The sequence below is a fragment of the Aquila chrysaetos genome, chromosome Z (assembly GCF_900496995.4).
Source record: "Aquila chrysaetos chrysaetos chromosome Z, bAquChr1.4, whole genome shotgun sequence".
Classification (NCBI taxonomy): Eukaryota; Metazoa; Chordata; class Aves; order Accipitriformes; family Accipitridae; genus Aquila; species Aquila chrysaetos.
Window position 1 is genome coordinate 47780181 of NC_044030.1, and position 144179 is coordinate 47924359.

Below are 144179 nucleotides of genomic sequence, written 5' to 3' on the forward strand. Positions count from 1 at the left end.
TACATCCACCTAATCCTACTGTGTATATTTGACTGTACTGAGGCATTGTTAACATGTATACAATACACATTGGAACAGATTTAAAATAAGCATACCTAGAAATACATACAGCATATTTCACCTATATTATACACATTATACTTTATATCAGAAAATAGAGGATAAGTTTCTACTATTTCCTTCTGCTATGATTATTTTCCATATTTTTGAAATCTTGTACTTCTATTAGAGAGCATTATTCCTCTCACTTCAAATGTATATAGTCCTTCAGACTTTGATGGTGAGTTTGCATGCAGAGCGACACAATTATTTAGATATGTTAGAATGTCTGGAAAACAACCCTAAGAGATAACATAGTAGAAAAAATATTTTAAAATGCTTACTATATTTGTATTTGCTTTCTTCACATCAATCTTCAGAACTCAAGAAGGAGTTCATGTAAGGCCCATTTTGCCAAGGAATCAGTTGTACTGGAATAAACTGGTGCCAAAAGAATGGATTTTGAACACACACATAATTTAAACTGCAATAAATCGCTAGGCAGTTTGGGAGTGTCTATGTTTTCCTTTCTGGACTCTGTAATTATGAATGCCGTCTGTGAATGTATTCCTAAATCTATTTACTGCTAAAGCCACAAGCTGCTCTTTGCCTTCATTTTATATTTTCACCCTATTTGACCCCATGACTGAGGGTCCTGTTGGCCAGGCTACCAGAAAACTATTATTATACAGAGGTATCTCTCTCTCCAGATGCAAATATCTATCCAGACTGGAAGCTGTCTCTCACCATGAAAAACTGGTTTGTCCAGAGAGAAGTCTGCAGTGTCATGTTGTAGCTGATAAAAAGGGTATATCCTCCCAAAGGATGAGAAAGGCATTTCTTGGTATCTTAAGGTGATGGGAAATATATGCAGGAAGTTTTAGTAGGGGAGAGGAAAAGATGGAAAAATCTTTATAGGCAGAAGAGTACAGTTCAGCAGCACCCAGCACAAGAAGAGTCTTAAAAGTCAAGGCTAGATTCTGAGACAAATAAGCAGCATGAAATCAGGAGTGAAATTTAGAACAGGTATTTGGCAGAAGATACACTGTTCAAAATCAAAACATGGGAAAAGAATTGATACTGTTAAATCTCCAGAAATGCCAAATATCAAGTACTCCAGTAGCTGAGTCCTCCTACAGACATCTTGTGATAGGCCAAACTCTGTCCCTGGAACAGCACTAGGTATTTTAACTATTGTTAAAAATAATGGCTCTAGGATTAATGCTCTCTCAGTGCTTCTTGGGCTATATACAAATGAGTAGAAGTAATAAATGAAGGAAAACTTTGAATAAAAATCCAGATGAATAGCATAGGAAAAGAATGGTAAGCCTAATATCTGCAGCTGGAAAGGCTGGTAAAGGAGAACAAGGGTAGGCTCCTGGTGATGAGGGAAACCTTCCTTTTCTGTAGTGGCTTCCAGTTTTGCAGACTGTTGGACAAGGTGAGAATTCACTCAGGAAATTTTCCAAAGCAGAAATCCATCCCTGTCTTAATCTGTATGGAGCATTACTATCTATCCCTTTAAAGCCAGTAGCAAAGTTTATGGGGACAAGGAATATGGCAGGTGGGGGGTGGGTGTCTGTTGATATAGTTGGGAATAACTGTTCATAAGCATTTGTGCCAAAAATCTTGACTGTTTTTTTCCCAGTTTTATTGGTGGACATGAAAGATTTTACATTTCCCTGCCTCACTTGTATGACAGCTAAAATATTACTGCAAAAATGAATACTGTAAATGCTCACCATAACCAATCTAATTCCCTCGGTTTGGACTGAAGCACCTCCTTTTTTTCAGGCAACAGCCAAATCGTTAGTACAGCGCCAGCTGAGAATCTCTCCTGGGATGTAAGACCAGGACATTTGTGTGTATGAGATGCTACTTCAAAATGGTGCACAGACCTGTGAAGAATTTAGCAGTAATATTTAGCTTGTTAGAAAACACAGACCATATTTATTCCTTTTTCACAGCCTTATTTACGGTACACTGGGACTTTTGAGTGAAGGAATGGCAAACAGTTAATAAAACATTTGATGGGTATTAATTACTTTCCACTTAATTACCTGCCATGTGGATCTTGTTGAGCTATTGATTACTGGCAAACATGCATCCCACTGGGGATAGTGTGATTTAACTTCATCCAATGAGTCAATTAGCCCAAGTAACACTGGGAGAGCTGGTGCTCTGCCTCAGTAGCTCAGGTTTCTTGCCAAGAATGGTAGATAAGCCATTTATTTGTTCATTAAAACACAGTACTACTGTCAACAGGAGGCACTTACCAGGTGTTATTGAGATTGGTAAAATGTCACCTTTTCATCAAAGATTAGCAGCAGTTGTAGCTGCAAAGTGGGTGAAAACACCCTCTGATTTGAGAGCACAGATGAATGGATGAGGTCAAGATGTTAACCCCTGTTTGCTTCTCATTTGTGACAACTTCAGTTACAAATTTTCATTAGCTCTCCCAAGTGCAAAACATCTTTCACTGTCATTAATTCAGAGGCTGTGGGACAACAGACCCTGAACTGTGGCTTGTGACATTCAATTAATATCACCAAGAGTGAAACACATGGCATGACCCCCAACTCACCAATACTAAATACGTCTCTGTTCTTCAGTGAGGATGATCTTCCTAGCTGACAAGAATAGCCTGCTGACCTCCCATGAATTAATCTGAGAATGAAAAGATCTTTTTTATTTTTTCTTTCTTGCCTTGTGATTTAAGTTACGGATACAATAAGCCATTATTCATATTGATAGTTCCCCTAGTATGTAACTGAAGGTATAACTCTCCCCCGCCTTGGCTGGAAACCAATGTTTTATTAAAAAATCAAACCAACAAACCAACAAAAAAACCCCAGCAAGACAAGAGAATATAGGTGGAGAATTAAGGTTGTTCAAGGAATTCTTAAAGTGGACCCTACATGGATTTGGTTAAATTAAAAAAATGGATATTGTAACCAGAAGATGTCTAGAGAAATTACTTTTATTTTCAATATGAAGGTTTGATTAAAATACAATTTAGAGATGATGATACATAATATGCCTGAAAGATGGGATAAATTGACTTAGTGGTGGGCTAAAAAGTCATTCTAAAATGAGACTCTTCTAGGAAAACTGAACAACAAATGAACAAATGACTGACCACAAGTACTTGATTACATTAGGTTAGATATATATAAATGTATAAGCCAAAAAATTAACATGGGGAACACATCCTTCAATTTTTTCTTTTAGAGGAGTCATGAGGCTGTCATATGAGATGATTTATTTGACAGTGACCCACAGAAGAATTTGTATTTTCCAAATCCGTGGAAAATATTGAGGAGAGGATTCAAGTTCTGTCATCTGCCATAAATGAATGATATGATTTACCTATGCTATGTTTTATTTTGCTTAATAGAATGCATTAATTTCCATTTTACAGTTCATTTTATACCCCTAAGAGCAGAAACTAACTTTTAAATAGTACTTCAGATAACACTGAGAAATGCTACAGATTTGTCCTGAGTTCATCTGCACAAACTAAGTTTTTCATGTGTTCTTTAGGAGAGGGTCACTGGGTTTTAAGGGTGTAACAATATTATTATTGCAATTCAAGGAAACAAACAGATTCAACAGATATTTGTCTTGGTATAAGACAAATTGTTTTTAAGGCTGGATGTCCTGGTTTTGGTTGGGATAGAGTTAACTTTCTTTCTAGTAGCTGGTATAGTGTTATTTTTTGGGTTTAGTATGAGAACAGCATTGATAACTCACTGATGTTTTCAGTTGTTGGTAAGTAGTGTTTAGACTAAAGCAAGGATTTTTCAGCTTCTCATGCCCAGCCAGCAAGAAGGCTGGAGGGGCACAAGAAGTTGGGAGGGGACACAGCCAGGACAGCTGACACAAACTGGCCAAAGGGGTATTCCATACCATGTGACATCATGCCCAGTATATAAACTAGGGGGGAGCTGGCGTGGGAGGGATTGCTACTTGGGAACTAACTTGGCATCGGTCAGTGAATGGTGAGCAATTGCATTGTGCATCACTTGTTTTGTGTATTCCAATCCTTTTATTATTACTGCCATTTTATTATTGTTGTTCTTATCATTATTAGTTTCTTCCTTTCTGTTCTGTTAAACTGTTCTTACCTCAACCAATGAGTTTTATGTTTCTCCGTCAGATTCTCTCCCCCATCCCACTGGGTGGGGGGGGAGTGAGTGAGTGGGTGCGTGGTGCTTAGTTGCTGGCTGGGGTTAAACCATGACACTGGATAAAGTACAAAATTGCAAAATAGAAACAGAAATATTTAATTTAAAGGGGTTTTCAAAGGTTTTGGTTCCTTTAAAGTTAAGTACACTTTATGAAGACATTGCACACTATGAAAACAAAGTGATTCTTTAAAATTATATTTCCAACTGAGAAATATCTGTGGAAGAATGGAAACAGCAAAGGAAATTTCTGAATGCTGTTGATATCTCCTTTTAGACGTGAGTTTCCACTTTACAGCCTTGTGAATCAAATTTAAAAAAATATGGATTTTTTTTTTTAAGTATGTTTCCCATGTTTCTAGAACTTTGCAAGGTTGTAATAGGTTTCTATAAAAGTAGCTATGTAAGTTACATTCTGTTCTTCTAAGTTACCTTAGTTGCACACATTTACGTATGACCTCATTTATGTCAGTAGAATAATTTTGGATTGTTACAAGCAGATGAGGAGGATCAGGCTCCAAATTGTTGCTAAAAAGAAACATGCTTTATGATACTACTCAACAGTGTACTGGGTCTGGCTGGGATGGAGTCAACTTTCTTCATAGGAACCCATAGGGTGCTGTGCTTTGCATTGGTGGCTAGAATGGTGTTGATAATGCACCAGTGTTTTGGCTATTGCTGCGCAGTGCTCACACAGCATTAAGGCTGGGTCACGAAACACCCCTCTCTCACCCACAAGGCTAGGATCCTTGGGCATGGGCAAGAGGCTGGGAGGGACTCCAACTGACCAAAGGTATATCCCATGTCATATGACATCATGCTCAGCAATAAAAGCTGGGGGGAATGAAGGAGGAAGAGAAGGAGTTAGGAATTAATGATGTTTGTTTTCCCAAGCAACTCGTATGCATGTTGAGCCCCAGCTTCCCAGGAAGTGGTTGGACATCTGCCTGATGTTGAGAAGTAGAGACTAAATTTCCTCTTTTTGCTCTGATTCCACACGTGGCTTTGGCTTTTGTTATTAAACTGCCTTTATCTCAACTAATAAGCTTGTCCATCATAGTGTCTCCCCCTGTGGTATTGAGGAGAGGGAGTGAGAGAGCGCCTGGGTGGGAGTCTGGCAGCCAACCACGGTCAACCCATCACAAATAGTTACAACTGTAATCGGCTTTTGAAGAGTTTATGCATATGGTGCAAGTGCACAGTGTACACATTTATGTACACACCTCTCATTTTCTGTTTAAAGTTATTGGAGCACATTAGGATGTGCTGTTTAATTCAGTCATAGCCATCACCGCAGTAAAACAAAGAAGGCACAACTCAAAAGAAAGACATGATCAATAAAATATTGGATTAACTGCTATAAATCTCTCTGACATATTAAAGGCATGAGGAGAAGAGAGGAAATCTTAAAATTTCTATTTTTATGTAATTTTTAAATGCACTATCGGTGTCACCATATCTTGCCATAAAGCTCAGGGAAGCTGTGAAATAACATAGGTGAGCAGCAGGGGATGGGGCAGAAATTACTGTAAAACATTCTTGTTTCTCCTAATATCAGGTTTCTGTGGTGGTAAATTAGCATGCTAAAATGAAAGCAGTTGACCTATTTTAGATGGTGGTGGAGTCTGTGTGTATGTTGTGGAGGAATTATTTAGTGGAGTGTTGTGCTTTAATGTGGTTAATGGTAGTACAAAAGGGGAAAGGGACCTTGTTTTTCTGCTTATGCTGTAAACAAGGTTTCAGGGGAAATTCTTTGAAGTACGGAGATCTAAGCTGGCCGGTTTTGAATCCCCCCTGAGGTACTACAGAGGAACAGTAGGTATCTGATAATGTTTGCACTTCGAGTAAATCTTTTTGGGCATCAAACACAGTGTTGACAAACAAGATAAAAAGTGGATTATTTAAAAGCTCTGCTTAAGATAAATAGGATGCTCATATGATTTGTGGTGTCGAAGTTTTTACAGTCTCTTTCCAGACTTACTAAAAAATAATGTAAAGCAGTAAAGGACTAGCTTTTCAAAGTATCTCTGCTTAGCTCGTGTTCTTGCACCAAGATCCATGGCTGAGTTTTTGAAGAGACAGGGACCCAGGCCACAGTGAAATCTGGAGGTGTACTGCTGACATCATCATAGGGATTTCATTCCTAGCACACTCATCTCTTTGTAAAAACTGGGTATGAGCAGCACAGTGGCATTCCCCGACTCTTAAGTATTTCCAAGGATCTGGTCTAAACATCAGATTTTCTTCCAACAGTTCTGACATGTGCCTTTGTTGGACTGGGTCTGTCTGTCTCTTTAAATGCACAGAGAAATATTTGAGTTACAGTGCGGTGGTGCTCAGTCAAAATGGTATACTAAGATGTAAGCACTGCTGACAGAAGCCAGCAGGGAGCACCGTGGTTTAAATGTAGCATCTCAGGACTTCACAAGGGGTTACAAATTCTGCTACAAACAAGGATAACTTGCACTATGTTATGGTAAGTCTATTGTCTTTTTGTGTTTAGGTACAGTTTTATTTTCTCTCTCATTAAGTCTGAAAAAGAAAACAATACAAAAACATTGCCATGAACAATATTGTTGTGAAATATTGTGAAATATTAGGTTTGATTATAGTTATTATTATATGGCTTGTAAAGTATTTTTATGAATACATTTGGATTCACTCTATTTGCAGGATCACATTGGTACCCATACATAACGCAGCCTTCACTGGCAAGTGCTCCAGCCACACTGGAATCTCAGAAGGCAAAGGCAGGGATTGAGAAAATGAAGAACTGCCCACTATCGGAGAAAATCAGGTTCAAGAGCATCTAAGGAACCTGAAGGTGCACAAGTCCATGGGACCTGATGAGATACATCCACGGGTCCTGAGGGAACTGGCAGATGAAGTGGCTAACCCACTCTCCATCATATTTGAGAAGTTGTGGCAGTCTGGGGCAGTTGCCGCTGACTGAAAAGGGAAAAAATAACCCCCATTTCTAAAAAGGGAAAAAAGGAAGACCTGGGGAACTACAGGCCAGTCAGTCTCACCTCTGTGCCTGGCAAGGTCATGGAGCAGATGCTCCTGGAAACTATGCTAAGGCACATGGGTGGGTAATGAGTGGATTGAGAGCAGCCCTGTGGAGAAGGGCTTGGGGGGTTGTCCCGATCCAATGTTGGGGAAGGTTTCAATATGATCCCAAGAGCGAGATTAAGACACAAACGAGGTCAAATGCCGTATAGTCAAAAGAGTTTTTATTATCAAAAGTATCAAAAGTGGAAAATGGTGGCGATAGGATAGAATGGAAGAAAAGGTAGAAATTAAGCAAGCAGTCAGGATAGAGTTGCAAGGATAGTCACCACCATGGATCCAGTGGCGTCCCGTCGGCCCTCAGGCAAGCAGTCGGTGGTGGGAATTGCAAGGATGGTCACCAGCACGGATCCAGCGGCGTCCCGTCGGTCCTTAATCTTCAATTCTTTGGTGAGGAAGAAAAGGCCACCCCACCACTTGTTTCTAGGGGTTCTTTATAGGGCATATTTCGATGATGTCATGCGCTGCAGGTTTCATTTATCACACAATCTTCGCGTGATCGATACCAGAAACCAATATCTTATCAGCTCCAGCCCAGTTTCCTCCCCTGGATGCCTCAATGGCCTGGTAATCGTCCTTATGGACAGAGGAGTGTCCCGCTTAAACCGGCCATCTTGGAGACAAAGGGCTCAAGATGAGCAGTTCACAGTTCCTTGATGACAGCCCAGTCCCTCATACCTAACAATCTTTGAAGGCAAATGGTTCGAGATAACAATTCAGCCTCTTACAGGGGTATTAGTGGATGAAAAACTGAATATGAGCCAGCAACATGTGTTTGCAGCCCAGAACACCAGTTGCACCCTGGGCTACTTCAAAATAAGTGTGGCTAGCAGGTCGAGGGAGGTGATTCTCCTCCTCTACTCTGCTCTCGTGAGACCCCAACTGGAGTACTGCATTCAGCTCTGGGACCCGCAACATAAGAAGGACATGGACCTGTTGGATTGAGTCCAGAGGAGGGCCACGAAGATGATCAGAGGGCTGGAGCACCTCCCCTGTGAAGATAGGCTGAGAGTGTTGAGGTTGTTTAGCCTGGAGAAAAGAAGGCTCCAGGGAGACCTTATAGCAGTACCTAAAGGGGGTCTACAGGGAAGAAGGGGAGGGACTCTTTATCAGGGAGGGTAGTGATAGGATGAGCGGTAATGGTTTTAAACTGAAAGAAGGTAGATTTAGATTAGATGTAAGGAAGAAGTTCTTTACTGTGAGGGTTGTGAGACACTGGAACAGGTTGCCCAGAGAGGTTGCGGATACCCCGTCCCTGAAAGTGTTCAAGGCAAGGTTGGATGGGGCTTTGAGCAACCTGGTTTAGTGGAAGGTGTCCCTGTCCATGGCGGGGGGGCAGGGGGGGGATGGAATTAGATGACCTTTAAGGTCCTTTCCAACCCAAACCATTCTATGATTCTATGAATAAGGTTCTTATTCTGTACTGTTAAAAATTGGTCTCCAAAGTTGGCCTGTGTATTGACAGGACTGTAAAGTTCTCATTACACCTTCCATAAAACTTTCTTGTGATAGATTCTGGTTATTATATCTAAGATGATGTATTTGACCTGTCATTCCAGTAGCAACACTGGAGACCTGAGAAGACGAAAATTATGGAAATTAGAGCTACTGAAAAATTCAAAGGCCTTCTAGAGGATTGGTTTACAATATTGCTCAAAACAGTAAATACTCAGTCATAACTGCTGATAGAGATAATGGCCCACAGTGGCCAACTGTGCACTGTTTCAGCAAAACATTTTATTTTTTTTTAATCGGTGGTGCAACTTATATTCAAAAAAATAAGGCTGTGAAACATAGGAGTGTATTCTCAAATTCCTTTGATTGCAGCGAGACACAAGGCCCCATGTGCAAGAACCAAGTGCTGAGTGTGTTAAGACCAAATCCTCAACGTGTTGAAATCAATATGTAACAGCTTGTTACAGTGTGCTGGAACTGGAAGGGGCCAGAGGGGTGAGGTCTGGGTTTAGGCCTTGCCCTTCCTCACAGGCAGCGATGTTATAGAGGAGCTCAGAAATAGAGGTAGCAGTGGCAAGCTAGGTGGGACGTAGCTGTGGAGGATTGATTGAGACAAGACCACTTCTCAGCTTTCAAGGATTTCCATGAGCTTCCTGGGAAGAAGAAGGATTTCTAAAGAAGACATTTTTCTTCAAACGCATGACCAATCTCTTGTGTAACAGCAGTGACCATCCCTGGCAGAAAAATCTGCATAATGCTACAGGCAAAGCCTCAGTCACACATCTATGGGCTACCTGGAAGTGAAGACAGAAGAGACATCATGAAATGGTTAGAACACTACGGAGCTACAAAAGGCCCACCGTCTTCAGCAACTCCTGTCTCTTCAGACCCTTCTACAAGTATGAAGATAATAAGTGAAAATTAATGCTGTCACTTGGTCCTTTCCAAATGCAATGGACACCTAAATGACAGTGATTTATAATTCCCAATGGGATTTACAGCCCCATGTGAACTATATTCTCTAGTTCTTGGGAAACACAGTCTTGCAGCACATTGGCCTACACACTGGATAAGGTCACCTGTCATTCTTTCAGTTGCTTCTCTGGGAACAGGTCCAACAATAGCTCAATCTAAACCATTATATACAATTTACATTACCAGTCCAGGAGGAGATTTTCTTCCTTTTCCAGATGAGGTAGGGCAGATCACTAAGGCCAGGACTGCACTGGTCAATGATTGTACCTGTGGGGTGTGTTGAAAAAGGAGAAAATCTCCTGTTGGACTGGTAATGTAAATTGTCTGTAATGGTTTGGATTGAGCTATTTTTGCACCTGTTCCCAGAGACGCAACGCAAAGAATGACAGGTGACCTCAGAAGTTCAGACCTGTGAACTGATCTAGGATGCTAAAAGGCTTAATCCATCAAGAGCTATTCCTTCTTAGTCTGGATCGATTTTCAGGGAAGTTTACAGTATTATTTCATGATTCACACATAAGGGCAACCAGTCCCCTTGCAAGAACTGAGAATATCAAAGCCCCAGCTTAAGAGAATTTTCTCCCAGTCTGTCCTGGTTTAAGCCCAGCCAGTAACAAAGCACCATGAAGCTGCTTGTTGACTCCTCCCTGCTCCGCCTTGGTGGGATGATGAGGAGAAAATACAAAGAAAGGCTCATGGGTTGAGACAAAGACAGGGAGGTATCACTCACCACTTATGGTCACAGGCAGAGAAACCAGACTCAACTTGGGGAAAAAACAAAATAAATTTAATTTACTACCAATCAAATCAAAACAAGGATAATGAGAAGTAAAACCGAATCTTAGAACAGCTTCCCCCCACCCTCCCTCCTTCCTGGTTCAACCGCACTCCCGGTTCTCTCTACCTCCTCCCCTGCAGCAGTGCAGGGGGATGGGGAGTGGGGGTTGGGGTCAGTTCATCACACGTTGTCTCTGCTGCTCCTTCCTCCTCAGGGGGAGGACTCCTCACTCTTCCCCTGCTCCAGCGTAGGGTCCCTCCCACGGGAGACAGTTCTCCACAAACTGCTCCTGTGTAGGTCCTTTCCATGGGCTGCAGTCCTTCAGGCACAGACTGCTCCAGCACAGGCTTTCCCACGGAGTCACGGCCGTCTTGGGGGGCATCCCCCCGCTCAGGCATGGGTTCCTCTTTCCCCGGGCTGGAGGTGGGCATCTGCTCCCCCGCTCCCCTCCATGGGCTGGGGGGGGGACAGCCTGCTGTCTCACCACGGGCTGCAGGGGCATCCCCCCTCCGGCGCTCCTCCTCCCCTCCTTCCTCACTGACCTCGGTGTCTGCAGAGGGGTTCCTCTCACATTCCGATCTCCTCCTCCACTGCAGGTTTCCTTTCTTAAATCTGTTCTCCCAGAGGCACTACCATGGTCGCTGATAGGCTTGGCCTTGATCAGAGGTGGGTCTGACTTGGAGCCAGGGAAGCTTCTAACAGCTTCTCACAGGAGCCACCCCTGTAGCCCCCTCCTCCACTACCAAAACCCCACCACACAAACCAAAAACACAGTCTCATATAATTCTTGCAATAAACATACAGGCAGATAAAAGGATGCTGTATGCTTTTATGAATTATTGAATAACTCCTTTCTTGGTTGCAAAATGCACTCCTTCTACATGGTCAAACACTACTAAAGATGCTCACTTTCAAATTGTGTATCACTATGTACAGCCTATCTAACTGTAGCCTATGGCTTTTATGAGACCAGGAAGGCTTTCAGGATGAAGCGGTCATAACCTTCTACTCTATTCTGCCTGGTGTCTCTAAGCACCAGACCACAGAACTTGAATCAGCCTGCAGATTATTCATGGTCCCAGAAGGAAGCACTGGCTTGCAATGTATTTGGGACTGCTTCATTACTTCTTTTCACTCTTATTTCTTCTTTTCTCTCTCTCCCCCCCCCCCCCTTTTTTTTTTTTTTTATTATTTTTCTGCTTGGGCCAGTTTATGACAATTGCTTTGACCTTGATGATGAGAACTGGATGTGTAAATGCCCTTCAGCAAGTACCATGTATTTGATGGCGAGCCAAAGTCATTAGAAAGGCCTTTTAATAGTAACAGAAATATTTGAATACTTACGGAAGTTATCTAAAATATAACCAGAACTTTTTGGAATGGATCATGAGGCATAAAATGTGGTTGTTTTAAAAACCAGAGGACAAAAATCCCCCTCATGCTTTCATGCCTCATTGAGAAGTTAAGGTTTTTATCAAGGAGATTATTGCTGGTTTTCTTGCTTAAAAGCATGCTGGAAATAAAGTGGGGTTTCAATATCCAGTAAAAATTACCCTCAACAAAATTTCTTAAAAGTGTTTTCATATATATAAAACCAGTTTTGCTAGAGAAAACTATGATAAAATCAAGTATTAAAGATTTAAAATTTTGTGTATTTGAAAGTGACCCCAAAGTGTACAAATAAATACAGAAATATTTTTATCACTTTCAGTTAAAATACTGTCTATATTACATAGAAAAACTTCTAAAATCCTAGAGAGCAGCTGTTAGCAGCTAGCTTTGTCTTTACCTTAGGAGTATATAAAGATGAGAATTAGTGTATATGAGATGTGGAGTTTTAGAAAAGATTTTGTTAGCTTGACTTTAAAATCACCGACATATTTCATCAAAGCTTAGCTACTATACAGAGTCTTCCTGCAGAAATGCCAATAGACTTTTAACTCATTATATATAGTGCATTTGTTTATGTTCAGTGCTTTATGACAAAATATTTCATAAAAGTTTCAGTTTATGCTTTTAATTGGTTTTCCTTTTTTCTATCTTTCTGTCTACCAAAAGCAGATTCCATGGCCATTATGAGCTGAGCTGTCTACAGTGCAGAGGGCAAGAAAATTATAACAAAGAAGCTTCACAATGATCTAAGGAAGCTTTCTCTAAGTGACAATGCCTGCTAAATATATCAGACGTACAATTAAAAATGGTATATCAACTGACTATTTTGGAAAGGAGGTACTGCCAGACTGCTTCCATTGGACCCATCCTGGATATGGCTTCTACACAAATTCCCATTCAAGTTACTCCTCAAAATGAAAACCTGAAAGAAAGCAGCCATGTCTCTGCAGGAATTTGCTCAGGGCTGGCAAGATGACAGCAGTCTGGCTCTCCCCACTACCTGAGGCTTTCAGATCCTTTTGGAAAAGGGCCATAGCCTTACTCGTCTCATTGCATTTTGCAGACCTCTGAGAAAACTGCTCTGGGATGGGCACTTTGGCCATTTCATTTGCAATCACTTGTACCACATGTATCACACCTTTTGTAGTTCAGTTATGTACTGTGTTGGAATGGGGGAGGGATGTGAACTTTTTGCAAAGACAACCATTCTATCGTATACATCTGATCCTGGTAGAGTTATGCTGATTTATACAGCTGAAGAACTGTCCCACAGGATATAAATCATACCTGTCCAGACAGATACAGTAACAGAAATGAAAAATACTGTATCTTGAAAGACAGCCTGTGTAAAATGCAACCTTTGAGAAAAACAGCCTGTTGTTTAAAACAAAGACAAGTGCTATTAACAGACAGAAGTTATCTGCTCTAAATAGTGGGTCAACAGGACACAGTATATTTGCAAGAAATATACAATTCCCATTTGTGACCGTAAACACTGTGGGGTCCACATCTCTATGGGTGAAAACCAAAGTCTTTTAGCATACAGATGTGCGATACCTTTTAAAATCCCTGCAGTATCTTCCTACCTGCTGTGCTTAATTTCAGATTCAAGTGCTGTCATTAAAGGAAAAAAAAAACCCACAAACTGTTTTCGCCTTTATCTGTGCCCTACATTGCATTGGCTTTTCCTCAAATATTTTCCTGGTGCTGCAGCTCCCTAAACATTTTTTAGATACTTGGTCTTTAGGCCCCCAGCTCCCACTTTCCTTTTTCAAGTTAACACATGTCTGTCTGACATGTAAAATCACAACTTTTTAATTGTTTTCTTACAAATAAATTTTCTTGCAAGCAAGCCTATCTTGGCATCATTCCATAAGTAAAAAATCTTTACTGTAGAGTTTGTATTTAGAGCTGTAAAAAACTCTGTTTCAATCTGGCACGCCATAAAGTCTCTTCAAGGATAGGTTACACTAAGCCTAATTCTCATTTTGATTTATTTGACTTTGGATATAATGGTATTAAATTAGCAAAGACAAGCAATGAACAAAACCCTGGAGATGAATTAGCCATTGTATCCAGTCCATTAATCTCTTCTTCAATTCTTGCGAATTGTGGCTCACCCAGACCCAAAGATCAAATAAAATGCCTAATTGGGAAAATCCTAAACAAGAGTATCCTGGGGAGTTTGAATTTATTTGTCAACTGTTCAAACAACTATGTTGTTTATATGTCTTTAAAACCCTGATACTTTTCCACCACTATATCTTAATCCAGATACTTTAAACACAGGAGGGTGATTGAGAATTGTTTTCAATTAACTGGAATAGGGAAAGACACTTATTCTAAAAACAGATAGTTGTGTTGTGAACATTCTGCCAAACATGCTGAGAATTTTAGATCTAAACATCAGGTTTGAGGGATGCTCTGAAAACTCTTTGAGGGTAGTAGTAGACACAGCTAATGGGTATTCTCTCCTTTCAATAACATTTGTATTAAGCACTGTGATTCAGCAAGAGGAAGAAATATGGTATAAATGAATTATGTTTTTTGAAAAAGAAATTCAATAACATTTTTAGAGATGTATGAAAGGGAACAAATATAGGAGTCTTTTCTGCTTGTTATTACTCCAGAATTACCTGCTGATTTTCCTGGAGGTCCAGGAACTCAACTAGCAAGACTGATCTCCACCTGTTTTTGCAGTGGAAATGCAGAGGACAGTTAAAAGTCCATACCTGGTTTTGAGTCTGATAACATCCCATATTCCCATTGGTACTAAAAGAATAGGTAACCATTAGTCACCTAACATGAAATAATATATTTTCTGACAGCATTGTGACTCATCAATATCTTACCTCTGATCTTTCTTTTGGGGAAAAAAAGTCTATGGAAAAATCTGTGACCAGGGAACACAGGCTGAGGTTGTTGGGTTTTTTCCCCCTACTTATGTTTTGTGGTCTTAATCACCAGTTTAGATTTGATATGGCATAGAGATCACAAGTGCTACATGAATTGGTGCCTCTTTATTCCTACAGACTATGTCCTTTTCTCAGTTGCAATAACAGTGATCATGAGATTACATTAATTTACTTACAGGGTGTACAAATTAGCTCCAGCATGACTGTATTACATATTTTGATGGTATCCAGAGGGCTGTCATTGGCAATTGTTTCTCTAACCTAAAGGTGTTTTTGTTTAAGTTGCCACAGAGATGCGTGTATGACAACACTCTTGTTCAAGTTTATAAAACTTCCACAGAGGTTACTTTGAAATGATGACATTAATGACAAACTGTACTACAAGACAGAAGAAAATCTGTCAGGTATGACATAAGTATAGTTGGGGACACATTAAAGGACTTCTTGAAGCCTCTTCTTCCATGCCTGTTCTTTAACGATTGCACATCTTTGTCTCCATCAAGTATGAATCGAGCAATGAAATAATAACTCTAATAGGAACACTCCAGAAAGGAAAAGCAACAGTTTGACCACATAAGACTGATAAAATAAATTTTGTCCACAAATTTCTCCTCTTTTTGTTTCACAGGACTAAGAATGAACAGCTTCTAGATGAAGGAGAACCAGAGGGAGAAAAACAGATAGATTAGGGTTATAAAAATCTTGCCCTGAAAAGACCATAATGTATAAATATATTTTCAATCTAATATGAAGGATTTGATGTTTCTGAAGGTTTTCTTCCAAATGTTAAAAAGAAACTAAAATCTTTCTTTTACAAAAATTATTTGTATTCATTTCATGTTGAGTTTATTTTCATCCTCAAAAAAAAAAAAGTGAGCCAAATAAACAAATGCACAAATGATTTTCTCCTCTTCAGTGTATGCCATAAACATTGCTCCCTCTAGTCTGATTTGAAGTGCTAACATACCCAGCTGCATACTGTGAAGGAGAACATATTTTGAATCTAGTGATGACTGGGATTTATTTATACTGATATTCAGGCATTCAGGGGACAGCAAATAGAATTCAGAAATTGCTTGCTAACAGGAAAAGAGTTAAAGTTCTTAATATCAAGTACAGTTCATATTTTTGTACATGTACAAGTGATGCTCTCTTGTTTCCCACATTAGTAATTTTTGTTGGTCTGTGACTTTTGCATTTGCCATTGCTTCCATTTCCTCACCTATGAGAAAAAGTATAGATCTATTTCCTCCCATCTTATCTTCATAATGAACTGGACACAGATACCTTTGATGACTTTTAAATCTTCTACTGAATCACTGACAGAAAGACTTATTTGATGCCACTTTTACTGACTTGCCATTATTTGTCTGTGCTGACAGAGATATCTCCACCACCTCTTTCACTTTAAAGGATTTTTTTTTCCATTTCAAAACATCAAATCCTCAAATTACTCACTGATGTTGCATATCTTACTAGTACAAATTGTTGCTTTTTTTACACTTGTGCTGGTTCTGGCTGGGGCAGAGCTAATTTTCTTCATAGTGGCTAGTATGAGGCTATGTTTTGGATTTGTGCTGGAAACTGTATTGTTAATGCCGAGATGTTTTCATTATTGCTGAGCAGTGCTTACACAGAGTCAAGGTCTTTCCTGTTTCTCACCCCGCCCCACCAGGGAGGAGGCTGGGGGGGGCACAAGAAGTTGGGAGGGGATGCAGATGGGAGAGCTGAGCCCGACTGACCAAAGGGATATTCCAGACCATATGACATCATGTTCAGTATATAAAGCAGGGGAAAGAAGAAGGAAGGGGTGGACTTTCAGAGTGATGGCGTTTGTCTTCCCAAGTTACCATTATGCATGATGGAGCCCTGCTTTCCTGGAGATGGCTGAACACCTGCCTGCCAATGGGAAGTAGTGAATGAATTCCTTGTTTTGTTTTGCTTGTGCACACGGCTTTTGCTTTACCTATTAGACTGTCTTTATCTAAACCCATGAGTTTTCTCAACTTTATCCTTCTGATTCTCTCCCCCATCCCAACGTGGGGGGAGTAAGCGACCGGCTGTGTAGTCCTTAGCTGCCGGCTGGGGTTAAACCATGACAATTTTTTGGTTTTTCATTTTTCAACTCAGTTTCTCTCTTAGCCCTCCTCTCTCTCTCATGACTTCAGAGACTACTGTTAATCTCACACAAGCAATTTTAGTCAAAGATTATTTTCTAAGCTGTGGTGTTGGAAGAAGCAAGGATGGGAAGCTGATCAATCAAAACCACCAGTCTGTACCAACTCCTCTTCCTTGCTAGAGAGTTTTCTTTCTATTCCTTGGATTACTCTTGAGGAACTCTTCTTATATTCAGTGTTTATCTTCTTCTCACTTGTGAATACTTGATCTCATTTGTGTCAAGACACTTCCACTTCATTAGTCTTAGTGAATGGATGTCCTCAATCTAGTGTACAGTGTACAGTTCTTCAAATGCCTTATGCTTGAGTCCCTGGTGCTCTGGAGCCCTCAAGTGAAGGAAAAGCAAACAAGTCTGCTTCTCCCATGAACCACAATCAGTTTTATTAAGTATGTGCTACAAAGTCTGGTTTTGAAATCTCACTTTAACAATAGTGTGGGAAAGATTGTTTGGAACAACTCAGTGCTTCTGCCTGGAAAGTTGCTACCTGCTGGCTGCCTGCCTCTGTAAGTCATCAGCAGTTTCCTTCACAGGGGGTTACTTATGATTCTTCCTGTGTTTTACTCACTTTAGGTAATCAAAAGCTGAATAACCCTGGACCAAAACACTCTATTTCTCTACAGAGTCCATATTTGAACATTACAAACCACCTTGGTAGACAGCATGGAGAAAAGACTTAGACCTCTGCTATCCATGCTGTACCTGTGCTGTGGATAATTAGTTGAATTCAGACACTTCCACTGTAAATCTGTCACCCTTCATGATCAGTAAAATTCTCATTAAAACATTCTTTTCACTGACAAACCTGGCACTGGCAGACTTCATTAAGTAATTAACTCAGATACTGAACACCAATCCATGATGTTGGGCATAATTAACAGATCAGGTTATCTGTTAGAGGCAGTTAATTTTCCCTTACTGTTGGGATACAGTCAGTGGACAGGCTTTCAAAACTTGCACAGCTCCAGACATAGTACGACACAACACCTGTGATTTACACAGAGAAGAGCTATTGTGTTGCTGTGTGATGGGAATGCCTATTATATGGAAGTGCAGTGGAAATCCACGACCTTTCTGCAAAGGGAATATGAAATATTACTGCAATATATGGACAATTTTTTCTTCCATGAAGATGAATCACAACATTAACCTTCTCCTACAGGAAGATTATATCATACAAGAGAGTAACATAATCAAATCAAGGTTTGATTGTAATAAATGCAGCCTTAGCCAGACATGGAAATATCAAGAACAAACCAAAGATCTTTGATTTACTGTGTACTTGGTAAGCCTGAATAGTTCTTGAAATGGTAACTGTCCCCACTGGAATTTGGTAAATGAAAGAGGTTTTGTTTTGACCATTGAATGATAACGATAATACAGCTGTTAGCAGTGCGATAGAAAATTGTTCACCAGTCAAGTTTTGTCTGTAACACAAGACATTGAGCATTACAGGCCTCTTCAGTTCTTTCTCAGAAGTCTAAATGAATTCCTGGACTATATTGCAGAGTGAAGTTAACTAAATAACATCTTGAACTTGAACCTGATTAGAGACTAAATCAGGCCTTTCTGTTTAGGCTTGAATGAGAGGTGTTTCATTATCACTCTGCTAAAGACAGTCCCAGAAAGAAGACCATTATCATAGATCATTATTCTTTCCTTGCAGCCAATGTTGTTGAGGGGAGATTGAACTGCAGCCCTGTGAAAATGCACTTCTCCTTGCAGATGGCAAGGTAAAAAGTTGGTGGTGTGAAGCCTTTGAAACACAGAATCTGTCTACAGCAGACAACTGACAGAAACCTGATCTCAGAATCATTGCTCGATGTGATGTCAAGCCTAGTAATCTGCTATAGATGTTATGAAATAAAAGCTGTAAAAACACAGAAACAACCCCCAGAAAATCCTGAAGAGAAGAATCGTGCAATTTAGAGCTCCACCAGACTCAAAACTACGGAAATGTAGAAGATGACCAGAGAATGTCGAAACAGTATTTCATTCTGTATCTGTAAACTATTGGGTCCTGTGAAAAGGATGACATTCAGAGTAATAATATTTTTCACAGTGACTAGATCTGAATCAGTTGCTGTGCTTAACAGTTTTCAGCTAGTACAGCTAGGAGTAGCTAGCTGACCATAAGATCATAAGAAGAAAAAAAGAATAATAAAAATCAGAAGGATAGAATAGTTTATGCCTGACCTGAAGCTAAATTTGAATCCATTTTTATAACTGTTATATATTTTTGCAATTTTTACAACTGCAAAGTTTGGAATTTAATTAAGGATCAAAAACTACAGTGCAGGAGAAACTACACAATTGTACACAGACAATCTACAGTTTGCCAAGCCACTTCAAAAAGAAGTTCACCAGAGATAGAAAGTCTGCTGATACCCTCATGAAAAACTGAAACAGGTAATCTTTTAAGACTATACGTCACAACTTTAAACTACTATGTCCAGTTGGCTTTCTCCCAGCTCAGGCATGATTTCCCCGTCTTCTATCCCAATCCTAGCAGAGTTTCAACTTTTCAACCAGCAAGGTTTAAAAGGAAGAGGAAGACTAAAATTTCGATCATTTGTGACTATTATTGCTATGCTTCATTTTATCATGGCAGCTCTGTCCTTACATGTTCCTTATATATCTGCAAGAGTTATAGAGAGAAATTCTTTTATTTTCCTACCCCCCCAAAATGTTTATCAATTTTAAAAAAAATTACATTATCAAGTTTTAGACAAAAATCTTTAATGCAATTAATCAAAACTGATTCAACAGTTTTACCATAGAAGTCACCACTTTGAATGTATTAGTTCCATTTCTGTCTTGCATAGTCCTTTATTGCACCTTGGAAGATTCAGTTCTTTGCTTCCATCTGAGTTCCCCGTCCAATTTAGTCTTACCTGCCACAAACATATCATGTATATTCTAACTATATTTTTCTACTGTTACTACCCCTGAAAAGGCAAGAATTAATTGGATCTGTTATAAATGACAGTGCAGATACATAATTTGTCATTCTAGAAGAAGTATCTTAGAGTTCATCCCAGGTGAATACCATAGATCAGTGTCTATATTCATCCTTACACTAAAGAGCAGAAACCTGTCTCATTCTCTGTAATTCTTCTACAACTAATTTCTCCAATTAATTGTAAGCATGCCAAGAAATAGGATTTATCTAGATAAATAAAGTTGTCTGGCAAAATATGCTTTGTGAAGACTTCATTTTCACCAAAACAAATAACGCCCCCCCCCCCCCCCGACCTCCTCCCCCAACCAAAACAAGACTACAATCAAAACCCCCAAAATAACAACAACAAAAATATAAATAAATAAAACAAAAGAAAAAAAGTAAAAAACCGCACCCCTTAGCAAAGAGATAAAGGAAATTTGGTTTTGCTTAGTATTCATTTAGACATGCTCTTGTGGATCCTAAAATAGCATTTTTAGAGAAGACTTAATAAATGGCATATTTTATCACTACTGTTAACACATAAAAGGAGGTGCACAAATGCAACCAAGCTGTATTTCTGCCTTCTCAAATCAGCTGTTTTCAACAGCATGCATCAAGTTCTCTGTCTGTATTTCTCACTAGAGTATGAAAGTAGGTGTTCATTGGTGTTCTTGCACATGACTTTTACTACATATTCACAGTTTCGAAGAAGATCATCCAGTCCAACCCACCTGCCACATGCAGGGACATCTTTCCCTAGATCAGGTTGCTCAAAGCCCCATCCAAACTGACCTTGAAAACTTCCAATGTTGGGTCATCCACAGTTTCTCTAGGCAACCTGTTCCAGTGCGTCACCACCCTCATCATAAATAAATTCTTCCTTATGTCCAATCTAAAGCTACTCTCTTTCAGTTTAAAACTGTTTCCCCTTGTTCTGTCACTACAGACCTTGGTAAAAAGTCTTTCTCCATCTTTCTTATAAGCCCTCATTTTATATCAAAAGGCTGCAATAACGTATCCCCAGAGCCTTCTCTTCAGCAGGCTAAACAACTCCATTCTCTCAGCTTTTCTTCATAGCAGTTATTTATTTATCAAGAAATTCCAGTTTAACAAGAAATTCCCTTTCCTTACTCCAAACATTCTAGCAAGTATTTTTTTCCTGTTAGCAAGAAATTAATTCCAGAATCATAAATGTTACAGAACAGTCAAAGATCTAGAGGGGAAGGAGGGAGTTATCTGCTCCAGTAGTACTAGGTTGTCTCTCTCTTAGGGTTAACTGGTCAAATAAAATGTTTAGTAAGATTATGTAGACCTCTGATTTTGACCCTCTATGTCTGTGTCTGTTGATTAGGAATTAATTTTCTCTGAATCAAACTGAAATGTGTCTCACCGCATACATTTTCTAGCTCCCAAAGAGAGAAGAAAACTTCAGTGATGTTACTAAAATGAACCTCAAAAAGAAGCAGTGATACAGAAAAACTGTGGCATATATCATCAGAGTTACAAGACTTTCTATGGACTCAGTGGCAGTCCCAAACGTACCTTTATCATGTGTGTATCCACAAAAGACTGTAAAGATGTAAAAGTAGAATACGCTTCCTTTGGTACTTTCAAGGGTGCTATATGTTAGAGAGAGACAAGCAAACAGTAGCTAAAGATTTCTGCACTTTGTTCATGGGCGGGGTGTAGCAACAATGCAGATTAAAAAGAAGACAACACTCATCTATCATTTCGAATTTTGGAGACTGACTTGCAATTTTAATGGCTATTTATAGCTAGATGGATATATGAAAAAGGTATTCTGTAGGATTCTAGTCATTATGAAAGAATATAGGCATCTACTTTTTAGTTTTGATTACTTGAACGTCTTCTGGTAATTGAGCTAGATAACTCTCAGTAGATTGTCTCACTATATCTCATGCCCATATAATCCCTTCCTAAAGTAATACAAATAATGATATTTCGATGCACAGTTAATAATACCAGCATCTTTGTTCTACAGTCATCAGAGAACTTCACAAATATTTGTAAGAAGTCCTCACTGTGCACATTAAATAAATGATCTATGGAGAAATAGTTTAATGGAATACTAAAAAGTAATTTTTTGAGAATGGCTGTTTTTTAAAGTACAAATCTACAAAAGTTTAGGATAAATTGGGAGAAATGTTTTCTGAATCTAAGTGATAACTTAGATTTACTAAGATTTACTTAGTTCCCAAGCTCCTAGTCCTGAAATAATCATAGCAGAGAATACTAGATGAAAATGTCCAAAAGTGGAGAGAATCATAAATGAGAAGGAACAGTAATGAAAGAATTCAAAAACTCCCATAAAACTGTAGTCCTCAATATATATATTATATCTACTAAAAAGATTACTTCTGTTCCCAGTGTAATTAGTAGTTAGTCCACATGTAACTAAGTATATCCATAGTCTTATTAGCTGACAAGGGTTACTCACATGTTTAAAGAAAGAAAAAGTAATCTCTTTTATGTCTCGTCTTATAGAGGGGTGCCTTGGTTTTTAATAACTCCTCACCCACAAGAACAGAATTACGCAAAAATCTGTATATGAAGAGAGAAACTCTTCAGCTTGAGATGACTGAAGGGTGACATCAGATGTAGAGCGAAGGTCTGCAGAGTCACAGAGGTGAATAGAAAATTACCAAAAAGTTATCAGGTAATTTATTTAAAAATAATAAAATGAAGCACCTTTTTTATACTGTATGTAATGAAACTGTAGAACGTACAGCCTTGGGATGTTATGGACTCCAAAGATATGAACAAGTCAAAGAGACTTTAGGTAAAATCACAAGGGATAGAACTAGTGATTGCTCTTCAATGCAGTGAGCTGAATTCAAACCCTTGCTATGAAGTATTTAAATTGATTAATAGAAGCTGAAAGAGTGTATATGGAAGAATCATTTTTATTGTCTGCACATTTAATATGTATTTTCTCTAACTTTCTACCATAAGAAAGGGAAGGCCACTGTGCTAGATGAACACTTGGTCTGATGTAGTATGTCAGTGTCACGTTTATGTTTCCTGTAAAACATGGAGACATGTTTACTGTTCACCAATATTTATGTTCTTTACGTCCTGTGTTCTCTGACCTTTGAGTTTTTTATTTCTGTTTCATTATATTCACAAAGTTATTCTACTACAGAAGAAATTGAGTTTCATTGTCCTAGCCTTGCTCCAAAATCTTCCTGTGAAAGACTGGTCTTTTAGAAAAGCTTTAGGAAAGTGAAGAGTCTTACATCATGTGACACAGGGTAAACCATCAAAAAATGAAGCGGTGTGTTTTAAATATTCACTGTTGTTGTAAATTAGAAGTTAAAGTTTTACAGATGACAGAGAACTATCACTTTTCATAATGATGGCAAAATACCCATCAGATAAAAGTATGGTAATTTTTCTCAGGGAATTTTTTTCTGATCATAGCAAAACCCTCTTAATCTTCACCAAGTATCAATGCAATTCAAATTTTTGAACAATTACAAAAAGTTTCTCCTTGAAGTTAAAAAGTTTGCCTCCTCCATACTACAGAACTGCACTTTATTATATAGAGTAATACAGACATTTTTTTTTTCTAAATCCTTTTCTTAGTCAGATTGTCACCCTGCTTGAAATCTACTTATTACAAGGTATTTCCAGCCACAAAAGGCAGTTGTATTGCTATTTTTTCCTCTCCTTCTGGGACAGGTGGCAACTTTTCAGGATTCCCCCAAAATTATGGGAGTCTTCAGAGCAAAGGTGAAATAAGATAAAGTGTAATAACCATCTAAGAGCAATTTGGTTGGAAAAGTAGTTGCTGTTTATGAAGTAAGGAAAAAGGAACCAACAGGTTGGTCCAGTGCCAAGTAGCTCTATATCCTTAGGGAAAAAAGCATTCCAAAGGAGGATTGATCCATTGCCTTTCTGAATCTTTTGTAGATCCAACAATGGGAACGTACTGAAACTAAAAAAAAAAAAAAAAAAATCAGTACCTGTTCTTATGAACTTTTGTTAATGTAGATTTCACAGAATTGTCTGTCCTACAGTTCTGTTTACTGCTTAATTTCTTAAGAAGATCACTCTTTAGAATTCAGCAGTGTGGTGGAAAATACAGATGTTCCTACACAATTCATAGGTAATGGTTGGCTGTTGTTAAAAATCCACTGAATCATATGCTAAACTCTTTTTTGATAATGATGGCGTTCACATGATTTGTGTTTATGTGAACTATATTAACTTTCACAGCTTGCAGCTATGAAAGACACTATTCATTTTAAAAAAGAGTACATAATTGATAACGTCTCATGCTTGCAAAATTCTTTGATAAAGGAGTATTTTAAAAATGGGCTGAGGTTATATTCTCTGGCATTTCAGGAAGACTTCTCTTTTTTGATATTCCAGTCCTTGTATGCTCCCAGTTATCATTGGGATTTTTTTCTTTTTTTTGTTGTGCTAAAAATGTCTGATCTGGAAATTTGAGAGAAGGTTTAGTGTATTTTATTCCTAATTTTTGTTTGAATGAATGGTGATTACATACCATATCATATAGCAGAGGAATGACTGTAACACAAGCCACAGTACTAAAGAATTTATAAGATGTCAGTATTTTTATTTTCTATTTCCTAAGAGTTCATAAACATTTCATAATGGATCATAAGATTTAACATTGTGCTAAACCATAAAATTGCATTGTGCTTGTCTTGAAGCAACACTGTGCACTACTGTTTTGGTATGAAAAGTCTACAGGTCTGGAAATCATCCCGAAACAGTACCTAAATAAACTTTGATTTTGTTCTGGACATAAAGAGGCATAGGCTGTGTTTTGGGTTTGTGTGGTGGGGTTTTGGTAGTGGGAGAGGGGCTGCAGGGGTGGTTCCTGTGAGAAGGTGCTAGAAGTTTTCCTGGCTCCAAGTCGGACCCGCCTCTGGCCCAGGCCAAGCCCATCAGGGACAGTGGCAGCGCCTCTGGGAGAACAGATTTAAGAAGGGGAACTGCAGTGAGTAGGGGATCGGAATGTGAGAGGAACCCCTCTGCAGACACCGAGGTCAGTGCAGAAGGAGGGGAGGAGGAGCGCCGGAGGAGGGGATGCCCCTGCAGCCCGTGGTGAGACGGCAGGCTGTCCCCCCCCCAGCCCGTGGAGGGGAGTGGGGGAGCAGATGCCCACCTCCAGCCCGGGGAGGAGCCCATGGTGGAGCCGGGGGATGCCCCCCAAGATGGCCGTGACTCCGTGGGAAAGCCTGAGCTGGAGCAGTCTGTGCCTGAAGGACTGCAGCCCACGGAAGGGACCCACACTGGAGCAGTTTGTGAAGGACTGCAGCCCGTGGGAAGGACCCACATTGGAGCAGTTTGTGGACAACCGTCTCCCATGGGAGGGACCCCATGCTGGAGCAGGGGAAGAGTGAGGAGTCCTCCCCCTGAGGAGGAAAGAGCGGCAGAGACAATGTGTGGCGAACTGACCCCAATCCCCATTCCCCGTATCCCTGCACTGCTGCAGGGGAGGAGGTAGAGAAAACAGGGAGTGGACCTGAGCTGGGAAGGAGGGAGGAGTGGGGGGAAGCTGTTCTAAGATTCGGTTTTACTTCTCATTATCCTTGATAGTAATTTAAATTTATTTCTTTTTTCCCCAAGTTGAGTCTGTTTTTTGCCTGTGACCATAAGTGGTGAGTGATCCCTCCCTGTCCTTGACTCTACCCATGAGCGTTTCTTTTGTATTTTCTCCTCATCATCCCACCAGGGTGGGAAGGAGTGAGCAAGCGGCTTTGTGGTGCTTTGTTGCCAGCTGGGCTTAAACCACAACAGGCTGGAATAAGGATTAGGTTTGTGAGGCGTATCTGATCTTGCTAGGTCTAGTTCCAAAATCTACTCTCCTTGTGCTATTAAGGAAGTGACCAAAATCTGTCTGAATCTGTCAAGAAATCATGGCTGCTACTGACATTTTCTCTATCACCTGGTACATCTAGAACTGTCTGCTGAAGATGTCTGGACAAACATGTATTTTAAAATAATAGTTTGTGGGCTGAATTTAGATACACAAAAAAATCTAGACATTTTCCTGGAGTTTCTGGCTTTGCCAGTAATTTATATAAATTTATACAAAGACATTAACACAAAATATGACTGCATTAAGTAATCCAGTTTACATTATCTTTTTGACGAACTGTTTAATTTTTCTCCCGTTTCTGCAGGTTGCATACTGTTTGAATTATAGTTAATGAATTATGGAGAGAGGAATGTGCGTGAAATATTGCCTGATCTGAGGCATCCTTTGAAACAGTCAAAAGTAGTCCAAGGTCTTTCACTATCACCAGTAGGTGCTCAAGTAGGAATTTTATCATAAGTGGGACAGACTTATGATTTTGCCATGCGTGGGAAAGAAATGAAAACATGTTAGCCTTATATCAATTATAGTTTACATGTTATTTTAAGAGGAACACCAGAATCAATTTCTGGTGTTTTTTTGTAAAGAAAGCATGAACTCAGTCTATTCAGACCTCAAGAGATTATTTCCAGATCAAAATTCTGATTTTGATCTCACTGTCTTATCTCATTTCCAGGCTGAAGTGGTTAACTCTTAGTGAGTTCTGCACTGGTATGAAATATTTCTTTTACAATCTATATTAATACTCATTTATATTCTACAGGGATGTAGGCAAGCAGAATGAACTTTGGATCTCTGAATAATAACAAACTGGCAACTACAAGTACATGTTATTAAATATAATGGAAGAACTATTCCGACTGCTAGATGTGATAACTGAGATACCAAGGGATAATCACCTTAAGATAGTTGGTCTCTGCTTTAGTAGTCACAGAGCTGAAAATATAAAACCTTATACCTATATTTTTCCTTCTGTTCTTGAATAAAATTTTCCTTTTCAGGTTTACATTCACAATAACTTACTCCTTTACACACCCTTTTCAGACATAAGTAAACTGTTTTAATGTAGAAAGTTTATAGAACACTTAATAGTTTTAGGGCAGATGTAGCAGTAGACAATATTCAGTGAGAGGAGCAATGTAAGTAGGTATTATTTTTCTACTGCTACCAGTAACTTTTTAGTACAAAAGATTAAATGCTAGTCTTTTTTTGAAATGTAATTATACAGCTTTTAATTGAACTCCCAAACTACTTTTAAAATGACTTGTCACTGCAGTATACCCGGAGGACCAGTGCCTCAGTTATCTGTATCTGTGACCTAATGGCAAACAACATGGCTATTTTCCATCCCATGTGCCCTACTTTCCTTTCTTCTGAAACCAAAATGTGTAATCTTACCCCGCTGTGGAGCCAGGGCATGGCAAAGGCACATACCCTGGAAGCCTGGCAGTCTCTTTGGGCTGTCCATTTAGGCACAGCCTCGGTTTGCAAAGGCAGCTGGGATTCTTCTCGTGGCATTCATTTCTTACATAGATTGAAATTTTATCCTGATATTTATAATCTAAGAAGATCTCAAACTAACTGCAGTTTAATGAGTAGAACTTAAGTGTTATCTTGAGATAATCTCATGTTTTAGTGGAGAAAGGGAAGAAAATAAACTTATTGCTACACTGCATGCATCTATCCCTTCCCTCTCTTTTACCCTGTCTTCTCTTTTAATGGTGTTCTTTCTGCTTTTCACATTGCCTAACTGTATACAAATGGAGGAGGGTCATAGAATGACAATCCATAAAGAAAAATCCAAGCTTTAAAGATTTCTCGTTGCCTAGCATTTCCTTATTTTAAATAGTATGGGAAGTCAGGATTAAATATTAAATAATTATATTATTTGCTTATTGATCCTGTGTTCACAGCATGGATGCCCTATGTGAATGACAAGCATGAGGATCACAGTAAGGAAAACACAAGCCTGGTTCGACATCACTCATATGACATGAACAAAGAAAGAAGCAGTTCTGTGCGTAAATCTTGCATGACATCTTGTAGTCCTAATATGTCTAATACATATTATAAGTGCAACAACACAAGCAGACTCTAGTTACTTTGTGTGCTGTTGAAAGGCACCACCCTGAACCTTATTTTTATGATTGTTGCCCACTGTTCTTGATTCAGTGGCTATTTCTAGGAATAAGATTTCATTGCACATGGAAACCTGCATAAGATTAGCAATTAATCTTTTTCAGTTATTTTACTAAATTTTGTATTGTTCTGCCTGATAAAGATTACTGGTTATGTTACTCTGTTTCTCCTGACAAAAACTGAAACATACCCCAACTATCCTGATCTGGTTGTGAAAACAAACACAAGTGTTTTGTAATGCAAAGGAAATTGCCATCCTAAAACTGTTGTGACCACCATGTTACAGTCACTACAGCAATATTTGATACAGACCTGTGTAAGAACTGTTATCTCAGTCTCACCAGGACTGTTTTGCACTTCTGAAAAACATTGCTGTTGCACTTCACCTAGCAGACACTGAATAATCCTGATGCTTCATGATTTTTCCTCACAAACATTTGTCCCATGTATCTCAATTCATCAGTGCGCTTCATAGACTGCAAAAAGACAAACACAATGGCAATGTTGCCATGTATAACCAGATGCCTAAAATTAATGTATTTTTGATCTGATAATAAATAAATAAGTAAATAAGTAAATAAATAGTAATCCTTGTCAGTGTGCACATATTTTAATGAGGAAAATTGCACAGAGCAGGTCACATTGTAATGAGGGAAATTGTAGCATTAACTATTATAAGAGATGTCTGTATTTTCTTTCTCTGCAGCACAAAAGCCCTGTGTCTCACTAACAGCAATTGCTTCAATCTAAATCTTTGATCTTGCTTGGAGGATAAGTACTGTCTAAGTACTTTGCCAACCTCTGTTTCCCATCTAAGCTATTTGAGCTTGTGCGTTATCATTCAGAACTTGGGTTGACTTTTAAATAAGACAAGCCCAGTAATTATAACTATACTTATTTTACATAAAGTAGGCAAACTTTAAAATCACATCATTTGGCTGCCAAGACTAGTGTTTCTCTGGGAAGGCTGTCTGTACATGCTGTAAGACCATGGAGAAATGTGATTATCAGGCACCAGAGAGGCTGGGGGCTGTAGTGCAGCTTAGGCAGAGCCAAGAGCAAGGTGTTCATTGTAAAACCAGCTCCCAGGGCAGAAGGGCACAACCCTTGCCCTCTTGTGAGGTCTGTCCAGCCCCTCCATCTCTGCTGCTCTCACCAGCTGGTATTGAGGTGCTTGGTGAGGTCCATGGCCTGGAGATCCAGCTGCCTTTTCCCCAGGAGAGGCTTGTTTGGGGCCGTGACTGGTGTTTCCATATTGCTAGAAAGAAAATTCTGATTTTTAAAAGAAGATTTAAAATTTGTTTACTTCACAAGCTCTGAAATGGTTTTCAAGAAGAGTTTTGCATCAGAATTTCATACCCAGTGTTTTTGGGATATGATGTGTACCATACAGAAATCTTCCCAGGGCAGACTTACATTACTTCACCATAATAACACTTTACAATCCAATTCACTGTTCCCCTAGCAAGAATCATATTGTTTTAACTGGAAAAGCTGGCCCAAACAGATTCAGAGAAATGTTTTCCAGTGTCTCTAAACAACGGTTAAATGGCTCAACTAATCTAAGTGGCACACCTGTATTGCCGTACAGCTCTTTACAGTACTTTTCAAATGGTATTTTTTAACACACAGTTCCTACTGCATGCCCTTTGCTCACTTCATGCTGTGTGCTCTTTATGATTGCTAAATGAGGTCTTTCCTTAATACAGTTTAATGTAACCCCTCCATTCATCTCCTGCTTCTTCCCTGCCTTGCCCAAACATAACAAAATCCAGTAATTCACTGTTTAACGTATTGTTTATAATCAAGAATTACTTTTTTAATCAAGAATTAACAAGTGTATGATAACCTACATGATCACTTACTGAAAACATTTGGTTTTAGCACATTGTATTAAGCAGAGCTAATACTGTGGTTATAGACCCAGATACACCTCAAAGCTACGGCAAATGAAGAGCTCTCTATCTGATTACTTTGAGCTTACATGCAAGACAAGGTTTCACTGAGAATGGCTCCCTGCTGAAAATTATGTTGGTGTTTTGAACTTCCATTTCATGAGGTGAGTTCTTCAATTTATGTACAGAAATATATGTGTACTTGTGCACTACTGTATCTTCTAACAATTGTTTCCCAGGAAGAATTGATGCACCTTTTACTTTCAAGTTCTCATTCTAAGTTCAGAAAAAGAACAAAACATCCCAGAACATTTAAAAATATATCTGCTTTTAGGGAATGCTATTCCAATCAAAATGCACATCCTTTCAAAGCACATTAATCAATGCAAATGAAATTTTTTTTTTTCTTTGTGGTAGGAAAAAATTAATTTTGTGGCTTTTAGAAATTAGCTTACCCTTGTTAATGTAGCCTCTCTAACCCTCACAGCTTGGTCCTAAAATAAAAAAATCAGGCATCAAAGAGCTATTTTAATTATTTTCCTTTAACACCTTTCAAGATAAACTGGCTTATAACATGAACAACATTACCTCCTTCCCTCCCTCTATAAAAAAAGACAGAAAAAAAATCATGAGTGCTCTAATGCATGGAAATATTTGGATTTAAATGGAAGTATTTTGGAAACTGAAATTCCACAGTAAAACATACTGAACAAAATGTTTTGATGATACTTTCAAATTATGTAAAAAATGTTGTGCTTAATCGAGTAGAGCAGAAAACAGGTCATACTCACTGCAGATTCACAATTCTTTTCTGAGGCTTCCTGAAGAACACATGATTGATCTGGAATCTGCAGGGTACCCCCATGAGCAAGTGAACATCCTGCCCCAAAGTAGTGATGCAGACAAGAGCAGTGACAACCTTTTAATAGAGTCAGCAGCAAAAAATAGTGAGAACCCTGAAGGTCCAAAAAGTGCTTGCTGACCTTTGCAGTATAAGAAGTTTCTGAACCAGTTGCTCTCCAGAGAGAGGTGGAGAGCTGTTTTGCCATGAGGTTGTGGAGATCAGATCAACAATGGATTTCTGTGAATGGTAATTTGCGTGTGCCAGGGTCATTTGGAAAGTGTTTGAGCAAGCAGTTTTCCCAAATCAAAATCAGCATCCTGTCTCTAAGTACATTTGTAGTTTCAGACTTTCATAAGTCATCTTTCTCTGAAGCTATTTCCCTAGGCCTGTGAGAATACGTAGCAATTTATATTAATTTCTTTACCTAACATGCAGAATTTTGGGAAGGTGCTAGAAGAGCAGGTCCTTATCCAAACTAATCTAGATGTCTTGTCTAGGATCAGATATTCCCATTTTCAAGCTTCTATGTATTTCTTACTCACCTGATATTTCTCACTTTAATTAAATATATATAGGGAGGGAATACTGTCCTGACCTACTCCCAAGTATATGAAAGACTAGACTTTTAAATGAACAATAGAAAACCCAAATAAGACATGCAGCAAGCTGATTAGAGAGCAAATTATCTTACTTCCACATAATTCTTTTGTTTGAAGATTTTCCTCTTCTAGTATTGTTAATTAATCAATCTCTTTAGCTATAGCTTCATCAAAAGAAGTAGTGCCAGAGTTGCATGTAGCTGAGGAATTTTCACAAAAAGGAAACATTTACCTGAATGGGTCTTTCAAGCCCTTAATGCACAATCTCAGGGCCACTTAACCTGCCTACCCTACTCAGAAGGTTAAGAAATCAATCTGTTGATTATGGCACACTGTTTTGGTAATGTGGCCTTTCTTTTGTTGTCCTCTCACTTTTACGACTTTTCTCCAGGTTTCCCACCTTTTCCTTTCTGTGCCATACTTCCAAAACATGGTGGGTAAAAAAATGTTTCTTTGCCTTTCTCACCACACTCTGGCCATGTTGCCTGTTCTTGGAATCCTTTTGTTAATTAGTCATATCAAATAAAACTCATTGTTATGAGCTTTTAACACATTCTTGCACTCCTGCTTTCTTTCTTTTTTTTTTTTCTTCTCCCTGTTATATTTGTCCTACCCTTTCCTCCTCATAAGTTTGCTTTCCTTTTGCAGTCTATCTACTCTGTTTTAAACAATTTCTTCTTATCTCCATTCAGCCTCTTAAGCCACTAGATCTCTTCTTCCACTTTTCTTTCCTCTAAATTTGTTTTTTTTTTAACAATTATGTCAGCTATTGATTTCACAACATCCAAGCAGAAACTGCATTTCTAAGAAAGGCCACATGAGGCCCTACAAGAATTCTAGGAGCTGCCACTGTCAGGGAACTTGCTCTGATCATTCAGTTTTATTTTGATTTTACCTGCCAGAACTGTGAATTTGTCATTTAAATGAATTGATTCAAAAGAATAGGTGAGATTCCTGGCTTTGATGACTGCTTTTTTCAAAACTACCATAAGCCAGCCAAAATTCCTACAGAGGCATTCTCATTCTGTAGGCAGATATTACACCAGCTGAGAGCCGGTGTAGATCCCACCTGCTCCCTTTTGCAAGCACACAAGGATAGGTGGCTGAAGGTAAATGTATCAAGGGAGGCTGAACTGTGCCTCTTTCTCTGCGATGTGTGAAATGAAGGATCAGGAAGACAGCAGAGGTGTCCACTGTGTACATAAGCACAGATGAGAACTAAGACCCGTGTTCATGTGTATAATGGGAAATTACTGATATACAGGGTTTGTTAAGTGTGTGTTTAAAAGGGACTGGGCTAATGCATGTGAAGCCTGAGCTTCTAGCCTCTCAGCGAGGTTCAATGGACAAACAAGTGAGTGGTTTCTCCCCCTCACAGGACTGAAGTAGAAGCCCCTCTTTTCTTCTGGGGTATCTATATTATGACAGACCGTTTTTTCCATTCCATTAATTGTTCTAGAAATGAATTGTTTTGTGACCAGAAATACAATCAGAAGCTATGCACTTGGTGGATAGTGTAAAAAATAATCTCAGGGAACTGTAAGCAGAGAGAGAAGTGAAGGCAGTAGGCAACTTAAGCTACCAAGAAAAAGAAGCAAAGGTCAAGGTAAAAATCCCCTTAGGCTATTGTTTCATATGTGTTAATGCGAGCATGATAGTAACATTTATGTGTGTGCAACCGAAATAGACAGTTGAATGAAAGGGATGTCCTAATGTGAACAAAGTGGCAAGGCACAGATTGCAGTATACAGCAAACTGAAGATTTATTTAGTGAGTAGAAGAAAGGTCTCTGTCTAATGCATTCAAGAGCTATGGCTCTTGGCTTCACAGCTCCGGTGCTAGTGAAAAGCAAAAGGGAATAAAAATCTCAACCAAATTACATGTAATTTAACAACATGACAGTGTTTGTAGAACTGCATTTTTCTGTCTTTTTATCTGTTGTAAATGGTTCAAGATGAGCTGCTCCAGAGAATTGTTTTAGTGCTAGCCAGTCATTCTAGCTGATACCAAAGGGCCTTTCAATCAGGGGAAGGGAAAGCTCTTTTTGATCATCTCCAAAGACAAAACATGCAGCTAGATTTTTCTGTGTTACCTTTTCCCTCGATACTTACACCAGTAATCTCTGAACATCTGGCATGTCTGCTTTACTTACAACAATCAACATGCTCAATTACTTAGTTTATTATGTATTTCAGCTTTGCTGTTTACTCTATACTAAAAAACTATTAAAACACAATAGATTAAGCCAAAATAAACCAGATTGAAGGATTACATTTCATATTCAGCCCATCCTGCCACGTTTGAATCTTTATATTGCATGTTTCTGTGCTGTCTAGTATTGGCAACACAACAATTTTACTCAGAGACAAACACTTTTTGTGTTTGTGCTTACACTGTGGTTTTGGAGTGTCTTCATTATTCAGTGCATGATCTAAATAATACAGGTGGGAGGGGTTTTGGAGGCAGAGGGAGGTCTCCTATGCACTGGAGATTTGTAACATCTTCTTGGTATGTTTCATCTTGTTGAATTTATTTTGTTCATTTCTTTCACTTCATCTCCTCTTCCACTATGTCTCCTCAGAAAGAGAAGAGCTTTCCTCTACAGAGACAGAGTAAATCAGACACTACTGGAGCGGTGATGTACTCCTCTTGTATTTTGAATACCTGTATTTCCTTTCCACCTTACCCCTTACAGGCAAAGAATGCAGAGGGGTTTGAAAGAGAAAAGCAGGGTCATATTATGAGATTCAATTACTTTACAAGAGCAAAGGTCAAGGATTCTAAATCAGAGAGAAAATATGAGTGGAATACAATTTGAGGAATAAAAATCAATACTGATGTTTCATGCTCAGAATTTTTGTCACTGCATTGTATTTACATTCAGAAAAAATGCTGAAAGTACAGAGGGAATACAAGTTTTTATTTAAGGGAAAGCTTTTGAATTCTTTGTCAAGTAAGGGAGGGTGGCAGAAAATTGGAAACTTGTTGGCAGGGGTTGTTACCCAGTCTGGCAGGTTATTAAGAGCTGCATTTACCAAGAGGGAAAACCACATTAAGTCAGAATGACACGACCCAAAGTTTCTTCTTAAAGGAAACTAGTTAAAAGATAAATTAATAAATCTAGTACATCATGTTATCTAATAAAGTAATTTAAAAAGCTATCCATCTGCAAAACCAGAAAAGCTCTCATGTTCCTAGGACACCATGATCTAATTATACTAAGCATGCTCTGAGAAACTCATATGAGCACAGCCTCCCACTATGGCTAAACCAAAAGCAACATTAAGTATAGTGAACTGTGGCTGAAGCAGCACTGAGAGGATAAAGGAACATAGGTAAGTAAACCTTAAGTTGGTAGTGCCTAAAGTGTAGGGCTGGATGAAGGGACTGCAAGGATTCATTTGTTCATTCCCCTGCCTAATATTGGATCAATTATACTTGGGACAGTCCTGAAAGGTAGCTGTGTACTATGCTAGAGTTTCTGTTGAAATCCTACCGTTTCCTTAGGCACTCTGTTTCCAGTTAAGTTTGCTCAAACTCAATCAGGTCATTGCTGCCACAAGGTTGGTTTTTTTTATCTAGTCCACTGTATATACAGAGAGATTACTCCCATTCTCTTTTGGTATTTTTACTTGTTTGTTGATGCCTGCTCAGATGACACTGAACATCCTCAGAGCCCTAGGTTGTAAAGGTTAACATTGTACTAGAAATATAGCCCGTATCTCTTCCCCATCCACTGCCCTGAGGACTGGGACCTAGGGGAATGACTCAGTTTGCTTTGCAGGTCAGGCCAGTTAAGCACAAACTGTTACTAAAACTACATCTAGTTCCTTAAAGGGTTGCTCAAAATAGCTTTCAGCGAGCTTTGCCCTCTGCTAGTCCTGTTCTCCTGCATAGCTCTTTATTCTGTGCACAAGTTAACAGACCTTAGCCTCTTCCTGGCCCGTTTTAGAAGCCTCCCCTTCTGTTAGTCCCATCCCAACACACTTCCTACAGTTGCTGTTATTTAGGAGCATATCTCTGTTTTAGCCAGTCTTACACCGTAAAAGGAGACAAGAGTTTTCACAGTGTCATAGTCAGTGGATACAGATCCAATGAATGTCAAGAAGGGCAAAAGAGGTGGAAATGGAAAAGGGCAGACTTGCTGTGGCAGCCAGAGAGGGACTTCTGGAGAGAAACTACTACACAAGCTAAGGGAGAAGCCCATTATTTTCAACTTCTCAGTGGTTTCACTTTTTTGAACTTGGAGGCAGTATTGTGTAACACACTTTTATTAAAACAGTTTTCTTTCCTCTTTCAATTTTCTCACTACTCTTATTTTCCTTCTATTTCTCTTTCAGTTTGCTCTCCTTTCACTTTTTTTTTTTTTTTCCATTTCTCTTCAGGCATAACTTTACTTCTCTATTCTCCCACTGACCTTTACATGTTATTCATGGTATTTCCCTGTCCTCTTTCCTGTTCCTCTTACTTGGATGTTATCTCCCTAGTTATTTTGCTAGGTCCCCTTGGACAATCCTTCCTCCAGCCTTTTCTGTTGAACTTGGGGATAGATGCTGTGGTCCTTCAGTGCTACCTTTACCTTTGCAGAAATTTAAAATAAGCAGTTTATAGGAGGCAGTGAAGAACAATGTGTTTTAAATGGAGCACTCAGTCAATTTATTTTTTGGCTTCAGCTCATTAGGAATGCTTGTACAATTAGAGATGGAGAAAAAGTTGGTTAATGTTAATTATTCCTTTCCTACTACTAATCCCACAACTACTTTGTGTCTCATACTAAGGGAAAGGAAGGGAGACCAAGAGGGAAGGGAGACAAAAACGTTGGTGAAATCCATTAACTTCATTTATTTTGAGCAGGCTAAGTGGGGCAATAACCACTCTGAAAAGGGTTTTTCTGATTTTACCTGGACTTCTTCCCATCACAGGAACACTTTACAAATTCTGATACCTCTACTGCCATGCAAGCACATACAATGAGAAACAGAGACACACATCCTTATTTGTAGAACTATATAGAAAATAGAACTTGTGGTCTAGATTCCTCTTCTCTTATTCCACAAATCCTCTTCCCCCTTATTTTCTTCTATAGTTCTTGAATGAGAAAATGTTATGACTCTTAAAGCCTAGCAGTATAATGTGTTTAGGTTACCATAATTATTATTTAGGTCTGGACTTACTACCCACCTGTGCCACACTGGTGACATGACTTAGTGATGGAAGGTTAACAAATACTTATTTTCACTTGTTTGCCCTTGGGACTTTTTGCCAGTTTTTATTGATTCTGGCAGTTCTGAGTTTCCATTTCAATATCCCAGTGTTAGAGCCAATAATTATATCAGCCCAAGAGAGATCTGATGTAAATTGGTACAAGTAAATTGGAAGGCTCCAAGTAAGGGAGTTTGAAACACCCTGCTATTATATACCAAGCACATGTTGTTGTTTTAATTCTTTCTAATGTCACACCCAGCCACCATTTTAGTTACTGAAAGAAATCTGAAAGCAAATATTGACCTTTGACAGGTTTGGCTGTAGAGGTATTTTTATGGAAATCTGGTCTGGAAAGGCATTGATTTTTCTGTATGTGGCAACACAATTTAATGTAACAACTTGAAAAGACACAGCTTAATGCAAAGTGATGGCTTGGAACCCAAGTAGTATGCAGATAAGATGTGATGTGAAGAGGGGAAGAGCTAAATAAAGGGAAAGAGGGAATAATAAGAAGAAAAAAGTCAAAGAATTGCTGAGCAGAAGTAAAATCAAGGTTTGTCTGGAAGCCTATTATTATGCTGCAAATAATAACAGAAATTATACAATTAATTATATAATAAGTTATATTATTGTATTATTATATTATATAAAAATATAATTGTTTTGTGCTTATTACTGCTTTCAAAATAACCACCAGCATATTAAATACATATATTTGTTCAGATGTATATGAGATGAATTTCCAGGTTTATGGAAGTTTAGGAGATTTCAGCAGGGTCAGGATTTTCTAACTGGTTTTGATATATGAGGGATCAGCAACATACAAAGGTGAAGATTTTGTTCATTTCTTTAGAAGCTTCTTGGGTACTCTGGGAATGGCCATTCTCATAAAGAAAACCAGGCAGGTTAAACTCATGTCGAGGATTTTAATGATATTTGTGTCAGTATCTGCAACAGCTAATCAGCTTCAATGAGGTTAATGATATATTTACACTTTCTAGTGCAATGCTAGTCAGACATAGCCACAGAATAGACCAAAGTTTACCTGAAGGATGCTTTGCTATTAGGATGGATTAACAAGCTGAAGTGTATTATTCTGATAAATTCTGCACTGGCTCTAGTGTCACAGTTGTTCAGTGTAGACATACCTTAACAACATTAATGACAGTGAATGTAAGTGCTGGAATAAATCTTCTGGAGCAGACAAATCTCTTCACGCTGAATGGAAGACCACAGTGCAGTGTAGTGCAGCATCACATGACCTATATCCAGTAGTAGAAGCAACCAGACTGCAGGAGCCCTGAGCTATATCACCCAGAAAGTTAACTACCACTTGCAGCATAGTACCTCAATTGAAGCTAAATTGGAGATTGTTATATTATGCTGTGTTTTAGAGGACAGATATGTCAGTCTAAAATTTGACATCTCCATTTAGCCATGGCAGGTCAGAAACAGAGTGTACAAATCAAACCAAACTCATTCTCAGTATCTCAATCAGTGAATGTAATTTCCAAAACCACAATAACAATCTTGCCAAACACTGGAGAATCAAGGAATACTGCAGCTGTGCTTAACTTAAATTACACTGGGGTCCATATGGTATTAAATCAGACTTATGTTACTGTACCAGCAATGAAAAGCATAATAATGGCAGCAGCACCACAAATTTATGAAAAGTTGAAATGTCAGTCATGTCTTTAGACATCTAGAAGATGTCTAATACAATGGTAGAAACTTTTTATTGTTGTTGTTTTTCCAGCATTACCAGTTTTCAGGCACAAATTTAAAGTGAGTCCTGTATGGGATATAATCAGCTGAAATGTATATTTCAGTTCTTTCTGCAGGAAACCATTGAAGTTGGTCAGTTCCTATGGTTGATCTGTGATTTTTAGTTTGCAGAATAATTCTGCTTTTAGTAGTGTGCCACCAAACAAGGATCAATACATGTTTTGACAGTTTTTTATGTCAGTGCTTAGCATGTTTGAAACTGTATGTGGATTTATTAGATGGTCTGTTAGAAAATTACATTTGTGGTAACCTTTTCACAAAGGCACTAAAAATGCTGGATTGTTTTTCTGCAGATTTAATAATTAGTTTAGTGGCTCCAGTAATGCCCTTTTGTAACTTTAAAAGCACCCATTTGTTGAAACTATTAAAAACATTATGATGAATAATGATGCAATGAATATATGATACAATGAATAATGAAAACATTGAAAGCATTTTAAATGTAAAAAAAATAAATTTATATCTTTGTTGCATCAAAGGGAGATTAAATACCATACTGGGCTACAGCAGTGACTGCTTTTGATTGAGAGTTGTATGAAGTTTGGCTGGAGTCTATTTCTGAAGTCTATCATTAGTGAGCTAAAATATGGGGAGTGGGGAAGAGAGGGAAAGAGAACTCAAAGCAAGGCTATGTTTTGATTAGATCTTGAACTTTCATAATAATTTCCTCTTTGAGAAGAGGTGTGAACTGAATAAACACTGTATTTATTAAATATAGAGAGGTCACTCTGACAAACTTCCAAATTAATGACAGTTTGTTCCCTTTCTTGAGCGTGGTGAGAGTTGCTGTTATTTCAATGATATGATAAAGATTTCTAGGCACATCTTCTTTTGTTGTTATTTTCTCCTGGTTTCAGATAGCTGGCAGATTATACTGAATTTTAAACAAAAGTACTTCTAAAATATTTCTGTCTCTGGGAACTCTGTCTCTGTCTCTGAATTCCTTCTACTTCTGCTTCCAAGGCTTAAATAAAATATACTGCTAAACAAAATCTTTGGTTTTCCTTACTGTTTCTAGCATTTCTTCTGTATCTTTCTCTTACATTTTCCTTTAGCCAAAGCTGGTTTCCAACTACAATTTCCAAATAAAGAAATATATCTTGTCAGTTTAGATACAAAAATTTTGATTAAAAAGACAAAAGAACCAACAAGCAACTTAATTTTCTTATTTTTGGCTTAATAAAATCTTCTGGGATCACAACTACCTTGCTAAGAGAAAGGCACAAGATAAAAGTGTGTGCAGCCCCACACTGGAAATGGGAAAGGAAAATTTTAGGGTAGGAAATACGGAAAGTCTACTTGGAAGTTACAGTTGAGTGAATGGATAGGAAAGGATGTGTCCTAACAGTTTTAGTTCAGAAAGCAAACAAGATTTACATAAACCGTGGATGTGAAGGCTGGCTGACAACCTCTAACAAAAAAAAGGAAATGGAATCTTGATGGTATGGATGTCATTTCCACTGGGAATGGAAAAGAGCTTATGGCAACACATATAATGGGACGTGAGGGAACTCACGTAAATGAGCATGGTATAGCTCTGTGTGTAGATAAAATGATTAGACAATTTCTCAGTATTCCCTGTAAACTCCTAGAAAAGGATGAAACATTTTAATACAATTTCCTAAAATCTTTCCTTTACCATTATTTTGATAATTTCAGAACTCTACTAGATCTTTCTGTTTAGCTACATCTCAGAAAATATGAAAAAGATCTCTGCCTGTCTACTAAAGCATGGGTGTTTTTCTAAGAAAATGCTGAGTGACTGCCAACTTGATCAGCTTGCACTGCCTCTTCAGGTCTAACACTACACCTACAATGAAATTTGATCAAGGGTTTCATTTTATGATCACTCTCAGTTTATTGTAGTTTCCCTGCTTAGCAGTGACATTGGTGAGCTGTTCTGTAAGAGCATTACAAGGTGATGCAAGGGAAGTTGTAGTGTAAAATATGGTGTAATAAGGGAGTTTAAAAATATCCTATAGCTCAGAAAATTTATCCTGTCTGTAATTACCAGTAAAATCCTATTATCAGTCAATCAACAAAGAACAACATTATTTACTGAGTACAAACTGGACTTCTTTGCTAAAGAGCTCATCAACCTAATGTGTATATTACGTGTTTTTGTCTGGAATTAAAATAGGATTAAAAAGAAATCCTAGTTTCTTTTTTTCTGTGCTCTCCCAGTGGAGCTGTGTGGTAACTAGAAATTGTCAGATGTTTTTGGAAGAGGTAGTTCTCCTCCATTCCAATTTCCAAATGCTGAACTTGTTAGAAAGTACATGAGCTACCAAAGCTACACAGATTCAATGCAAAGCTATAGGTCCCTGAATCATAATTAATGTCTGGCTATAGCTATTTTATTTGTGTGGAGTTGTAAGCAAGAGGTAAACTAGCAGACATTGCTCCGTGTCTTTGCCTAAACTCTACAAATAATTTTTAATTTCCCTGATCATCAAAGTTCCTGGATTTTTAATGCCATTGAAACCCAAAACAAAAGAGCCATGGGAATCTATTACAGAGTTTTCAGTTCTTGGAATTATCCATGGTCTTGGGTCCCATAATGTATCCTGTAGTCTTACTCAACAAGAACAAAAATGAACACAGAGCTTTGACAACAAAGAACAAACAGTACAGTCGTAGTAAAAGGCTTCAGAACTCTAAATGAATTCTGTCATGACTTGGAAAAACTGGCCAGTTTGCTCTGCTTTTCATTCTCTACATTGTAAAATGATGTGCTGGCTTTGTCTGGGTTACAGTTAATTTTCTTCACAGTAGCTTGTATGGGGCTATGTTTTGGATTTGTGCTGAAAACAGTGTTGATAATACAAGGATGTTTTCATTACTGCTGAGCAGTGCTTACACAGAGTCGAGACCTTTTTTGCTTCTCACCCCGCCCCACCAGAGAGGAGGCTGGGGGTGGGTGCACAAGAAGTTGGGAGGGGACACAGCTGCGACAGCTGAGCCCAACTGACCAAAGGGATATTCCAGACCATATGACATCATGCTCAGTATATAAAGCGGGGGAAAGAAGAAGGAAGGGGTGGACTTTCAGAGTGATGGCATTTGTCTTCCCAAGTTACCATTATGCATGATGGAGCCCTGCTTTCCTGGAGATGGCTGAACACCTGCCTGCCAATGGGAAGTGGTGAATTAATTCCTTGTTTTGCTTTGCTTGAGTGCATGGCTTTTGCTTTACCTTTTAAACTGCCTTTATCTAAACCCACAAGTTTTCTCAGTTTTATCCTTCTGATTCTCTCCCCCATCCTGATGTGGGGGTAGTGAGTGAGCAGCTGTGTGGTGCTTAATTGCTAGGGGGGGTAAACTGCGAAAAGTAAGAATAATAATTCTTACTTCCCTTCTTGGGTTTTCTGTAATATTCTTTTTCACATTTACACAATGTATTAAAAAAGCAAAACATGGTATATGCAATCATTGTTTGGTTTTACGATATTGTACAAATTACTTAAAAATAGCATCTAGGAAAGTATAAGCATAGTCTTTAAAGTCTGACGTGGTCTTTGTCAGGTCTTTGCCATGTCAGTGTATAATTCATACAATCACAGAATCATAGAATGGCTTGGGTTGGAAGGGACATTAAAGATTATCTAGTTCCAACCTTCTGCTATAGGCAGAGACATCTTCCACTAGACCAGGTTGCTCAAAGCCCCATCCAATCTGACCTTGAACACTCCCAGTGATGGGTCATCTACAACTTCTCTGGGCAACCTGTTTCAGTGTCCCACCACCCCCACAGTAAAGAATTGCTTCCTTATATCCAACCTAGATCTACCTACTTTCAATCTAAAACTGTTACCCCTTGTCCTATCAATACAATCCCTGATAAAGAGTCCTTCTCCATTTTTCCTGTAGGCCCCCTTTAAGTATCGAAAGGCTGCAATAAGGTCTTCCCCAGAGCCTTCTCTTCTCTAGGATGAACAATGCCAACTCTCTCAGCCTTTCTTCATGGGAGAGGTGTTCCAGCCCTCTGACCATTTTTGTGACCCTCTTCTGGACCCACCCTAACTGGTCCATGTCTTTCTCATACTGGGGCCCCCAGAACTGGATGCAGTACTCCAGGTGGGGTCTCATAAGAATGGAATAGAGGTGGAGAATCACTTCACTCAACTTGCAGGGCATGCTTTTTTTATGCAGCCCTGGATACTGTTGGCTTTCTGGGCTGCAAGTGCACATTGCTGATTCATATCTTATTTTTCATCTACCAATATCCTCAAGTCTTTCTCTGCAGGGCTTCTTTCAATCCATTCATTCCCTAGTCTGTACTGATACTGGGGGTTGCCCTGAGGCAGGTGCAGGACCTTGTACTTAGGTTTGTTGAACTTCATGAGGTTCAGATAGGCCCACTCCTCAAACCTTTCAGAGTCCCTCTGGATGACATCCTTTCCCTCAAGTGAATCAACTGCACCACTCATCTTGATGTCATCTGCAAATTTGCTGAGGATGCATTCAATCCCACTGTCTATGTCATTAATAAAGATATCGAGCAGTACCAGACCCAACAGGGACCCTGAGGGACACCAGTTGTTTCTGACTTCCACTTGTATATTGAACTGTTGACTGTAACTCTTTGGATGCAGCCATCCAGCCAATTCCTTATCTGTCAAATAGTCCATTCATCAAGCCCGTATCTCACCAATTTAGAGACAAGGATGTTGTGTGGGACCATCTCAAGGGTCTTGCAGAATTCAAGATAGATGACATCAGTTGCTCTTCCCTTATCCACCAACACAGTCACTCCACCATAGAAGGCTACCAGATTAGTCAGGCACAATTTGCCCTTTGTGAAGCCATGCTGGCTGTCTGTAATTACTTCCCTGTCACCCATATGCCTCGACATAGTTTCCAGGAGGATCTGTTCTATGATCTGACTGGGCACAGAGGTGAGGCTGACTGGTCAGTAGTTTCCAGGATCCTCCTTTCTACCCTTTTTAAAAATGAGCATGATGTTTCCCTTTTTCCAGTCACTGGGGACTTCACCTAACTGCCATGACTTTTCAAATATGATGGAGAGTGGCTTAGGGACTACATCAACCAATTACCATAGGACCCTGGGATGCATCTCAGTGGATCACAGGGACTCGCATGTGTTCATATTACTCAGATGGTCTTGAACCTGATCTCCTACGATGGGAGGGACTTCTTTAGCCCAGTCCCTGCCCTGAGATTCAGGGACTCAAGAGATATGGGGAGAGCATTTGCCAGTGAAAACTGAGGCAAAAATGTTGTTGAGTACCTCAGCCTTCCCCATGTCAGTGGTCACCAGATCCCCTGTCTATTTATGAGTGGGGGTACAATTTGTTTTGTCTTTCTTTTCTGACTAATGCACCTGTAGAAGCCTTTCTTATTCTTCACATCCCTTGCCAAATTTAGCTACAGCTAAATTTGTTCCTTAGCTTTCATGATCTCATGCCTACACCCCCAGCCAGTATCCACATATTCTTTCCAGGATGTGTATCCCTGCTTCCACTGCTTATGCATTTCTATCTTGTGTTTCAGCTTGACCAAGAGGTCCTTACTCATCCATGTTTGTCTTCTGCCTTCCTTGCCTGATTTCTTGCACATGTAAATTGCTAGTTCTTGTGTTATAAGAAAAATGTCTTTAAATATCTGCCAGCTTTCTTCTGCTCCTTTATCCCTGAGGGCAGTTTTGCAGGAGGTCCCATTCACCAGTTCTTTAAGCAACTGAAAGTTCACTTTCCTAAGGTTTAGAGTCTTGACTATACTTTTTGCCTGGCCTATATCCCAAGGCAACAATCTCTGAGAATAGCTACAGGTGTAATAACCTTCCTTGCAGGAGACTTGTGTTTGTATCAAATCATAGTGACAGAACAATAAAATGAAGCTGAACCTGACTGACACCTAGAACTTTTAAATTAATTTTTCATTCTTTGGAGTTTCAACACTTTAATGCTAAATAATGCAAATGAAAAGTATGTATATTTGCTTTAATGCAAAGGCTGCCAGCTAACTACTGATGCTTAAATTACAGTGGTAACCAACACAGGACTGTGTGCTGCATGGAGCTGAACAACCAGCTGCTTCTGACCAGTCTTCCCTGTGTTGGTTGCTTTGAGGATCTCTGTGCTAGCTGATTGTGAGTGTATAATGTTCTCATTATCTTGATGTAATGATGGAATAGCTGTAGCCAACACTTTATTGGGTAGAAGTGTAATGAAAAAACAAATGTAGTGGCTATCCAGACAGAAACATCAACACCTAATGGACTGTACATATCAGCAAGATCTATGCAGTATGTGGAGGGCTCCTGTAAGCCAAAAAGCCTTCATACATTCAGTAAGCATAAACACAATCACCCTTAGAACTCTGCAGAGGTCAGTTCCAAAACATTTTGATTCGACTAGCCAAACATCAAGTTCATTATATTCACAAGTGTTTGTGAATATTGGATAGCATTTCAGGGGCAGTAAGTGGGAGAGGTGTCCACATTAAGGGTCTTTTACAAATAACTTCCCTTCACAACAGAAAGGGGAGCCAAAGTTTTGTTTTCTAATCCTACTGCCAAAGGGAGAAGACAAGGTGATTAATAGATGAGGCTATTTTAAGATCTGAAAATTGTAGAATTTGAAATAACTACACTTTTTTTTTCTTGAAGTCAACTCATTAGAAGGAATTTATTTCCCTTTGCAGTCCAGTAGAGCTCCTGAACATCCCACATAAATTTCAGAAGTAAGTAAGAGATGATAGTTAATTTGCTATCTTGTGCAGTGCATGGATTTCATGATGGAATTGGAAATAGCATTTGGGAAGACCATTCTTGTGATAACCTGCAAGTAAAGTAGTCTCAAATGGAGATTACATTTTTAGTTTTGAGATCATCTCAAAAGTTTCAATTCACTATCTGCTGCATTAGAGATTGGAGAAAGACAGCAATAATTTACTTAGATATACTCTCTAGTAAAATGGATTGGATCGATGGGTAATTGTATGAATTGGTGCTGTATATCATTAATTTGTGGAAGCCACAAAGCACTGTCTATATCCAGACTTTTTCCTATTCCTGCAATACAAGCACTTTTCGCTTTACGCTAAAGGTTTTCATGTGACCTACAAATCTCCTCCAGGGGGTGTGGTTATCATAAGATAATCACACCCTTGGGGGATTAAAAACACTTGTCTGTGGATCATGACTTGTAATACCCCAGGGGTGTGATTATCTCAGGAAACTCACACTCACTGTCATGCCTAATTGCTTAATTATTACAGTGGTGAGTTCACACTACTATACAGGAGCAAAGGTTGTGTCAGCATTTCTCTTAGAAATTTCTGTTTTCAGAAATCTGCCATGAAAATCTGCTGCAGGCTGAAACCTGGCAAAAAAATATTCTGCCTGGGAGCAAATATCTCTACCAGATTTCTAAGAATTAGCTTGATTATATTTTAACAATGTCAGTGAGAAATAAAAGGTAACTATATGTGTTTACATGACAGCTGACATTCAGCCAAGGTTCTGACATTGAGTTAAATGGAGTCAAATATAGTAACATTTATTTAAAAATATTTATAAATATGTATTCATTCAAATAGTGCAATGACTCACAAAGTCTTTTGGGTAAAGGTATACAGTGTTCAAATATCTGTCTGAAAGTTTTTTACTGCTTCAGTAAAAATCAGGAAGGGATCAAGCTTACTGAGTTGTAGTACTGATGACTCCAACCCAGTTTCTACTCAGTGAGCACAGTACCAATCATAGATAAGTATGAACTGAACTTCTTGATCAAGTTCAGAGAATCACTGTTAATATGGATCCACAGACAGAAATTCTTATTTGTACAAGTTTCAAAATTTAGATATATTTAGTGATTCTATTTAAAAACCTTGCCAATTTGTATTTGCAGAGGTGGGAATTGCTGCTTTTTTTATTTTTTAGTCTAAGAGTAAGGGGAAGCTTAGCACTCAAGATACTGGTGTTCTTGTCCTGTAGCTTAAATATATCTAAAGTAATAATAATAATGGTAATAATGCAATATATTTCATACCTTCAGTAACCAAAAATATTCTTCCTATTTTCCATGAAAAGTTAATTTTAAAATGTTCATTTAATAGGCTTGTGTGAATTTATTTCTAAAGTTCTATTTTTTGTCAAATAATATTTAATACACACAGTATGTATTATTGCCTCATTTTTACTTTAAGGAAATACAAAAACGCCCATGAAAATAACTATATTTAAAAATATTTTATAAACAACATGTGTGGAAGTGGACAGTCTATGGAGAACCTGGAAACTAATCAATGCTATAATTCTTTTCTTATAAAATAAAAATAAAAATTGAAATTAACCACCGGATTATGTGTTTTATGGAACATTATATACGATTCAAAAAGTATGCAAGCAAAACACTATGTTTCTGTCTATATATTTCCTGACACAACAGGACCTGAGCTGATTGGAATGACAAGACATAAACTGTAATTTAAAGGATTTTTAAATCATATTTGTACATGTATTATTTGTTGTTTGTCTTAAAAACAAAAGGAGCAGGGCATACCTATGTTATTTATTTTTCTCTAAATTGGATATGGCTGGAGTGACCATACCATTCACAATGGAACCTCTTGAAAGCCACAGCCCATAATCCATCCTGACATACATTCTAATACCCTAGCTGTTGTGTGAGCAACATGCAATTTTATAACATGTACTTTTGTGTCATAGGATGTTACTTACTGCACCTAGCACATATAAGGAAAAAGGAAAACCTGGGAGTAGGTTGTAGGTAACTAGAATAGCTCATCTGTCAAACCAGTTGATAGTCTCAGAAGAGAAAATTGTTCCCCAGAGACAAACATGAGGAAGAGACAGGTGGATTATATTGATGGACTACAGATTGCCCAGGTGTGCTGTAAGGCATCAGTTCACAGCTGATAGCTAGCAGATGATAAATACCAAACTCTCTTTGAAGCCTAAAAAGTAGTCTAAGCAGCATGAAGGAGTAGGTAGAAATACAAAGAACATTATTACTGATTATAAAGTTGACACATTTTCATATATTTTTTGCATTTGGTGGGATTAATTAAAATATTAATTTCATGAGGACAGTTTAGGCAAGTTTAGAGAAGCTGTATGTGAGCTATTAAAAAGAGGAATGTTTACCTCAGTAGAAGAACTTCTATGTGTCAGAAGATCTCTCACTGCAGTGAGGCTGTTCCATCACTGTGTGCTGAGTTTTCTACTTCAGTATTGCATTCATTTTCAAATGACAAGTTTGAATTTAACCATATGAAATACTGGCATACTTTGCTTCAAAGAAATAATGCATTGTGTATAGATTCTACCACATGTTAAGAATTTAATCCTTCTTGCCTGCAGATACACAGTCCTGGAAAGAAGGCTGAATGCTGTGGATGACTGACAGTGTAATACTCGTTTGATACTGTGAAAAAAGACAATTTAATCTGACTGTTTTGTTGTTGTTTTATTCCTCTTTTCCACTTTATTATTCCCCACCTGGCATTCTTACTTTTACAGTATCTTCCACCTGGCAGTATTACAATAATTATACAGATGTATTGACAGCCAATGGATCTTAAACAGTGGGGAAAAACAGCTGGTGTTTTTGATTATGGAGTTCAAGATGATTCATAGGGAAAAAACTTAATGAATAGTTGCTAAAGTGAAATGATGGAAGGAGTAAGATCCAGGATACATTTTTTGCTACTATGAAGGTTTTTTGTTGTGTACCACTAGAAAAACAAGAGGGAGATTGGGACGTATGATCTGGAAGATGAGAAGATAAAATGGATATCTCCTATAAATTAAAGCATGATTCATATAAAGATTAGTGAATGATATAAGTAGAGAGCAATAAAGGAGCTTGACATTTCATACTAAGTACATTAGTTAATGGATAGAGAGATACCATATGGTGCCACTGTAGAATGAAAGATGAAGATTTCTTGGCCACTGGCTCACGATTATCGTCAAAACATGTTTGGATTATACCCTTTCAATAAGAAATTCATTTAAAATTACTTACCATGAGTGCTCGCTGTCTGGTTATGATAAGAGATAACCTGACAACTTCTGACATCAATCCTGAAATGTTTTTGTGGGTGTTTGTGTGTGTGTAATGAGGAAGCAAAAAGTATTAGAGGGCAAGGGGGTGGCAGAGTTGTGAAGCATAGCAAGAGAAATGCAAAGAGTAAGAGAACCAGAAAATAGAAGAAAGGGACAGAAAGCAAGAAAAAGAGAACAAATTCTTTCTTCTTGTGAGCAGAGAGAGTAGGGAAAATGGACAAAAAACCAATTAAACTCTGCAGTTAACCAGCATTGGCATAGCACTTCACTTTTTAATCAACTTTTTCAACTTAACTTTTTAATCGACTTCAGCAACACATGGGGATGAGATAAAGAGGTCATGAGCAATAAGAGTGACAAAGGGGGAATGAATGAAATGCGGAGAAATAAAGGACAAGTTGCCAACCACTTTTCTGATATAAGTGATGAAATTCCTGATTACGTTCCATGCAATGCTATGGTTTGGCTGACTGGTGTGTTTTGCTAGAGCATTTTATAAGTACTCATTCAAAGATAAAAATACCTTGATACTTCTATGGAATTCCCATTAATACTACATTCAGATCATGGGCTACCAATCAAAACTAAATAATTTTTCTTGCATATTTTATTTTCTACCTTTTGCAACTACAACAGAAACTTAGTATTAAAAAATGTTTAATAATAACAAAAAAAAACCCCTGAAGTTTGGTTCTTGGTCCAATGTAGATACTTAGATAGCCTTATTTGCATAAATAATCACAGCACTGACAATTTGGTGCCCACTTGTGGCTGTAGAATGCTATGTTAAACATGAATTTTAACTAATATTTTTGCCTTAAGTCTTTCTGTTTGGTTTTATTTGGTTTTGGTTTTTAATGGAATAATAGTACTTTTAATCTTCATAGGTGAAGTGGGGGAGTGCATTTTCATCTCCAGGCAGTGTTTATTTCCATAAATATGGACTTCATTTTGAGTACGGTTTTGATTTTGATATTCCTGGGCAATTTATTAAGTTCCAAAATATTTGTTAATCTAGTCTTCCTGCCATACATGGTTTCAGATTTCATTGGCAATGATGTTTTCAGAAAGCCAGTTTCCACATCCTACATACATACTTTCAGAAGTCCTTCTAAGTTTACTTTTTTCTGAGGATCACCCAATACAGAAAGAAAGAATGGGACAGTTCAGTCTCAACATCCTAGCTGATCACAACTTAATAACAGAATTCACATAAAGAATATGAAGAATTGGTTGTGATAATTAAAATGAGTCTGAAGAAGAAAAGGAAATATTTAAATACAGAAACACAGTAGGAGGCAGCATTTAGCACAAACAGAGGTCACATTTACATGGCAATTTTTTTCCCCAAGCATTAGACATTCAGCTGTACTAAAGAAAATGGTCAAAACATTGCTGGGGCTACAAGACGGCTGTTTCTTCACCCAGAAATTCAGGGAGCGGATTCTCATTGCTGTGTTCTAGCCAGGTACACCTGTTCTCCAGTTTCACTTGCTACTGTCTTTAGCATCTTCTCCTTTAAAATAGATTATTTGCTTGTAAACAGTACCTCTGTGGTATGAAATAGAGAAATATATGTTATATGTGCTGTGCAGGTTGGGGGGTATAGTACCCTACTCTTTGGAAAGAACTGGGTCTTAGTCATCAGCAAAGACTGAGCTGTACCATTCCTTTAATTACTGAAGATGACAGTACATGCTCCCCCCCTCCCCGTATTAATGGTATGTGAGCCAGGCAGAAAGAGCTATAAACCCGTCAGTTTAAAAATAAGAGTTCTTACACATTTCTGAATCTTTACCAATAGAAACTGAAGTTCTCTAATTAAAAAAAAAAAAGAAATTATTATCCAGATACAACTGCCCAGGAAATTCAAGAACATATGTCAGTAACTGATGTTTTCTTATCTTCCATCAATAGCACATACTGAAAAGAAAAAAAAAAATATGGACAGCAATTAGAATTATTCTGACCATTATTTCCAGAACAGCTTCCTTTCCCCTAAGTACCAGAAACTTAATTGCTTACTTTATCAAAATTATTTGTCACTAGTACAGAGCTAATCTCAATTTGCAAATCCACTTCTCAGACAGTTTGCAGGTTTGATGTGTTCTGAGTGTAGATTATACAATCAAATAAACTAATTTACATTTTAAATGTACTTCTGGCTTATTATAATTTTCACCATGTTACTAGCACCATATTTTCTGGTGGCTGGTATGCTGTAGGCAGCTATGAACATATTTATTACTTTTCCTTAGTGAGGAAGAGAATGTTCTCTTTTCTCTCTTATTTTCTTTTTCTTATGGTACATATATATAAATTTCAGCTATATGTATATGATCAGATTAAACAAATTATTGGCAATCTTATGTAATTCTTATACAGCCGAAAGAGCTCATGAGGACAAAGCATATTTTAAAGAATATTTACCTACATTGTCAATGTAAGTTTATGAAACAAGAACAATGGATAAATCGTATTTTATTGAATGCTGATAAACCACTATAAACTTTGTTACTTCACTCCAATTTAGCAAGTCTGACCTTGTGTCTGACATCAGCCATGCAGTTTCTTAATGAATTTTGGAAAATACTTACAGAAAGAATGACAGGGTCTGTCACTATGAAGTGAGCGTATGTGACCAGTTGTAATAACAACGTTAAGGTCAGGCAGGAATTTTCATTTCAGTACAAATCCTAAGAAATCTTACATGTATTCCAAGTATGTAATTTCTTGTCCTTTCTGTGATGAAGAGAACATTTAACTGAGAAAATATTAGAGTGTTTAAATCTCTGTCTGAGTTGTAGTCTTCCTGTAAAATAGAGTAGGATATGGTTGACTGTGGGGTAGGAGGGGAAGACGGGCTGAGCTGTTGATGGATGTAGCCTCTGAGTTTTATTCCATTCCAGTAGACATTCCAGTGTTAGAAATAATATATGAAAAATGTGTTGACATTTTATAAATGCTGCTGAATTCAAGGAGTTGTCATCTAGATGACACCATTCCATTCACTTTTGTCAGTTATGAGAAATGAACCAAAATCATAGTGTTGACCCAGTGCTCTTTCTATTACCTTTTACTAAGCAGAATGAGTCAAATCTTGCCAAGAATATTTGCTTTTCTCACTTAATGATAGAACGGCTTTTCTTTCCTGAGTTTCAGTGTTTCAAACAGTCCTGGGGACACTCTCATCACCAAAGGCAAATATGACAAAGACAATGGTAGTCATAGAGAGCCTCAGAGTGAATTGCTATTATGTCAAAAGCTCTATGCTTTTTTCCATGCTTTTTTTAGGGAAGTTTTTTTTTCAAATGGCAGCTGCAGTAAGAACTCAAAAAATTTGTAGATGATGTATTGCGTGTGACAGCCTCTATATAATAATTTATCCTTCATGGCAGGAAGGAATTCCACAAGTGCCACCACTTATTACAGTTGTCACAGTTCATAGAGCTTATAGTTGGAGGGAGCTTCTGGGTCATTTGGTGCAAGACTCAACCTATGTATTAGATTTCTTCATGTAACATCTACCATCTCTTTGAGCACGTCTAATGGAGCTTTAGTGACTTCCTTGTTGGCAACTGCATTAACCCACTGATACCTAACTTGAACTTCTGTCAAGCTACTATTTTTTGGCTTGATTCCAAATTTAAGCTTCCAGCTTCCTGAGAAATCTCCCCCCCCCCCCCCCTTTTTTTTAAATAAACATTTACGGTGAAATGAATGAGCACCAATCTATGCTTTCCAAGTCAGAAATATTAAGCCTAGCTGAACATAATCAGATAGCTTCATAGTAAATGGGATTGTAGAGCCATTTGAGACTGTAGCTTCTTGAAATTCAGTATGTTGTCTATGACTTCCATTGGCAGTATCTACAAAGACAATATCAGTTGGCAACAAACCCAAGTTTCATCAAGTTCTTCTACAACTGGCATAAGATAAAAGAAGCCAGAGTCTTGCCTAGTAAACTGGAATTCACAGTGAGTGTTACTTCTACTCTGGAGAACTGGTGCACAGAAAAGCTCTAAGAATTTTCTTTGGAAGGGCCTTTGTTTGACAGTAGATGAGAAACAGCCTGGATGTCTGACAACCCCTCAGGTTTTTCCAGATTTAAAATCCATTATGCCAAGATATTCTAAGGTAAACAGCTGTTGAATTGACCAGTTCACCATCATATTTCTCCAATGCTTAACTTTGCTATCTTTTCTTCCTATCTCTTTTTCAAGCTTTTTCTAAAGTTACATTTTATGGAATGTACCGTGTTAACCTTTCTTCATTTTTACATCCTTTCTAATTCGTTGTCATCCTTTTGTGAAAGAAAATTTGACATGCATATACTACTGTGTTAATGTTGTGTAAGAAAGTATTGCATCCCTTGTTTTACGGACTTTAAGATTGAAGTGCTTTCATTGCAAGTTTTGAATCTCCTGCAGACTGCCAAGGAAGGTTCCATACTTCCTGAATCTTCTGCCTCTGATCTGTTGTCTGATTTGTCTTGTATCCGTTCAAGGTAGCAGGAGTTATTTTGTTGAGCTTTTGACTAATTTAACAATTGCCATATGGAGTGTTTTGAGTTGTGGGGTTTTTTTTTCTTTCTTTCTTTTTCTTTCTTTCTCTTTCTTTCTTTCTTTCTTGTTATGTATTTGTTTATTTATAGCAGAATTTTCCGCTATATTTATCGGCAGATATTTCATCATTTTGCAATTTACCTTCACTTAGTGTAAATTACACTTGTACCTTGACAAAAGGCAAGACATAGCTGAATAGGGATCTCTGCAAATTTCATCACTTCATGGGACTTATTTTCTACAGAGAAAATACAAGAAACTTTCACAGTTACTGGAGATTCTGAAGAATATTTTTTGTCAACATAAAATCTTACGTTGGTATGGAAAGTGTCACTCAGCAGGGAATTGATGAAGATTTCCTTGATAGTCCACCTTTAATAGAAAAATCACCAGCCAGGCAGGCACTTTTTTCCCTGACTCCTTACATGAGGGGTTTCAATTACACATCAGCGGGCTGGACTCCAATTAGGAGACCAAATTTTGGGGAAGATATTATCATATTTTAACCTCTCTAAAAGAGATAGGAAGTGGTATGTGGCTAGTGTTATGTGCCTATGACCCCCTCAGGAATAGCTAAGTCCTTTCCAAAGCATGGTCTATTACTGTTTCAGATCAAACCTAAAACTGTCTAAACTGGGAGGTATAGTTTCCTAACTTTGTTTTGAGAAATGGCTGGTTTGGTTTTGCTGACATTGAAAAAAAAGTCAGCCTGAGGCAGATAGTCAACATGGGCAATTTTAACCTGAACAGCTGAAGTCTGACCAAGGTATGTAAACCAGGATATTTTAATGGAAAGCATTATACAGCCTTAATGATATCAGATTATGATCCCTATGAACAAGAATTAATCCATTGGTCAGTGCTGGCTATGCTTTGACATCTATGCTATCAATATAAACATTTGCTCTGCCAGAATCTCCCTGAAGATCCCATCAATAATTCAAAAACAGAATGCCCCAGTAAGTAAAATCTTTTAAACATGATTTCAGAGTAGATGACATCCCTAGAAATGCTGCTGCAAGAAATTATATGGGTAAATGATACGTTAACATAAGGAAAAACAAATGACTCTTGATTGATTCTTAACATTTCTGTCATAGGAAGGGCTGATTTAATTCATCTACTTTATTAAAGGAAGTGAAATACAGCTGGGTTAGTATATTGAGACAGCAGTAGGAAGATGGGTTCTGCATAAGCACAAAGTTTTAAGGATTGAGGTTAGATTATCTTTCTGCCAAGATAATATATTAGTGATCAAAGTTGACATTGACAGCTATGGGAAAGAGATAACGTACTTAGACATCTTACAGCCAAAGATGTGAGCAAAAGGCTCCTCTGTCTCCCCTGCTTGCCAGTTTCTGCTGAAGGGCATTTAAAGTCTTTTCCCCTGTTGTTACGCTTGCTGGTGGAAAGGAATTCCAAACACGGACTCTGTGGTCTTTCTACCCCTGCTTCCCAGAAGTGTAAAGGAATGTTTCATTCAGTCTTCTCATTTATTGTACATTTGTTTGAAAATCAGCCAAAGTACTAATCTGCTATCAGGTGTAAATCCCACAGGATATCTATAGTTAGGCTGGTCATATATTGAATTTCAAGTTAAGAATTCAGGCTGGAGAAAATCAGCCGCTTAAATACAGATTAGTCTCCCTGCAATACCTTTCTGCAATATCAGAGCAGAAAGTGATAACAATACATTTGACAGTTAAAAGTGAGGTTGCCACTCAGCTTCCTCAGAAACAGTTGTATGACAGATTATGCATATGTATAGTATGTATATACATATCTGTTTCACAGCTTTAAAAAGTTATCAGGGCTTTTCAAAAAGCAAAACAAAATTTGAAATACTGAGGTAATCCTTTTCCTCTTGGTGAATGTAGAGGGAAATGCATTTTGCCGCACTGTGAAAACCATTTAAATGTCACATATTCAAGTGTTTAATTTGGTGACATTTTTTATGCATGAGTCCTATTTAAGATGCAACCATGAAAAATGTATAGCAAAAATATGTATATCTGTGTGTCTATGTAATGTGTAAATGTGTGTGTATTGGTGTTCAAATAAATAAATAACATATTCTGGGTTTTATTTTTAACGCACACATGGGAACCTCAAGTGAGAAGTGAAGTTCTACAGGACAAGATTAATAAGGTACTAAACAGTGTAAAGACTTGTTTGCTGATGGAAAAGGAGTTAAGGGCATATTTCCTGTAGAGAAGGGAATGAGGTGTGGAAAGATTGCAAAAAGATAAGTACCATATATAGCAGTGGAAATGAAGTCTACGACTTAGGCAGTACTCAGAAACGGTACAAGGAAGTAGAGATGAGGTAGGAGGCCAAAGCACAAATTTACTCTACTTCAGAGCAGGGTTTCAGAACAAGTCTCTGTTTACTCAGGCAAATTCTCTCTCGCCTGGATTGCTGAGTGTCTTCAGAGAGAAATCCTTTAACCTTTGCTATCAACCGATCCCCATTTGAGGACCCTGAGCAAGAGAAGGAGGGCTGGCAGGTCTTCAGCTTAATTACTGGGATTCTGACTTAGGAGTGCAAAACACTATAGTCAAAGATTCTGGTCAAGATTTTAATGGTATTTTACACAGAATGGTGCAACTCCGAGAATACATACTAGAAGTATCCACACCAGAATAGCCTAGTGTGTGGTGGGTAGGACACTCTTGGGAGATAATGCTCTAAATCATTTATCAGTTAGATGTCAAACACCACTTGTATTTTGTAACTCTGTGCAGTCAAAGAACTATCTTGCAGCTGAAGCTGCAATCAAATTCAGATCACATTTGCCAATAGGAAACTGGAGAAATGTTTTTCAAGAGATGCCAAACAAATATAAATAAAAATACGATGTTGTTTCTTGTTCCTAAAGGGAAAGAAAAAAACCCAAACCAAGAAAACATCAAAACCCACCTCACTACCCTCATTTTCAAGAAAACTGGTTGCCACTGCCTTCCGGTCACAGATTTAGTTAGGCCTGTGGAGAGAGTCAGAGCTGTCATGTAAGACCTTCAGACTAGTCCCTGGCTTGACAAAGAAATAGTAAAATTATTTTTTCTTGAGAGAATGGCATCCAAAAGAGGATTTAGTAATGTTAAACAATGGGGGAACATTTCAAGTGAAGCTAGCAAGCATAGATACTTGTGAAGAATGCAGTTACCAAATGTAACGTTTGCCACAGGGCCCTAAGTAGTTGTTTTTTAATGTTTGCTTGTTTGAATATACAGTTGTATCTTGGTACACAGGTAGATCTCAGATACTGTACGCACAATTCCCCTGTAGATATGCAGATGGAGAGCCTAGAAAAGCAGTCTAATGCCACCCTTTCTTACTTACTGAGGCAGTTGCTGCATCTCAGTGCAGAAATTCCCCATCACAGTGGAGCTCTTGTTTCTTTATGGGTTTCAGTGCATGGGTTTCAGTCTGAGGCATGGGGCTGGCAGGATCTCTGCAGATCCATCAAGACAGGGATTCAGTTCTAAGTGTATCTATAGAGATGAAAAACCATTCCTGCCAAAGGTGTTTACCTCCATGTGCTTCTTCCTTAAATAAAGAAGATCTGGGCTTTTGGCAGTGTTAGAAAAGGAACACAATATGTTTAGCTGCAGTCAGGTTTGCTTTGCACCACAAGAGTCCCTGTGCCAGCTCATACGTGACATATAACCTGGATGTGGGTACCCTGCAAAGTTTAACTCGTAGGGCCCCTTCAAATCAAGGCTGTCTACTCCTTTCTGCCCTCACAGGCAGTGTTATCAGAAATGCACTCATGAGAGCTTTTCTCACATCAGTGGCAGAGGCACTAAGATGCAGTTAGAAGCCCTGGGGAGGCTGGTTTCAGTGCTTAGCTGCGTGCTAATATTGTCTCGGTTAAGTTCTGACATTTACTCGGCATTTTGCTGCCGCTGGTGTAGTGTGGAAAAGATGGCAAACCACTGAAGAAGTGTAATAAGTAGCCCTCCTGTAGCAAACTTCTGCAAGTCCTCGAGTCATGGGAAGTCTATATATTTTTACAGTGAGAAGATATGTCATACTGCCTCCAAGAATGTACTTCAGTCCTGTTATTTCAAATGAGTGCCTCTGCTTTTTTGTACCATCACTTTTTCATCTTTCTCCAACTGAGGAATCTGATACTGCAGGCTGAGGATGACTGTATTGTTAAAACACAGGTCTTGTAGACTTGAATGATGAGGAACAAATGAAACCTTTATATCCCAGCAGAAGTTATAATAGAGATTTACATTTCCCAGGGAAAATTTTTACTTTCATACCTCTTTTCAGGTTTCATATGAGCAAGCAAGCTACAGTTAGGCACTGTTATCTCAGATGTTCCTTGCAGATAAGTCAAGATAGCTGTCCCTGTGGTCAGCTCCCTAGGTGGCCAGGTGTGTTCCTACGAGCCTGACTGGTGTTATCCTTGTCTGTATGGGCATCTTACCAGTTGCTCTTGACTAGAGAAAAGCATCAAACTCTGTCCTGTTCAATGTTTTGTTTTTTTAAGAATTCGGTTGCACACGATCAAAGAATTCCAGTGTCTGGTGTGTTCAGTACTGATTCCCATGTTGTGGTCCCTGCTCTCCTGCTGCTTCCCTTATGACTCCTGAGCTCCCAGGCATAAGCCTACCATTAGACAACATTCTTAGCTTCACCCTTTGGCCTATTGTTTCCTTTGGCTAGTACAGCATTTGTTTTCTGACCTCAGCCTGGACTTAACTACTAGGTATGATTTATCACACCTTGATGAAGACCCCCAGTCACTGCCAGTTCCCTTAGCAATGAGACTGGAGAGCCATTGGGAGCTTTTGAATTAATTTGTTTCAGAGTCTTATGAAGACACGAAAACATAACAAAATGTATCTCCAGCCCATGGTGTCAATGCAAAGCTAAAAGTTATCCCCACACATTTAATTTATAAAGTTGCCCAAGAACTCAAACCTATTTTAATGTAATTCATTACATTCATACTAAACCATCACCATCTGCTTTAAAGAATTGACAACTGCAAGGAGACATATTTAATATAACCCATATAAAAAGCAAAGGTAAAGATGGCAAACAAATGATGTTTTCAGAGCAGTTCAGCAGCATCTGGGAAGTCTTTCCTCATGTTTCATTAATCATGCAGAAACTGCTTACTCTCCTGATGTGTTGCCTTTATGCAAGACAGAAACAGGATGCTGTAAGAAGAGTTCCAGCGTTATTGTACTTGTGAAACTACTGAGACCTCTGCAGCATTTTATCATCTTACCAAGACTGAAGCTGGCAGTGTTAAGACCTTTTATAAGTATTAGTTTAGCAATTGCTTTATGGAGGTGAAGTTCAATGTCTATATGCACTGTTAGCTGAAAATAACCTCTTTTAAAAAAGTTATGGAACTTTCAATATAAGGGGACATTAACATTTTTTAGTCTGCAGAAGTATAAGGAACAGTGAGATTTGCAATACCAGTCTTCCATATAGGTTTAATAATTTGTGGTTGGTTTTGCTCCAGGTGGTTGTTTTTTTTAAGTTAAAAATCTGAGGGGGGGGAAGAAGTAAAATGTAATTTGTTAGACAGAAATATATGGGATGTTGAATGGAGTGATGATGTAAAATTTTATTTGTTTTATTATTATAAGAAGAAATTAAAAGAAACACACTCTGCCAAAAAGTCAGTCCTAATTAGTTGGTGTTAATTTTACAGAGTTTACTTTATTTGTCTCTGCTTTTTTTTCACTTGTTTCACATTGACCTTGAGTACAGTTTTTCATTGAAATAATTTAGATTTCTAGTATCTTCAGTTACTTTTTGTAGAACTATGCGAGTCATTATGAATTTACAGAAGCTTAATTAACACTTGCTTAGCTCTCTATGGTATGAAGAAAGACTCAAATATTTTCACATATCTGTACTATAAAATTTCTATTTCTCAATGATCATAGATAATAGAAACATTTTAGATTCAAAATCATTATTTCACATGATAATTTTAAAAAAGAACTTTTTAATTAGATGTATAAAAGAGATAAAATATTTTACTCTTCTTCAGTCTCAGAATTTAGCTCTATAATCTTGCAACTACTTCATTAGTAGATACTAATCTAAACATTTGTTTATGCAAATAAAATCTTCTACAACTATGAACCTTACCTGTCAAAATTGTGTGTCTGACTGGCTTATCTGTATGTCTTGTTCACCCCTCCCTGTAGTTTTAGAACATGTGCCTACCACAATAAGTCATAAATTAAAAATGTCCTTTGCTGTTGCAGGTTCAAATATCACAACCCTAAAGTGTGGTTGGTAGAAGTGCAGCTCCTCAATTTACATGTATGCAAACTGCATATACAAAACTCAGCTTATGTAGGCACAAAGTGAGAATGCTGCCTATCAGCTGTGCCACTGACATAAAACTGCAGCATTAACTGGGGAAGCTATTTCGAAATTGTATCCCCACCGTACTGCATGCAAACAGGAGTGTCTTGCTACTGAATGATTTATTACAACGTCAAGGGTAGCATGTGCTGCAACGGGCTTTTGCACGGAGGGTAGGCTATCTGGTGTGAACGCACAGCCTAGGAAAAAGTAGTCTTTGGCGACGGACAGGATAGGCCACTAGGTGACACCACTACACCACGGATGAGCAGGTCGAACATTATTTATCCAGCAGGTAAAAAACATGCCAGAGAAGCAGCTTTTCCTGTTCTTGGTAACATTTATCAGACCTATTTTTAAACATAAAGTTTGGTGGGTTTTGTTTTGTTTTGTTTTTTTTTAAATTCAAACCATGTGATCTATGACTATTCAGATTAAAAAAAAAAAGACTAAACAACACTTTGTCTGGCCTTACTTTGTTGCTTAGTTATTACCTGTTTACCACTGTTAAGATAAATAGGCAGATGGGAATAGCAAAGTTTCAGTTCGGTGTTATCAACTCAGTCTCTTATTCTGAGTTATTTTCTCATGTTTGTTTGAAGCATTAAGTCAGGGTGGGTTTTATGGAAGCACCACAGGCAAACTAATATTTAAAGAAAGACAGTAAAATTTTTAGGGTAAATAATACCACATATGTTTTTCTTACTATTACCTTTATTAGTGGTGCAAATTTCAAGGTAATAAATGAATGTTTCTGTTTTTTTTTTTTTTTTAAATAATATTTTACTAATGGGTATAACACTAACTATGAATGCATCCTGTCCATAAAACATATCTTAAGTCATCTTGGACCCTATATATATATATATAAAGCTGTAACCTAGCTAAACCAAAAGAACTGAAAAACAGTACATATCATGTTAATGAACAACAAGGATGTTTTCTACTATTTTTCTTTTATCTGAAAATGTGCTTTGAAAATGAATGAGTCAAATACTGTCAGAACAAGTGATAACTGAGATCAGGTTCATGTGAAAGGCCCCCCAGAATAGATACAATTATAAATGATAAAATAACCTTGACAGTGGTTCAGTCCAATTTGCACCACAGCAGTTATTATTGTTAGCAGGGTTTTTTTTCTCTTCTTGATTTTTTTTTTTTCCTTTAACCCTTTTGATTTCTTCATTGGGCTTTTCCCAGAAGAATTTGAGGCTAACAATTTTTGATGGATGATAGCAACTTCATTTTTCAACAGTCACATTCTTCATGTAGGAACAACATGCTTTGTTTAAGGAGGTTGAAGTGCAAATGAAGAAGTGCTATTCCCAGGCAATGCTAAGCCTGCAACTCTAAACTGTAATATTGAACTGTCCTCAGTACAGTGTAGACAGAAATCCTATTTTGTTTTTAAACTGCAAGTTTTGCATCCATTAGCTACATGGTTCGTAATTAGTGTTTGGGCCAAACAAAGAGTCAATATGATGTCATGTCTAGACAACATGTAAATTAATATGAAAGCAATTGAGTTACAAATTCTATACTAATACAAATTAATCTGAATTAAGTTTAATCCACAGTTATTAACTGATTAAATGTGGCTGTTGGTAGCTACAGGGTGCTGACTTCCATCTGTGATTATTAGGGGCACAGCTTAATCACTGATTCTGCACTCAGAAATATTTAAAGCAAATGTCATATACAGTGACTCTTCATGCTTGTTCACTGAATGGAACATCTAAGAATGGAAATCATAAATCTACATTTTTAAAATATGTAGAAAGTCTATCTTGATTTTCATAATTAGCTTCTGGTTAGAGACAGTTTAGTTCTTGTTCTGTTGACTCTGACTGGCTTCGTGTTTTCTTCTTTGAGAAGTGCACATCTCTGTAGGTGAAATTGTAGGCCATTGTGAAAAGTAATATAGATTTCTAATATCTCCATTATTATTATTCAAAATATGTGAGACCTGTTGCCAGAAATAAGCAGGTACGTGTCTGACATAATCCCACGCTGCCAAAGCTGCTTACATTTCAGAGCCGGATATTCACTAATGTAAACAACATAGTGACAGACGTGTCCACTAAAATTGCAAAAATGTTGATGCGAGCTGACAGAGCAAGGGCCAGAGTAAATTCTGTGTAGATTTATGTAATAATTTGTTAGGAAAAAAAAAAGTTTTCCTTTTAGGCCATGCATATTGCATTTAAATTGTTTCATATTCCTTGTAGATTTTAGTACTGGTAATAGGTAAAATTAATGTTTAAAAAAATATCATAGAGATGGAAATTACCTCACTACAGAAAGCTGCAGTGTCTGTAATTTATCTGCTAAGCAAAACTGCAAACAATTACTGCCTGATATTTATTGTGAGATTTTTTTGTTTTGTTTTGTAGGTTTTGTTTTCTGTTTTTACTAAAAAACAGCTAAAAGGGTTATGGAAAGTATTTTATCTCTTCTTTCTTTGTGACTGAACAACTAGTTCATCAGAAAATTGTCTCAAAGCTTTGGGATCTATTATGAATCTATCACATAGTGTATATATAGCTGATAATTACAAACTATGTGATATCAAACCCAGGGTCATTCTCTTCTATAGACTCTTTTATGGACATCCTACTCATTGCCATAATAACTGAAGCTGTCATGACAGTGGTCTGCGCCTAGCATGAAGCTCTAAACAATTCTGACAAGCTGCAGCTCATTAAGGGACAGTCATTTTGTTGAAATGTCTATCAGCTCTCAGGGATGTACCAAGATGAATAGACCCAAAACAATAGCTCCATTTGTTAGAGCAGTAGCTTCTCTAATACATGATGAGACAATCAAGCCAAGCCGCCTTCAGCACAAAGACATAATTAATCAAATGGACAAATGGTTCAAAAATTGCTCTAGTATATTCTGTAGTGGACAGGGGTTTCCATGGAAACATTGGCGTTTGCATCACAGTTAATGACCATTTTGTACAATGAAGTTCCAAAAAAGATAGCCATGGAGAAAAAAAAAAAAATTGCAAATAAATAAATAAATAAATAAGGAGCAAGTGACATGTAAAAGGAAGAGTTTGAGAGTGTAACTCTGGCATGACAGAGAAATTAATGACTGTATTTTCATATATCTATAGAATGCAAGGCTCAAACAGGCCATCATGGTCATTCTGTTTGACCTCCTTTACAACATTGGCCAAGGAACCTCACCCAGTAAGCTTCACATCAAGCCTATAACTTCATCTGGAGCTAGAGCATATGATTTAGAAAGACATGTAGCTTTAATTAAAGTATTGCAGTTGAAGTCTGTCATGTTCCTGCTTAAATTATTCCAATAGTTAATTATGCTAACCGTGAAGAATTTGCACCTTATTTTGTATTTTGCTTCTGTCTGTCTAACTTTACCTTCCAAGCAGTGCCTCTTCCTATGCTGTTCTGAGAAAATCTGCCATATAAACTCTGTTTCTTCTTCACCTGTTTCTGTTACAATTGACTCAATCTTAGCACTCTGAGTACAAGATGTATTTTCCAGGCTGTCACAACATTTTGTTAGCTCCTTCTGGAACCTCTGCTAATTTGGAGCCCTTATTTGAGGACCTCATTCTTTTAATCTGACTAATGCTTCCTACATAGAGATAATATTACTTTCCATGTAACACTCAATGTTTGTTACCGTGATAGAGAAGAAACAAGTTTTTTTCTCTTAGAGGGAAGACTAATGATCAAGTATTGGGTGTCTTTCCCGTCCCTTCCCTTCCCTTCCCTTCCCTTCCCTTCCCTTCCCTTCCCTTCCCTTCCCTTCCCTTCCGATCAAGCAGACATATTAAAAGATCACTCAGATGAAAGGTAGGAAGAACAGTGCATTTCATGACCTTGTACTAAAACTTTTCTAAGTCAAGGGACTGAACTGGCTGATTTTTAAAGAGTACCCAAGTTACCTGAGAATGTAGTCTAATGTAAAAATACATACATTTTGTTCTGGAAATGCTGAAGTGTATTTCCTCAATATTTGAAAAATATATTTTGATCTGAAGCTGATCATTCCTTATTAATATTAATTTTCTCAAATTCACAATTTTCTATAAATTCTCACTAGAGCTTATTTTTGATTGAGTACCTGGCATTATAAACGTCATTGTTTATTTCCAAAGGACATTCTTCTAATCTGTAATTTGTTTTCCAGTTTTCCTGTGATGTGATCAAGTATTTAGATGTATATTTGAATGAATTTGCCACAGTCTGTGTAACCATGATTTCATCATCAGGAGTGCTGATCTTGGAAGTCATCCACAGATTCTAGGTATTTATTACAACTGGCCTTTCCACATAATATTCTTAAAGTAATTGTTATGATAATACAAAAATGGTTTGGACTTCGTTTCAGTTCAGGATTTTGGAATTCCCTTGTAACATTCATGAAGGAAGACTTTGCTGTAGTTGTTGGCATTCTTATTATGCATATCTGTTTTCTGATGCACAGATACTTGTAAGTGTAGTCTGATCCATAGCTGTCCTGAACCACCCAGGGCTCTCCTTGTTTCTTTCTGAAATCACAGACAACATAATCCGTAAGGCTATACTGAAGCCTGAGAATGGATACACAGGTAGTGAAGAGGGGTGTCTAATAATAAGGTCTGGTGAATTATGTGTGTTCTCCAGCCTGCTGGTGGGCAGCTCTGACTCTGTCAGGCAGACACATTTGGAAACCTCTGTGACAATGTTGGAAGAGAGCTTTTAAATGATGGATTTGGGGTGGCAATCTTTTTCGGGGCTTTTAAAGGAAACAGGCAAACAGTGCTCAAAACCACAAAAAAGTGCGTTTTGCTATGTCCCTGGATGCTAGGTTGCTACAGCTTCCTCTCCCCAGGATGTCTCTGGCATTTTTGTCCAGCAGAATCAGGATCTGTAAGATGTCCCTTGGATGTCATTTACATGAGCTTTCTGTCACTGCAGGCTGCTATATAAGTCCAGATCACTGAACAGCTGTAGGTCTGTTATCCGTTCGGTACTGACCTGACCAGCAGCATCATCTGCCAGGCAGAGGTTCAACCACCACTGCTCCAGAAAAAGAAATTCTATATAACTGGGTAGCTTGTGAGTGCATTTTGTCCTTATCAACAGTTCAGTGCCATGAGATATAGTAAATGCTTTAAGAGATGAAAAATGTAAAAGCTCATTACAGTAGACTAACAAATTTCTAAAACAAAAAATAAATATGAAGGCATAGTCTTGTAGGAAAAGAATATACAGGTTGAGTTCCTACTGATTGAAAGAGGTCTTTACTGACAGACAAACTGCAGTCCTGGTAAGAAACACCATGGTTCTTCAGAGCAGGTTTTGGATTAACCATTTGAGTTTAGTAAATAAAGATGAAGCCTAGAATGTGCAAGTGCTCCTCATTGCAGCAAAGACAAGTCGTGTGAAATGAAGGAAAATATTGCTACACTTGCCTGGACAAATCCTGAAGCCTATTACAAATAAAGATTCCCATTTTCATTCTATGTCTTTATCTCAACATACTGCTGGGTATTTCATTCACAATGTTTTATTTCTCATCTGGTGCTTTCTACAGTTATATAAATATACATTTGACTTAACAATCTACAACCCTTCTAAACGTATTCTTTACAGTGTTTAATAGCTTCGGTGATTTAATCTTATTAATAGAGTGTCACAGTGAAAATTACAAGAGTAGATCCTTCTGTGCTGACAATAACCTAGTTTTATGCATATCAAGATTTTCTGTCACAGAAATAAAACTTAACAATTTTTCCCTCTCATCATTATTTACAAAAGCTCCTATAAGACTTGATTCCACTTGATTTTTGTTGTAATTAAAAAAACCCAAACTAAACAAAACCACCAAAACCTGTCCAGGTTCTTTCTTTGCAGAAAGTCATTGAAAGTAAATTATCTGGGGCTCTATGTGTTACTGTATTTTTATCATAATGCTTTAAAAGTTTTTTATATAACTATTTATATACACTTTCCTGGAATGTTATTTTTATCTGTTTTTTCTTTCGTTTGGTAAAAATAGCATATTGCTCTAACTACTTGGGATCAGAAAACTCTGCCTACACATTTGGCTTATAGCTACCTTTCACATTGTCACCTTAGAAATCTGTATTTAGTATCATGTCCCATGTCAGCTATTATAATTTCAATGTTCATGATACTTCCTGAACTTTGTGTGTGACCAAGATACTCTTATGCTTTAGGAGATATGAGTCTTCCACCTTCATCCATTATGCCTTTGACTGGATTTCTATTCATTTCAGAAGCTAATTTAAAATTGCTCTCCTGCTTCAAAACAATGAATTTACTGCACCCTTCTATAATTTGCTGGCTTATTCTTTCTCTATCTCTCTCCATTCTCCATCTTGGTTCTCTGTTTTGTATTTTCCCTGTCACTCTCCACAGCTAATTGTAATCTTTCACATGTAGCATGCCATTCAGAATAATCTTTTTTAAAAGTTGTCATCTGGTAACACTTTGCTACTTACTTTCGCTGCCCACTTTTTCTTGGAAACACAGAAGTCAAAACTACATTAGTAGGATAAGTCATTAGTCACTGTAAATGTAAAGTCACTGTTAATGACTAATCCTACTAATGACTCCAAAACACACTCATGTGTTACTTCTGGTTGTCTGTAAGGATTAATACTTCAAATAAACCTCATCTTGAAAAATGATAGCTTTGTTGTCGGGCAGAAAGGTAGCAGGGGTAAGGGGGGAAAGAAACTGGAAGTGAAGAGAGGGACAAGACTAAGAAAGGGAGAAAGAAAAAAAAATCATGTAAAGCATATTCTTTGTTTTAACATATCATTGAGATGAAACTATTTCAGCAGCTCATATTTACTTTTTGGAATGACATTTTTATATACTACCTCAGAATAAGAGGTTGCTGTATACCTTAGCACTTTGCGGTTGTTACCGTCCTCTCATTATTTCGTTAGAAGCTTTCAGTTCAAAACCAAAGCTTTTCTGTGGTGTATTTTTAATAATGACTATGAAAGCATTTTCAGAAAGAAATATCCAAAAATATTATTTATTGCACAATATGCAATAAATTTTGCCTGATAAAAACACACTGAAAAAAAAATTAAATTCTGTATTTCTCATAGTTTTTTACTTCTTCTACTTATATATATGAACAGACACACATCTACATGTCTTGGTATCATCCAGAAATTCAAAGAGTTCCCACAAATTAATACTATAACGTGTTAGAAAAATATCTGCTGGAAACCACTATAAATGAAAAGGAGAACATGATGTATGAGCTTGGGAATATCTCTCCAGTGATAAGGAAATATCAGCATCTAAATATTTTTCAAGCAATTTATGGACCAGGAAAGGCAATATCAACTGCACTTGCATTTTCAGGTTTTCCACTGTAGCTCTACCAACGTAGGCATATCATTGGACTATACTTTCAGTGTAGACAGGGCCATAATATAAAAACAGTCAGTTGACTTCATTGTGCATATTGGTGCTGATGGCACTCAAATCTCTTAAGCAGAGGCTAGTCCTGTATTTCAACATACTGGAATGGGCACTGGGTGCTGCTGAATAAAGCAATGCATTTGCTGACATAATTTGGCTGTTAGGACTAAAGCAAATGGGAAGGCTTTAATCCTTACCCGTTTTTGTCTAGGTAAACTGATGAGCTTTCCAAGGGCTCAGAAGTATAATACACTTGATAATGGACATTTCTTGTTTTAGTAGTTGATTTTTTTTTTTTTTTAACATTCAGCATATGTCAAATGAATGTTTCTTAAAAATCAGCAATATTTTTTTTGCAAAACCTCTTCAGAAATGTGAATTTGTGCTTGATTTTCATGACCAGTATATAGAGAATTTTAAAAAAGATTAATGTGAAAAACATAAAATTTGCAGTGTATGTTTCTTCAGATTCTTTTTTTTTCCCAAACCCCATCTTTAGAATGTGCTGAAGTGAAAATTGTGGGCTTTACTTGTGATTAACCTCAGCTGATTGTTTTGTATGTGACTGACTTTCCTAATTTCCTTCTAGTTTTTTAGTACCTATGCTTTAAATAACATTAGTTTGTCACCAGTAGCAGGACTTTTATTTTTTACCACACTCAGCCCTGGCAGTTCATGAATTTAATTTGCCACTTTCTGCTGCCTGAACAAGATACACAAGTGGATACAGATCTCTTTTCCTTTTCTACTTCCTTTTGTCTCCATCCTTCTATTTAAGACTTTTCTGGGGGAAACAAAGCTTCTCAACTGTATGGAATATGTGCTGTTTAGATAATAGTGAGTAGTAGAAATGCTGGGACTATGGAAGTTGCTTTAGAATTGTTGTAATACATGGAATAGTTGAGACACCTTGCTGGGAAGTAGAAAAATTGAATGAGTAACTAATAAGCTTAAAGTATGCATGGTATTCGGATGGTATCCTGGTGACTAGCGTCTTCCTCCTTTGAAGGCAAAAAATAAAGGAAAAGAAAAAGAAAAATGTAAGAAAAAATGTTAATAGCTCGCTACCTGGGACCGTATGCTGTCTATTCTACATCTAGATAGAAGATCCTCATGTCTGAAGCAAAGGAAGTTAGTTATACAGCATTAAAAATGTTAAAGGGGGTCTGGAAAATCCAGAGCACCTAAAGCAGTGTTACTCAGCCTATGGCCATTTGGCCAGTCACAAGCCAGCAAACATCAAGAGGTGTCCAGGGAATCACTACTAAGTGACAAAATGCTACAAGACGTCTTGGGAACCAGACATCTTCCTTCATTTTTCAAAGGTTGCCAAACACTGGTCAGAAAGAACAACAGGAGAATAGGCAATATCCACTAAACTCTGACCTTGCAAAGTTTGATGAGATTTCTCCCTAATAATAGACTCACATTGATGTTATGGATTGCAGCAATTTTTCTCCACCTGAATTTAGCTGAGGCCATATTTATAAATTAATGCTTGACTAAACAAATGAGTTGAATGGTAAAATATCTAGATTTTTAATGAAATATTTGATATGGGGTCACAAGGTACTACAAAGAAAATGAAATTAAAATTGCTTTGAAAACAATCACAGACTGGGCAGGCTACAGCCTATAAAAAGACAACCATAGGCCAGAGACAGGTACAGTAATTTCTCTGTTTATGTTTTAAAGAGAATACTCATGCCACAGCACTTTGGGTTGTAAGTGAGTGAAAAACTGAGTATGAATGAATTTTCTTATGCGTGGATGAACCACTTTCACTGAAAATTTACAGTCAGGACATTCAGGTCCTGATCCAAATCAGACAAAAATCAACTGGAAGGACTCCCATTATCCAGCTGACTGAAACAGAGGCTGCAGTGGTGACCAAAGACCAGAGGAGATCAAGAACACTCCCACACAATGCCTTTGTGTTCAAATGTACAAATGTATATTCATTGCAGCTGCAAGGTTCAGTTAATTATCCTTGGATGGCAATTTTGAACTACTGCTTAAACTTTTAAAAGCTCTATATTCATATATGCCTTTTAGAAGAGATAATATGGAAAACACTCTAGTGATGCTGTTAAGTGGAATAAAACTTCTGAATGTTATCAAAACTTTAACAATTAAAAATATTAGTCTTATCTGATTGCCAGATGACACAGGGTAGCATATATCTTCTCCACACATTACTGAAATTAATGATGATAAAGTGCAGCAATTCATTTATCCACATGCTTATCAGTGCTCTTTAAGAAAAGCACCATTCCAGATGTCTTGAAGGAAGTTACATTTTGTAAGTACCAGAGTTAGATTCTTTAAAAGAATCTCAACTGTCAGAGATAGGATTTAGCATATGAAGGATGTCAAGCTTGTGAGGTTTTGTTACATGTTTAACACTCTTGGAATTCATAGTACAAAAAGAAGGATAACTTTGTGCATTTACCACATGATAAGATTGATTTATTCACATATTCACATGACATATTCAATGAGGATGTGTTAACTGAGCCTTTAAGTCACTGTTTCGGGCAGTTCAGTCCAGAAACTGATCCCTAGACACAAACTTGAAGTGATTATGCTTTTATTAGGGCCTAAAACAGGAATTTGTATGCTGGATGGAAAAAATGTAGTCTGCATGCTCTTTTGAAGAATTTTACTTCATTTCCCCAGAAAATATTCTCTGCATTGCTACTTTAATTATCTGAGCTTGAGGTCCACGTGAATAACACCCACTTGTAAATTACTTCCAAGTGGGGTTTTTACCTTTCACAGCATAACAAAGTTTGGGTGTTTTAATTGTTCTGAATGCATACTATTGGCTTTAGTTAATTTTGTCATGTGTTTCTGTGAAGGCATGAAATACCCACAGGTGAGTGTTTTCGACCTGTATGAATGCCAACTAATTGTGACTGGCATGTAAATGCTGTAACTCTTTGAATTTCTTAGTACATTATAACCAACAAACAGAAAAAGGTTTATGTGACTATAAAGCAGTTCCTAGGTGATAGCTATATGAAATAAACATGCTATTTGATTTTGGTAGTAAATTAATCTGTACTGACCTAACAGGTTCATGGCATAGTTCTTCCATAACTAAAGGCAGCCAAGCTTTCATCAGGGCCACCGGGTTGCCAGGTTTTGCAAGTGGACCAAGAATATTTTTGAGCTTCTAAACAGATCCCAGCTCAATTCCTCAGCAGACTGCCTTTGCATCCTTTGCTTTGCATCCTTCTTGACCCCTCTTCTTTCCTTTCCCACTGCATGTGAAAGAGTTAGACATGAGGACTGCAACAGGCTGATGTGCTCTCCAGACAGCTCTCTGATCTGTACAATGCACCCAACTACTGTGCAATCTAGAAGTGGTCTGGCGACATTTTGAACCTGAATGGAGACATGCAAATTCAGGCATTGACCATGTGCTTCCAAAGCAAATTATGACTACAGGTTCTTTCTTATTACTCTCTTCATGACAGTTATCCTCCAGAAGCTAAATGCCAAGGAACAATAATAATTAATGGGTTTTAACATTGAGCAGACAGGAATAACTCGTAAGCAGCAAAGATCCAAGTCGAAGGGCACAAAAGTTCACTGATGCTGTCCAATTGATATTGGTAGACTAATTTGGAATTCATACTAATCAGGTAGAAGAAAACCCAAACAGCTCCCTCACTCCCTCCAACCCACACATAATGAACATATATCACTGGGGTTGTTCTTGGTATCTAAAAAGTGCATTTCAGCTAACAAGGAGCACTTTTTTCAAAAGCCTGCTTGTAAGACCATGAAGAAACAGAAGAAACATCTGCAATATCTGCACTGTTATCTGGACATTTTTAGCAATGTTTAAGTAATTACCAGATATTTACATTAACAATTTTTGACTGCAATTCTTAACAAACATTATAAAGTTAGATATTGAATATTGAAAGAGATCAACATTTGACCTACAGGAAAATATAAATGTTTATAATTACTTCTTATATATTATTATCAGCTCTTGTATATGTCCCTTCACAGTCATTCATATAGGAAAATACGAAGCCTGGTGAAGTAAGTTAGTCAGAATAATACATGAAGTCACTGAAAGTCAACAATACAGATGAAATATTTAAGCCACTTCCGCCCTTCTTTGATTAGGGCACTCTAGATTAACTAGTCTTAAGTAACTAAACAATAAGTTATATGTTCATTCTGTGACTTCTGTTGTTCCCTAGAAGTTGTCTCTGCTTGAGCCTTGCCTTCACATACCCTGCTGACCTGCCACACATCCTCCATGTCAGAGCCTTTTCTAAGTTTTCCTTCAGGTCTCCTCATTCCCAGCCATATCTTCTAGGTAGAGGTCTATGATATTTATAGTAATAACTCATTTTTTTCAACTTGGTATTTCTCACTGACATCATCTATTTCTATATTGAGCTTCTAGCAAGAAGGCCATCACAGAGCATTTCAAAAGCAGCAGCAGTTAGGCCCTGTAACTTTTGAAAGGCTACCTAAATGTCTTATGACAACTTTTAAAACAATAGCAAAGTTTCTGGTGGATATTTATAGCATTCTCCAGAGTGAAAGTGTGTAACAACTGAAGTCTTTGTCATCCTCTGTGCTTCTCAAAAATTAAGAAAATGAACTTTACAGTGAAATGATAGTAGTAAAACTTTTTTTTTTTTTGCAGATAAATAAATCTCTTGTTTACAAATAACATCTTTCATGGTCAGACTCTAAAAAATCTATTTGGAGATTGGAAGTATGTGAGTTTCAAAACATTTTTAGTATTCTCCATGCTTACTTACAGGGAAAGTTCTGGATTTTTTAAACCTTTAAAGCAAATTTTGTATGAAATTTCATCATAACTATACTGCAAAAATAAGGTAATTTGAAAAAAGAGTATATAGACAGTCATTGCAGATGCCTAACATGTGAGTGGGGAATGAGTAGTTAAAAGGGCTGGAAAAAGGAGCAGGAGTCTGAGATAGCATTGGAAGATATGTCATTTACTGTTTGGGCTTTCACTAAGTCCAAGGTAGAAAACGAACAGGCAGGCTAGGTTGCCTCTTTGACAAATCTGAACTCTCACATGGATCTTCACCTTAGGAGTTCTGTGTGGGTAATGCTGATAAACACCAAGAAATGAGTGTAAGCTAAGGGAGGGAGTAGAGGTTCCACTAACGGCTGTCTTTCAAATACTTAATTGACTTCCTAAGAAGTCACATTTTTTGTGATCATGTTGTCTATTTAAGTTTGATCAAGCCTCTGATTAAACTCCTCTTTGCAAGTACATCTTTTTTAACAGTTAAGCTTCTGTGTAAGTCCAGAAAAGAGATGAAAATAATAAGCTATTAAGACAACTTTGGAAACAGAGGGTTCTATAGAAGAGTTCATCACCAAAGTCTAGTCCAAATTGAAATAATACTGCAGTTTAACTAAGATAAATAAAAAATAGTAGTGAAAATTCTCTTTTCTGTAGCCCATTCAGGCTCAAATAAGAAATTGTGAAATGTTTGTTGCACTGCATACTTTCAATAAAGAAAAAAATTGATAAACAAGCAGGGAGAGTCTTTTGGCAGAAGTTAAGTAGATAGTATAAATCATACATGAACAGTATTTATTTCATTAAAACATCTTGTCTAAGACTTAATACATGACAGAGTAATTGTAGAGAGTTACATTTTTTTTATCTGCATTCATTTCTTAACTTAAATAAGCTACATCGTTGTCATATGAAACATAATTATTTATGGCTCTTTCTGCATTAAAGATGCTTTGAGACCCACAGCAAGGGTTTTTGGCTTCTGCAACACTGATATTAAGGAGGACAAAAGTAGTATTTCTGCTAGAAGTCAGTTAGCTAGGAGTCAGATGCTTTCAAAAAAAAAAAAAAAAAAAAGCTGGCCTGCTTTAGCAGTGAATAATGGAAAAACACCGTGATGAGATGAAATCATGCAGGTCTAAAATTAAGGATTACAGTGGGAAAGCTCTGTATTTTATTGTTAATTTCCAAGTAATGCAATTTTGAATGTGTGTGCCTTGAATTTACTGAAAGAACAATAAACCATGGTTTATCTGATATCAAAATTCCTTTAGTTCAGCTGACTCATATTCTTATAATATTCTGTTTCTGCACACTTGTGTAAATTGATATTGTTTGTATAAAAGTTAGGGAAATGCCTTTGTTTGCACAAATGCATCCAATCAGCAACTAGAGAGAACAGCACATGACTTGGCAACTAACCATGTAACGTCAACTCTCTTATGGAAGGAGCACACAAAGACTTTGGACGCTGGATGTACGTGTGTGCAATCCTTTTTCCAATATATGAAAATAGCAAAAATGCTAGAATTAGTTTATGAATAAGGAATGTTTTGTGAATATGGAAGAAAAGTGACTATTAATCAGTAACTTCTTTCCTATGTCAGGCTTGTCTAATGTTTACACATAACAAGTCATCTATGAATTTTTTGGATACTAGTAGAATAAATCAGATCCCTGTTGCAATGTGTAGCTGAAAACTGCAGAACAACTATGAAATTTGCCAGTGCCACCTATTGTCGGGTAGTAGAAATGAACATGTATTTTACTGAAAACAGACTAAAATGTGTATATTGAAGCTGTTGGTTACACAAAAGGTCTTCAAGTGATTTTTTACAATTTACCTATTTCTATCTGAGGTTAAGAGTGTTGCTGTCAGCTGAGGTATGCAAGGCAGAAGAGAAAACATTCCTTTGCTCTCTGAGTTCTTCCCTACAAGTATCAAATAAATGCGGGCCACAGGACCTGGCCTGTTCATGTTCTTAATGTAAATTTAAAGATGCATACAGAAACAAACTCATGCAGCTTGCCTGCTTGCAAACTCATCACCAAATGAAGGTGTCTACAAAGCAATTGTGCATATCCTCCTGCTCCAAAAATGTTAAGAATGTGTATTTTTCAGCAAAATCTGGAGAAATCTCACTAAAGAAAACTATTCTTTACTTCAGTGTTCTAAAGAGGACTTTAAACTATTAGCTTGTAGTGGCTTTATAACTGATACAATTACCTAGAGCTTATAAGCATAATTGGCCCTTCTCTCACCCTGACTGCTGTTGAGCAGATTTTACAGTAAATAGCAATGAGAAAACAGTTACATGGGACTCTGCTTCTCAGAGCTTTATCTCTGTCATTGATAATTCTTAGTGTTTAAGCAGGCATGACTCTCTGAATCCCCATCTTTGTATTTTGCTTCCACATTCAGTTACAACAGCTGCTTTCTCCATCTCTCTTTGCTTCTCTTCTTGCTTACAATGCTTACTCTCAGTTTCCAGGTACTCCAGCATTTAGTGATCTAATTATTTCACCCTCCTTTGCTCTTCCTGCTGTTCTGTATGCTTTTAGATAAAAGCACTTCAAGTAAATGTTTTGGCTTGTCTTTGATGCACTGGATTTCTAGTAAGCCAACTATGATTCTATGAATCAAATCACTTGTTCTTGACCAAATATTTGCGGGACGCTGATTTGTTAAAACAATTTTGCGTTCAAACTTTGCACAATTTGAAATTTATCTCTGTACTGCTAAATTCATTTTTACTTCCTTTATCCCACAGCTGCCACAAAGGTCTGTGATTTTCATATAAGGTCAGTTGGATACCCAATACTAGATGGTTTAATCAGAGGTGTAAAAGAGTAGAGAAAGTGCAAGCACAGCAGGACTGTGGATGCTGAGCAGTGAAGACAAAGTACTCTCAGCTAGGGGTTAGAGCTTTGGAGTTACAGGATAGAAATAGGCATGAATGCCCAGGAGGGATATGGGAAAGAACTGCAGAGTCATGAGATTTCAACCTTTGGGAACATCTATAGCTGCCTTTCACCTTGGAGTAGTAACCTATAATAAATGCTGCCTCGTGGGCAGTTGTTTAGTTCAGACCTCTGTGGCTAACTGGATATGTGGCCTCATAGAGACATGAAGACATTCAATAACATGCTGCAGGGCAAAGCTGATGTAGATCACAAGTTTAGGATGTGGTAAAGCCAGTTGTCTGTCTCTCAAATGGTGTAGGACAGAGCTGTGTTCCTTTTTAACCAGAACGTGATTTTTGCTTAAATTTACACTTGCAATGTAACACATTGTTATACTGTCCTAAGTGGCCTGGGTTCGAAGTCTGTATTTGTTTAAAGATTATGAAAATTAAGTCTCAGTGATTTGTAGAGAACATTTTGTGTGGTTGTAAGAAATACAGCAAGTAATCAGGAAATGAGACAGGAAAGAGGCTCAAATTACTCTTATAACAGCCAATCAGAGTCACTGGAGAAAAGATCCTAGTTTATATTCAAACCCATTAGTCATATGATGTTAAGAAACGATGCTGAAACTTGAAATTCCATTCACATATCCAATCAAGGTCTGAAAAGCAAAAGGACAAGATGGGTAAGAAAGGAATAGCTCTAACAAAGAGCTGTATATTCACACAATTGGATACCAGGAAACATTCTTTTTCTTTTTCCAAGGTCTGTGATACGTTTTTGTTGAGAAAAGATGCAAGGTTAAGGAGGCCCTTCAGAAAAGGAGTAGATGATCTTGTATAATAGGGGGTAGCTAGCTGGAAGCTATTGCTCATGCTCAGCCATTCATTAACTTTTACATTGTTCTTCAGCTAAGGAAATTCTTTTGGGTCACCATGTGTTTTTGTCTGCATGAAGAAACTGGGCACTAATGGAAGGGCCTAGAAATGATTCATATATTGCTGAGGTTTTTGGTAGACTGGTGAAGGAACTTACTAGTCAATTTATAGTCAGTTAAGCTTTCTTCAGTACAGCAACTCTTATTTATGTATGTCTGATTGGAACACAAAAGGCTTTTGTCACTTTATAATGGTGAAATTAAATGTGTACATTTAATACTCCATAGTAAACATTGTTTTACTTTTTGTACTTTTTTTTTTTTAATTCAGTAAGCTGTTATGTGAAAGCAATGCCAGCTATTAACACTTCATCATTCTTTTACTTCTGTGCATCCTCCAGTTCCCTGCATCTACAATACCTGTAAAGCTATGTAAGACCCACACTTCAACAAGTGTATCAACCAGGTACTCTGTTATAACTGCCAGGTGCAGTAGTAATTGTACAATTAGGAAACAGTATCCATGGATTCATCAGGTCTTACACTCTTAGGACTGGATTGTCACCTGATATAAAATAGGGTTACACTAAATGTGGATTTGAGATGCAGAATAGAATGGGAGTTTCTTTAGGGTAATTAGGGTACTAAACTACTGCAATTCAGAGTACAGGTCAGATCCACTGTATAAGGGCTGCTAAATAAAAATGATTATTTATTCTGCTGTTAGAGTTCTATGTTAGGACTTCTTACCCTTCATGTCAACTTATTATTTTAACTAGCATTAATTAAAGATTCAACTAACTGAAGTAGGTAGTGAGACATGTATCCTGTAATAGAGATAAGTGTTTGAGACAAGACAGTTTAGAAGTCACAAAAAATTCAAACAAACAGTTCTGAAAGTTTCATTACCATATTAATTTCTATATTTTACCCAGTTCAACATTTTTTTAAAGCTTGCATCCTTCTGCAGAGGGACAAATTAGACTTGACTCTGTTCGATGATATACAGTGGAAGGAGAAACGGCTATGTGTTCATGTCTGTTTCCTGAAGAGAGGAAGTTTTCTTTATGCTCTTTTCCTTCCTTGAAGATGGTGAGGGTATGTGTATGTAGACAAAGAATAGATAATTGCTGTCCTATCTGAGGAAAGAAGAAATGACTGAAAAAGCTTTCCTGAAGGAGCTCAAAATTTTAGTGTGAAAATGTCAAGAATTCCTTCACATTTCCCAAAATTCTTCCTAGCTACCTTCTGTAACACAAAATAGAGCTACCATGTCTTTCTTTTTTTAAATGTTGAGAATATAATTAAAATCTATTTTCCTGCTTTGATTCAACTCAGTCAAGCTCTCATTTTATTTTGTTGATTGGCTGCAAAACTCCAATATTGCACTTTGAATGCACAATGCTTATGTCAATGAAGTCAATTAGAACGTATAAGGTAGTACTCCCCTAAGGATGGTGGGATCTGCATGTCAATGGACAAATGAGTCGAGCAAAACTTGCTTTTATTTAACAGGGTTTTCTGTATACCCTCAAAGATAATTCATGAATGTGACTGTTCACACAAATCCTGCTCAGATTTTGGCTAACACAGCTCATGTTAAGGCCTGATGTATGCTGGGAGAGGTACCATTACATCAAAGCAAGAGAACCACATAGGCTAGACAAGTGGCCAGAAAAAGCTAAAAGGTCATTATAGAGCCATTTTCCCCTGCAGATTGCTGTCTCCTGCAGCCATCATCTTTGCATTATGGTTGTCTGGCAGTTTTGTCACAATTTGCTAACTCATAGAAATGGTATAGACCAAACTTCTATGCTAGAAGGTATAAAAATGTCAGCTTATCCAAAAAGCTTTTGAAGTGGATGTGACAGCAGCTGTACTACCAGTGCTTTTGTGTTTCCCGGTGTGATATGGGGGACACCTGCATCATGACTGAGGAGGAAGGATGAGTACTCTCATAGTCAGCTAGGTAACTATTTTGCTCATAGGTGCACGAGTTAAGAGTTATGGGTTATATGTGAGGAAACCTCATGACTTAAGTGGTGAATAAATGAACTTCTGTGATGGACTAGTCTGTGCAAAGGGGATTGAGCCCTTGTTTGTCATGTTTGCTATATTTCTTAATGAGCTCATAAAATCAAGTTTAACTTACAGAGTATGTTGTCCTGTAAATTTGAGAGATCCAAATGGACTGTGACAATGAAAAAAAAGGAAAAGAATTAAACAGATACATTATCACCTGAAAACTATTCTTGTATCTCCTCTAGTTTTTCCATCAGTTACTGCTCTCCCTTTCTTTGAGCTACCAGCTGTGTTTAACTGGGACAATAGGCAGGTGAATTTTCCTCAGATGTAAACAGAAAGGTTAAAGGTGAGTTGTTTTGCACCTAAACATGCCTGATAGTTTACGGCCACAGTCTGAGGTAATCCAGCTGAGACCAAAGTAATGCAGAGCAATAATTTTTAAAGCACCTGAAAGATTTAAGTCTTTCTAAATTTTTAATTTAGCAACTTAGACTTCAGGCATTATTCTATCTTAAAATGGTTTAGGGATCGCCACTCAAATTGCAGAGTTTTGCTCTCCAGTCACCTACTGCAGTGCTTTCACTAGGGGACTTGCATTGGCTTGAGAGCTGCAGCAGGAAGATCAGCAGCAATAACAGATCAGCTCCTGGATATAGAATTTTTTTAACCCAGGTTAGGAGAAGCTGTGCAGCTGATTCTCTGAATCTGTCTCCGGTCTCCAGATGCTTCAGACAGGTGAAAAGTAGACCTGAATGAAGTGCCTACATTTATCTGAATTGCTGGTTTAATAGGTAAAAGGAAAGAAATACAGACAGAAAGAGCTATGTCTAAAAACAAGAAAATCAACAGTCAAGGTAGGCCTGCCAAAGCTCTAGTATGAAGAAAAAAATGCCTGTGTGGTGGGTTGACCCTGGCTGGACGCCAGGTGCCCACCAAAGCTGCTCTATCACTCCCTCCCCTCAGCTGGACAGGGGAGAGAAAATATAACAAAGAGCTCATGGTTCAAGATAAGGACAGGGAGAGATCACTCAACCAATTACTGTCATGGGCAAAACAGACTCGACTTAGGGAGAATTAACTTAATTTATTGCCAATCAACCAGAGCAGGGTAATGAGAAATAAAACCAAATCTCAAAACACCTTCCCTCCACCCCTCCCTTCTTCCCAGGCACAGCTTCACTCCCGAATTCTCTACCTATCCCCGCCAGCAGTGCAGGGGAACGGGGAATGGCGGTTGCAGTCAGTTCATCACACATTGTCTCTGCCGTTTCATCCTCTTCAGGGGCAGGAATCATCACACTCTTCCCCTGCTCCAGCATGGGGTCCCTCCTATGGGAGACAGTCCTCCACGAACATCTCCAACCTGAGTCCTTCCCATGGGCTGCAGTTCTTCACAAACTGCTCCAGCGTGGGTCCCTTCCACAACGTACAGTCCTTTAGGCACAGACTGCGCCAGCATTGGTCCCCTGCAGGGTCACAAGTCCTGCCAGAAAACCTACTCCGTGGGCTTCTCTCTCCACAGATCCGCAGGTCCTGCCAGGAGCCTGCTCCAGCACGGGCTTCCCATGGGGTCACAGCCTCCTTCAGGCACCCACCTGCTCTGGTGTGGGGTCATCCCTGGGCTACACGTGGATATCTGCTCCACCGTGGACCTCCATGGGCTGCAGGGGGACAGCTGCCTCACCATGGTCTTCTCCACAGGCTGCAGGAGTATCTCTGCTCTGGAGCCTGGAGCACCTCCTCCCCCTCCTTCTTCACCTACCTGGAGGTCTGCAGGGCTGTTTCTCTTACATTTTCTCAATCCTCTCTCTGGCTGCAATTACTGTGCCACCGCAACTTTTTTTTCCCTTCTTAAATGTGTTATCGCAGAGGCGTTACCACTATCACTGATGGGCTCGGCCTTGGCCAGCGGTGGGTCCGTCTTAGAGCCGGCTGGTATTGGCTCTGTCGGACACAGGGGAAGCTTCCAGCAGCTTCTCACAGAAGCCACCCCTGTAACCCCCCCTGCTACCAAAACCTTGCCACACAAACTCAGCCTGCTCTGAAACATAAGATCTTATTTGATTTTTAAAAGCTGTGTAATCCTTAGTAGGGAAGTACTGCTATACTTAAGACAGATCGGGAAATGAACTGTAGAGATTGATTATGAGAAAAGTAAACTTTCATACAGCACATCATGTTTTCTTCCTCACTGAAGCCCCTAATGTCATCTAAAGGTTTTTATGAGGTTATTAGTTAAATATTAAGCAACTATAGCTAGTTGAATAGAAAAAATTAAAATGCTAAATTCAGCGAAATTGAGAACTGATCATTTGACAGGGTGTGTGGGAAACTTGGAAGATGAGTTGACAATTGTTAAATAGTTGATGTTGGACAGACCAAGAACACATTTTAGGGCTAGATGGCTCTTCGGGTTTTGGATAGGAAAGAGCAAAAATTTTCTCTTAGTGTCACAGAGAACTATCTGGACTTTATTTGGGACAATTGAATTGCAAAAAGTTGCTCCCCTAATGTGTTTCTGTCTCTCTTTGTTCTATTTTCAATGTCTCCAGAAAGCTCAGCATCTAAGGAATGATCCCCGATTGAGTGGCTACTTGTTCAATATGGCAGAGAATGTGAGTGACCAAACAGCCAAATCTTAGATATGCTTATGCGCATACTCCATATTGGCAGGATTTCTGGGGAAGATGCAGACATGGAATGCCTGCCGTGGGCCTGGGGAATTGCACAACACTTGGGAGCTCTAACAAACATTGGGGTTTGTATGTTCTGTTCTCCTAACCATATGCTTATGTACACTATACATAGGCTGCTAAATGATTTTTGGCAAGACTGAGGTTCTGCTGTAAATTATTGCCTTCAGAAATGAGGCAGGACTATGGAGAGAAAAAATTGCAGTAAATATTTCCTTCCTAGGGAGCTCCTCTGTAGGAGCTTCTCCATAGGAGCTGTACTATCTTTTACTGCATTTTGGTTCACCTTCCAGTCCTGGTTACTAACATTTTTGAAGAAGCCACAGTGTCTTCAAAAGGCATGTTGCTGCAATGATGTTTCTATCCTATATTCTTGTTTGAAAGGCCCCATTGATTTAAACAACAAAAAAACCTACTCATTGAAACATGAAACACAACAACATATCTGAGCATACCCTTTTCTAGCCAGGTGAGTGAAAAGTGGTTTTTTAACATGACCATATGTATTTAAATCAACCTATCATACTGCCAAACAAATTTAATGCCTGCTGCTTCCATGTTCTTTCCAACAGCTTTGCTTATTGTTTTATTTATAAATGTTAAACAGTGAGTCAATATTCCCTGAAAGCTGACTCTGGATTTTGAAAAACACATACATGTCCCATTCATGTTGTGGAGTCTACACTAGGAAACTACAATAAACTTGAAGCTTATAGAGTGGAAGCAAATGTTGTAAGAAGCCAAAACCAATTATTATTTATATCAGAACACAATTTTTTGTATTAGGCATATGAATTTAAACCTTCTCAATGTACATGACATGACTTTACCTGTATTTTTAAGTGAAGAGATATAAAATGAGGTATTTATTGGAAACTTACCAAGTGTTCTCTTCTGAATTTTTTGCTAGCAGTGGGATGAAATTGCTTTACAGATTTTAAGTTTATGTCATTAATTGTTATAACAAGGTTAGTAATAATCTAAATCAGAGTTTAACTAAAAATGTTCAATTACATCATATTTGAACAGTTTAGTCTAAGAGGGAATTGTAACTTCTTCCATAAACACTTTTATATTAAGCAAAAATAACAAGTTGACAGGTTATACATCCGTACTTCAGAAAGAAACATCCATTCTATTAACCAACATTTCTATATCTTATTCATGTGGAATGATTTAATTCATGTAGACATTTATTACCTGTTTCATACAATCACTTATTTTATCTGCCTGCCACTCAAAATAAATTGCCAGTTTGCAAGCAGAGGAACTCATGTCCAGTTTATTTTGTATAGTGCAATTGGTTCTGCAAAATGATGAAAAATACATAGCTGAAAAAAAACCTGAACAAAACCCTAACCCTTTATGTTTGTTAAAAAAAAAGGTCATTATTGTAACTTAAATACCAGTTTAATAATTAATAATCTACTTTGCTTACATATATCATTATACTGATCTCACCCAGGACTTTATATTTGAAAGTATTTATAAGACAAGACGTTACTGGAGAAGCGACTTTCTGCTCCCTGTTTTTATCATTGGTATTTTACACTGGAGCAAGCTGCTGCTGAGATATTAGACATACAACTTCTCAACTAATCAGCAAAATGCTGAGTTACTTTGCAAGGTCTGAAATGCCTGCAGTACATTGAGAGTACATGGTGCACTGTAGTGAGATTATATACAGCAGTACATTTTAGTATAGCTCTGTTTTGCTTGAAAACCTGCCAAAATGATAATAACAAAAACAAACTTGCCTGTATAATAAATAATCTCTGAATATACATGGTTATAGCTTCATAGATGACTCCTAGCATGAGAAGCAAAATCATTCAACATATTGCTTTTTTTTCTTCTTGATCCCAATGTTTTGAGAGATCCCAATGACTTAAACTTGCCAATTTATGATGGTTGTTCAAGCACAAAGACTGTTCTTTGTAATAATGCTAAAGGTTTGACAAACTCAATACACAATGAAATTCAGCGGTTAGCCTAGAGGATCATGTCTTACACCTTTAGATATTTCCTATGTTTTCAAAGTGGTGATCTAGGTTTTAAGCTATGCGGCTTAGCTACCCTGTTGTTACTTACTGTTGTAAGGTCACATAGAACCATATGCAATGCTATGTTTCACACAGCAAAGACTGACATTTTTAAACTATTAAAACTGTTTTAATACAGTCTTTCTGAACTTGCCATTTCAAAGCATTTCAGTACAGTAAACAATAGAAAACCTTCCTGGACATAGCTGAGTTTTAAAAAACCCAGAGGTGTTTGTATGGTGGGAAGAAAGGATAGCATTAAATTACTTCCCCATCTTCCTAATTTTCTTGCTTCCCAGTAATTATGCTGAGGAAGAAAATTTTACACACCATTCTTTGGTTTGAATGCATTCAACACAGTACCCATCAATATTATTTTGAAAACAGTTGTGTCTAGATCAGTTTTGATCAAAGCATCCATGGTATTATAAAGGACAAACAGCTGTTAGGAGAGGGGATAAAGATTTTCAAGCTCTTTTTTTTTAAAATTTTTTTTCCTCATTTTGAGATAGTCTGTGCTGCTACTAGTATGTGAATCCTTTATACTCTGAATACTCTCCATGAAATTTTATAACACTTCATACTGATCACTCCAAGGTAAAGGGTACAAAATATACCCCGGGTCCTTGGGGACTGTAAAACCCAGATTTATGTCCTTGGGGCCATGTGCCTTGTGCAAATTTACTAGTGATTGACATCAAAGTGTACAAGAAGATTTTAGTTTCTTTGCTGTTGATTTAACAAATGGTTTGGTTTTCTTGTGAGCTGAATTCAGAATTCTCTCCACCCAAAGACATCCTGCCAAAGGATGATAAAATCCCAAATGTCCTCAGTGGTTTCCTGAAACATAATAGATGGAATGACTAGGACATTGTGCTTTTCTCAGTAGTCTATTTCCTCTCCATTTGCTGATGTCACACTGAGGTGTCAATTAAAGATGATATGTGCAAATCATTTAGGGTTATAAAGAGATAAAAGAAAAGGTTACAAAACACGAGGTCATAGCTTGGCAATTAAGGTGGCAATAAATGAAGATGACTGATGGAGGGAAATTAGAGCAGATAGAAATGGAAAGCCATGATTAATTCATTCATTTAAACACATTCTGCTTAGATGCGACAGAGCAGCCCCTCTGTAGAGTTGAACAGTACACTTTTATGCACATTACCTGAATTGTATGACAAATTGTTTAGCTGAAAAAAATGGAGATCATTCTGAGTTTGAAAGGTACATCTAACAATGGATAACTGTTAAAGATTTACTCCTGAATTAGCTGAGGTCCTCACATAAGGAAAAAGGCAGAGATAATATAACACCCACACTGCAAAACAGTGGCAGAGAGATCAGTTACCAAGGACCCATTTGTCCACCCTCTCTCATAATGGGGAAGAAGCTGAGAAATACCACCCAATGATAGAAACTGGAGAAAATAAGTAGGATCAAGAAAATGAGACAAATGTCTTTCTTCTACAGTCCAACAGAACTTGGTTAAAGAGGACAGAGTTTCATCTGATCTCTGTTCATTTTCAGTTGGGTAGACTCGCAGATATAATCTATTCCTCACACACACCAATTCTTATCCTAGGCAAAGATCTGTTCACAAGAAAGAAATTTAGCTGAGATTTGACTTGTCAAAGCCTTCTCTCAGATAAAATCATAGAATTGTTTGTGTTGGAAGGGACATTTAAAGGCCAACTTGTCCAACGCCTTGGCAATAGGTAGGAACATCTTCAACTAGATCAGGTTGCTCAAAACCCCATCCAACCTGACCTTGAATGTTTCCAGGGACGTGGAATCTACAACCTCTCTGGGCAACCTGTTCCAGTGTTTCACCACTTTCATCATAAAAAATTTCTTCCTTATACCTAGTCAGAATCTAACTTCTTTTAGTTCAGAACCATTACCACTTGTCCTATCACAACAGGTCCTACTAAAATGTCTGTCCCCATCTTTCTTATAAGCCCCCTTTAAGTATTGAAAGGCTGCACTAAGGTCTCCCCAGACCCTTCTCTTCTCCATGCTGAACAAGACCAACTCTTTCAGCCTGTCCTTACAGGGGAGGTGTTCCAGCCCTCTGATCATTTTTGTGGCCCTCCTCTGGACCTGCTCCAACAGGTCCATGTCTTTCCTGTGCTGAGGACTCCAGAGCTAGATGCAGTACTCCAGGTGGGGTCTTGATGTGAGTGGAGTAGAAGGGCAGAATCAACTCCCTTGACCTGCTGCCATGCTTCTTTTGATGCAGCCCAGGATATGGTTGGTTTTCTGGGCTGTGAGCACTCATTGCCGGCTTGTGTCCAGCTTTTCATCCACCAGTACCCCCAAGTCCTTCTTTGCAGGGCTGCTCTCAATCCTTAAATCCCCCAGCCTGTATTGATACTTGGTGTTCATCAGGTTATATTAACCAGTTAGGTTAGATGCCCTAACATCTTCACAGTCCTCTGCAGGCCCAGCAAGAATAGTATTCACGTCCCCCTTCCAAAGATGGAATGAAACTAGAGAGAACTAACTTCCTGCAGCTGTTGCCCCAGTCCCATTTGAGCATCAACTGGCCAGAGCTAGAAGAAGGCCCTGAAAGCTGTTCCCTGCAGCTTGTGCGTGGGCCTGGGTCCCACCATGGGCTCTCTGAATTCTTTACTCCTTTCCTGTGGACTCAGCATCCTTCCCACTACAGGCTGCTCTTCCCACCTATAGAGGAAAATCAGATTTGCCTTTGGTAAACAATCCATTAACCAGATCAAGGCAAAATTTTGAGCCAGAAGTAATGTTTTAGGTTAGACTGGATGAAGTAACTGATAAAAACAAAAAAAGCTTTTGGGTGCAGAACCTCTTCTTGATACTCTAAAATTTCTTTTTTTAAACTGATCCAAAGAAAGCTATTTCCCCTCCAAGTAAACTTTGTCTCACTGACATCTTTAGGCCATGTTGCCTGTAACAATATCATTAATAGAAAGCAAAGAAACACTTCTGGGTAGAAAAGGTACTCTGACTGAAAGTAACCTGTACTGTAAATTTATAGCAATATCAATTATCACAGATATGGTACTATTTCTTTACTGTCTTACGGTTTAGGGAACATGGTGAGTCACAGAACTGTGAATTCATGGACTGGGATGACTCTTCTTTTCTCCTTCCTCTCAAGCATGTTCTATAGGATAAATCCTCAATTTGTTATTTTACTTAAGTAAACATTGGGCTCCAAGTCCTATTTGATTGCCAATGGGAGGCACCATTGACTTCACCATCCCACACATAAGCATACCGATCAACTTTTGGTTTAAATTCTACATGCAGTGATGATTATATATTAACCCTAGAACTTTCCAGTCAATTTAATAACTCTTTAATGGAGGTTAGTGCAATTATGGATGTTTGCCAGAGGTGGGATCCCCAGAAGACACTCACGGAAACCATTCCAGAACCTATAAGAGACATGCAAGGTGGTCTGTCTTAAGAAAATAAAAAAAAACAAATGAATATTCACTTACATTAAATTCCTGCATAGTGTATCTATATATGTAAATGAACATACATGTATATGCATATATAGATATATATGTATGTGTGTATGTATGTATACATGTGTGTCTTTATATATACATATGTATATACATGCTAACATAGACTGGATATTTCTACTTTTCCTCATAAAACCCAGTTGTTATATTCAATAGTAGCCAAGAGGGGAAAGGTTTTCAGAGACATTTTTAACCCTGAAGCTTGAGCCTTTTCTTTTTCCTCCCTCCAGCTCTTCTGCCATAGATAACAAGCCATGAACATGTCTTTAAGAACTCTCCAGGTAGCCGACAGTGAGAGCTTTCAAGCTGCTCTGTTCATGTCCTAGAGTTGGCGTGCGACTTTTCCTGCCTCTCTTGTCACCTGAACACCAATTTTGCTTTTTCGTTCTGATGAATTTCAACCACTTGTGAATAGGACTTTGCCCTTCTGGGATCTTCCCAATTACCCCTCCCTCCCTCTGCCCCTCCCATTTTATAGCAAACCTCACTGCGGTATTTGAAGCCATTGACACACTGTTTCAGCACATATTCACTCCTCTGCACAGAAAATCCCTTTGGGTCAAGAGTAAAACCCACTGCTTCCTTTTTATACCAAAGAGAATTCTTAAACTCTGCAGAAACTCTGCAATTTCTAAAGTCAGGACAGAAAAAAATATTCACTGCTTTCTGTAGAAAGTAAAAATGTAAAAGAATAGGACTCTTTTGGATGTTCTGAATGTAGTTTTCCTACATGTTTTAAAACTGTATCATACCTAATAAAGCAGAATACAGGATGTATGTATTCACCATCATTCCAAAGGAACTTTTATTTTTGCAAGGGTGGGATAAAACATGTTAAGGAACTTGGAATCTGCAGTAGATGACCACAGGAATTTATGTTACCATTTCAATTTGTATAGTTTTCATTTTGCTTCTTGTGATAGTTTGGAGTGACTCTAGAACAAAACTTTTATCTCTTTTGTGCTCAGGATTTAAGATTTATACATACACGTCAGAAAGAGAAATAGCAATGAAAATGTTCATTGGTAGTAGTAATAATCTGTAGTATCAGGATTATAGCAAACATACATGTTAGGTGCATCACTTTGTGGAATATAAAATGAACATAAGGTTTATTGGATTGCCCTTTCTTCATATTAAGTGGGTGATAAGCTATAGATCAGGCTGCGAACTCTTTACTTGTAATTACTGAAGCAAGTAGCACTGTCAAAGCCAGTTCAGTTACTCCCATAAGTAATGACTTACTGAATCTAGTTCATAAATAATTGACATCTACCACCTTGAAGCTTCCCTCTATGCATGGTAAAAATTGTCACGTCAGCCAAAATAAATGGCTATAGGGACATTTTTGGCAAAGATGATGAAAACCTTCACAAGTCAGGATAGCAACAACTGGCACATACTATGGAATTCTGAGGAAGTCTGGGCAGAATTAAGTTTTTTGCATTTTGACCCATTTCTACTTAACATAATAAAAATAACATTTTTTTCTTATTGCAACTTTGCTTTCAAAGGCATTGGCTAACAATTTCAACTGGATATTCTTCGCACACCTTAAACTCTAGTCAATCCTTTGAGCAAGGGATAAAGGCATCATACCACCATAACACTTAGCCTGACTTCTATTACTAAAGAGAAAACCTTCAGTTTATGAAACCTTTCCAAGATATTAGTAGGATCTACCAATTACGGATGCAGACAGATTGGGCTTCCTGAGATGCAAAGAAACACACAAGTGAACGAGAACCAAAGTGACTCACCAAATAAATGAGTTTTGACTGATTCTCCTGATCTTGCTACTTATAAACAACATGAGATTTGGAGCTGTAAATTCTGAATTATTTCCTAGTCTACTTTATGAACTCTGGCTCATCAATAGCACTTTCAGTCTTCTACTTAGGTTTTACAAGTGTAGGTTAAGCACCCTTCCTATGGTTCTGTGCCTAGTCTCCTCAAATCCTGTTGAAAAACTTATCAGTGAAATAAATTCATATTTATTTAAACAAATTTGCATCCAACAGTAAGTGTATGTTTAATTTCTCTGAGTTTCCTAACCTAAGCTGATTTTGCAGATGAATAAATAGCTTCCCATCACAACATAAGGCACCTTTACATCATTTGCATTAGACTTCTCACTAGAGGACTATTTGCCAGGATTTGTGAAACTTAAATATATAGGATACACAAGGTGAATTAAATAGTTGGGAACGGAAAGGTTATCCTCCAAAGATCAAATTTTCTACTGAAATTCATGAGTCATTCCGTATTGAGCTAGAAGTGCTGAGCATTTACATTAAAGCACAGGGATGTTCATCTTGTTTTTCCCAGAGGTGATCTTGATCTTTCCCTTAGTTTGTCTACATCTCTGATAAGACAGCCAGCAGGAGTTTTACTGTTTCTAGACTAACAGCAGAGGAAATAGAAATATTACAACTGCTGCTCTGCGTGTGGTAGTCAATTTGAAATACTGCATTTCAGATTCCCACATTTAGCTTTCAATTGCTATCCCCACTATATCAGACAATAAGAATATCCACAGGGTTATATTAGCTTTACAAAAACCCCACAAAAAAACAACAGTGCAGACAATCTGGGGGTACAGGGATAAATGCTTTCATTCACTTTTTTCCTAAAGTCTTTGAAATTGATGGGCTTTGTATTTATGAAGCAGAAAAGTTTTCTTGCTTATTTGATATATTTTAGTCTTAATGTGTTTCTTAAAGCTGTTCATTTGGGAGTCTTGCCTGTGCTTTAGAAAGTCCTCTTCTTTCCACTTTTCAGTAGGACACCTGCCATGAAAATCTGTGTTTGGTAGAGCAATGCAGTTTCCATGTCCTTGACAAAAGCTTAATCCTTCAGATGTACTGTTGGGCTGCCAGTTTCCTTTTTTTACTCTTCTCTTAAGGGTCATCCTTACAAGCAACTACTGTGTAGCTGTACTTTATTGTATGTTATTGCATTGTTAATATTTTCACACTGGAGCCCCTGTTATGATATGCTACAGATTAAGGTTCTTCTGGGCTCCTCAGTGTATTGTCTTCTCAAGACAACCTATTAATAACTTGAAACTGACTCTGCAGGAGAGGAGGTACTGTGCAGTGTTTGGAAATACATGAGTTACTGGTAGAGCAGCAGCAGAAAGGGGCATCAGGGACAAAAAAATCTGGCGTGACTGATGCTTAAAATTCTTCTGGTGCCCTTTCCTTCAAGAAAACATATCCACATCTAATTATTTGATTGGATATTTTTGCATGCTTGCATGATTGACTGTCTTGTGAGTTCCTCTACTTCTTGCTAGAGCTCAGAATGGGCATTGCTGGAGCACTTGCTATATAGTAATATGTTTTAAAGGAACAATTAATATCTCTAAGCTGTAAAAGCATGAAAAAAATATGGTTCAAGAAAACATTCAATATGGGGTGAAGTGGATGGTTTAACACAGCAAATGATCTAACACATGGTTTAGACACAACAGTAGTCATGGGACTCTAAAAAGAGGTCTGTGACATGATGCAATGGTTAGTTTGAAATTCACAGTACTTATTTCAGATGTTTAGCACATATTTAGATTATATTTTATGAGAATTACTTCTGTGGGGTGATTGGGCTCATTAAGGAAGATGTATTGGGGATGTGGAAGATTCAGAATGTAGGACAAAGAGAATTGAGAGTGACCTGAGGAAAGGAATAGGGTACCTAGGGAACCATGACTAAATGACAGGAAACAATGGAAGACAGATCTACTGAAATCATACCAACGAAGAGGAAAATTTTCTTTTCCTGTTTTTTGTTTTGTTTTGTTTTGGTTTGGTTTGTTTTTTTTGTAGCCTGTATCTTTTTCTTGCAGGAACTGGTTTTTTTTTTAAAAAAGCAGTGTTATAAAAAAAGTTTGAAAACATGTTTGGTTTTGCCATAGATAATGGTCATCAGAAAGAGAAATGGAGGTGAAAACTTTGCAATCAGAAGATAGAGGCTAGGGTAAGAAATAAAGGAAGCACTGAGAGAAATTGAAACCACAAACTGTGAAGAGGGTCAAGCTGTACAGGAGATACCTTAGAGCTGTATTGGAAGTAGTCCTTCCTAGCTGAGAGACTAAGGTTTAATAAAAGTCGTGTATTAGGAAGGATCTGCATGTGATGAATGTGCTTTCCAGCTTAGACCAAGATTTAAAGTCCTGTTCGGAGGAGGAGATTTCTGTAGCAACTGCTTAAATGCTGGTAGATGCATTTCATGCAAATCTGTCTGAAAGTCAGTGAGAGGCGCTCCGGGGCTTGAGCTTCATGGAACAGCCGGAGACATTAGTAAAATAAAATCTAGTGCCTGTGGAATGAAGGATTTAAGGACTCTTACAGTGAGAATAGCAATGAGGGGATGTTCAAATAGAAATGTTCACACAGAACATGCTTTGGTTATGTGCTGTGAGGGTTTCAGCACTGCCCACTTGAGCTAGCTTGGATGAGTAAGGATGTGATTAATGAATATCTTTTGGCATGCCATATGTCCTTCATAACCATACAAAGTACTCTGAAAAGCCTCCTGGAGGCAATGTTGCAACCTTGTACTTGAGGAGGGGATAATTTATTTCTGTTATGCTTAATCTGTGCTTTCACTCCAAATCACTTCCTAATGAAATTCATAAATGTTCACAGTTGTTACATCAAAATACCACATTTTAAATACTGCTGTTTAAATTACAAAGTCAAGCAATAAAATTTGGGAAAAAGACAGATTAAAGAACGTGGCTGCAAACTTAATTTGGTTCCCTTCTGACTATATAAAAATGCATTCTTTAATTTTCTGATCCCCTGTCTTGTCCTGCAGTTTTGAAATTCCCAAACATGAGGAGTTTGTTATGGTAGCAGGGAAGTCAGTTTAATTGTGTGAAATTGTTTCCATATTCAGAATTTTAGAGAGAACTGCTAAGATTTTTATCCCTATCTCCATCCTTCCAAGAAAGAATTTTGAAGCAGACAGACCTACTTCACTTTTCTATCTGTGCACATAAAAACATACCTGTATATGTGGGAAGATTTGAAAGAATATTTAAATATTTAAAATATTTTAAAAATTTTAAATAATCTTGATGTTATGGGCTTTGTGTGTAAGAGATGCCAGGGTTTGTTTTATGGCTCTGTTGGAGGAATGAATGTTGATGACAGCATCTGTAGGGATTTTTAACTGTTGCAATGGAAAAGTTGGGATACATTTAGCGTTGACCTCTGTGAGGAGTTTGAGGAAAACATATTCCAAAGTAATATGGTAATCGTTGGATGATTTTTCAAGTAAATTCCTGCATGGGCTTAAGTGTTCAGTGTTAAGTGACATATTTATCTGTAGCAAATGTATCTTCACAAATAATTGTAAAGGCTTCTGACAAAATAACAGCAATGTCATGCATGAACATGACATTGCCTCAGAGTAAACTATATCGTTTCTATAGTTGGTACATTTTGGCACTGAAATTTTTGCTGGCACTGGCTAGTGCAAGTTATTTGATATACCATTTCTTTTCCTGTGTGTGCTTTGTTTTCTTAGGCTGGTGAATACATTTGAATAATATCTTTCTGAGATATCTAAATTTATTTTGTAAAAGAAGGACACCTTCAGTCGCTTATATCATCTAAGCATCAAAGTACAGTTGATACCATAGGATTAAGATGAAACTATCATTTTTTGTAGATTTCAAGATGTATAACAGGACCACCTGTGATTCTAATCAAAGTTAATTGGGAATTTGCCTTTCTCTTAAATAAGATCAGAATTCAGCTGTGTATTGTTTATAAATGTAAATGTTATACAAAAAAGCAGTATTGCATCTATTGAGACAGTTCTCCAATACCTTCTTCTTTCAAAATGTCAGTCATATTTTTAAAAAAAGCAACAACAAATAGTGAGTTGTCTTCTAAAGACCAACAGAATAATTCAAACTATTTCTCCTGATAAAGGTATATAAAATAAGAGTATCAGGGTTGTTTTCTTCCACCTCAAAGCCACATAATAACAAAAGATGTAATGAAATACAAGTGTTTATTTCTCTTAAAGCTCCAACAGTACTATTACTTTTCTAGTGATTAACTGCATAGAAACACCATTTTACAACAGTGTTTTTGTTTTTCTTCTAAACTTTCGTTTGGAACAAAAGGTAGTGGCTGAATAGAGTCTACTATTGAATTCAGCCAGAGCTATCAAATATTAATCAAAAGTTTTAGGTTATTAGCTGGTGACCTCTTTTGTTTATTTGATGTACTGTCTTTGAAAGGGTGACATGAACTGCAGAATATGCACTGGTTAATGATTATTGTTTTAAGAGTGGATAGTAGTTGTAACAAGACATTGTTGTAGCCAGCTTATTTCAAAAAGCATTACGCACTTGTTTACTGCAATTAAAATGTTGTGTAGGCATTTCCTTGGCATCCTGATTAAAATGACTGGGGCGAGATATTTCAACTGTCTACATACTGCATGGTTCAAGAAAGCACATCTATAAATATTTTCATCATTTCAAGATCAAGAATAAAGTGTGACTATGAGACTAGAGATACAGATGTGGGTTCTTTCAGCATGGTATTGGGGACTTAGGGTCAAAATTTGCAGCACAACTAATTCTGGTAGTGTATAACCTAAGGGAGTTCATGAAGTATAAGGTAAAGAGATTCTTTAATAAGTTAAAAACTTCATGGCATTGTGTTAGAGTTGACAGGAAAATGTTTCTCTGAAAGCCCTGATAATGAAGTTCCTTTCAACATTAATGTTTACAGTCACTGTTTTATTATTTATGGGATAACTTGCAAGAACCCCACAGGGAAAATACTGTTAAGTTGAATAATTATTCATCATGAAATCCCTATTAATTCTTAACACATAGTGCTGTGGGTTCAATAAACACGGCGTATCTGTTAGGCTGATTTTAAAATCATGCATGCTAGAGTAATGAAGGGAACATTTAATAACAATAAGTAGGTTAACAATAATATTTAGTCATCAGAAGGATTGTCATTGTCTCAAGCCATTATAAACTGTGTAAAGGAGAGATGGAACCAGATTCGGAATTTCAGGTCTGGTGTAATTCCATTGACTTTAATGGTCCCTTGGGCCAAATAAATTATTAGTGAGGTAAGAACAAATGAAAAAGGTCCAGAGCATTATAAAAGTCACCCCAGTTGAGAGTATATATTAGCTGTCATTCACCTGGATGTCATTATGCTGTAGAGACAAGCAATGGGTTTCACACACTTGCTTTCTTTTCCCTTTCTCATTAATGTTTTGGGACAGAATACCTTTGTTTTGCTTCTGCTGACAACCTGCTTTGATTTTATTTTGATGAGCACAAACATTTTATTCAGTTTCATTAGTCCAAGTCAAGTCCTTAAAAATACACATCTTCATATGTGTGTGTGTATATATATATGAAAGTATATATGTGACTTGCAAGAACTGTATGCACAAATATCTCTGCCTCAAAACCTCTTTTTCCAAGTTGCTGTTTTAATCTTCTCTGATGTAGAACTGGAAGTCCATTCTGAACCTTTTGGAAAAGTAATTTTGAACTAGATGCTGGCCATGTGGAAGGTGGCCAGAATTCACACTAAAAAGGGATGATACAGCTAGTCTACTATGGACTGAACAGGCCTATCTACGGACCATAACATTCTATAAACAATATCATAAACGTACTCATCTGTCCTACCTAGGTGTTTCTGCATTCTTTGCAAGGCACTCACATCTTTTCTCATACTTATTTAATATTTTTCCAGATTTTTTTTGTCCATATTTGATATACATATGGATAATTATTTTAATGAATTTGATTCTTTTTAAATTTGCTGTTATAGGGCTGAAAGACAGATTTTTTTATAACTATCCCGTGTTTATCTTCTCTCTTTTTGCAGCAGGTGGAGCAGTTTGGTCAAGGGTTGTTACAATTGCAATGTTCTTGTCCAAAATTACTATTTAGCTTTTCTTCCTGCATTTCCCTCACATGCCAGGAAGTTCAACATTATAGGATATCAGTGGTACCCAAATCACATTAACCAAGAAGAAACAAAAAAACTTCAGCTGATATAGTTTCCTTTAAATGTCAATATGTAAAATTGCACAAACACAAACTTCATAATTTTTCATCAAGACTATCAGGAGCAGGATTCTGCTATAGCCTGGGGCCTGATGAGCTTGGTTTGTTTGCACCTACTATGCCATCCCAGACTAAAGAGCTTTCTCTGAAGCTCTGAAACGCTACATTACAAGCTGGCTGCTCACTCCTGCACCTTGTACAGAGCCCATGGTTCAACATAGGCCTCAAATACCTCTTGCAGTCTCAAAGAAAACACCTTCTGTAACCTCTCCAGCTACTTTACTCTCACAGGGCAGGTAGTGCAACAGCTCAGGATGGGAGGAGAAAACAGTCTGTCTTCCCCTCTCCCACTGCTTTTCTGGCCCAACTGGTCCCTGGAGAAATGCATGCTGAAATTTTCACCATGGTGATGAGTTTGTAAGTGCTTAGAGAGCTGCAGTGCCTCCAGGGAATACCTGTGTCCTTTGTAGTATACCTTCTCTGGGCTCCACACAACTTTTCCTGCTATGCTACCTTCTGTATGCTCCCAGCAGGCAAGTCCAGTGAAATGTGGAGTGATAACAGAAACATAAAATGTGTCCCACTTTAGGTTTCAGTACGTCAACTTCTCAGAGTTGTTTCCTCCTGTCAGAAATTTGAGTCTGTCAGTTCTGTTTGTGCAGTATTAAAAACCTCTTTGGTATCCTTACTGTACCAAAACTTCTTTGTGTAAATAAGACTGTTCCCTTGGCCCTGGCACATGTTATTCTCCTCACAGTGTAGATTTGTCATATAAGGAAAGATACTGATTTCTATTCTTATTTAACAATGGAGTTTTCAGTGCAGGTTTTTTTTTATTATTTTTATTTTAATACAAATATTTGCTCTCTGTTGAAGCGTCCTGTCTTCAGAAATGAGTTAACTACCATACTTGGTTCTTTTTACTATAGAAAATATAAACTCTAAAGCACCAATTTTTCCCAGACCTATTATTTTTCCAGTTTCCTCTCTTAAAATTTAGCAGTTCAAATGCTCCTTTGATCTTGCTTACATCTCGGTCCTGGGGAAAAAAAAAAAAAAAAAAAAAAAGCCAGTGTTCAGGTGATTGGGAATTTTCATTTGCATTTTAATGGACTCTTTTCTAGTGGGTCTGCTTATGTTTCCCAGAAGTGGTACAAAATAGAGCAATTGTTGTTCAACTGTGGCTTTAAAGATGCAGTGACCATTTAAATAATGTAATTTCAATGTAACAATAATTCAGATTGGTTGCTACATGATTTTTCTATGGGCAGATTCAGACTCTTTCCCTGCCAAGTTTAGCCTTATTTTATGTCTGCTTGTGAATGGTCCACACCAAAAATTAGATTTTTGTTAATCCCTCTTTTCTTCCTGCAATGATTTGACCACTTTATGCAAGCATGTTTCAGTTCATGAGGTGTTTACAAACAAATTTGAACTGACTGTGTTTGGTTATTTATCATCTTTTTGTTTGTAGTGTGTTTATCAGTTAAGTAGGATGAAGTGTTTCCACCTCTTGATTTGTTGACACAACATTTTATGAGCAGGAAATAAGTACTTCAGGTATCAATTACAAAGCTGCATTATTATTTTTTCATTCTTGGAGATGCCAATTTTTTTTGCATGTGACCATTAGGATCCTGAAAGGAATAACCATATGGCAAATCTGTAAACAGGAACTCATCCCACAGAAAAAGCTGTGAAAAGAGATCGGTGAAAAAAAAGCAATGAGAAACTTAGCAAACCTGAATAGTTTTTCACACTAATTACTCAACCCTAACCATTGATTTCCCTATACATGCTGTATTAAGACTTATCTACTCAGGGAATTTATTCCGTAGTAAGATGGGGTGCAAATTTACAGTACACTGGTTACTCTGCATTAACTCCCTGTGAGGAAACAGCATGAGGCAACTTATTCTACCTTAAAAGCACCTTGCATAAAGGTGCTCTTAGTATGGAGGAGTTAGTGGACTGTAAATTCTAACCCAAGCTTATTAACATTAAATTGTCTGAATAGATAAGGCCTTATTTGTCTGTCATTTATTTTCAAAGATCTCTGTGTTAAAGACTCCTGTCACTGCTGGTCTTCTATAGTTACAGTTAGAAACTCCTTAGGTTTGAGTCTGTGTTTATACAGTGACTCAGGTATTCATTGACTATGGAGGGTCATCCTCATCTCTTGTAGTGATCCTCATATGCTATGCAGTACCGACAGTGGGCTTCATATATATAGTAAATATAATAAGTGGTATACTTTCAGATGTGTTCCACTAAAACCAGCAAAAACTATGTAGTAAATACTTTTGATGTGCTTGACCTGGGAGTTTGAGATTTAGCTCCATTACAACATAAGCCCAGATCATGCACCCAAACTCCTCCAAAGTTTGAGAAAGTTGTCATTGCAACTTGTGCCTGTCTCAAAAAGTAGATCATGCAAAGTGCCCATATGCTTCTGAAGAAGGGGCATGATTGTGGTGACAGTCAGTGATTGTCTTTCTTCTATTATTTCCAAAAGAGATTTAGAGTCTCAGTAGACAGGAAGTCCATTGAGAATGATTGAGAAACATTTACTACTGATTACCACGACTATTTTTTGAACAGATAATGAGCTGTGTGAATTATAACTATTTGTACAATAGGTATAGACTTTCCAGCACTGACACTTTGAATGCTCTTGATTCTTTGGCCTTTTCAGAGTTCAATGGATTATAAATCCACCACGAAGTTTGTCAGTGCATGGAAGTAAAGAATAAGAAGCTACAGATGGTCTGGAAATTATTTTTGTGTGAATGTTTTTTGACAAAGAACTAGGAAAAAGCAAAAGAAAACCTTTTCCCCCTTTCCCTCAAAGGAATGGAAAGGGTTTTTTTTGTAAAACATAACTGTTTTTATTTTTGTCAGAAATCCCATGTTCAGTAAAAATAGTTTTGATGAGTGGAAAAAAATAGGACTAGATGTTGTTTCATGATGGGACCTGAATTTAAGGGATATTAATGTTTCACCAGAAATAATAGATCAAAGAATTTTCCTTGCTCAAAGTTTTGTAATTTTTTTCTTGAGGTGTAAAGCTAAATGTCAGTTGTCAAAATCTATTTAACTATTAATTGATTAACTAGCATAATTTTGCTTTCCTTCTGATTAGCTGTTCTATAAAGCTTCCTACATATAATAGGAAGTGTTTAAATAAAAAAAAAAATCTATTCCAGGCCATTGCATTGAAATTCAGGGATGACACACGCTTCAAGCCAGCACAGATCCTGACTCCTTGTTTGTAGTTGAAAAGAATTATATAGGCTTTGTGTCTTAGTGATATCCTAAGGAGATAACTAATAAGAAATAACATATATTGGTAACCTGCCTGGAAATCAATTTCTTTTTCAGAGAATGCTCTGGGTTTGACAGCTTAGGAAAAGGGCAGGAGCAGAGAAAGAGTGTAATATAAGTCTGTATACTGCTTTGCTGGTTCTTTTTTTCCTTCTCAGTCTCTGTTATAAGTAAAAATACATTACCATAGATGTTTTAAACCCAGACCAGACATCTGAACTGTCAATTTCACCTCTGATTTCCATCAAGGTTCACAAACCTTTTAATAGTCACTCAGTAATGTATCCCATATATCAAGATCGAAAAAAAAAAAAAAAAAAAAAAAGGCAGCACTCAGTGCTTCTGTTCTGTGGTGGCGAGAGGCAGCGTGCTGGACTCTTTGTAGTCCACAACTAGGGAGTTCAAAAGTACCAACAAAGGATTTTTATGCAGCTAAAGAGTTTTTCCTATTACTTTTATTCTGAGCAAAATGTATTCAGTTAACAAAGAATGGGAAACAGTGGTCTTAAAACAATTTTTATGCCAGAAACTGGATTTTTTGGTGGTATAATGAACTGGTGTCCTGTAAAAGGTTGAAAATAATTAGATCAGGGAAAGTACTTGATAGTCAGGAGGAATGTAATTGATCTGCATTTATGCATGCTTTTTCTCTAATAGGACTGCCTGGTTACTTTAATATAATGAATAGGAAAAGTCAGCTACATGATGAAAGCTGATTCCAGTTCTATCCATTTGTATGCCATGAAAATGGAGAATTACATTTTAGATGGGCCATTGGACAACTGCAGTTAAACCACCCATTGAATGAGCAAGGACATAAAAATGCTCAAATTCTTAATCTAGTATTTGCACAAAAAACTTCCTAGGAGAGATTTGAAGACTGACTTCTGAACTAGCAGATCTCCTGATGATTTATTCTCCAATTTAAGTCCAAGTCCAGGTGGTGAGTGGAAGATAATAGCAGTAGAAAAGTGACAATAACAAATAAAAAGCACCTGCATGTGAAATACATACAGTAATTTCTTATTAGCAAATCTGTCAGTCCATAGAGACTCTAAACTGTGTTGTCCTTATCAGAACAGGGTCAAGGAGTTGTGGAAATGTTCTGCGCTCTCTTCTTACCTGGGCAATTTCTTGATGAAAGGCAGTGGTCATTTCCACAGATTTTCATCTAAAAGCCTTAAAACTCTAGCCCTTTGCTGCTCTATGCTTTCTTTTGTATTGCAAAATGCTTGGTAGAAATAGTTAAAAAGCAGCTTGCAAATTGGGGTCTCTGCACTATCACCCTCAAGAGCTAACTGTATCTTTTTACTGCCTGGTTATGAACATGCTAGAGTCCCTTGGAGGACCATCCTCATGCTAAAATACTGGGAGATGCAGTCTGGAGTTTCAAAGGATTTATGGATAGCTGTTTCTAGAAAAAAAAAAGAGAGATTAGAAATGAGGCTGAAACAACAATTATGGTTTAACTTGGTTATTCTTGCTTATTACTAATGGTTATTGACATCTCAGAAGGTTGTATATATTGGTCACAGAGCCAGTTCAAATATCTATATTGAAAATAATGAATGCTCTTCATCTTCACAGAGGTTTTTCATCCACTGTTGACCTGCCTGTGGAGACCTGTCATTGGAGAATGCAATTCTTGAGTATTCAATTCCAAACTCACAACCAGTAGAGGACAGTGTTTTCAAAAATATCAGAAGTAGAAGTGACCACAGATTGCTGACCAGCTGATGATACCATTCTAGATGATACTGCTTTCAGGTCAACTTTTCTGAAAATGGTAAAACTTTCCAGGGAGTCCGTTGATCACAGACAGCACAGATATACACTGTTCACAAAACATAGTCTTTTGGAAAGTCTTCAAAGCCTGCCTTGCTAAAATGCTTCCTTTTCTTACCTTTAGACAAACAAAATATGTAAAGAAAGTGATGCAGTTACTGATAAAAGTATTCCACTTATAGTTATGTACTATCAATTTATTTTTTGCATTTTGGAGTTAACCCTTGCTTCAGACTTTGGAAAGTCATACTGTGAACTTTTTGAAACAGTATTTTTTCTATTTTGCATATTTTTTTAATGGTTTTTGCCTGGCTTTTAAAGAAAATGAGTACATAGGGGTTTGGGTTTTTTTCTTTTTTTTTTTTTTCAGAAGAATCAGAGCTCACACATTGGAAGAAAAAAGTATTGGCATTGTACAATAGAAACAAATGATGAAATCTGAAAATGAAAAGAAGTAGGTAGAATGGAGATAAAAATCTGCTGTACTTTTTAGTAGATAAAGTACAGCTAGCAGATTACAATTAGAATTCACATGGAGGATCAAAGATGTAACTGTCATGAACCTCTCTGTTGTTAAAAGCAAAACTAAATTAAAGAGAAAACATAGTAACATAAGAATTAAAATATCCACAGAATGAATTCTACTACATTAGCCATGTTTAGTAACAATAAGCTGTAAGTTGTATCCCAGAATTCTACAGAAAAGAAAAGAAATGACTTCTAGGAAGTTACCAAAAACTTTTTGTGATTTGATGCTATCAATTCATCAGAGCATAAAAAAGATATTTGAACAACATGACCCTTATGAAATTTGGTTGGGCTTTAATGATTGAAAATTACTGTTATTAATTTATTGTGTTAGGTGTAAAATTGAATTTAAAGAACATGGAATGATCATCTCTAATGCTTTTCACTATTTAAAGACATGAGAATAATTTGCAGAAAAGGCTTTCCCTTCAGTATTTGAGAGTTATACACAGACTTGTGTTTGTGGAAACAAGACAACCATTCCTACCTGAAGACTACTTTATTGCTCAAATTAATGCTGACAACTTTAGACATGTAAGTTCAGGGTGTTTAGAATTCATTTCTTACAAGCATTAGAGGAGCAACATATTGTCCCCTCAATTCAGTCTGTCCATTACAACCAAGCTGAAATAGCTAGAACTGTCTTTTCAATCACAGGATGTAGGAGCTAAAAATTATTCCAGTTCTTTATGATCCTTGAAAGGAAACTCAGTTCATTTTGCCAAGTTGTCAAAAAGGCCCAGTTTTGTTTTCAAGTAAAGCAATGGAGAGATGCAAACTTTATTAGGAAATAGAACTGGTCCACCACTAATTTTACAAGCAATCCTGAAAATGAGACCACAAGTCCCATGCAATGTAACACTACTGTCATCATAAGAGCAATTGTGTATATCTTTGTTTCCTTAAGAACGGGGTGAAGTAGGAAAAAGATTGGCCATGAGACATGAAAACACTTGGGAGTGCTGCGTGTTAACTCTAGACAGTATTATTTTTCTTAATAAGAACCTCAACTGATTTTATTTTTCTTCCTACTTCTGTTTCATATTTATATTTGACATTTATTATACAGGTACAAGAAACATAACTCTTGCTAGATCTCAGATGCAGGTTTGATTTTAGAACACAAATCTAGTATACAGCAATTAAATTACAAGCTAAACTCTTTCTTGTGACCTGAAGAAATGTATTTTCCCCAATTAGTTTTTTGTTGTTACTTTTTCAGATTTTAGAAATGAGACTGAATTACACAGAAAACTATTGGATTCATGCCAAATAATTTGCAAGATTTTTTATAATGGGAGTTAACTATATGTTTTTCTAAATAAGTTCAGAATTTCTCCCTTTTCAAATGTATTCTGAAGCACATACTTTTGCTATCTACATCTAACTCTAGCAAATGAGTTTTATGATAAAATCAGAAAAGTATAGGATGCTAGAAAAATTTTAAGTCCAAACCATCTAATTCTCTTTTGTCATAACTGATAATAGAAAATATTGCAAATGTACATATCTCATGTGTAACACCTTGCCACCATATAGAGAGCCGAGAAGCACTAGTGCTTATCACTGCAGCCCCTATTTATGACATCTGGCACTTATACAAGTAGCCCCATGGATTTAAGGGGGATTACTTCCATGAGCAAATGCTGCCTAAAGTGCAAGATGCCTATAGAAATTCAAAATAAGCCTCCCTAGTGCATAATTGTTCCCTGAAAACATTTCGTATATGACACTGTCAAGTTTAGTTTTTAATATTTTAACATACCTTCTTGTACTGTTAATGCTGAAGGACCTTCTCTATTTTATTATCATTTTGTCCTCTAGATGAAAATGTTTCTGATATTCCCATTCCTATTTTATTGACTGTGTAGTATTCCATAATAATCATATATAAGTAAAACACAGATCTACACTACAGATTTAGTGAATCATTCAATTATTTGATTTCTTTCATGATAGTAACTCTTTTATTCATCACATATTCCTACTGTTGTTAAGCACTTCAGAAATCACTGTGGTTGTAGCCTTAGAAGAGAGAATTGCACAGCAAGTCATAGTTCATAATTTCAGATTATTTGGGTAGTGTTACATAAAATTTGCACTTGAATTTTGCACAGAAAGCTGACAATTATTAACAGTATATTTTTCCCTATCCTGTTTGTGTAACTCTGTTATTCATAGAGGGTTACAACTGAGTTAATTTTCAGAAAGAGTGGTTTGAAAGAGGTCTTGAGCTGGGCTGTTTATGAACACAGCCTTTTTTCTTATTTCTAATTACTGTGAAATGGTTCCAAACAGGAGTCAGCACTGCAGAGGTCTGTGCTGCACAAAGCCAACCTTGTTAATGGACACAGGGAACAGTTTGCTTTGCTGAATAAACAACTTTGTCATAGTGCTTTTCAAAAGGAATACAATCCAGTTTACCAGCTGCCCTCTAAATGTTGAATGCTGTTGATGTGCATCTGGATGTCTGTCTTCGGGATTAGAAATCTTTATTCCCATTTTGAATCCCAGGTCTGCTTAGTGAGAGATTCAAAAGAGATTCAGTCATAAAAGCGTTGGTTTGTGGTTTTTTTTTTTTTTCAGCTGGTATATCTTTTTTTTGTTCATAGAATTGAACTGAAACCCCATCATTGCTTATTTTTTCGTAAACTTTCTGTTGTGCCTTCCATAGTCAGAAAGTACTGCATGCTGGCATATACTGATTCTTAATAGATGAGGAAAATACATTAGAAGAGTTCTTGCTGTAAGTTTTACACCATGAAATGTTCTGTTCTGTCTCAGGATAGGTAGTGGAGGTGTTCTTTTGGAGCCTCTACAGTGAAGCAGGTTCTACAAATTTTAGTTGTCCAAGAATACCAGACCTGATCAGATATTTTACTGACATTACTATTAAAGTTGCACACAGGTATGGATATTTTCAGCAGCCAAGGAAAAAATTTAAAATTATGCATACAGCTGCCTTTGGTATTGATATCGGCAGTGCTATTAAAAGTTAAAATAGGCCACTGTTATATATGTTTTCTTTGTATGGTTTCTTTTCTCAGAAATTGGTAGGGGCAGTAGCCTTGGACTACATTACATGATTTCAGTTACCTAATCTTGATTGTTAGCCTGTAATCAGCATATAGTATAAAATGAGGACTAGCTTGAAGGCATAACTTAATGCTAGCTAACGATCTGAGCACTTTATTGATAACCTCTCACTAAAGAAGCTCTAACTCAGGAAGAGAAGCAGAAAAGCAAGCTGTATGTGAATGTGAACACAGTTAATAATAAGGATTTTTGTGCACTCATTAGACTTCCAATTATGCTTCCTATGCAACTGACAGGAAGTTTCCTGTTCTGCAAATGGAAGCAGAAGGTGACCCTTTAAAATTTAAAATTACTCTGTATGCAATCCTGAGGCTCAGAGGGGTAGCTGATAGGAAGAAAAAGAAGGGGAAGCTTGTGCTATGAGAGCGTTGTATCTCATGTACATATCAGTGCAAGAAATGTTTGTCACAGTAATAGGACAAAAGGATAGGAATGTGTCCAACTTGGTCTCTTCTCCCAGGCACTGTCAGTGCCATCTTGTACTTTTCCAAGCCTTTTGAACATACATTACCTACATATGTGCATGTTAATTACTACAGTGAAGAAAACTCCTGAGCCTGCAAGAATTTATACGGTCTCCACTGTTTGAGAGGACATTTTAGGAGATGATTGTGAGATGTTCTGACTGTAAAACCTGAGGAAGTGACAGAAAGGGAAAAGACAAAATGCTGCATGAAAGCAAAAAATTTCTTTAGTGCTCCTGCACTGAGATTAAACAGATGTGAAAGGGTCTTTGCTTCATCTGTAAACATTGCTTTACTTACTCAAAGTTGTGTTCTCAGCAGAAGTAGATTAAAAATTCTGAGACTGCCAAGCATTATGATAATAAAATGGGGAGACAGAGTTTATCTAACTGTTCAAAGATGACTATTGATGTGGTCTGGATGACAAAGCATGCCATCATTTATTAACTTTGGCATAGTATCAATTCTCTCCCCTTCCCCTCTTTTCCTTTTCTCTTCTTTTTTTTTTTTTTTCATGTTTCTATTAATGAATATTTATGGCTCGTTCTGTCTCTTTTTTTTTTTTTTTTTTGGACTTGCTATCTGTCTGCCTCCCCACAGTCTGAGCATCTGTGCCTATCAACACATCAGCAAAGTAGAAGGGCACAGATTAAGAGTTCTCCAATAGGAAGAATGAAAATTGGAGCTGTGATACAAGCAGGTAACACATACTTTGATAGAGATCTTTGAAGGAAAAGGAAACTTATCTTTCCCAGCTTTGGTAACTTGAGCTGTACTCTCCAGTTTGGCATTAACATGCAGTTCATAGCACAAAGTATTTTTTCATTTCTAGAGAAATTACAAAAGAGCTATAGGAGCTTGTTGACAATGTAAGCATATAAGGAAGTTGAAATTAAGATTTATATATAACATGGCAGTGCTGTTGATTTGAAAGAATGAATATACCCGCTGCTTCCCTTCCCACCCCTCCCCCCTCCCCTTAGCATCAGGCAGAATGCCTGGGGCTTACAATTTCAAAGTCTTGATAATATAAAGTGTGTGATTCGTTTACTTTCTAGCATTAAAAGGTTGAAAGTCAAGCACTAGATATCTTTAGCTCTGTCACAGTGGAGGAGGCAGACATGAAAGAGATACATGAGAGAGTCTCTCTACTGAATGCCCCTCCCTTTACTATATGATTCCCTTACCTCTACTTAGCCTAATTAAACTGAATAGGGGACTCTTCTTAATTGGCTCCCTGCTCTATTAAGTAATGCAGATTACACAATTTAAGGAATTTGCATTTCTTGGAATCTAATCCATCCTCTCAATGGTGGGCTTGGATTTTTTTTTTTTTCCCCTTGGTTTTAAATGTTTGTGTAAGAGGCCAAGGCCCCTGAAAGCCATCATACAGACAGATTGGAAAATAAACATTTTCCAGCAATTTCTTTCATTATGTTCTGCCCCTCCGCCCAGTGAAAAGTGTCTTACTAGAGGAATCAAGAATGCAAATATCCCGAAATTTCTCCACAACTGAATTTACAGGCCACATCTGAAGTCAGCATACAGAGATTAAGGTCTTTGTTTAAATCATTCTGGCTTTGAGACAGAAAAAGCTTCAGCCAACCGGAATATTGAATTTTTGGGGAGCTCTGTGTCCGATGGTACAAAGTGATTCCAGGTTGCAGTATGAACTGCTATCTTTACAGTTAGACCTTCCAAGGATTCTGGGCGCTACTATTGTTTTCCAACCAACTTTTGTAGTCAGCAATGATCACAGGATTTTAAAACAGAAATTACTCATCTGCATCGTTGGACTCGATGATCTTACCAGTCTTTTCCAACCTAAGTGATTCTATGATTCTATGATTCTGTAAGGCCTATTACTCCAACAGCTACTGGTGCAGTAAAGTTCCCCAGATCATGGGACATTTTCCAGGGTCTTAGTCAGTCTGTACATTCATCCAGTTTTCCCCATTTCTCTACATGTCTAGGAAAATTTGTGTTAACTTCCACTGAATAATTCTGGAAGAGACCATAGGTTCTTATTTTAAGCTTGGGATAGGTCATTTCTCTAGTCAACCTTTGTGTTTGAGTTCAGATTTAATGCTTTCAGGAAGGCTTTATCAACATATAACATAATTTCCAAAGCCACCTTCAGGAACACCTAGCTGGAGATATTTTGATGTCCTATGCCTGCTTTTAAATGAATTTCCTCTTCCCAGCACCATTATGACCTTCCATCTTCCTGCACTCTAAGGACATTATTTTCCTTCCTCCATTTACTTCCTAATTGTACTCTAGTCTTTTCAGTAACATTATTTTTGTAATTTCTTTTTAAGGTTCAAGAATTACCCCACTGTTACTGTCCCCAAGGCTAAGAGAAAGCAGGCAAAAGGATAGTAACAACAAGAGTTACTTCCACAGAAGCCTCAGAAGTCCTTAAGGTATGGAGGAGGAAGAAATACCTAGAACAGATGATTGGAGCAAATGTTGCTAGGAGAGAGAAATGGTGAAACTGATCTTTCAGGGAAAGGAAAAGATCAGCTTCAAGAAGAAATCAAGAATCCTGTGATAGAGAAAGAAAAAAGAGAAGCAACATAGGACAAGGAGAGATACTGGAAAAGGTGGAAATCTTCACAGAAATAATGTGATTTTAAAAGCCGTAATGCATGCTATTGTTTAACAGTGTCTTTAGTAATCTGCTAACTAGGGGTTCATATACACTTTTATCCAGCTGTTTGCATATTGTGTACTTGCATATGAAGATGCAGAATTGCATTGCTAACACTTACAAGCTGTTTCCAATGTTTCAGAAATAAGGACCACAAAATGTCATGAACCTGAACCATTTAATAAATGCAATATCTTCCTTTTACAATTGAGATACTTTCAGAATCATCTACATATATGGGACCTTGAAATGAAGCAACCTGTGAAAGACTATTCCTTGTCTTTGCCCTGGTTAGCTATTCAAGTTTTTGCCGTTATCTGAATGAGGAAATGTCTTTGAAAAAAAAACCAGTGATTAGGATTAGTTTCCAAGTTTCTTCACTGAGTTAACAAACTTTGAAGAGATTTCTGAAAGAAAAGCTTTTCGATTTGATAACATCATTACTGTACAATGGTTTTTATTTCATCTGCCATTACTGAATTCCTAATGATATAACTCTGAATAGGTAGAGTATCTTAAAACTTCTTTCAATGGGTGGTGAGTAACAAAACACAGATCTTCATGCAGTTTTAAGAAAAAAAGTACTGTGATTGGCAAAAGGAAGACATTTGTTTTTGTTACAGTCAAAAAGATTCTCTTCTGCTAATAAAATTGCCCATTAAATCTACACTTGTATTATTACAAAAATTGTGTAGAGTCAATTCAGTAACATTGCTCTCACAGAAGAGTTTGACAGCATTGAAGCTGCTAAGAGCTCATCTGATTTGTCTCTTATGCCAGACATGTAGTGCACCCTTGTGTTAAAGAATAGCTTAATAATACTTGCATTTAAATAGCTTTTCAGGGATTATTAATAAGTTTTAAATAGTCTGTATCTTCACCAAAATACATATTCATGTGGAACAAAAGGTGTTTCTGGGCAGAGGAAAGAATATTAACTAATAGGAGAATCTATCTCCAAATGCATTTTGTATATGTTTAATTGGTCACTGAAATTTGCAAATACTGTGTGTAGTTTCAAATGAACTCCTAATATTTTTTACTAAATTGTCTCTTCCTTTTTGAGTCATCCTGGATATCATTGTCCTTCCAATATCCAGGTCAACTTTAGGGCCATCTTTGTCTCTTCTGTCCTCCTCTCAAATCCCATCAATCCTCTTCAGAAAATAAACAACCCTAATCCCTTCCTCTCAACAATGAGTGGGAAGACATTCCTCTGCACTTCTATAGACCTCCTTTTTTCATTTATGTAAACTTCCCCTGTCTCTCTAACCCAGTCTTATCAGTCTGCACAACTCCTTGGTACTACAAAAGGCTGCTATTTTGAATAACATCTTATCCAATTCTTTAATAATTTTTCCTTCAGTTGCAATTACTTCAGATAATGAAACCATATAAAAATGCAAAGCTATCTTGGGAAGAATGATATTTGTACTGATATTCATTTCAGTTTTGTGAATTAGTACTTGCAAAAATTATAGGTAAATACTTCGAAATTCACAGTTTAGAATGGTCTGTATTCACTTTTTCTATGGCTGCCTTTCCTGATGGGGCTCTGAAGAAACTCAGAATGGTGAATCTGAAGAAATCAGCTGCATACTTATTTCTCTCTAAGAGGGACATTATGCTGTGCTCACAGTTTAGTTGTTACTAACATGTCTTCAAATTAAAAGTAATCTAGATTGAAAACACTTGTTGTGTGGCATATTTATGGCAAAGCTTTCCAGCTAGTACATTTTTACCCCAGTTCTTGTATGATGCTGAGTTACTCACAGCCACTGAACAGAGCAGTAAAAGGATGTATTGAAAAGATATGGAGACCATAATGCAGAGGTAAAAGGATTTAACAGCTTAACAGGTACAGGACTAAAATAAATGAAAAATGAAAAATAAGGCCCCCATGGGGATGTCAAAAAAACATGCTGAGTAACTGATTTTGTAGCCCTTGCACCATATGAATTATAGTCATGATTTTCACTTATACCTTGCCCAATGAACTCAAATACTTTATTACACAGATTATTATAATCACAACACAGTGAAACACTTTTTGGAGTTTTTACTATTGTTAAATGATAGAAATTCTACTATTTTCTTTGCTGGAGAATGAGTGACATGTATATTTATTGAAAACTAACTTGGCCATAAGTTATCTGGAATGTAGAGAAGTGCCCGGTCCTGTTCTGAAACTTTTTCAGTTAGCTATTTAAGATATAAAAGAGGATTTGTCATTGGCTTTGTTTGTTCATTTGTTTCTCCAGCAGTGTTTCATTTCAGAATAGACTAGATTCCTTTGATCAAGGGAACGCATGGAAAAGATGAAGCCCAAGTGTCCGTAGGATGGAGCAGAAAAGAGTCTACATGTCTCCTTTCTTTTGTTCTGTAGGAGACTCTGAGCAGAAAAAGTATGTAGGCCAGCCACCTTTATTTGTGGCTTTATGCATGTAAGCTGCTTCTGGGAGCACCACTGATTTTCATGGAGTCACTGGTGATTTATCTTGCATAGGAAATGAGGAAAAAATAATTTCCATTCTTTCCCAGTGTCCTTTATATCTAACCTGTGGTATTTTGTCTCCCTCTCATGGTAAAGGCACACAGTATGTGCCTCTGCCAAGCTTTCAGCATTTTCCCTTTTCTTACTGCCCACAATCCTCATTACTTGGTGAATGTGTCAGTGGAAACTGGGAAGGATTAGAAGCAGAGATTAGAGGATTTTTGTGTTTATCCAAAGACCATAAAAGATTAAGGGGGTGATATTTTTCCCTGTGGCGTTCTATGGATATGAAACATGGTAATATGACAAGAAATCCCTGTTTGATTATCCTGATTCATGTCTATCACAGACACTGTATCACATTACAGAGTTTATACATACAATCCATCTTTCTATTTTGACTTCTTCCTGAAGATGCTAACTCCAACACCAGCAGTTTGTTCTTTATCTTCAGACAAGATCGTTGCATGCATATGTCTCCTCCTTGCACTAGACTTGACTACCTCTAGAAGAACAGCACATCAATCCCTAAGTGATCAGAGATTTATCCATTACTTCTTACTTTCTTTTTAATTTGCCCTGTAATACCCTGCCATTCTCTTCCCTTCTGCAGTTTCTTCCTTGCTTTCTCGCCCTAGTCACAACATCCATTCCACTGATGTAACCAGGAAGGACCATTCACCTGATAACTTTCTTTCTGGATCTTTCTCATAATGCCCATCCTCAGGCGTTTTGCTGTATTTGCTTTTGTCAAGGTCTTTTTCTCCCTCTTAGATGAATCAGAACCTCTAGTCTGTCTTCATCCATAGCTGCTCAATTGCTTTTGACAGATTTGATCATATATTTCTTTGTGAAACAATGCCCCTTGGGGATCTCACCAGTACATCCATTCATCTCTCCTGTCTCTCAGGTATTTCTTCTGGAGAAATCTTATCTCCCCTCACTCTCTCCCTGTGCCTTTGGATCTCTACTCTTCTTCCTTTATACCTACTTTTTGCATGGTCTTGTCTAACTAAATACCTCAAACTATTGTGTCTATGATGTTAACATAACAATTACAGCAAAGGCCATGAGGTAAAAGGGAAGAAAACCTCCACCAAGAAATGATAGCATCTCATTATGTGCAAAACTTGTCCAAAAAACCCATCCAAACCCCATGAAAATGTAACAGTTAGGAAAAGCAAGATTTCCAAAGAATTTTCATCAAAAATTGTTAAAAGTAATTTTAATGTCATGCTTCCTTCTGCCATATTTTCTTAATTTAGAAATTTCTGGGAAAATAGTGAAAAATAAATACTTTAAAAAAAGATTATATAAAGCTAATTAGTGAACATTACCATGTTTTATGGCAAAAAGATGGGGAAAGAAAGTTTAAAATGAGCATTTTTAATTATTAGAAAGATTTTGCTTTAAGGAAAATTTGGAAGTACTAATGTTTCTTTCTGAAATCTCCCTGTTTATAGAAACAATATGATTGAGAAACCAAAAGGAAAAAAAATGTTACAAAGTAATAATAATCCAGTTAGCTGTGATTACTTTATCCTTTTGTCACTTGGCTTGCTGTGTGTCCTGATATGATTTTGATAACTAGTACATTTTGATTACTCTTGCAGTATGCAAAATGCAAATCGTCACTGGATCAAAGTCTCAGGTGATATCAGAACAAAACATCTGAGAGCAATGGGACTTTCAGATGCTCAGCACTTTTACAAATTGGACAGGTGCCCTAGGCTTCTAATTTTGAAATCTCGTCTCTACAAAAAGAACACACAATTTTCTAATTTTTATGTTCAAAATCAAGAAGCAGACAGGCAATAAAAGGAGCTTAATGTTCTCTGTGACAATGCTTTTCCAGCTAAATTTTTCTCTGGCATGTATAAATAGCTTGTTTTTCTTTACTGTTACTATTATCCTTCATATCAAGATGTGCACTGCTGGAAAACAGTTAAGCAGACAAGCAGACAATTAACTGAAGGAAAACACATTTATTTCTTGAAGTATAGTAGTGAAGTAGATTATTTAACTTACAATACTGCACTATTGTGTGGTAGAAACAGTGATATCTTTTAACAATTGTTGAAATTTCATCATTTAGACATTCTTTATGGAAATACTTCCAATAACAATAACCGTCTTTCAGCAGATGTCTGAAGAAGTTAGCTTGTAACAGGGAAATACAAAGACAACAAAACAGGTTTCCAAATATTTTAAAAGAGGACTTTTAACAAACTATCCTTCTTGCTCTGGAAGGTTAGTGATTTTTTTATGGCAAACAGCAGCAAGATTTTCTTCACATTTTTTGACCTGATTCTGTTTCTGTTACTTAAATGTGTGACAGCAAAACTTCTACATTTCTGGATGAGACACTACAAACCTGCACCCCACCATGTTTGCCAAAGAAATAGGGTTAGGTAAATTAAAAAAAATACAGCCTCTGTGCCTTTCCTCACACACACTTTTCCGGGACTGCCAAGGACCAACCAAATCTCACATTGTTAATTTATATTGTATATGAAATTGTTGCTAAGTCAGAATTGTGAGTGCTTTCTCTTTTTACACTGTAGCATAAGAGGAGAGGAAATTATTGCCATTTGTTAACTCTTTATTCCATAATTGGCAAAATGAAAAGCACTGTTTGATAACATGGCTCCTTATTTGTCTGAGCTATCTGGAAAATGAATGGACTAATAACAAAGCATAATCTGACAGATGATGGCAGGAGGTAGGACTAGGGAAGCTGATTCTTAGCATTAAACCCCTGTACAATCCTGCCTCAATAACAGAGTAATTAATCAACTGGTCCTAACATATAATCTGATTAAACCCTTCTTTGCTAAAATAGTGTAAAGCAAACCCCCAAACAGTCTAAGTGAGCAGAGAAAGATGTAGAAAGCCTAAGCATTCCAGGAGCTGCCTCCCAAATCTTGCACCTGGAAACTGAGTAATTTTTTCTTTAACAGTTGCGGAAATAAGAACTTCATAGGTTTCAGAAGATTTGCCTTAAATTTGCAGAGAAGCAGAAACCGGAGCTATGATTCTGAGATCAGCATTTGTTTCCAGTGGTCAAATTGTTGCAGCTTAGATAAAGAATGTCTGAATTTTGGATGTTGTCTGATCATCAGATATTGGAGCTGTGTAGCAGCAAGGGTGCAATTCAGAAAAGTGTATTTGTGAATGGCTTGATATTGTTTCCTGAAATCACATCGCATCACATATTAGAGCATAGAGACACATTTTATTCTTCCATCTTAGCACTGTTACAGGTACTGTGTCAAACTGCTGACTACAGCAAAATATGTGGGCCTGCATAATATGAACCCCATGACAGAATGAGTTGGGATTAGTGATTTCCATTACTGCTTAGCATTGGAAAATCTCAGCTACCAGTGCCCAAGGTATAATTCCACTTCATAATGTCGACAGGTAATGCATAAATTAAGCAGTAACTCACAAGAGGGCATGTGCTACTGACTAGTGTAAGATGAATATTAGTCTGTTGCAATTTGCGTTCATACATAAATTCAGGTGCATAGCTGAAAAATCTGAATCTCTTTATTCCACAAAACTAGCTTAGATTATTTCCTCTTTTTTTTTTTTTTTTTTTTTTTTTTTTTTTTTTTTTTTAAATAAAGCTTTCTTTTTATATTTCTAGCAAAGGAATGCAAAAATAAGAAGTGATGAGGGAGAAAGAAAAATCAATTGATCTTCCATGAAATTCCAAAATTTGGGCTTTTGTAGAGCTTATGTGAAGTCTTGGGGAGTTCTCATTATTTACACCCTGTTTCAGCCATTTCTTTTAGTAGATAGTTACATGATGTAAATCATGGGAGCCAAATCCTGGTCCTACATCCTGACAACCTCATTAAAACCAAAGGAGTTAGAATTCGCACAGCCTGTAGATCTTTATAACAGTTATGCTCTCACACCAAGCGTGCGCTAGCTATGTCTGCCTGGATATGGTGTGCTCCTAGGCTATGGATCAGCTTAACCTTGAAGTTTAACTGTCCTAAACTCAGTGTAAACACTAAATAGTTTTAGCGCCATGAATTTGTCCTTGTGCTCTAGCACAGGTTGAATCTCATTCCACTTACATCCAAGCTGACTGGACAAAAGAAGAGGTGTGAGGGGTGGGACGGGGGGGGAGAGTGGAGAGGATGTGTGGTAGGGAAGAGTAGCACTGCACATAAATATGAAGGAGCCTCAGAAGGAAGCTACGAAGGGAAAATGAGCCATCTTGATTTCATTTAGGTCTCCCAGTTCTCTGGTGACAAGCAGAATAAGAGCATAGTAAATGCTGAAGCCTAAATTGCAAGAGATGGCAGTGCTGGAGCCCATATTTTAATTTTCAGTGTGGCAGTAAATTCTTGTTACCTTTTCCTAACTTCCACTAAGGCGGATTTCCCAAGAATCTGAGCACAAATCTATGATTCCCTTTTTTGCTCCATCCTCCTATTCAGTTGTGATATTTCTGCAAATTGTGATGATTCTTTCCTTCAGCTTTGAACCTGTCCAATTCAAACCCAGGAACATCTGTAGAATAACTGTTTCTAGTGATTTTTAACAAAATAACTATATAAATAAAAACAATTTAGATTCCACTGTCTCTTCACATGATTGTGTTAGCTTTGAAAGACGAATCAGCCAACTGGCAGTGATGAAATGTAATTTTGAAACTAAAATCAATGTGATTTTTTTTTTTTTTATCACGGTAACATGGGGGCAGTGTCCTCAGTCATGTCTCTTTCTCTGTCTGAATTCCCTTCTCCTTGCTACACTGGAGCCATTCTCCAGCCCAGGCTATTAACTGTTGGGCTGATCTTCAATAGGTTGGTAAAGTGCACTTCAAAAGCACTTTACATGCACATTGCATTGAACTGCTTTGCAAAGCAACCACTCATATGGAAGAATCTCACCCATGGAGAAGACACTCAGACAAGTGTTACTTCTTGGATGTATGCCATACATCAATGAAATAAAAGTGGTACTTGAAAATTAATACTACAAGATTTATTTCTAGTGATCATCAAGCAGCATTGTTCAACAACAGAAATGGACAAGCAATTAATTTAACATGCCCAGGAGTACAACACTTTTTAAAGTTCAAATAGACAGGATATAAATTGTTTCTTATGATTTCAATTACATTAGGCTAAAATTCACAGCCATAGCTAAATTTTATAAAGTATTTAATACACAAAACACTTACCTGCAAAATGCTACATTGGTTCCCAATCCTACTTTTCTTTCCAAATTCTGATATTGTAACTGATAGTGCACATATATTCAGAAAACCAATGATTGGTAGACAGTGTTCTTGGGTGCTGGACTTTACACATTTTCCTATTTTCTCAACTGTGTGAGAGGGAATGATTAGTTGACTCAGTTGGAGAACCCACTGCCTGTTTCTGAGGTCTCTCAGCCTTTAGTATAGGAAAAAAACTTAAGTGAAGTATTTGATACAAGCATAACTAGATACATAAATAAGTGGCTAAGGGAAAGATTATTATGCATGCTTTCCTTTTTAAATGGTCTGTTGTTACTAAGTACCTAGGCAAAGTTTCCTGTGGTATCAGCAAGACTTTCAGGTGGACAAGAGCATAAAACACTTTTAAAGAGTTTTACTACAGCTGATTCAGTGCTCCTGCCTTGTCCATGACTGGAAAGGTCAGGAGGATTCTGGAGACAATTCTTCAATCAGTTCTGCATGCAGTTGTTATATAGTGTCCAAAAAGCAAGAAGAACTTTGTGAGAGCTTATGAGAGCTTCTCATTTTCTCCAGAGATGTGCAAAAACCTATAGGTATAGGAGTTATGGAGCAAATAACTTGTAGGTATTCAGTAGAGGATATTTACAAGATAGTATTCCATAATAACATGACAGTAGACAGGTTCTTAATAGTCAAATTCTACTCTCCTTTAAGCTATTAAGACTGAACAGTGGTCAGCTATTCAAAGGAAAAAATAAGGAAATGAAGGAAGAAAATTTTGGGGAAAAATGAAGAAATTATATTAAAAATCTCATGAAAAATCTTATTTGTGTTACAAGTCATAATATGTTATTAGTGTATTCACAGTGAACACTATTTTTAGTATGCCATATTTGCCTTATGTTCCCCTATGTTATGGAGAAGTTGAATTTTGCCAAAGAGTTTTGCCTGCAATTCAGTATTTATGCAAACTAACATTTCTGTTCTAGTTAGCATGACATGGCTACTAATCAGATATCACCTTATACACTGTATTTCTGAACATTGTTTCTTATGCATTTTCACTCTATATATGTGCATGTATAACTGATGTCATAATGGCATGCAACAAGGAAACAAGTGTATTAATTGTCCTTAGAACATAGGAAAAGTTCTGTGTCACTGTCTGTTGGGTTCTCCTTACTTAAATAAAAAGCTGTAACTAGGCTCAAATGTAATGCTGATGTTGTCAGCTGCCTTATGGGGCCCTATCTTCCTCCCTGTTTTCCTGTTATGTATTATAAATTTTATATAGCACAGAAAGTAATATCTGGAGTTTTCTGAATTAGATTTGTTTGTTTGTTTGTTTTAATTTCTTCAGGTAACGGCTGATGTGCCACTTACATAGATTTCCAATTTAAAAAAAAAGTTAGTCAGTTGAGGGAAGTAAAAACCTAAACACTGAAAGATTAATGTTCTGATAACCTGTGCCTGCAGAGTAGTAATAACAGGACCCATACTGAAGTGGAGGAAAGCCAAAAGGCTGAGTGAGTCACTCAGTTTAGAAATATTGGATACAACCATGACATTTTAGGTAGTGAAAAGCTGTCTTGTTTTATTTTTAAGCTGAGGTTTTCTTGCTACTTCTTTTTTTTTGCTTGCCCTAAAGAGTTCAGTTTGTTCATTTAAATAATGATATCCATTTAAAAAAAGACATATAATGAATTAAACTCATAGATTATTTTTTTTTTAATATTCCCATTTGTGACATTGATACACAGGGATACAAGCTAGCTTGTTATGTAGCTTACAGTTAATCAGTAGAATCCTATGACTCCTGCACATAAACATGTAGTATGAAAGAGAATTGTTATGTTCTTTCAGGATGGAAAGATGTAGGGTTAAAAGAAAGACTGTCTTGCTATCTTTACAATGTACACTCTATACTCACCATAAACTATCATGGGTCATCTCTAATACAGTCTTTGAACACAGTTTCAAACAATTTTTTTTGGACAGTCACAAGGTCTCTGTGAGAAGGGAATGTTTATAAATATCCCTACCCACATACACTGTCACACACACACATACACGTGAGAGAGAGAGAGAGAGAAGGATTATACATATATATGTATACATCTTTCTCCCAATGACTGCAAGGAAAGTTTTAATTCCCGCTACATAATGGTCCATTTGCCTGGAGTGTTTCAGAATGGTTCAATAATCACTAGCCATGTGTGCAGTTTGTTGAATTATTTAAGCTTATTTCCAGGGGGAAAAAGACAGGGAGGAAGGCAACTGATTCAATGCAAATGAAAAGCTTTTGAAGCTCCCTATGGTGAAGATGTGATTACAGTCAGACAGTTAATAACCCAGACTTAGAAAAATCTGAAGGTTTTAAAACTGTCTGGCCAGTCAGTAAATGAGGTTTTTCCACACTATTGACCAACTGCCATGCATTGTAATGGTTTCAGATTTGTTTGGAGTGTGAGTGGACCCACAAATGAGGGAAGGACCCCCCTGCTTCATGATTAAGAAGAGCAGTTGGTAAATCTCAAAGGTTTTCTTCTGGATTTGTGCTTGAGCCTTCAACCTTCAATCGCATACTTTCTTCTAAGTCTTCGAAGATTGCACTAGGCTGTCCAGCTCTAGACTTTTGTAGCAAGAAGTTGGTTTATGTCATGCTTTCTCTCCAGGGTTAACAGGATCCTTTCCCCTCCCCTCACTGTCCCCAGTGCTCCTTCTCTCCTGTTTCTTGGCACAGGCAAACCTTGTTGCCTAATGCCTTATACATTTGGCATCTTTGAACAACTGACAGTGGAGGAAAAAAAAAAAAAAGCAGTAAACCACACACGGTTCTAAGTCTAAATGCATGTAAACAGCTCTGAAGTATTCATAGTCCCTCAACAACAATAAAAGGTGTGCCTATAATCTATGTATGCTACACGGCAGCTGCCTCAAAGCTGTTTCAAAGGGATGCTGTTACCCAGCCACAAAGAACAGCCCCTATTTATGGCCATCCCAGTGAAATTAAGCCACTGTAGACTGAATCTCATCTCCAATGAACTCCATTATAAATTATCTGTCTTGATCATCTTGTCCAGTGTGCAGCCACATGGAAAGACATAAACACTTGCCATCTGTGCGAAATGGTAGGAAGAAATGCAAAATACTGTCCATCCTTATGCTTCCTCCCATGCAAGCAGCACCGCACTGGTGTGTGCTGCAGAGGACACTGAGGATGTGTTACCATGGAAAGGGGGGGCATTTCCTTTGACAAAGGGAGTGTGCCCACAGGAGCCTGGCCAATGTATACTCTTATGCCATGCATATAGCTTAGGGCTAAAGCAGCCATAGGCATTTTTAAATTATGTGCCAGACAGTTGGCAGCCAAGAAAACATGAGCAATATCAACTGATGGATGTACCCGGGGGGAATGTCTTCCATGTCCCGCCCTCCAGAACTGGGCCGCAGGGACATCAACCTTTGTAGTACTCCCTCAGTGACAAATTTGTTGCTGATATCCTTGCACTTCTAGCTTCTGTTTTCCCCAAAAGTCAGCTGAGAGGCACCCGGTCCCCTGAGAGGTGACTGCAGGCCTAGTGCTGTGGTTCTGTCTCCCAGACAATGGGGTGTGCTGTTTCTCTATGCCATGGATGACAAGGAACCTGCAATTTTCTTTCAATGATTTTCTCTTTTTTTTGCCTAGTTTTGGCCAAATTTCTCAGTCATGTTCACTGCCTTAAAACCCAGTTAGCCACTGCTATTGTATATGTTGACTGAGGAGTGATAAATTGCTGTCATTAATGTTTAAAATTAACAGTAACATTTTTTTGAGTGAAAGGAGGCAAGCTTCTCCTTGCTCTTTTGTTTAACTTCCCTCTGAACATAGATGTTGCCTAAAATCAGAAATACAGTGTTGAAATCAAGAACCTGAAAGTATACCTGAATTACACCTCATTCTTTCCAAATGCTTTATTTTCACTTTTTTACCTTCTGTGCAAAGTTCAGCCTTGCCTCTTTTGGTTCCTCTGATTTCCTCACCCTTTTGTTGTTAGGCAGATTATCATTGTATTTTTCTCATGACACAAGTAAAACGTCAGACGAAGTCTGAGCTTTTACCAATCTCCTGTGACTGTTACTTCAGTTCACAAGGGACCTTCAACCTAGTTTTAAAATGTGCAGTGAATAGTCTTTTCTGGCCAGGTTTTCTAATACAAAGTGCCCATCTTTTGCTATCTGTTTGACACGGGCCAGTCACCATAGCATTCATCTATTAAATCAACTTTAATTTGGGGGAAAACGTTGTGCCTATTGATAAAATCAGAGTCAGGTCTAAATCTTCTCAGGGAATATTTTCAGGTGCAGAAGAGTTTGGGAGATCACTCCACAGCAGCTAATCATTATGCTAAATATTTGGCATCAATTGACAATATGTGTATGGATCACTCTCTGTGTTACTTTTTAGAGTCAGATAACTTTGCACACAGCAAGACATTAGACCACCTCCCATCCTGAGGTTTAAAAAGAGGATGATGAGAAAGAAGAGAGAGAAGCTTTCAACTTCTGAAAATTTCAAAACAAAGGAGAAACATGCATCCTTAAGTGAATGGACAATGGTTAGAGGACATTGCATAACAAAGTATTCATGTGATTAGTTCACGTAACTGTTTCTGCAAACCGCATTTGAAAAGGTAGAATATCTGTGTATTACTACCTCCATTATGTGTTGATGTTAAAAAATGCATGATAAAATGCACAACTGGAAAAACTGTCATGTTGTAACTCCAGGAAGAGACTCATGATATTTGATTTCCATTGCGTCTTAAAGGTCTTTTATATGGCAGATACTCAGCGGTGAACTTCCTTCTGTCAGCTTCAAGCGGGTTAATAGCATTATTAAAACAAAAGCCAAAGCTTTATGACAACACATATTGGTGTCAACACTGGCAAATATGGATAAGAAGATTGTGCTTTACTTTTGAAAGTCACATACTGAGCCTTTCAACTATAAAATATCGATGTGCAGAAGGGTTACCAAAACAGAAGTGGTGCTATTTGTGGTGAACACATACTGGAGATAAGGTGGAACTGGTGTGACTTGAGGCTTTACAGAGAACAGAGGCAGCACGACCTGGAGAAATGGGACCAGCAAAAAGAGAGAAGCTTGAATTCCAGAAATGTCACTCTTCAACTGGCAAATCACTTTTTCTTTCTTCATTATGTTGAGTTTTCAAAACATCCATATTTACTTAAATGTTTCAGCATTTCTAAAATTCTGCAAAGTGCTACAAAATAATATGCAGCTTACATTTAAAATAACTCATACTAAGTCCATAAGCTTGTGATGAATGTTGCATGCTTTATGAAGTGCTGTGTCCAAAAAGTTGTGCAAACTCAATAATTATCTGTGGTATGGTATTGCTAGACCGTACTTGGGGTGGGAAGCTAGCTACTTGTATTGAGACAGTTAATAAATTCCAACATGTAAATTTCCCTGTGCAGCAGCTTGTGAAAAAAGAACCATTTATGCAGGAAGAGTAAAATTTTATTTCCATTGCTCATGTTCTTTTGTGTTCCATAAGGGCTTTCTTTCTTTATTTCTGATTTATCTTACGGTGAGACTTCTAAAATCTTACGTGTAGGATAAATCTTAGGGTTACACTATTTTAGTAGCATGTTAACACTCATATGTTAATCCTAGCAGTAATGGAATACCTACAGCTGTCTTCACACTAGTTAAAGACAATATAAAACATACCAATAAAAAGGCCTAAACCCAGCGATGTGCAGTAATGTGTACCTTTGACTGAAATCAGCTGGGGCTAATGAGGATTGAAAACTTTGGCTACATGCTACATTTATCTTGGGCAGTACATATTTAGGGTTTTTTGTGGGGTTTTTTTTGTTTTTTGGTTGGAGGGGGTTAGGGTTTTTTTAATTCTCTCTCAGTTATGAAATCTTAATTGTATTTCCAGTGTTTAAGGCCAAACATCAGGTTTTGACACTGCTGTGTTTTACTACCCAGGCACATGTGAAGCTCATAATGGAGATAAAGCAAATGATCACAAGCCTGTTTTTTCCAAAGCAACTGTAACAAAAAAAGATATTTTCTCTAGATGAAAAAAATATGTGAATTTCAGTTACACAGGGAAATGGGCCAGGTGTGTTTTGAACTGAATCAAAACATTAGTGCTTGAATAGAGAGAAGGTGCAGGGATTCAGTCAGAGAAGTAATCGAGCCTTCCTGATGAATAAAGCAAACAACCTCCAGATCTCAGACAAAGTTGCTGTCAAATATGGAATTGTTATTTCAAGCTGTACATTAAGAAAAATAATCTTTTAAGCAGGACAAAAACATGAGTGATTTCCAGATTTCAGTAACTGATGGTATATCTATGCAGACTTCTGTGCTTCATAAATGAAAGGAATGAGCATATTATATCTTTTAGGAACTATTTTCCTAACAGGCATAGCTGTCTGCACTGCATTAAAAGGCCTGATTGTTGCCTTGTAGAGAAAGGAAGAGGCAAGTCTGCAAACCAACAAGGGATTCCAAGGGATTTTTATATTAGCCCATAATTAAATAATAGTTCATGTTGCCTTCTTCTACTGGGAATTACATCCTTTTCACCTCTCCTCTGCTAAAGCACAGACATCCATTACGATGAGTAGCTACAACACTTGTCAGATCCAATCAGCTCCAAACAACTGAAGAGCAACTGACGTGTGCTCTCTTAAAGCATGGTTTCTTCTCCCCCAAAAGCCCACTGTCCTTTCACGTGCATGTAACAGTCAGAAGAGATCACATCACACAATGAAGAAAAACAGAAGCATATGGTACTAAGGGGCCTCTGCAGGAGATGGCTAAAATGCCAAGGCTCGCACATAAACAAAATATATGCAAAAATGTGTTCGTATAGAATGCCAGATACAAGCAGATGACAAAAACAGCACAGAAAGGCAAAATTTTGCCATCATTACAGTTACCTCAGAGTATTTTTTTTTTTTTTTTATTGTTGTCTAAAGTGGTGCACAAAAAATAGCAATCATGGGCACTTAACTATGCATAAGCAGTTGCAAAGTTCACTTTTCCAGTATAATGTCAAGCCGTGTATTCTTCACACCACGTTTTGCTCATGCCTATAGTAAGTTTCTACATGACAACTGAATTGCAAACTCTAAGTGACTACACTAGCAGATTTCTCTTCCTCATCCCATTGATATTAAATAGTGTATGTAGAAGCAGGGACGTAGATTCACTGCATATTCTTAACCAGCATGTAATTCTCTCTTTCTCTCTCTCAGGAGACACGTCGCTTACTGCTTCTTCTAACCCAGATAACAGCATTTTCTGAACTAAGTAACCTATTAGGTGTTTTGCAAAGAAAATTAATGTGCTGAGGATTCTGCCCTCTCGCCCTTAATTCCTTATGTGTAAGGTACTTTTGCTGCAATAACTCTGCATTAAAGAACAACATGTACCTAAAGATGCTTCTTTTATCATGTTACTACAAACTGAGGCAGCAGCTGTTTCAGAAACACTGTGAATAAACTGATAGTTACAGAGCTTGTTCTGTAAGCCATAAATTGACTAGACACTTTAAAATGTTATTTGTTGGAGAAAAAAATGTTTATTTTAGTTTGTAATTTCATCACAAAGCATGTTTAAAGGAAAAAGGGAATTTACAAAGACAAGATTCACCAACAGAGGTGCTCTTTGATCCACAAGATGTATCTGAAAGCATTTTTAGTGCCAATGTTACGTGATGCCATTGTTTAATTCCTGTAGCAAGCCACAGAAATGACCAAATGGATTATGCAGGAGAAGTTTTAATTTAAGCAGAATCTGTGGTTTTCCTCATCTTAACTTATGAATCTTCACATCTGAAATCAACATACCTTTGGAAGCAAACCAAAAATGCCGACAGAACAACACTGGGAAGGCTTTACCTACTACCCTTTACTACAAGTTTTTATAAGGAATTGTGTCTCTGATCATCGAAAATACACACTCAGTCTTTTGTAGCAATGATCACTTCTCTAATTCAGGATGTTAAAAAATGACTGCACTTTTAACAACCATCTGTGTTGATTTGCACAGATTAAATTTCTTCCATTTAAAAAATGGCATAGATCTGAATATTTTTAAAATGGCTTGAGACACCAATTGATTTTAATTTCAAGAAGATTCCCTGCCTTGCAAAGATTCATTGGATGATGTAAGATTGTGTTCTAATCTGGACTTTCATCAAAACACTCCAATAGAACCAGGCTGTTAAAAAACAGCTGTCCCAATGTCACAAGTTATGCTGTGAAAACATTATTTTAAAAAAAGAATGAATAGCTTGAATGCAGAATATTCTGCATGCATTTATCAGTTTGCTAAATTCATTTTGTTACAATATACATTAGTAGAGAAGCAATTTTTTAAGAAAAAATAAAGCTGTAGAAATATAATGAAAAAATGTGAGATTTGGATGATTCCTCAACTCAAGTTGTCATTCAGCTCTGAAACTCTGTGACATTTATGTAAGAGATGGATTTCAAATAGGACAGGTATTTTTTGCTTCATCTAACAGGTGGTGATATATTCTAGTTAGACTGTTCTTGATCCAGAGGTTTATTTCCTATTTTCAATAAATATGGCATTTTGACAGAAATTGTAATTACGTTCCCATCATTTCCCTGTGTTTATATCTTTTTTTTTATTTTCCAAAAGGAAACGGGATGCTCCCGAATGAAATTACTAAGCAAGCTTGGAAATGTCATCCATACTATGGAGGTGATATTGTTAAACATAATGAAATCCAGAAAGACAGTAAAACATCCTTTCTAAGGAAACTTTCCATTCAAAGACCACAAAGTATGAGTGAGGGAGAAACCTGAAAAAAACCCAAAGCACAGTAGTTTCTAATAGGAAACTACAATACTAATGGAAATACCTGCAAATGATCACAGGGCTAACTCCATCTTTCTCTTAATACTGCAGACAAAACTTAACTTTTTTACTCAAGTGCTTTCCTTTTCCTTTAACATTTGAAACAAAAATAAGAAACAGTCTCTTTTAGTGACAAGTAATTATCACTAATCCTATGACTAGAAGAAAAATAAGGATGAAAGGTGCAGAAATGGCTTTTATTTTACATTTGGTATATTTGGTAAGGAAAAAATACTCTAAAATCCTTGAAGCAGCTTCAAAAATTAACCCACATCTCAATTAGTCTGGCCACTCTTTTTGCCTGATGGGTACATTAGTCAGCAGTCTAGGAAGCAAATGCTGCAACTGGCACAACCTGATATTATTGCTGCTGCCTTCTATCTTCTGCTCCAAGTTATCCTACGTATTGTTTTCCCAGGTTTGGACCACCCCCACAGGAAATAATCTACTTTTGAAGTGGTTATGTAAATCGGTGCAGCAAAATTAGAAGTTGCACATGTAAAATGGAAACTGGCACTTTGCATGACAAAGGTATTTTTATCACACTGTTGATGTCAAGAACTTAAGATATAAAACACAGTTGATTCAGACCAGAACTTTTCTCTGGTGAAGCGTTCAGTTTTTAAAACTACTCTTTTTAAGGATTAAGTTTTTTCACTACAAAAAGCAGCTGTGCTTTTTAAGAATGGAGGCTCTTGTTAAAAAAAAAACAAACCAACAAACCCCATCTTTCCTGGTGACATCAAGTTTATGGCATCTCCAAATTAAATCTGTTTTTCTGTTTTCCTGAATACACCCTCTTCTTGCAATCTGGGGAACTGGAAATTATTGTAACTGTTTTTCAAATCTTATTAGTTAGATCCGCGGCAAGTGACAAAGATTCTAAGATCAAGCTAAATACAAGTGACAGAAAGTTGTGACATGCAGTTCATGAGGCCTCATATTACAGCTTTGCTATCATGCAAACCATAAGCTCGAAGTTTTTAGCACCTTTATATTATTTTTTTCAGTTATTTTACCTTACTAAGAGTAAAATTGAAAATAACTTTACTTTATGCACAAAATCCTATTTAGCAAAACAGAATGTGCAAAGCAGAAACATTGAAAATGTTACTATTACAGGTACAGACTGAAACTTCTTTAACCTTTATAATCCCCCCAACGCAAAATTCTATGTGTTGGATGGTCAGAGGTTAAGGTAATACAATAAATGTATGAGGAGTATTATTTATTTTTGTGGTTCATAAAGTTAAGCAAGGAGGAACATGCAAGGCATGTGTAACGGTCAGGTAACAGGTATGGTGCTGCAAGGACTCAGCAAGTCAAAAGGGAAGCTAAAATAAACCCATGTTTTGAGCTTAGGCTACCATAAAAAAACAATGGATTAGGTCCTCCAAAATAAAAGTATCTGATATTAGTATGAAAGTCTTCATTTGTAGTAGGCAAATAATGACTTTTTTGTCTCCCCAGCATGTGCAAGTATTCCAAATTTCCTGTTTCCAAAATGTACTCTCTAACATCTGGATATGGAGATAAGTGAATGCTGTTAGACATTAATGAAATACTCATGTAATGTTGATGTACACCTGAAAAATGGTTTACTGGAGGTCCCAAAGATTTGGTGTGATTTTCAGCTAAGGCTTTTTTTTTTTTTTTTTTCAAATTTAAATGATGTAGCATGTGCGGTTCAATATGAAACAGGGATAAGTGTGATTATGAGCTGGCCTTACTGAGAAGGGTTGTTCTATTCCTTGTAAAGAGACACCCTATAATTTTGAATGATTTTGTATCTAGATATTCACAATCTTGGCCATTATAGTTCTGTTCAAATGTGAAACTTCATTTTTCAGATCAAATTTATGTGTTTACTAGGTTTTATTTGTCTTTTTCCAGTTCCAACCCTCATTCATAAGTCTGCTAGAATCCATGCACTGGTTTGGGAATCAGCAACTCGATGTCATTTCAAGGTGTATGTCTCACTGAGTCAGACTGGTTAGAATAATGGACCCTGATCTTATTGCAAGTCACAAGATGCTAAGAAATACTGGTAAGTGTATTGCAAAGTAGTATTGCAAAGGAATTTCACTATTATGGAGGGTTTTGAAATCAGCATAATGTGATTAGCAGAACTTTCTTGTGACTACTAAATTGGTATACACATTTACTAAAAATGAAGGATGTCTTTATATCTTTCACACTGAAGAACTACTAAAGAAGTTCTACTAAAGAAACAACTTAAAATTTAAAATAATAGAAGACAAATTTATATTTTCATATTGTTTCATTTATTTACACAGTGTATACATAATTTAGTCATTTTACTTCAAATTCCACTGAACTGATCTAATATTCAGTTGACAAAATAAGTTGACAAAATATTGATGTTTTCAGGTGTTGAAACTCCAGGACTTAATTTAATGTCTTACTACTGTGAGGTATGGATCAAGAGTTAGCAGCTGCTCAACTGGATGCAAACTGACATTTTATCATGACAGTAACAAAATAATTGCAGTGAGAATTCTTTGTTTCACTACTAGCTGGCAACAAAACTCTATGAAATTACCATACAACATTATGTTCTATTGTATAAATCCTGTGTGATGCATATCTGAAAGTTGCCCAGGATGAAGACGATTACATTTAAATAGCAAATAGTCTAAACTTACTTCACCTATTTATATATTTATAGGGCCTTGTCTATAAGAGAAACAGTGTGGAAAGGGAATACAGAATAGCTATTTCTCAGTAGGTATTCAATCCAGCTGTTTATACAGGGGCTTTTATTCTGAAACAAGAGTGCCTTTTGTTGTTCATTTGATAGTGGTTTAAGCTGACCGTGTAAAGACTTTTTCATTGTGGACTATACCTGGAGTTCATACAGAATAATTAGATTCGTACCCTACCATACTTCACAATAGTTTCTGCCTAAAGACAGGCTTTATTGTTAAGACACAGACTTAGAATTCTGCACCTCCTTAGCAGTCTCTTTAGCCTGTGTCAGCCTGGTTGTTCTCTGATGGCCGCTACACAGTGGTACCCATCTGAAAAGTGCTGACTGTCTTCATCCCAGACCCACAAAGTACTTTAGAAGAATGCTGCTTCACTTTGCCAGATTTGGACCATGGCTCTCAGGATCTCAGAGGGCTGAGTTCTGACAGACACTCTTCTGGTCAACACACCTCACTGTCACTGCATATGAAGTAAGGCAGTGATATTTCATATTCTAAAGACTTGTAGATCCACTTTAAAAAAAAAAAAAAAGCTGATTAGTGATAAGTATGTATCTAATGGGTTAAAAATGATTGGAACTGTGGGGATTTTTTTAAAGCATGAGCAAAATAAAGAATTATTTATTCTAATTAATTATGTACAGATATTGTAGTTTCATACCCTCTTTTCACTTGACAGGTAAATGGTTGAAGACAGAAGACTTATTATAGATTTTACATCCAGCCCATGAGGATTTGGACTGATTCCACGGAGCAGGTTCAGGTCAGCTAAGTCCTTTCCTTCAAAGCATCATGGGTGTCTCTGAGCATCATTGCAAGCTTGTTCTGGCAGTAAGCCAGGCTTCAAAAGCCTTTCACTGTGCAGTCACTGACTCACTAATGGGCAACTGCAGGCTTTCTGATTTTCCTTTCGTTTCATGTGTTCATTTGACATAAATTTAATTAAACCAAATCTGGTGTTAAAGCAAGAAGAGATAAAAGTGATATGTCACAAATTAAAGAACTGTGAATGATACAGGAAACATGACTTTTTTTTTCTGTTTCTGTAAAATATTGTCAATTTTAGTAAGCTCACTACTTAAAGTCTGCAAAAAATGTGCGGATATGCATTATTAAGAATAATGTGCATCCAGGGTTAGATGAAGGTCTCAGCCCTATCTTCTCTGTAGTAAAACCTTTCAGAGAATTCTTATACTTTCTTTCATACCCACACTTCAGGTAGTCACCTCTTCACAGGATATGAGACAAGTTTGCCCTTCTGCCGGCTACATATCCATAGTTGTTAGACAGCTCAAAAGCATACAACAGCAGAAACATGAAAAGATCACATATTAAATATAAAAAATCATCATTTTTCAAAGGTCTCTTTTGGTTTTTACTTAAGGCTAAGGAGGTGATAGTGAAAATGAAAAAGATCATGCTGTTAAAAAGGTTTCATTTAATTGCTTTGAATATTGCTTTAGGAAACATCGAACTTTCTTCTTGTTCTTTTTAAAAGTCTTTTTTTTTTTTAGAATTAAACGAAAATTCAGACTGGAAATATACTAATGTGAACTGAAAGGGTATTTGCAAGCTGCCCAGAGATGTGCTGAACCAATCATATTCAATGAGGTTCCAGTACTGTCATTTCATAAGAACTATATATGAGTTCCTAGCACTAAAAGCATTAGCACTGCAGGAAAGAACATGAGCAGTGGAAGGAGGATCTAATGACCAATGAGCAATTTTTGCAAAGTTTCCTATTTGCTTATGTGATATATAAGCAATGAGTGGATAACACATGTATGGGACAAATTCTGGTAGTCAAGCTGGTACAAATAGAAAATTTATCATAGCACCAGTTCTCTAGCATCCTTTCCTTTATAGATGGCTATGGTTGTCCTTGTTTTCCTCAGGGTGGGTGGGTGGGGGTTCAATGATAATTCCTACGGCTACCGATGCCTATGCACAGAGGGCTGCTAACGTAAAGCAGGCCACATCACAAGTGCCTGAATAAAAGGTCTCCCTGGCCACACCTGGGTGGTTTTGGTGAAGGTGGCTTTGTGGTGTTTTCCACAGCTGTCATCCCCAGCTGCACCTTGACTCCCGCTTAGGGCAAGATGAGGGTACACATCACCCCTTGGCAGTCCTTGTCACCTGTTGGGGGGAAAGCCTCAATATAGTCCACTGCCTGGGCAATCAGAGCTCATGAGAAAAAACTCCTCAGGATATAGACAAAGGCTCTCAGGGCAGGATCCTTTAACACCCTGTAATCCCCCTTATCTCTATTCCAAAGACCACATGAAGCTTTTTCATGAGGAAAAAGGGAAGAAGTTTTGAAGCTTTGAAGAAAACAATCAGAAATTATTTCTTTAGACAAAATGTTCCCTTCCAGAAATGGTAAAAATGATGCAAATAAAATACATAGAATTGAATGCTATCTGAATAATACAGTCTTTGTCCTGCCCATGTTGAAGGATTCCCTTTTCCACTTCCTAAGGAGACAGAATAATACTGCAGGTATCAAAATCAAGGATTTTACTCTGAAACGTAAACTTGCTACATTCGTAAAATCTTATTTAGCAACTAACTGTTCTAAAACTTTGAGTAGTTCAAGACAAAGACAGATATTTTAGGAAGCAAAAATTTAATTCCATAGAATTTTTGTGAACACCAAACTGTATACATGAAAATTAGGACATGTTTATCCTTGTCTAATTAAAAAAAAAAAAAAAAAAAGAAAGAAAAGCTGTTTTATTTAAACAGACAACTTCCCATCAACCCAGTTCTCAATAGTGATAAATTTAGCATTTGACATAAGCAAAGAGATTTAGGGTATACTTTTTTAAAGCAACTACTGCTGTTTATGTGCCTAGCTCCTTTTGACTTATAGTGCTTAAGTCCCCTGGCATTTAAGAAAATCCTAATCTGTTTTTCACAAATAAAATACTACAGAGGGATTGAAAATGGACACTATGAAAGAAAAATTCATTACAATACTGTGCTATCTTTGCTACAGACTGTAAATACTGCAATCATATAATGTGGCAGAGTTGATGATCTGCTTTAGAAAAGTGCTATTTTTTTATGACAATTCTAGCTTAACTCAGCACTGTAACAATAGAGGCCCTGACAAAAGCATACTGGGAAAGCAAGTGGTTATATATGTTCCTCTTAGTTCAAGACCTCACTTACATACTGGGTGTGTGTGAGTAAATCTGATAGTACATACAAGTTATACTGTTAGTTAGATCTATTATCATTTTATGTTCTTGGAAATTTATCCAGGTGAAGCAGTTTTCACTACAAGGTCTTTAGTTATTATAATTTATTGGCAATAAACCTATAAAGAAACAGAAGACAAAAACATATGACAATCTACATATTGCTTTATCTTCTTTCACAATCTATTTTTAGGCAAGCTTAGCAGAGTTAGGCAGAGGCATTCCGACATTTAAAAAGCTTATGTTAATCCAGAAATGTTGCATCTCCTTATAAACATTAGAAGGTGGAGAGCACCATTATCAGACTGCTTGGCTTGCTGTATTTAGTCCACAGAGAATAGCAATGACAGCCTGGAAGGCCTTCACTGGAGATGTCTGAAATGTTTTTGGCTAGACTTTCTCTATCTCAGTGTACTCCCTCACAGTACTAAGCTCCTTAGACACTAAAATTCTGGTAGACCTCTAGAATGAAACATTAAGTGAGAAATAAGGATCCCAATTTAGTTTCCCGGAATCTGTCACAGGGAGTTAATGTGTAAAACTTATTGCCTTCAAACAGAAGAGTAAAAGTAAAATCTGTGATTGCTAAGTGTGAGAGAGCAATGGAAAACTGGTTTGCAGAAGAAGGAAAGAAAAAGAGAAGAACACAAAGGAGAAGGAATAGTAGCAGACAGAGGAGTTGAGATTAAGTTAACACAAATAAGACACACTAGAATTCTGGAAATATTACCTAAAAATAACAAAAATTACATAAATTACTAATTTGTCTAAACTCTGTCACCCAAAGCACAGTGTTCAGTTCAGAGGCAAAAATCAGATCTGCAATTAATATTCACAGATTTTGTCTCATCTTTCAAAACTGTAAGTTGTCCTTTTATTCAGTAGGCATCCTCCAGGGCTTCTTTTGCTTTTTCTGAATATTGAAGGTCTCAGGGTAGTTTCTGTGGGGGAGGAATGCATACACTACTGCTCTTTGTTCTTTGCCAAAATGTTTTCTAAATAGACAATATGCACAATTTTGTACATAGACTCATTGAATATTTAGGTATTCTATCTTTACTTGCCTTCCTGACATGTAAGTGGCTCACCCAATTAAAAAGGCCTTTAAAAGGTATAATAGAACAGTATTATTTCTCTGTTCACCTCAGCGAAAAAAGCTATGGTAGCGTATGCCAAGTGTTTGGGGATTTTTTTTGATGAAAGACTGTGTACTGCATAACAAGTGTAAAATATTATTATTGCTAGACAAAGGGCCTTTTTTTTCCTAATGTTTCCATTAGCACTACTTTCAAATGTGAATACATGTTTCATATTTTCCTATTTTCTCCTCCATCTGAACAGCCCAGCTGTTCTGTCTCTTCTGCATTTGTAATTCAAAGTGGAAGTCAATAATAATGACTGAAACTGTTTGGCAAGAGTAAGGAAGGGGAGTCTTCTGTGAAACCTGCATATCCATTGCCCTTTCAAGCAAAACATGGTGACTATTTAGATCAAACTCAGCGTCCCTGATCTTCAATATGTTCGTGACATTCTCACTTCCCCTTCAGCAGTGACACTGCAGCAGGTCTTCACCCATTGTGCTTCAACACAGCCTTTCAGTAAAACTCTTGCTCCTGCCCCTTGCCAGAAGGCATGATCTATTTTAAGGTTAGGTGGAGGTAGGCACTAGGGAGCTGTTACAGAACTGTGACATCAGGAGTGGGAAGCTAATGATTTATGGTAAAAACCAGACAACTGGTGCAGAGGAGCTTCAGAAAGTCTTGAGAGTTCATCTAAAGACACACAGTCTACCAGTTGCTTTAAACCCTCACCTAAAGTCAAAATAAGATTTGTACCCAAGGGTTTACAAAGCTCCATACAACTTCCTCTCAGGAGGAAATATTTTCTGTAGGCATTGAGTTTGGCTTGAAGATGTGTCTCTCAGAATTTTTCCAGAATGAAAGCCTAGGATCTTGTACAAAGCAAGGAAAATCATTGGTTTCAAAGGATTTTGAATCAAGACTTTGTTACCTCCTGGTCTAAAGTAGATGACTTGCTTCCCAAAGGCACATTACTTTGCCAAGTAGTTTCAGGGAAGAAGACTGAAATATGTTACAAGATTGTGTATGTATGTGATTTGAATATCAAAATCTCTTGTTGAAAACGTATACCATGATACCTTTAAGAAGTTGGCCAGGCTTGAGGCAAGAGAGACAGTAATGTTTACATAAATGTGATAGGAAAGAAAACTCATGTTTAAAATACCCATAATTCAGAATAAGTAGAGCACACATGCAGCAATCCTCTGAAGTTTCACAAATTACACTGTTATCACTGTCTTTGCTTCTCTCCTACTGTGTGGTTTAATCACTTGTCTTTAATTGGACTATAAAGATATCATGTCAAGGACTATGTTTTCCTGTATATGTTTGTACAGGACCTAGCACAGTAGGTCTTTGATCCTTCCTGGGACATTAAGGTAATACTTCAGAATAATCGGCACACTATTTTCAGAATATTATATAGCCACCTACAAAACTGGTCAGATAATGAATAGATCTGAATAATTTATTTTAAGCAAAAGGTTCTAATTAATCAGATAAATTACTAGCAATTAATAATTTAACAAATCTAACTGTAGGGACCAATCTTTCACTTGCAGGGGAATGAACCAGATGACCCAAGATCTTTCCAATTTCTAATTCTCATCTCCTAGGAAATAAAAATTTTAAAAAGTCAGTGACAATTGAGAATTTTTGCATAACCAAAACCTCTTCTAAACCCACAATTTTCCTGAAGGCAGAATGAGACATATGAGAAAGGGCACCATGGAGATTCCCAAGATACTTGGAAAGTGAAAGCTCTGTGCCAGCACCTCTGGGGAGATTTTTCCTTGATACACGTGAGAGAAGTAGCAAAGTCAGATTGCGTGCTTACCCTCTCACCTCACGCTGTAGCTCCGTATGTAAGATGCCTTTTCTCACAAAGCTCCACATATAACAATCGAACCTGAAATTGTCACATACCTGCATACACAGCAGACCTTTCCCATACGCATGTTAACATTCTTGCATGTTGGTGACCACAGTTTCACCACCCACCTTCTCTGACTTGACAAAAAAAAAAAAAAAGGCGTTTTGAATTCTGCATATTTGATTACTTCACATAATAACATATTTCCAAAGGCGGCTTTTGAACACTTTTGTTTGATGAACATTAGCAAAAGCATGATCTACTCACAGATATTCTCTGAGCAGAAGGTTAAATTTTCTTAAGTGTATTATCTGCTACAAATTATTCACTTAGCTCTAGTTAGTCTCAAAATACTGAGCTTCTCTGTATCTGGACTGGGGGCTGAACCCATCTGACAGATAAAGCAGTTGAACTGTGCTGATGAGCTCCAAAGAGAGCCAAACATCTGTCCCCATTTTGCTGTTGCATGTTCCCGACAGACATTTATGCATTAAGTCTATTTATCAGACAACACTTTGTCTAAGCCAAGATATAGTCAGCCATCATAATAGGATATATCACTAATATGGGAATATGAATGATTGCTACTTTGATAAGATATTCATATCAGAATACAAGCATTGCCCTTTGGCTTATCTTCAATACTGCCAGACATTTTTCTTCATTTATAAACAAGGTCTCTCATAAGAGTGATATATTCAGAGTTATGCAGAATGTCCCCTTCCTTTAGGGTTACAAAAATGAGATAGTGCTGTCCTGTGCTGTAGTTCCAGACTGACTTTCATCCTAAGAGATATACGAGCTGTTTCTCTGCAAGCACAGAGCATTGCCTGCACCATGCAATTGTGCATTCAGTGAGTACCTTGTAAAAAACAATGAATTTTTAAATATTCTGCAAATGGTAGGTACAGAAAAAGATTGCAGCACTGTTCCCACCCTCAGGTCCTTTATGCATGCATGTTTTTATTTAAGATGTCAAACAAGAATGTTGAGGAAAGGAGGGGTGCTCCTATTGAAGAAGATATCCCATTGTGTATTTTTCCTTCTCTTCAGCAAAGGCATGACAAGATGCTCTGGCTGTTTGGTGATGTTAGATTTACTCAGCCTTGAAATAACATTCTGTTTCCAAGTCACAAAGGTAGTTTGATATTAGAAGAATATTAAAATGACAAAGACTCCATCTTTTAGCACTATTCAGTATAGTTACAAGCTCACTGATTGTGGGTGAGACAGCAGATTGACAGCAAGTCTCTTCCAGGACTGGGACTTCTATCTCCAGAAGGTTTAGCATGAAAAGGGCCATCTGTGAAAACCTTCAGGTGATATTGGCAAAGTTTCTGAGGACAAGTTTTATATCAGCCTAGCAATATTCTACGATGTGAGGCCGTTGGTTCAAATTTGATTTCCTCTATTCTCTGCTTAAGACAGCAAATTTAGTTTCCAGAGGACTGAAATACTTCAGTCTAACTAAGGTGTTTGGGCTTCACGTGGGGTAAAAATGGTGTATGCTGAGCAGGAGTTGTTGATCATTCTTTCATGCGTGAAACCTTATAATATATTGATATATTATACTAATATACTTATTGCACTTGTTATTTATTTTACTGTTACTTTTTCCATGTTAAGCACCTCAAATTAATGTTGGGAAGGTATATCTAAGTAAGCATCAGGGAAGAAATATTGATACAATAGGAACTAGCAAACCAAGAGCTGAAGAAAATTTTTACCTAGAAGTCACTATTATGAGAATTAGTTTTGTGAAAAATACTTGTAGTGAAATGAACTGGAAAGAAATTGAAATAAATACTCGTAACAAAAATCATAAATCTGGAGGATAATAGCCAGAGATTAAGATGTGGAAAGTCAGTAGTTTAGATAAGAAAGTAATTCCATCTAAAGTGCTTTGTAAATAATGAAAAAATATTTTGTTTTTTTTAATATTGTCCTAGTCAATATTCTACTTGGGACTGAATTCAGAAGAAATAAGTGAAACGTCTAGACAAACAACTCAGAAAATATATAAAGACCGTACATTCTTATCAAAAGGAGACTGGAGAAGGCAGAACAATTGCAAGACAGTGAAAAAAAAAAAAAAGCAAGAAAAAAAGGATTCTTCGTTTGTATTTTATATTGACAAACAGTGAAAGAAAAAAAAAAAAGTGTTAATAGCAGAAAAAAACATTGGCTTTGGAAAGACCATTATAGAGACACTACTGGAAATGTGCTGTGGCATTTCTAGATTTTATATGTTAATACTACATTTTGTGCAAATCATAAGTTTCATAAACACCATTCAGAGGACTCCAAGCAGTCTATAGCAGAAATTCTTAGTTTGTAATGGAGATTTACAGTAAAGTACTTTGAGGTTACCCTGAAATAATACTCAAAATAATTTTTAGAATAATTTAAACTTACAATTATTATTATATATTTTTTTTTAAATTGGTACAAATCTGAATCTGTGAACAAATAAGCGTAACACAAACAATCTTGTGATTAATAATGCAAACATGCAGACACTAAATTTTCCTTTGGTTGGCAACACCTCCATTTTACTAAGTCAGTGTTTAAAAGCTTGGGAAAATGCATATACTAACTTAAAAGACCAGAATACGTTACATATAAAAATTGATGACAGAGCATTAAAACACAGAAACAGCAGACAGACAAAAAAAATATTTTTTCTTCTCATATTCTAAAATGTAGTTTAAATTTGAGATTCAATTTATAGGTCTGTCCTATCACTTTCCCAAATGAGTTTCACAGAACTGCTGTTAATATAGTCCTTGGATTTAAATGAAGGGGAAAAAAATCTAGAGGAAAAAAGCACAATGAATACAGTATTCCTGTACAAATTATAGCTGAACATCAGGCATTACACCTTCAGGGCAATCTATGCATCTTTTTAACACAAACTCTCTCAGATGGGCTTGTCTGGGAACACTAAAAGCACTTGGGCCAAGAATGTCAGCATTAAAAATACAGAAGTGGCTGGAAATGCTGTTGTGTGTCAACCTTTATTTGTCCTTTAAACCAAGAAAAAAGAACAAATGTATGCCTGTAGGCCAAATGCAGAAGGGTTGGGGTTTTTTTCCTCCTCTCCCTCCAACTTATATGAGATTTGTACAATGAATTGTAATAGAAGGTTCAGATGACAAAAATTACAGTGGTGTAGCCAAGAAAAATACCCATGGGGCTTTCTGCTTCCCTTGTGCCCAGTCTGAACTATCAGATCAGCCTTCTGGACTCAAATGCAACACTGTCAATAGGAATACATCATCTTTTTTGTGGTGTAGAAGAGCTGTCGGTTGCAATTCCCATTATTCCAAGGCCAGGATTTTCCATTAGTGTAGCCACCTGCTGGGTTTCTCTACTCAGGTTTAATGGAGTCTGAATTTGAATTTATCACCATCTGTGGGAAGACAGGAAATGAGAGGAGCATCACTAATTCCTTTCTTCATTTACTAAGCATAAGCATAATCTTTATAAGGAGATAGGCAGAAGCAGCAGTGATCAGGGAGATGGAGAGAATATTTTAACTCATATTGACATCAGAGTTCCAGACCAAGAAAAATGCTGTCTGTTCCTCAGCCAATTCCAGCAACAAAAAGAATGTTTTAATTTCCTATGTAATGTTGTACCAAAACATGCAGATATGGGATTCTATTTCATTTTTGCTTCCAAGGAGGTCTCTAAAGATGTAATAAATTAGACTATTAAAAGTAAATAAATAAATTAAGGGTTTGGAATGTGAATAAGTTCTCAGGAAGAGTTAAGAACGCAAAATTATAATTTTTTTTTGGTAAAAGATCTAAAATCATTAGTTTACACATTTTGTTCTTGTTCTCTCCAGCCCCAAAACAAAAATTTGAAACAAAGCACTGAGAAAATGGAAGCATTCAATTGAAAGAACTGTTCAGTGCAAGGGCAACATGAAGAACTAAAAAAATATGACAAAAAGCAGAATGTCTGTATTAACATGAAAAGGAATATGTTTTTATTATAGAATACCCAAACCAGATAATATTGAAGTAATTTCCTGCCTAAATATAACAATGAAGACTCTTTGTGATGCTTTCATATGGCACTGCAGCTCAATTTAGAGTCACCAGTGGGCTAGGAACCACAATTCCAATCCACCTAACTGTATAATTTGTTGTTCCTGGCTATCGAAGTTGAGATCTATGTGCTTGTCCTGTTTGAACATAGCAATTGGTGCTTTGGAGTGGGCAGAAGAGGAGGATGAAGTTTAAATTGTATATTTTTGAAAATCTTATGTGATATCTGTCTGCACTCATCAAAGGGGTGCTGACATCCAATCTGCATTTGTGAAAGGGGTGCCATGAGTTCAAGCTTTTCTCATGAATTTTGCTCCATGCTTGTAATCTTTGGATTTATGACCTTGAACTTGTGAGGCTGCTCTCTTGTCATGTGGGTCAACAAAAGGAGCTTGAGGAACTTAGATAATTTAAAGGAATGTTATTTATTGCAGTGAAGAAACAATTCCAAGGAAAAAAAAGCACACCAAAACCAACACACCCCCCCTCCAACTCCAAACAAAACTAAACAAATAACCGTGAAAGTTTCCCCAACCCTTTTCTTTCTACTTTTAAACTACCTAAATTCCTCTTTTATCAGGGGAGTTTTGCACATTGTGCTGTGACAAAGCAAAAAGCCTTCAGGTTGTCTGTTTCTAGTGAAAATCATCTGAGATTGGGTCCATAATGAGGCTCAGGCTAAAACAATCTTTCTGATTGCTTGATGAGTAAACTGGATGGTTGAGTTTACCTTGTTTCATTGTAGTACTGATAGTTACCAATTTGTGATTTGTTGGAGACCACTTGGTCTTGTCATACCAGCAAATGTAACATGGCTGATAATCCTACTGCATTTTGCTTTGCAGACTAGGATTAGCCACAGGAATTACTCTTCATCATTCTTGTATGGTTTGGTTTCATTATGTTTGTCCCCCATTTTTTTCTAACAGCTACTGTGGAATTTGTCTAGGCTTAAAAATCAATAGTGAAAGACTAGGATGTGTGTATTGCTCAAATGACAGCTCTCTCATTAAATGTTATGAATTGCCTTTCATCATATGCAACCTGAGATCTGGTGGCTATTTTTCATCTATTTATTAGGCCTACACTATTGTGGGACCATAAAGAACCTTTGAGATGGGTACAGGCTACATTTAAACTAGCTTGAAGCCTTTTTTCTCAAGCAGACTGGCAGTTCATCAGATTCCTGCAATGATCTTTGAGTCACTGGGCAAACTTTTCCTTCAAAAATATGAAGAACGTAACATGCTAATAGAAAAGACAGACATGTTTTTGTAGCGCAAACTCTAATGAAAGTCATTCATACTAAAGCTTTCCTTGGTTCTTGATTTATTAAAGCTGAAGTTTGCTGGAAGTTTTCACCTGACTTCAAGTAGGCAGAGGGTGGATATTGAAGGACAGGTCTTGATACTTTGTAGGTACAGGAATCCCAGTGGCCTCAAGTATATTTGTAGAGTTGGACTTGGATGGTTCATCCCTCTGCCTCCCATAGTGTTTTTATTACTGAATTATTATTTTTTTTACTTCTAGAACTAAAAGCATGATGAGGATAGAAGTGTTATTTATTAATTGGCTGAAGAATTTCCACCTGTTAGGCATCTTGCTTTTAACCAACAGTGTACAAGTGTGTAGGTTTTGATGCAGCACCACCCAAAATCTGAAGACCTAGGAATTTTTTAAAGGATTGTGTATGCATGCAAGATTCAGAATCCCAGCCTGCACCTGATCCGCATGCTTGAACTTTAGTATCACAGAAGAAAAACAACTAAGGAGAGGACAGCAAACTAAATGAGTAGTTAACTGTGGCTTGCCTGTTTTGTATGATGTCACGCATATGGTTATGGTTATTCATACTGAGGGTGGCAACTTTAGTGATTCAAGACCAACACAAGAAAATCTGTCAGCTCTAGTTAAATGAACATTGTTATTACCTCAGGTCAAGCAGATGGAGGGCAAACTTCTCTGTTGGATTCTGCTGCTCTTTAATTAATGTCCACATTTGTTATGTCAACATGATGCATCACATTTAGTTTAAAGGTTTGTTTTATTCCTAATACAAATGCCTGTAGAATTGAATTTTCTGCAGTCTAAGAGTTGATCTGGAGACTGGGGACCTGAGTTGATGAAGATTCCTTCAGTTGCATTTTGGAAGAAAATAGAAGAAAAATTGTTTAATACTTCCATAATATTTCTTAAGTATTCTCCTTCTTCTTAGCATAAGTGTTTAATACATTATTAGGAGCAGGTTGCTCATCAACAAGTCTTTTCAATGGGTAAGGGAGATGTTTCTTCTCTGCATCTCTATTGATATATTTATGATGGTAAAATAAATGGACTAGTATAATTTTGCATTCAGTAAAACCTTTTGTTTTGTTTTGTTTTATTCTGGAGAAGAGGAAAAAAAGCAAACAAGCTGTATCTTGTAGAACGCTCCTTAGAACATTCTTTCTCCATGCAGAAATCATGGAAATAACAACAGAAAACAAGAAAAAAAAAAAATAGTAATTGCACCATTTTGTGTACATAGGCTTTTTCATGGTAGATACATTAAAAAAAAAAAAAAGTGAATACGCTAAACAACACCTCACTTTTGTTATTTAAATCCTAGGAAGTAAAAGAAATCTGTTGACAGTTGCCAAAATAATAAATGAAGAAGCCTGATGCTTCATAGAAGCAGAAAACAAATACAAAAAATCTGCACAGTGCAATGTTCTCTCTTAAACAGCTGGCAGACCCATGTTTCCTCCCCAGAAAACAGTTTTTTACAATGTTTGTAAGTATTTAATATTGCAAGTTTGTTGCATTTATAAATAAGTTTTCTGGCAACTGTTCTGTAGCACCAGGGAATTATGTGTCTTTTTTTTCATTACTTCAGTGAGTCTTAGTCTTTATTGGGTGGTTGTAAAACCTGCCTTCAGAAGGGTTGCTGTGTTGATTACCTATGGAAAGGGGCTCTACACTGGCTGTGCAGGACAATTGTTTCACCTAGAGTGTAGTCTTGGACAGATGTCCCCAAATTAAGTGAGTATTGGGAAGTGAATTAGTGGAAGTTCGCAGTGGCCCTTTGCATGTTTTCAGTGTCTCCTGCAAAAGAAAAAAAAAAGTTTTCTCTTGTGTAGGGACATATTTTCATCAGAATAATTACTTCACTTTACTATTTCTTTTATTGTATTCTCTCCACCCTCCATGCTCCTTACCAGAAAAAGAAAAGGAAAACAAACAAGAGAATTTTAGAGGATCAGATATAGCTGTCACAAAAACACTAATTTGTACATGTTATATTAATAGATCTGTTTATATATACATCATGAATTCCCTTATACACACATATATATATAGCAAGATTTAGTACAAGTACACATTTTTCAAAACATTAACAAATAATGAAGATGTTCTTTACAGCTGTACTCCAGTATAATGCTTTAGGTTTTTTACATATAGTCTTTTATTATTATACCCATTTCCATTCACTTCTTATCTGAATTATTCTGCTTTGAAAATGAAGAATCTTTCCTGGTAAAACCAGGATTGTTTTTGTTGGAAAGCAAGAGAAGAATCATTTCAAGTTTGGAGTGGAGTTACAGGACAGTGAACAGAAATATACACTTGCCAGTTCAAAGATATATGGCCTGATCCATTACAACTTCTGCTACAGAAAACTGAACAAAAGTATGACAGCCTAATTATATAAAAAAGGTGAAGAAATTCCATCAGAGATTTGGTTTTAATGATCCTGCAGGTTGACTGGCTTGAGAAATTCAAATGTAGACCTCAAGTCATCAGTAATCTTGGCTATGTAGACAAGCTTGATCCTTGGCTCTTGGCTTTGTAATCATATTTTGAATTTCATTTCTTCGCCCTTCCTGCCAGTTTTCCAAAACAAGCACTTCACAGCAAGAAAAACTTTTCCCTTCATTAGCTGTCTTCTCCCTGGATTTGAACAGTATGAGGTGTAGAAGAAATAACTGTTGTCCTGACAGTTCAGTGAAAATCCCCTGCTATATAAATCCGGTTTGGAATCATGACCTAGAACAGCCTTCACAGCAGATGAGGTTGTAGCAAATCAAATTCTTGTGAAGAGCATCTTTTTTGGTATTTGAGTTCCCTCATGCCCACTGTGCATAGCCTGTACTGTCCTTGCCTGGTTCCTCCCTAGGACACCCTGCATACTTTCTCCTATGTGATTTTTATACTTATTACCTCCATACAACTTTAGTCCATGTTTACAATTTGACATACACCCGTAACTAATTCCTACATTATTAGGTTCCACTTTGTTATTGGAGTCTCTCAGTACCGGCAATATACCATATTCTATGTCCCCTGGCCCAACCCTGCTCTGAAATTCCTGGCTCCACTGTACTTTCACCTCTACTACCAACCATCCTTGCCAGCTCTGGCCAGCCCTACTTATCTGCTGTTTCCTACAACAGAGAAAGGGGAATGGAGGGAGACAGGTGTCACTCTGCCTCCCTTTCCTTTTCTCTAGCTGGCAAGTGCTTTTTCAAGATTAGGGATTAAGTCATACTAGGGAACTCAACACAGGATGCAAGGAAGAACAGAAGATTCCCAGGACCATATTCTTACTATTAATTCCAGCATGAAGTCCTAGGTTTGGAACATCAGATAAACTAAATGTCAAAAAGGAGTGAGTAAAGAGAATGAGAATCTACTTGCCACCAATGGTGCCCTGAAACATCATTGACCTTTGTCCCAAAGATTTAATAATAGCATGATATTTGGTGATAGCAGGACACTTTGGATTGCAGGATTCATAACAGATTCCAGTTTCTTTAGTCTCACTACTCTCCCCTGTCTGGTCATCACAAGTTGTACTATCTCCTCATATCTAAAAAAGTACCTAGAAGACTCTGCAACTTTGGCACTGTTAGTATTTTGTCTATTTCTAATATGGAGAAATTAGATGTCCACCAGGTTTTCCAGAGAGCTGTCATAGAAATTAAAAAAAAAGAAAGCAGGAATAAACAAATCTATGTGAGAAGATGTCCCCTCCAGTTACAAAAGGGAATAAGACTGGCTTTGCTATGTGACATTTAAAAGATGGCTCTGATAAATTAGAGGGCAGCGGTTTCCAGAACTGAAGCTCCTAATAGAAAATATTCTTTGGTGACCTTGCCACTGGATGTCTCTATTTCAGCTTCTCTCCTCCAACAAGAACTATTTTCACCCAGCTCTAAAGACTTTTAACATCCTTCCCTGTTTACTCACTGAAGAACCTGGTTCCTCTTCTGCCATGGCAACCTTGCTCAAAACTCGAATAAATACCTGCTTATGCATTTTCCCCAGGTCTTCATCAAGTGCACATGCCTCATTAACTTTCCCTAGCTTGTCTTTTTCCAGCTGCACAGTTAAAGGTGTAAGAGTACTTGTACAGAGATGACTTGAGAAATCTGTCAATGTAAGGTGAGAAGTCAGCTAGTGTCTCCTTTTGGATCACTTCTGAAAGTTTGAAGATCAAATAGAATAATTTTTCTATTCAAGTTTCAGACATTTATTTAATTTTGATATGCTATACAAAGCATGCACATCTATATGTAGGAGCTTAGGTGTTTCTACTGACTGCAAATCTTGATACAGATCAGTAGCATCTCAAAAAATATTTTAAAAGGCATTTGTTTTCATGTGTTCCCTCTAGTAAAGTTATTACCTGTTTGACCAGAAAAATATCACGGAACATAACTTGCATTTGAAGTACAAATATGTTAAATTTTGAAGCTAGATTTGAATATGTAGGTACAAAATAGAAGGATATAAATCCTACATTTGTTGAAATTTCAACATAACTTTTACACGTGAACCATCTTCATCATATATCTTCATATCTGCCCATGTGCTCTCTCCAGTCCACTTTCTCTTTTTTGTCCTTCTGGGGATATTTTCCTTCAAAGAAATAGAAAATAAATTAATTTTCATTTTAAAGCAATAAACAACATAGTATAGCTCCTTTTATCAAACAGAAGTAGCTTGTCATTGTTAAGGCCATAAAATTCCAACATAGGTTCTATATTCCTAACTTAATATAGTTCACAAGATTGTATTGGTGAGACATTTAAAACAGGGACACAACATTCCTAAAAATATTTTTCATACAGCTCAGTGAATTATACTTCAGTTAAAAATTTGCTAGTGCAATTTTAAAATTCAGCCTTTGGTTGGAAACTGGGACTTCAGATCAGCACATTGCAAAGACTCTGAGGCAGAGGCCCCTGGCCTAAAGAACAAAGAACCTGTGCAACAAAAATTGTTAGGGGAAGGAATTAGAGCCTAAGTACTCAGAAAAGAGCCTATGGAATTAATAATGGGAATGGAGGAAGACATCTGTGCCTAAAGAGAAATATTGGACACTAGGAAAGGCAGTATGTTTAGTATTGGAAGCAGTGGATTCAACGCTATCAAAAAAGTAATGTGCTGGACTACAAAATTATGCTAAACCCATGGGTTTTTTAACCACCATGAGTGTGTAAACACTGGACCTGTATCTAAAAGCAATTTTTTTGAAAAACAGATGGAGATAAAACTATGTCAAAACACTATATACCAAAGAGTGGGAGGCTCAGGACCTGCTGTAGATAAATTTTGTATATACAGCAAGAAATGTGGGAAGGAGGGAAGGGAAAGGACAGGAAGACTGTAAAGATATAAACAAGGCAATTAGGAAACAGTAGCAAGTACAGAGGAAAAATGAAAAGTGCAATTCTAAAAGGTAGCTAACTCATTGAAACAAGATGTTTGAGGCTAAGCTAGGTGGGTATGCTGGGAACTCCATTCACTCTCACTAAGTATGTCCATCACAAAAAAAGAATTCCAATTTTTAGCCTCTTTCTGCAGTTAATTGCTGGCAAAGTGTGGTATACTAACTGACAGAACCACTCACACATGTTTTACCACCACTTTTTGGCAACCAGCTACATCCAACAAATATTTATTCACATCATAATCAAAGTCCTTTCTGAAAACCTTCTTGCAGAATTTAATGTTACACATGCTCCATTTGACCAGTCATTTTCTAAAGACAGCCCAGCAAATGTCTTTTCTTCTCACAATATGGATTAAATAAAATTGTTTGTTCACTTGGGAAAAAAAAAAAAAAAGAAAAAGAAAAAAAATAAGTAAAATAATGATACCCTGATACTCTGAACTTAATCATTGGAATAAAACACAAACAATGGAAGCAAGCTCAGAAGACAAGTGGTTTGGTATTTGATGTTGCCAGTGCAGCTCTTAACATGCAGATTGTCAGAAATTGTTCCATCCTTTGAATCACTTTCTCAGCATGGATTTATTCAAAGCAGTCTCTGCTGAAAAGCTGAAATTATTTACAGTGTTCTTTCTGTGAAGCACAATGAATGTAGTATGAAAAGGCTTGAGCTGCTATGACCATAACAGAGACTCTCAAGTAGCATACATTATGGAGTTACAGTACTACAGTAACTATGAACAAAAAAAGCAAACCTTACCATAGGGACAACTGCATCCATGCTTGGAACTCTATCACCTAAAATTGCTATCTAAACAAGAACATTCGGGCAGCACAAAATTTCTTTGCAAACAAGCTTCCCCAGGACAAAATATATTCTTCAAGTCAAAATGGTATTTGAGCCATGCCCCCTCCACATGCTAGCAAGGAAGAGATCCCCTATGGACTTTTATGATAATTTGGGTTCCTAGGACATATATGCACTTCCAAAAAATATATTTTCCCTTCTATTTCCAGCTGAAAAATATTTTAATTACTTTATATGGATATTTACAAGGAATCACTTTCTCTAAAAGAGAAGTTTTACAACAGTAGTAACAACACCAAGCTCAATCTCATGTAAAACAGCATTAGTTGCACTTGAAGCTTAGAGGAATTTACCAAATATAACATTATTGTATTTCAGTGGGCCATGGGCTGGAATGTTAAGAGTTTTTCTACATGTATTGCTCATCAGAACTAGAACTTCCTTGTCGTGCAACTGAAACATGTTATAGCTTAATTTATGCTATGTGAACTGCCTTTTCAAAAGGAAAAATAGTTGTGACTTTAATTGGAATAATAAAAAGATATATAGTTATGTTGCAGACCTTAAAATCTCAGTCAATTAAGGTCAAAAAAGTAGAAAAATAAAAGTTTACAAGTAATAACACATCAGTCTTTGCTCTTTACGACTCTTTACGACAATGTCATGAGGAGAAGTAGGTAAATGTGTTCAGGAACACGGAGTGCTAAAAAGAGCCTATTTATTGATTTCATTTTCAAATTACAGAAACACCTATACATTAGTACTTTGGATGCCTGAAGCTCATTTAAAAGACAAAAATCACAAAACCAAAACCCAAAAAACCAATAATCATATTATAGCAAGATTGTTCCACCAAGTAAAACAAAACATCAAATCAGAGCAGCAGAGGGAACATATTCCCAAATCTATTTTAGAGCAACCTTCTCCTGCTGCTATCACCCTCCCCTGATAGATAAGACAATAAGGTATGTTCACAGACATCACCCTAATGTTAGGACTAAAGTGACATTATCTACTAAATAGATTTTTTTCTGTTCTTTAAGAATTGTTGATTAAGACGATTAAGACTATGGATTTTCTTTAAAGTGTGTGGGGTTTTTTGAACCATGTTGAATATTTTAAAAATGGTCTTTGAACATTGGTAAATATTTATTCTCTCAGATAATATTCAGCCTATTTCCAGCTCAGCTTCTGCTAATAGAGCTCCTGTGGACCACAACCTGTTTGTTAAAACAGTGTCTCTGTTGTGATGACTTGCATAATTCCTCTTTATCTGTCTGCCTCTATAGCTCTTCTGCATTTCTATCAAGCATATGTCATCAAATACAATGCATGCATCCTAAACAACAGCCAAAACTATAACAGGTCAATGGTTCAGTTCTCTATGCAAGCAGTCCCTGTGCTTTGCCTCTCTCAAAAGAGTATTCCCATTTCAGTTATGGCCACCCAGTTTGCTGCTGCAGTGACAGAAGTATTAGCAGGAATATTTTGGTTTATGCCTTGTCACTGCTTGTTTCTATTCTAAATTCTGTTATTGCAAGCAAGTAGGAAGACACTGTTCCTATTTCAAAGAAATTTCACTCTAAGGCTGTGTTTCAGCAAGATGGAAAAGCATCTGCT

General features: G+C 37.2%; 2 long non-coding RNA genes across 3 annotated transcripts; one reads left to right on the forward strand and one right to left on the reverse strand.

Moving 5' to 3' along the window:
- The first annotated feature begins 34544 nt into the window (after positions 1 to 34544).
- On the forward strand, positions 34545 to 106138 carry LOC115337383. Of its 2 annotated transcripts, XR_003922119.1 has the most exons (6): positions 34545 to 34614; positions 44280 to 44384; positions 52196 to 52306; positions 55008 to 55042; positions 103419 to 103518; positions 105140 to 106138. It is a non-coding gene; the product is annotated as an uncharacterized LOC115337383 (long non-coding RNA). The 2 variants fall into 2 exon arrangements; XR_003922120.1 differs by lacking the exon at positions 55008 to 55042.
- Positions 80372 to 103515, reverse strand: LOC115337384. Its single transcript, XR_003922121.1, has 3 exons — positions 103417 to 103515; positions 98133 to 98139; positions 80372 to 80454 (listed from the first exon to the last, which is right to left on the reverse strand). It is a non-coding gene; the product is annotated as an uncharacterized LOC115337384 (long non-coding RNA).
- Positions 106139 to 144179: the final 38041 nt, after the last annotated feature.